The sequence below is a fragment of the Rhinoderma darwinii genome, chromosome 4 (assembly GCF_050947455.1).
Source record: "Rhinoderma darwinii isolate aRhiDar2 chromosome 4, aRhiDar2.hap1, whole genome shotgun sequence".
In the NCBI taxonomy this organism is placed as follows: Eukaryota; Metazoa; Chordata; class Amphibia; order Anura; family Rhinodermatidae; genus Rhinoderma; species Rhinoderma darwinii.
The window spans coordinates 160,306,440-160,428,335 of NC_134690.1; the positions used below are offsets into that span (position 1 = coordinate 160,306,440).

The 121,896-nt window shown below is 43.3% G+C and overlaps 1 protein-coding gene across 1 annotated transcript; it reads left to right on the forward strand.

Annotated features, from left to right (window-relative positions):
* The first annotated feature begins 52,156 nt into the window (after nucleotides 1-52,156).
* Nucleotides 52,157-115,608, forward strand: TMEM207 (transmembrane protein 207). The gene is made up of 5 exons (XM_075864070.1): nucleotides 52,157-52,228; nucleotides 56,451-56,485; nucleotides 56,570-56,614; nucleotides 113,509-113,651; nucleotides 115,463-115,608. The coding sequence occupies exons 1-5, from the start codon at nucleotides 52,157-52,159 to the stop codon at nucleotides 115,606-115,608; spliced, it is 441 nt and encodes a 146-aa protein (XP_075720185.1).
* Nucleotides 115,609-121,896: the final 6,288 nt, after the last annotated feature.

A 121,896-nucleotide genomic window follows, 5' to 3' on the forward strand; every position in this document is an offset into this window, starting at 1 on the left:
TTTACATCTGAATTCATGGTTTATGGCTGGTCTTAGTTTTTAATATCTGAACAAAAAACATTAGTTTAGGATGCAGAATCATTCTGTACCCACATACACACTTATATTTAATAGCTCCTGTCTAATTTGTCAGTCCCCCGACACATTGCATGGTTTTATTATTATTTCACTATCTATCTATCTATCTATCTATCTATCTATCTATCTATCTATCTATCTATCTATCTATCTATCTATCTATCTATCTATCTATCTCTATATCATCTATCTATCTATCTATCTATCTATCTATCTATCTATCTATCTATCTATCTATCTATCTATCTATCTATCTATCTATCTATCTATCTATCTATCTATCTATCTATCATCTATCTATCTATCTATCTATCTATCTATCTATCTATCTATCTATCTATCTATCTATCTATCTATCTATCTATCTATCTCTTCATTTGTTATTAATATATAGATACACTTTATGGACAAAAGTATTGGGACACCGACACATTACACCTACAGTAGTTTTTATGACATCCCATTCTAAATCCATAGGCATTAAAATGGAGTTGGTATCCCCTTTGCAGCTAAAACAGCTTCCACTCTTCTGGGAAGGCTTTCTACAAGATTTTGGAGTGTGCCTGTGGAAACGTTTGCCCATTCATCCAGAAGAGCATTTGTGAGGTCAGACGCTGATATTGGAGCTGGAGGACCTGGCTCACAATCTCCATTCTAGCTCATCCCAAAGGTGTTCGATGGGTATGAGGTCAAGGCTCTGTGTGGGCCAGTCAAGTACGTCCACACCAAACTCACCTAACCATGCCTTTACAGACCTTGCTTTGTGCACTGGTGTACAGTCATGCTGGAACAGAAAAGGGCCTTCCCCAAACTTTTCCCACAAAGTTGGAAACATATAATTAACTAAAATGTCTTTAAGATTTCCCTTTACTGCAACTAAGGGGCCTAGACACAACCCCTGAGAAATAACCCCATAGCACTATCACTCCTCCACCTGACTATACACAAGGCACAATGCAGTCAGTCAGGTAACGTGCTACTGGCATTCACCAAACCCAAACTCATCTATCACACTGGCAGATAGAGAAGAGTGATTCATCACTCAACATAACACATTTCCACTGCTCCAGAGTCCAGTGGCGGCTGCTTTACACCACTCCATCCGATGCTTGGCATTGTGCTTGCTGATATAAGTTTTGCATACAGCTGCTCGGCCATGGAAACCCATGCCATGAAGCATCCGGTGCATTGTTTTTGTGCTAATGTTAATGCCAGAGGACGTTTGGAACTCGACACTTATTGAGTCAGCAAAACATTGACGACTTTTATGCACTATACGCCTCAGCACTAGGCGACGCCGCTCTATAATTTTACGTGGTCTTCTACTTTGTGGCTGAATTGCTGTGGTTCCTAAACGCTTCCACTTTGCGATAATACTGCTCACAAATTATTGTGGAATATCTAGGAGGGATGATATTTCATGAAATGACTTGTGCAATGGCGGCATCCGATTACAGTACCAAGCTCAAATTTAGTGAAGTATACTAAACTTTACATTTTTTCTCAAATGTTTGTAAAGGCAGACTGCATAGTTCGGTGCTTGATTTTATACACCTGTGGCAATGGGACTGAAGGAATAATCAGTTGATTCATGGAATTTGTAGTTGTAATGACCAGCAGGTATTTGGACCCACAGTGTCATGTCCGTGGCTGCGGGCTGTCAGCTCCGTTCCTCCCCTGACAGCCGCAGCCACGAGTCAACGAGAGCTAGCCCCAGCCTCCTCCTCAGGAGAAGCCAGCGCTCGCGTCTACTCACCAATGCCGGATCCCGTAGGGGCAGCGCGCGCACCGGACCTCGTTCCTGACCTCTGACCTGTGAGTACTCTGGACTATAAGAGGGGTCCAGCCCCCTAGTTCTATGCCTGAGCTTTGTTGTTGTATCCCTAGTCTGTCTTTCAAATGGCCCCCTAGTGTTTCCTGCTCCCAGTGTGTTCCTGTTTCCTGTTTCCTTTTTCCTGTTCCTGTATCCTGAATCTAGTGTTGTGCTTGCTGTAGCCGTGCTGTATTCTACGCCTGACCTGCCCCTCCACACCTGTCGTCCACCTGCTGCCAAGTTCCTGCCTAGCCTGCCTCGCTACTATCTGAGCTGCCACAGGTACCCTATACGAACTATAGACTTTGACCTGCGTCCTGTTGGCCAGCTGCCTTACCGCCAAGACGGTATGGCCTAGTGGGTCCACGAACCCCTCGTGACACACAGGGCTACTCCGCCGAATTTGCGTATGGCCACCTCTAAGGACATTGTCAAAGCAGCCTCCCTTTACAGGGATCTGGTCTTCTCTGCGAGGAGACTGCCAGGTCGCTACCTCTCGAGGTACAGGTAGAGGGTACTTTGGTGGTAGTAGATAGTAACTGGATTACTGGAAGCACGCTGGTGCCGGATTGCTAGAAGCATGCTGGTTCCAGATTGCTGGAAGCACGCTGGTGACAGATTGCTGGAAGCACACTGGTGCTGAATTGCTGGAATCACGCTGGTGCTGGATTGCTGGAAGCGCGCTGGTGCAGGATTGCTGGAAGCACGCTAGTGGGCACAGGGTACCAGCAGGTAACAGACTCTGGATACAGGATACCAATAGGTAACAGACCCAGGATACAGGATACCAATAGTAACAGACTCAGGATACTGGATACCAATAGGTAACAGACTCAGGATACATCAGACGGAACTTTTGCAGAATAACACTAGGTTTGTCCAACTTTGCTCACACACTGGGGAAAGGGGCGTGGTCACTTATAAGAGCTAGGGTGTGCAGGGATAGGCTTGGGACAGTTTTACTGGTGCGCGCACTGGCCCTTTAAGAACTGGGACGAGCGCGCGCACTCTAAGGGCACAGACCGGGGGAGCAGGAGAGAGCAGAGAGCCAGCTTCCTGGGAAGGGAGATGCCGGTGAAGATGCACAGTCCCGCGGTCGCGGCTGCCGGTAAAAGGGGGATGCCAGCGGTCAGCGGACATAACAGTAGTGAATTGTACTGTACTGTTATAAGGTTTATAGTAGACCCATGCCTACTTTCATATATCAGAAATACTGGTTATTTATTTTTAATCTACTATTGATCCAAAGGGAAGTGGGGGAAACTCATTGGCATAACTGAAAAAAGAAGCTCTTTGGAAATATTAATTCATAACTCCTACATTTTAATGTACCAAATCCCTGGATGGTGATCCCTAACTCTTTCTAGCAAACTCATGTTGTGATTTTGTGCTTGATTCAGAATAATCTGTTATAGGATTTAGGGTATGTGCACACGACCTCTTTTCAGACGTAAGGGTATGTTCACACGGCTTATTTACGGACGTAATTCGGGCGTTTTCCGCCTCGATTTACGTCCGAAAATGCGGCTCGATGGCGTCGGCAAACATCTGCCCATTGAAAGCAATGGGTTTTACGTTGGTCTGTTCCCACGAGGCGTAAATTTACGCGTCGCTGTCAAAAGACGGCGCGTAAATAGACCTCCGCGTCAAAGAAGTGCCTGTCACTTCTTCAGACGTAAATGGAGCCGTTTTCCATTGACTCCATGGAAAAACAGCTCCATTTACGTCCGTAATTGACGCAGCGAAAAAGCGCCTCAACATGCCATGACGGCTGAAATTACGGAGCTGTTTTCTCCTGAAAACAGCCCCGTAATTTCAGCCGTTACGGACGCTGCCGTTTGAGCATACCCTTATGGCTGGGTTCACACAACCTATTTTCAGGCGTAAACAAGGCGTATTATGCCTCGATTTACGCCTGAAAATAGAGGTACAATACGTCGGCAAACATCTGCCCATTCATGTGAATGGGTTTGCCGACGTACTGTGCAGACGACCTGTAATTTACGCGTCGTCGTTTGACAGCTGTCAAACGACGACGCGTAAATTGACTGCCCCGTCAAAAAAGTGCGGGACACTTCTTTGCAACGTAATTTGAGCCGTTCTTCATTGAAGTCAATGAAGAGCAGCTCAAGATTTACGAGCGTCACAGACGCCTCGCATAATGCGAGTAGGAGCTTTTACGTCTGAAACGAGGCAGCTGTTTTCTCCTGAAAACAGTCTGTCTTTTCAGACGTAAAAGCCACTTCTCGTGTGCACATACCCTTAGGAGGCGCTTTACGCCTCGAATTACGCCTGAAAAAACGCCCCTAATACAACTACAAACATCTGCCCATTGTTTTCAATGGGAATTACGATGTTCTGTTTCCACAAGCCTTTATTTTACGCTTCGCTGTCAAAAAACGGAGCGTAAAAAGACGCTCCATAAAAAGAAGTAGCATGTCACTTCTTGAGGCGTTTTTTGGAGCTGATTTTCCATTGAACACTATGAAAAACGCCTCAAAAACGTCTGAAAAGGAGGGTATGTTCACACACACTATTTACGGACGTAATTCGGGCGTTTTAGCCCCAAATTACATCCGAAAATGCGCCTCAATAGCGTCGGCAAACATCTGCCCATTCATTTGAATGGGTCTTACGATGTTCTGTTCAGACGGTAATTTTTTTTACACCCCGCTGTAAAAAGGCGGGGCGTAAAAAAGACGTCCGCGTCAAAGAAGTACCTGTCACTTCTTGGGACGTAATTGGAGCCGTTATTCATTGACTCCAATGAAAAGCAGCGCCAATTACGTCCGTATTGGATGCGGCGTTCAAGCGCCTGCACATGCCGTTACGGCTGAAATGACTGGACTGTTTTCTCCTGAAAACAGCCCCGTAATTTCGGCCGTTACGGACGCTGTAGTGTGAACATACCTGAAGCCTCAAAAAAAGCTCCAAATTTCATTCTCAGCTTCAAAAACGCCCGAAAATCAGAGGCTGTTTTCTCTGAAATCAGCTCCGTATTTTTCAGACGTTTTTTGTTAAGCGTGTGAACATACCCTTATACCACCAGTAAATGTGCTTTATAGCATGCTAGCATAAGCTGCTAAACGTAAGAAGGTGATATCGTTTACAGCTGTAGCATTATGTCCATGGTCATGGACAAAAAACGTTTTTTTCACCTTAGTAATCCATTCAGTATAGGTTACTGGTTTTGTACTTTTAAATGGATATTACCATCTTAGAATGTTATGGCATATCACTATGGCCGTTATGTTATGGCTGTTATGGCTTGGGTGGGAAAGGAGGCAACCCTAATTGGAAGCGAATTGTGCAGTGAATGTAACTATTACTATTTACACCTTCACTAAAGTAATCAGTGAATGTGGATGAAATTGTTCGGAAGAAAATAATAAAAATGTGTCATGGATAGTAAAAAAAATACAGAACTTCAATTTGAATCTTATAGTTTATTGCATACATTTGTTTTAGGCCTCATGCACACGACCGTAGCCGTGTGCACGGCCGTGATTTTCGGGTCGGCCGGCTGCGGACTGTCAGCGGACTGTCAGCCGCAGGCCGCCTGCAAATCGTGGGACATGCACATGGCCGCGGCCATTGTTTTCAATGAGCCCGGACCGCAGAACCGGGCCGTAATAAGACATGCCCGTTCTTTCTGCGGTCCGGGCTCCCGGGCCGTGCACGGACCGCAAAAACTATGGTCGTGTGCACGGCCCCATAGAAAAGAATGGGGCCGCAATTCTCCCGTGGATTTTCGGGGGAATTGCGGCCGTAAAAACACGGTCGTGTGCATGAGGCCTTAGAAACAGAAGATTGAAAACTGGTTCATTAAAGTCAATAAAGCTTTTTGAACAATCACTCCACATGTACAGCTTATTTTTTCATCAATACAATGCAACGGGGACATACTATTTAACCTTTACTATTCAGAGGGACCAAAACACAGTTTCATGAGTCTTCTCCTTCCGGGGAGAAACCAGTCCACAAGTCAAGATGTGTTATCTCAGGCCTAGCCCATATTTGATAAATACAATCGGGCAAATCCGGGCATCCTCGAGACAGCTCGTTTGCTCCTTTCTCAAGGAGCTATGCTCATTACTACGATCGCTCGTCCCCATAAATTTCTATTATGTCGGGATCATGTCTCCCTGTTTACACAGGGAGATGTGCTGCTGATAACGATAATATTTTAGGCTGCATAAACTATACGATCAGCCGATGAACGAGCGTTTGCTCGTTCATTGACTGATCGTTGACGAACATTCGATTCTTTATACGCTGATTTGCCCGATAATTGGCGCGTGTAAAAGGGTCTTTAGTCACACGCCAGAGTTCAGCAAAACTATAGTTTCCGATAAGTCAATCTGCTTACCCTTACCCTCAGTATCACATTTATGACATTTCAATGTGCATAAAGTGGGATGTGGGATAAATATGACCAGCAGATATCTGGTAAATGTCCGGCATAAACAATGGAATCTGTGACGGAGGCTTCTACCTCCAAAGCAGATGTGAACAAAGCCTTAGACTGTTTGATAAATGAGGACAAGTGTATATTAAATCACGTATATAGTGAATTTAAAAACATAACCTGAATGCAGCAAGCCTGAAGATATACTAGGAACATTCACTGATGGCTAGCTGTGGAAGAACACATTCACTAGTAAAATTGAACAAATAACACTGTGGTGCACATTCACCTATTACTTTAGTGAAGGTGTACATTCACTTGTTAGGCCCTGTTTACATAACGTTTTTACCGACATATACGTTAGACGTACACCAAAAACGTGATGTGAATGGGGCCTAACAGTTTATGTTCATTGACAATCCTCTTCCACTGTAACATATACACCTGACGTATGTGCCGAATGTATAGGCCCAACGTATGCCACTGTATTCTATTCAGTAACATGCATTGCTTATAAACTCCCATGTAAAAAAACGTTTATACCGCACTGAAAAAAGTTTTTGTGGTGGGCCACTGCATAGGAACGTGCAGCAGACTATACCTACCTATACAGTAAAAAAAAGTTATACTGCCATGTAGACAGGGCTCTATGGATACGCTCAGCGTATCTCCCGGCACATATGCTGAACATACACACCAAACCTTGTGTGAAGAGTCTTAATGAAGTTTTCAAGTGCTAGGTAAATAAATCTCAGGATATGCTTTACACCTATGCAAAACAATGTGAATTTCAGTTTGGCTCCCAAATAAAACATATGTTACAATGTAAATCCAAAAACTGAAACAAAATCTAGATACAGTTTGAGCTATGTCCTGTGCTCTTTTACTGAGATTTATATGTCTATTCCCAAACAACTCATTAAAATCAGTGGCCTTAACACTTGATATTGTTAACTAACAACCAGATCATCCCAATAATGTGCAATTTATAACTAATAGGGATAATTTGTTGCTATAAGATTAAATATTATCAGCACTCTGTATTACAAGAATGATCATTTCCTACCACTGTAAAACCTAAATCCATTCATTTATATAGATTTCATGTGTTATATAGTAAGATGCAGTAGCGTGCACGGCCGCGGACCGTTGGTATTACTCACCCCCCGACGACCGCAGCCATGGATGTGTGAGCGCTGGCCCGCATCTCATCCCCAAGAGACACCAGCACTCATTTCCGCTCTGTTCGGCTGTGTCCCGTAGGGTGCGCGCGCACGCTCGTGCCTGGCCTTAAAGGGTCAGCGCACGCACATGAAAATAATCATCAATTAACTTATGATCACCCTGGACTATAAAAAGGGCTCTGCCATTTCACTCATTGTCTGAGCGTTGTTGTGTATAACCGTGTTAGTCTATAAATGCTACCTGCTACCTGTATCCCGTGCTACCGTTGTTCCTGTGCCTTAGAAAGTTGGAGTCGTGTTGTGCCATCGGTAACTCCTGCTGTGTTACACCACGCCTGTTGTCTACTGCCAAGGTCCCACCTGAGCCTAGCCGTTACTACGGTCTGAACTGCTACAGGTACCATTGTGCTTGGACTATATAGACATTGACTTGGTACACTGTTTGGCCAGCTGCTATCCCGCTACGGCGGTATCGCCCAGTGGGTCCACATGTACACAGATTGTGACAGATGCAAGTTTTAGTCGTTGTGTCAATATCATCACCCAACACACTGCTGTAGTCTGCTGCAAGATAGCAGTAAATATGTCTTACTCCCCCTCTGCCACATAGTGTCACCATTTGTCATACCAGTTCACACTTAGCAATTGAAACTGTTGTTAGGAAGGAGGATTCTGTTTATGATTTACCAGCCTTGGTGTGGTTGCTGCTTTCACATATTTATTTTTGCTTGCACTCATCTATGTTCTTTTCTGGCAGGATTTACCTTCAACAGAATCCACTGTGTAAAAGTTGATTTAATATGCAGTATTACCTCTCCGCATTATAAGAATAAGGAGTATAGATGGATTTAAAGGGGTTGTCCAGGCAGGGGGTGGATTTTCATACTGATGAACTATCCAGAGGATAGGTAATCAGTATATGATCGGTGGGGGTCCGACACTTGGACCCCACACGAATCAGCTGTTTCAGCTGCCTCTGGGACCGGATGTAGTGGTGGGTGCCGGAAGCAGATGGCTCCGACCACGGCATAGCGGCCGTGCTGAAGAACTCCAACTCTTCTCCTATACAAGAGAATACAGATGTGTCCACCGTAACCTTTGCTTGAATTTGGTTAAGGATTTAAATTTCTCATTAAACAAATTCAATACAATATTGTCACATGCTAGCGAAACCCATGACAGGCTGCAATTCACATCACAACTACTGGGCGTCCACACATAGACACAGATAACATAAACATCTCAGGGTGGGGTATCGTAAAATCCAGTTTTTTCCATCTTGCGTCACACATCTCAGGATATATTGAGATAAGAGAAAAGGTATGGACATATCTCAGTTACACAGGGGACTGTGTGTGCCGCTGTACAGCCTCCTGCACGTGGCTTTGCCATAAGAAAAACTTTGAAGTAGGACACAACAAACTCCTAGCAGATACTACAAAACGTACTTGCAAAGAAATTGACTGTATTTTCTTGGCTACAAAGATCACTGTTGTAAATCATAGGAAAGTTCAGCAGCTTTAAGCTAGTCAAAATTAACCTCATTTGGATCTTAATATTTGCAGCAATTGCAGTTTTATTTCAAAATTATTTTTATTGGGTATATATAGAAACATATAAAAATATGTAAAACATATAAAACATATAAAGCTTGAAAAACACGCAAAGCATGTAAGGCGAGTCGACACAATGTGCCTATTTCCAGAGAATTGAACTAACATAGCGCAAATAATTATGCAGTAATACATCTATTATGTCTGCAAATAGTACATTGAATATAAAAAGATTTGTAAACAACACATAAGTAGAGGCATATGGAAGAGAAGGAGGGAGGGGGTAAGGGGTAGTATGGAGGAAAGGGGGGTCCAGAGTCCAGTCAGCTCTTAAAAATCATCGAGTTTTACAGGCAAGAGTAGATACTATATTATAGGTAATACATAAGTTTTCGACATAAGAGGTGTAACATTCCTCCAAGCAACTACCCGTGATGAGAGACGATCAGAACATTCAGGTGAAGAGCACAGTGAGGTTACTATGAAGCCACATGTGGCCACTTAATCTAACAATACAGTGCAGAGTTATAGAAAATTGACGTCCCTAAGAAGTGACAGTTTGAGCCTATTGGTGGCTCACACGATCAACCCAGGGGGACCAAATTTGAAGGTATTCTTGTCTGGTCATTTACTCCCAATGGGCCAATTCTTCCATTCGGCACGGCCCAGATACTTTAGCTTCCCATTGAGGCACCTGAGGGGGTGTTGTGGATCTCCAAAAAATTGGAATGAGCAATTTGGCTGATATAATCAGCAGGGTAGGTAAGCAATGTCTTTTTGGGGTAAAAACCGGAGTTGGTTTCCACAATAAAATTAATTCAGGTGTTAGATACTGTATATAATTGTGGAGCATATTTGGTTGATCCTTCTTTCAATCTGTTGCCAGAAAGGTGTAAAAAGTGGGCATTCCCACCAAATGTGTTAGTAAGAACCTCGTGAGCTACAGCACCTCCAACATAGATCTGGTATGTTGCTATCCGTGGAATGTAGTAAAACAGGTATTTTATACCAACGTGTTAACAACTTATACAAGTTTTTCTGTATCCTAGTGCACCTTGAGAAACCATGAGCGTTTGCCAATATAAAATATAGTTTCTTATTCCTTCAGTGTAATACCCAGTTCTTTTTCCCATTTCTCCATGTATACTGGAGTAGGTGGACAAATCATGGATATCACGTATTTGTATGAGGTAGATAGCAGTTTGATGGGTATGTCAGATTTCGAAAGGATACCTTTAAGCCACATTTGAGCAGAGGTGGGTGTCGCCATAGAGTGAAGGAAAGCGCCACATGCTGTGACAAAAGTGTGTCGAAAGAGGATGTCTCGTGGTTTAGCTTCAAGGTTATGGAATGCTGTAGGTGCATTCTTTTGAGTATTGTCTAGTAACAAGGATGAGATTTTAATATTATAGGGAATATCCTAAGGGTCTGTTATTATTTTTCCTCGGTGGTGAAGATAGCAAGGTAATAGGTTAAGAGGCATGTGTACCAAGGGGATATTGAGGAGATTCAGTTTAACAGACAGATCTTGCCAGGTCAAATTAGTGCCCTTAAAGAGGCTCTGTCACCAGATTATAAGTGCTCTATCTCCTACATAATCTGATCGGCGCTGTAATGTAGATAACAACAGTGGTTTTTATTTTGAAAAACGATCATTTTTGAGCAAGTTATGAGCAATTTTAGATTTAGTTTCTTAAAGGAACAGTGTCACGAAGAAAAAAAAATTAACATCAGTTTGATTTTAGTCTTTTATTAAAAACTTTTATATTTATTTGTGTGTTTGTGTTTTACTTTTTTTTATTTTTACACTTTTTCTTCCCTATGGGGGCTGCCATTTTTTACTCCATTTCTGTATGTGTCGATTAACGACACATACAGACATGGAATACAGAAGCTTACAGTCCCATAGTGAATGCGAACGGGGCCCGTTCCATCCACTATGGTGTACGCCGTCTGTGTGGGAACGGCGCATGCGCCGCTCCCACACAGTCCAAGTTGAACTGAGCGCCGTCCGGCGCCATTTTCCTGTAGACCGGAAGTCGCGACCGAACAGTAAGATTACTACTTCCGGTTGCGGCTTCCGGACTTGTGCACTTGGAGCAGCAGCAGCAGACGGAGCGGACGGACCGGAGGGAGCGGCGGCGGCAGGAGCAGGTAAGTTATTTCTGTGTATGTAAGTGTTTTACTGTGTGTTTACTAGTGTATGTAAACCTACTACACTGTGTGTTAGCTCAAAAAATGGCGACACACAGTGTAGGAGGTTTGACCGTTCAATCCCCTCGTTTCTCCCGGCACTAGCCAGGATTAAGGAAGGAGGGGGGGATTCTGAGAGCTCACTAGAGCGACGGATTTTTTTCCAATTTTGCAGCATAAAGCAATGTGGTTGCTTTACCACATGCAATGCTGCAATTTTGGGAATTGCTCCATCTAGTGACCAGTGCTGGGAAATATTATAAATTAGAATCTAATTTATAATATTTCCTGACTCGTGAAAAAAAAAAAAAAATTAGAACAATGTTTAATCATTAATTGTTTAACTAAAAAAAAAAAAAAAAAAAAATTTTTGCTAACAACACATTCCCTTTAATGCCCAACTGGGCGTGTTTTGACCTTTGACCAAGTGGGCGTTGTAAAGAAGTGTATGAGGCTGACCAATCAGTGACCAATCAGCCTCATACACTTCTCATTGTTCCAGCCCAGATTCTTTCACTGCACAATCTCACTGTGCTGTGGATCATGCTGGGCTAGAACAATGAGAAGTGTATGTCACTGATTAGTCACTAATTGGTCAGCCTCATACACTTCTTTACAACACCCACTTGGTCAAAAGTAAAAACACACCCAGTTGGGCATTAAGAAACAAAATCTAAAATTGCTCATAACTTGCTCAAAAATTATCGTTTTTCAAAATAAAAACCACTGCTGTTATCTACATTCCAGCACCGATCAGATTATGTAGGAGATAGTGCACTTATAATCTGGTGACAGAGCCTCTTTAAAGAGGCTCTGTCACCAGATTTTGCAACCCCTATCTGCTATTGCAGCAGATCGGCGCTGCAATGTAGATTACAGTAACGTTTTTATTTTTAAAAAACTAGCATTTTTGGCCAAGTTATGACCATTTTTGTATTTATGCAAATGAGGCTTGCAAAAGTCCAAGTGGGCGTGTTTAAAGTAAAAGTCCAAGTGGGCGTGTATTATGTGCGAACATCGGGGCGTTTTTACTACTTTTACTAGCTGGGCGTTCTGACGAGAAGTATCATCCACTTCTCTTCAGAACGCCCAGCTTCTGGCAGTGCAGACACAGCCGTGTTCTCGAGAGATCACGCTGTGTGGTCACTCACAGGTCCTGCATCGTGTCGGCCACATCGGCTTACCTTCAAATGCTGATGCTGCTGCAGAATCAACTGTAGCCTCTGGTGCCGATGTGTCCTCACTCGTCTGACACGATGCAGGACCTGTGAGTGACGACACAGCGTGATCTCTCGAGAACACGCTGTGTGTCTGCACTGCCAGAAGCTGGGCGTTCTGAAGAGAAGTGGATGATACTTCTCGTCAGAACGCCCAGCTAGTAAATGATGTAAACACGCCCCGATGTACGCACATAATACACGCCCAGTTGGACTTTTACTTTAAACACGCCCACTTGGACTTTTGCAAGCCTCATTTGCATAAATACAAAAATGGTCATAACTTGGACAAAAATGCTCTTTTAAAAAAAATAAAAACGTTACTGTAATCTACATTGCAGCGCCTATCTGCTGCAATAGCAGATAGGGGTTGCAAAATCTGGTGACAGAGCCTCTTTAAGTAGAACACTAGAAAAATGCTCAAAATGAGAACTCTTAGTAAGGTTCCATAGTGCATGGCTTTCTCTCCCGGACATCAAAGTATGTTCTAACTCAGTATATAGTGTAGGTTGAGAGGAGTATTGCAGTGAGATCCATTTGCTCAAGTGATTTGCATTGTAGTATGTATGGATATCAGATAATCCCATACCTCCCATTTTGGTCAAATGAATCAGTTGTATGTGTTAATGTCTGGGTCTTTTCTTGTTCCATAGGAAGTTAGAAAATATATTACAAATGGATAAGTAGAAACGATTTAGGCAACCATATCGGGATAGTCTTTAATAAATACAATATTTTGGGTACTATAGAAGTTTTCAGAAGGTTTTTCCTCTCCATCCAAGACATTACGGAAGCTTCAAGGATTCTAGTTGTCTAATGGAGGCAAAGAGAGGCAAATAGTAGAGTTTGTAAAGAAAATATGGATTTTCTGGGATTAATATACCTAAGAATTGGGGTAGAGAGCCATCTAAATGTGGAGTTATGAGTAATATCTGAAAGGGAATGCTGTGGGACTGATATGTTGAGCATTTCCGATTTGCTATAGTTAATTTTAAAATGTGCTGAACGGCCGAATTCTGTAATAGTTTGGGTTATGCTCTAAAGGGAGGTTAAAGGGTTGGTTACTAGTAACAATAGATCATCTGCGAATGCAGCTGCTTTATGGGTGAATTGGCCTGCGTATAAACCAGTGATATGGTCATCTTGTTGGATCCTCTAAATAAGGTTCTCCATCACGAAAAGCGAAGGCAATAGAGGACACACTTGTCTAGTCCCGTTTGAAATTTTTGTGGAGTCCCCAGATAGAGCATCAGCTGATGCTTTGCTAGGGGGCTCTAGTACTACTCTGCCGACGTCATTGTCCATATATGGACAGTTACAATGACGTGGGTAGAAGTTGTAGAGTCGTCAGGCAGAGCATCAGCTGATGCTCTGCTCCTGGTCTCCAGTACTGCTCTGCCAACATCATTGACCATATATGGACAGTGACAGTGACGTTGGCAGAAGTTGTGGAGTCCTCAGGCAGAGCATCAGCTGATGCTCTACTCGGGGGCTCCAGCAATATGAGACCCCTGAATTGACCAAATATGGATGTCGGGAGCAGTGGTGGAGTCCCGAGCAAAGCGCTAGCTAATGCTCTGCTCAGGACTCAAGCAATAGGCAATGTGACAGCCCCTTGCGGTCATGTTCACGAACAGCACATGAAGCAAGAGCTCAGTCACGTGGGGCCATGTCAGAGCGTCATCACTATTAGAAAAGCTCCAGCACTTCATGAATAATTCATGAGGTTTGAACTGCACCATTTAGCACAGAATTTTTAGTTAAAGTATATTAGTAAGTTACTTATTCATCCGATAAGGCTCCATTAGTAAAGAGACGAGCCGTGGAAGCAAAGTAAAGAGCAGAAATGGCACCCACTATTGCACCTTCGAACCCCAACTCCCCTAGGACTGAAAACGCGTATGACCAATTAATACGGTCAAACGCCTTTTCTGTGTCTAGTGCCAGCAGCACTGATGGAACATTATGGGACTCTAAATAGTGAAGAATATCCACCACCCTTCTGGTATTGTCAAATGCTTGGCAGTCTTTGACAAAGCCCGTCTGTTCTTTATTGATTAATGAAGACAGTAGTAAGGATAATCTGTTGGCGAGCATTTTAGCATAAATCTTTATGACTACATTTAGTAGGGAGATGGTGCAAAAATTCTGTGGCTGATAAGGAGTTTCACTCGGTTTTGGAAGAGTCACGATGTGTGCAGCTAGGTTTTCTTTGGGTAACTGGCCGGTCTCAATCGCTTTCTGAAAAACTTTACTTAAGTGTATGGGTAACAAATGTTAAAAGGTTGTATAATATTCAGCCATCAGCCCATCCGGACCTGGGGATTTTCCAGATGGAAGAGATTTAACTATCTGAATGATTTCAGCCTCAGTAATTGGGGTATTTAGGGAAGCTAGTTGTGTTGGGGTGAGTTTAGGAAGATTAGCTTGACGTAAAAACGTTTGTATTTCATCTTGAAAGAGGTTTGATGTAAAGGGGTCTTCGCTCACATTATATAGTGTAGCATAAAAATCCTTAAAGCGGTTAGCTATATCTTGTGGGTCATAAAGTTTACCTTGTCCTTGAGAGTGTTGTAGTTACGGAATCCTCGATTTATTGCGCTGTGCTTTAAGGCGTGCAGCTTATAGTTTTCCTGCCTTATTATTTTGTGAATAATAAAGAGCTTAACCCTTTTTAGTTTTTTTTTCATAAGAATGTAGTATACAATGTCTAAGCTTATGTCTAAATTGAGCAAGCTTAGTTGCCTGTAGAGCAGTTGGTAATATTTTATTAGCAGATTCTAATTTTCGAAAATTATCCAATAACTGTGACGTATCCTTTTCTCTTTTCTTTTTATCAATGTGGCCGAGTTTGATAAAGGTGCCGCTTATAACTGCCTTATGGGCAATCCAGATCACCATCGGGTCAACGACAGATGAGTCATTTAACTCAAAGTATTCTTTAATGTCTCTCTCTATGATTCCCTTGTATGTGGGATGAGATAAGTAAGTATTTCATCTCCATAAGAATAATGGGGGTTGGTTATATTGCTCAGAGAGGGTGAATGTAATTGGTGCATGATCGGACCAAGTAATGTTTCGAATAGACTTTGAGACAGTTAAAGAAAGTAGATTCCGATCTTCCAGAAAGAGATCAATACAAGAGTAGCTATTATGTGCTATTGACTGAAATGTGTAGTCTCTTTGTGGGAAAGATAAAGAGAATCACCCACCCCCATAAATCTCTTATGTTAATAGGTGTCATTATATCAATATACAGGTCCTGTAATAGGACACTAGAGTGGGACCATCTACCACAGGAGAGTGTTTCTGGTGGGACACTAATTGTAGTGCACACCAGGTTGCAAGGAGAAGGAAGGTCCTATACTCCATGTTTGATTCATGTTCATTAATTATTGAAGATGAATGTGTGAATAAAGAATATAAACCTCTACACCACCAGTGTTAATGCATTAGGTGTGCAACATCTTTCTGCGCTATGTTGGGCCCTCCATACATCGTACAATTCTTCCTGCCACAACACCTCACCAGTGAACGAGAATTATGCTTGGCTTGGGAGGTGGAGTTCAATTGGGGGTCTGAGATGACCTTTCTTCTGTTAGGAGCATAAACTGCTAAGATGGTATACTTAACATTATTCTTAAGACAGATGAACATAACATATCTCCCGTTGGGATCAGAGAACGTTTCAATAAGTTGAAAAGCCACTGTATTTTTGACCGCTATTAGTACCCCTCTGCTCTTAGACACATGGTGAGCCTGGTATATCACTAGAAAGGAGCCGTTTTTAATACGGAACACATCTAATGCTTTTATGTCGGTCTCTTGTGTACAAAGGATGTCACAAGCTAGGGACCTGCTTTCCGACCACATATGCACCCTTTTTTGAGGGGAGTTTAATCCTTTCACATTAATGAATGCAATTTTAATCACCATGGCGAGTCACATAATAAGCTTAGAAATATCACCTGTATCTCGTAGAGGGTAGTAGCAGAGGTAATTACAAGAATCAGCAACACTTTTACATCAAAGTGCCATATCAAAGACACATGCCTATTCCTACAGGAAAAAAAATAACAAGCATAAAACAAAGCAAACATAGACACAAACATAATGCCTTAAAAAAGCTATTCTGTCTAAAAATATAGAAAGTCAGAAAACTGTCAGCTGACTAAGAGGGGTAAACAGTTAGTGGCAAAAGAAGAAGAGTCTTCAAATGGACGTCCCGAATCCAGGTACCAGCCACTATGCAATATATCCACGACGAACTTCAACAATCCTTATGCCGTTGTACCCTCGTCTACTCTTATCTTACTTTCTGAGGTGAGGCTCTGTTTTCTCAGTCTAAGTTAGACAATTTTACATTCCACTTCTGCAGTAATGCCGAGCCATCCTCAGCCGATTTGATGACATGAAGTTGGTTATTTCTCATGATCAAGACGTGAACAGGGAAAACCCGTTTGTACATTATTTTATTCTCTCGAAGTGCTGCAGTTATCGGAGCCAATACATGCCGCTGTTGCAGTGTTGCAACCGAAAGATCTGTGTATAGGGTAACCTGTTAATAAGGAGAAGGCAATGGGCTTGCCTTACGTGCTGCCCCCATTAGCGTATCTTTAATTTGATAGACATGGATGCGCGCTAGCACATCTCTAGGAATAGTTTCTGTCAGATGCGAGGGTCTGGGGACCCGATGAGCTCTGTCAATAGCAAGGTCCTGTTCAGATGATTCAGGGTGCAAGGTTTTGATCAATTTCTGTATGTAGCGAGTTAGATCCGATGGAGGAACCGCTTTAGGGATCCCCCCTGAGCTTTACATTATTCCTTCTCGACCTATCTTCTAGGTCCACCATTTTAGCTTTCAAATGTAACATTTCTTCCTCTAGGCGTAGTGCACATCAATCAAGTCGTTATGGGAAGGCGCGAATTCCCCCATCTTTGTTTCAATATGATGTTTTTTGTTCCCCAGATCTTTTATAGAAGCGTTTATGGGTTGCACTAGTTGTGCTATGTCGTCTCTAACAGTGTGGTGCAGCAAAGAGAGCATCTCCATCATGGAGGCTCCAGTTAATATATTGCTAGAAGAGGACAGATCAGTAAAGCAGTCAGCAGCACATACTGTCACCTCCTGGGTCGAGTCTTCACTCACCTCTCATTCCTGGAGGGTGCCCTCATGTAAACATGAATAGAAGGAAGAAAAAAGTGTAGCTTTCAGGACACGGCGCCAGGCAGGTAATTATTGGAGTGAAGTCTACAAGTATTCTTCAGTATACATTCTCTATTAGACACACTACGCATTTCAGAACCGAACAGGTCCCTTCATCAGGCTTATACACGGTACAGAGAATATTACATTCTTATATCCATACAAAAGAACCGGGAAAAAGGGTACATTCTTACTGGCTAGCAGTTGCACTCAATTCAATTTGATAAGATGGGAGGAGAATGGATTTCAATTAGCTGACATCAGTTGTCAGTGTAGTAGTCACTACATAATGGAGTGGCTACATGCATCACAATTATAAGAACTACCGTATTTTTCGGATTATAAGACGCAGTTTTTAGCAAGAATAAATCTTGCTAAAATGTCCCTGCTTCTTACAGTCCGCAGTCAAGGGAACCGGCATCGCCAGGCGCCATGACCGCTTCATTACTTAATCCCTTTCCGACCCATGACGTGCCAGCACATCATGGAGCTGGAGGGGGTGATGAATGGAGCGGGTTCACACGCTGAGCCCGCTCCATACACTGCAGGTCTCAGCTTCTGACACGCTGCTATAACGGCTTTCCTGTTTCGCTGTTCCTGGCAGTTTAAAGAGCTTGTGCCATAAAACACATGTATCCCCTATCCACAGGATAGGGGATACATGTGTGATCAGTAAGAAGAACGGGACCGAAAGTCACCAAGAGCGCTGCATGATAAGCTGTGACTTCCGCGTTCTGTGTCCGGCAGCTTCATAGATATCAATGGGATTCTTCTGTGCATGCGCGAGCGGCTCTCCATTTATCTCTATGAAGCTGCGGAACAGATAAGCCGGACACAGAACCCAGAAGTCCAGGCTTCTCATGTAGCGCTTTGGGTGACTTTCAATTCCCTGTTCTCCTTATTGCTAGGGGTCCCAGCGGTCGGACCCCCAGCAAACTCACATGTAGCCCATATTCTGTGGATAGGGAATACATAGGTTTTATGGCAAACCCCTTTAACTAGTTAAATGCCATTGTCAATAGCGATGGCTGCATTTATAGGGGTTTTTCTATGAAGGACATTTATGACATATCCACAGGATATGTCATAAATGTCAGATAAATGAAGGTCCCACCCCTGGGACCCGCACCTAGCTGTAGAACGGGGCCCCCTAAACCCAGTTCTAGCTTTCTGTGCTCTCCCGGCCACTTGATTACATGTGTAGTTACTGAAACAGCGTAACTCGCGGAGCTACGCTGTTTCCGTAACTCCCATAGAACTGAACAGTAGAACTGAACAGTAGTTACGGAAACAGCGTAGCTCGCATGCTACGCTGCTTCCATAACTGCCATTCACTACGCTGTTTCAGTAACTCCACATGTAACCAAGTGGCCGCTGGTTAAAGTCCCCTAGGGGAACTAATAAAACGTGTAAAAAAATAAATAAATGTTAGATACATTTTTAAGAGTGTAAAAAAAAACCTTTTCCCATTTTTCCTCAAGCACAATGTCAAAAATAAAATAATTTCGTCCTGCAACAAAATAAGCCCTCACACCGATCAATCGATAAAAAAAATATAAAAAAGTTTTGGCTCTCAGAATGTGCTGAAACAGAATAAATTATTTTTTAACAAATAAGTTTTTTCCTATTTTCTCTTGTCTAAAACCTGGGTACGTCTTATGGTCAGGTGCGTCTTATAGTCCGAAAAATACGGTAAGTGTTGCTCAACAATCGTCAATCATTCAGTATCTGACAATAATACTTTTATATTATCGATATGTTTAAATCTAAAAAACTTTTAATTTCTTTCTAGAGATGTTTTATTAATAACATTAGTGAACATCAGATGAAAACTGACAGGTACAATTTTTTTCTTTTAGAATGGTCTAAAAACTATTACATTCATTAAAAAATATAAATAATGGTTAATGCATATAATATATACACATATTTCGTAAGATTTGTCCTTATATAAACGAAATCTAATATTTATAAAAACAAAACAATTTCAATCTCACTCCATAATCATGAAAGATGATCAAGCCGGATTCATAACTTATGTCGCACTGTCTCTATATACGCTCTAATTAAAAATATTCAAAAATATATGATGAACATATATAAAAAAACAAATTGTTTCGATGGTTCATCATTAATAAAAACGAAAATAGGCTATTAATAATATTTACATCATTTTGTTATTTTGGTATCAATGAGGGGATATATGAAAAGCGATTAAATAAATATATATTCATATGAATGTATAAATAAATAGAATGGAGAATCTACTGCACATTCAAATGAAGCAAGGAAATACTTCCAATATACTGACACATAGACGAAACGGGACAGGCATTAATTAGTGCTTTCTAGGGTCTCATTGAGCCCATCAGGGGAGAGACTATGATATTTATAACTCCAGAATGATTCTCTGTTTTTTAATAACGAGAATCTATTACTGGCAACAGTTGGGATTTGCTCCTTTGGTGTTACTTTGACATCGAAATAACCCCCATGGTGTTGATGTAGATGACTGGAGACACTATGTTTTAAAAAATTATTATTAGATTTCGACCTATGTTTATTGATCCTTGTTCTCAACATTTGTTTGGTTCGTCCTATATACTGTAACCCGCAATTACACTCAAGAAGTGTTGCTAGATGCCAGTGCTGTGATAACATCCAACACAGACAACTGACATCAAAATGCAATATATCAGGGGAAATATTCCCGATAAAACAATTTTTGAATTGCTCCTCCAATTATGTAGTGTAACTTTCTTCAGTGTAATTGCGTCTTCTCGCGTCATGACGTCACGGCGCTGGATGGTGTCGGGACATCCGCTTCAACGAAGAGCTGGGTAAGTGCAATATCATTACTGCCTGCTGGGGTCCTGTATCTAAGTCTGCCTTTTGGTAGGCTTAGAAACAGGGCCCAACAGACAGTATCACATGGGCTTAGATACAGGGCCCATGTGTGATACTGTCTGTTGGACCATGTATCTAAGCTTACCACAAGGCAGGCTTAGATATAGGACCCCAGCAGACAGTAATCTTATATTGTATAAGTTTACTGTCTGCTGGTGCCCTGTATCTAAGCCTAACATGTGGTAGGCTTAGATACAGGGTCCACCAGACAGTATCACACATGGGCCCTGTATCTAAGCCATCTTTTTGAATTGCTAAGCCGAACGGGAAAAGCCAGAGGAATGGAGTTTTGTAGGATCGAAAAACCTCCAGGAGAGGCTGGAAAGCCTTGCGCTTCTGTAGAGTGGAAGCTGCAATGTCCTGATAGAGGTAAAGTGTGGACCCCTGAAAGTCCAGTTCTGCTTTTGTTCTTGCTGCCTTGAGGATTGAGGCCATGTCTGTATAGCTCAGAAGGCCACATATGATGTCACGTGGAGGTTCGTTAGTGCAGAATTTTCAACCGTTTCAATGCTCTCCACTCCCAGAAAGGAGGAAAATATATCATGAACTATTTTTGGTAAGGCTTCATGTGCATATGATTCTGACACACCTCGCAATCTGAAATTCTTCCTCCTGCTTGTATTTTCTTGTCCTCTGCCCTCAGAAACACCTCACTTATCTGGTCTTGTTGTGAGTGAAGGGCATCCCTCACCTTCTCATGGTAGATTCTCATTTCATTCTGTGAAGATTCAAGCACCTCCACCCTCGTTCCTATCTTAGGCCAGATTTGATGTCGGCGAGTTCTTCGGTGATTGGAGTAAGGGCCTTATAAAAAGTCCTTTTGATAAATCCCCTGGACATAGGGGCTAGCATTCTCCCACCTCAGATTGCTCTCAACCACCCTGTCACTGATTCCTCATCCAACATTTGTGCGTTAGTGAGGTCGGGCGCCATCTTGAGGTTCCTGGCCGGAGACGCGCCTTGTCTCTAATGCAGGAATTTCTCCATGTCTGCTTGTGCCTTACCCAGTTTAGGGGTGCTAGACTGCTCCCGACTTCTTTCCTTCGCGGTCTTGACCATTTTTATGGCTTGCGGGCTATTTTAACTGGGGTTCTGGCTAGGTCTAGTGACGGTGCTCTGTTCTCAAACTGCCATCACACTGCTCCGCCCCGATTGCTATTTTAAATAAAGAAAGTTCTAGGAAAATGTTACTTGAACTGTTCCTATACAATTGTAGTTTTTGCATGCTTTCAGTGGTTTTGAGTGCCTAATTTGAGTCAACTGTTAAAAAAAATATATAAATATAATAAATGTAGCATATGGCCAGTACGGTAATTCACTGCAGTGGTTGTTTTTGTGGAACAGTATTGGTGTTGTTTGCCAGTCCATTACAGCCCCATGGGAATATACCTTCGTAATATAAGACAATAGTGTGTACAATGTGAATATGACCAATTACAGCATTAGTATCATGTTTTAGAGGTTAAAGTTTCAGCGGTGTCTAGTTTAGAAAAAACTGAGAACCCGTATAACATTGTATGTATTGGTGGTCAACCCTTTCTACATTGCATGTATAAGTAGAGCAAAATTGTTAACTACAAGAAATGTTATTTTTTTAGAGCAGCTTTACAGGAAGGTTTTGCCATGAAGGCCATATGTATGCATCCATCTCTCACATCACTTTGGCATCTTATACTGCATTCTTGCATCTCATTGGAAGGAATTTATGAACGTTCTATGACAGTTTTCTGGCATAGAAAATTTACAATAAAAAGCAAAAATTGTTTGTGCACACAATTTTGACTTTTGCGGAGCTTAGTTGAAATTGAAATTTAGTTGAAATTATAGTGATATAATATCACTATTATTTATGCAGAGATTGAGGTAAATTAAAGCGGAAATCTATGCCAGATCATAACTGACGTAGATTTGATATTCTGGCGCATGGATGGCTTGAAATGTGCCTAATTTATTAAGAGGCATATTAATAAATTAGGCACATCTTACTCCATCACACTTTATATTACGATACCATATTATGAAACACCAGTCATCATAAATTCCCCCTATATCTATAGATAAGATAATTCAGTTGTTTTGCATCTAGTCAATTACAATTACATAAAGCACATTGAGATGTCCCAATGACTTGCGTTCAATGAAAAATATACATAATATCACAGACTGATGCAACACGTATAAAGCTATATATGTATAAACTGTTTAAAATCCACTATATTCCCTTCTTACAGCTACTAAGCTATTGTAATAATTTCATCGAGCTAAATTTTGCTAGAGTTCAGGTATATGTCAACATATTTTTAACCAATTCATGCTCTGATTATAGTTTAGATTTGGGTTTCAAAACATAATGGGGCAGATTTACTAATACGGTCTATGTTTTGGACAGCTTCAGGGGTTGATTATAATAGGGGCAATCTGGGCAAGTGCCCACGGCTCGAGACTGACAGGGGGCCCAGTTCGCCTTGGCTTTCCCTAACTGGTTGACAAAATTACAGCCGGTTCAGAGAACAAGGGTGAAGCGGGACCTTGCACCCAATTGTATCCACGTCCTATCACGGATACAATTGATTACTCTAGTGCTGGCAAGACAGGGAATTATCAGCTTCCTGGCTCGCCATTCAGTGCTTTAGCAATGACGCAGTCGGCGCAATGATGTATTCGCGCCAAATGCACCGTTACGCTGGATGACGTCTGGTCACTGAGCAGTCCTGCGTCGCTGGAGGACGGCGCCGGAACGGGGACAGGTGAGAATATAATTATTTTTTTTTCAGTTGGCAGCGTTGGAGGCAATATTTACAGGAGGCACTATCTACAGGGGGCATTGTGACTGTCGCTATTTACAGGGGGCTCACAAGGGAGCTATCTACAGGGGCATTGTGACCGGCGCTATCTTCAAGGGGCTCTAAGGGGCGCTATCTGCTGGAGGCGTTGTGACTGGTGCTATCTACAAAGGTCTCTGAGGGCCGCTATCTACAGGGAGCTCTGTAAATGGCGCTATCTACAGGAGGCATTGTCACTGGCTCTATCTACAGGGGGCTCTGAGGGGAGCTGTCTACAGGGGGCATTGTGATTGGCCCTATTTTCAGGGCGCTCGGAGGGACGCTATCTACAGGGGCCTCTGAGGGGAGCTATCTACAGGGAGCTCTGTGAGTGGCGCTATCTACAGGAGGCATTGTGACTGGCGCTATCTACATGGGGCTTTGAGGGACACTATCTACAGGGGACTCTGAGAGTGGTGCTATCTACAGGGGGCATTGAGAGTGTGTGTGGTGTTTTACTATACATTGTTTGACACAATTTTAGTCATGGACTCAGAGTGTGGTGCTATTATATTCAGGGGCACAGTGTATAGTACTATTGTATTCACGGGCACAGTGTATGGTAATATTATATTAAGGGACATAGGGTGTGACACCATGCAAATTTTATCTTCGTCTATAGATGCGGACATGTTGGAAAAGTGAGGAGCCGATGACGTCTGAGTGGCAAACTCTGCAGAAATAGGTCGTGGCCAGGAGAAGTCATAATAGAGGTCTGGACCGGATGGAGAAGAAAAGAGAAAAAAGAGCAAAAAATAATCTGAAAAGACGTCACTAAATGTAAATGTTTATTCTCCCTCTGACTGATCAGTACTGTAGTCACTGTATTATCTGCAGCGAGATGACATATGGTAGCATTCTTTTTTGGAAAATAGCTACTCCCAGGATATCCTTTGTCATGGCGCGAGGTGCGGACCCACAGGGGCACAGTAGCACGGGATACAGGGTACAGGCAGCAGAAATGGGTAACACTGGGAACTGGAAAAAAACTAGGAGACCATTTGCAATGACAAACTTCAGGAAACACAACAACGCTCAGGCAAGGATCAAGAGGGAGGAGCCCCTTTTATAGTCCAGCAGCATACTGGGCTAATTGCAGATATTCTGCAACTGTGCGCGCACTGGCCCTTTAAGGCCGTGCACGTGCGGGCGCGCGCGCCCTGCGGGAGACAGTGTCTGGACCAGGAAGTGAGTGCCGGCGTCTCTCAGGAGGGAGATGCCGCCGGGAACTCACTCGTCCATGGCCGCGGCCGTCAGAGTGTAAGTAAGGACGACGGTCCGCGGCCATAGACGTTACATCCTTACCATTGTTCAGGCTGTACTGGGAGCAGTAGTTTTATTTCTTACAAACATATACGGCAGGGGTTAAACTAAATTTGCACATGATCTCTGTACTGAGCTTGATTCTGGTGCTGTATATATGTACTGAGCTTTGTTCTGGTGCTGTATATATGTAATGAGATTTGTTCTGGTGCTGTATATATGTACTGAACTTTGCTCTGGAGCTGTTTGTTTGTATTGAGTTTGGTTCTGGAGTTGTATATATGTACTGAGCTTGGTTCGGGTGCTGTATTTACAGTATGTACTGAGTTTTGTTCTGGTGCTGTATATATGTACTGAGCTTGGTACTGGTGTGGTATGTATGTACTGAGATTTGTTCTGGTGCTGTATTTATGTACTGAGCTTGGTTTTGGTTTTGTTTTTATGTCCTTGGCTTTGTTCTGATGCTGTATATATGTACTGATCTTGGTTCTGGTACTGTATATAAATCTACTGTTACCTTAAGATAGAGTAAATATATACAGTAAAAACTAAACGCAAAAACCATAGAGGAATCGCAGTCTTTTAATTAAACCATTATATGGTACTTTAAATGGTGCCAATAAAAACTACAACTCCTCCCGCAAAAAAAAAAATCCTTCACAACCACTCTATTGATGTAAAAATAAATTATGTCTATAGGGAGGCGGTGAGTGAAAAACGAAAAAGAAGGCTGTATTCACGAACAGCAATTATTTTTTTTCCGGAAGCCACAAACAAGTTAAAGCTCCTGACCTCTTTAGGGTCTCAAAGTATTCTGCTTTTTCTCTTCTGTATGGCTCATTCTGCTTTTACAGCAAATTCAAAACCGTGCCAGTTCTGTGGCCGCCTAAATAGAAATCTGCAGTGTCTTCAGAGTTTGGGGGGCCCACACTTTGTGAACTGCCTGGGGCCCATGGTACCCTTAATCTACCCTTGGACAGCGTATAATTAGACAATGCAGTCAGGAAGTGTGTAAAATATATCAATGTGCTGCACGCTGTATGATAAATATGGCGCATCTTGCTAGACATGCTAGACACTTTTCTCTTCCTTATACCAACTATTAGTTGGCTTAGTTCATGCCAGTTTTTAAGCCTAAATTTCAACACATTTATGGTGCACGGTGTCACATTTAATCCATGCCCCATTCCGCTAAACCATGTGTTGAAAAAAGTGTCTAAAACAGTTAATAAATGTGACATTCTGCATGTACGCCAGAATTCTGGCCCACTGTGAATAGTAAACAAAACAAAAAAACATACATATAAAGCTGAGCCCTAAGCAGTAATAATACAATTTTTAGTCACAGTATTTATTATTGCTCTCACTGTCTACATAGGAGCGATGCACAAATAGCAGCGTGGGAGTATGGGTACAGCAGCAGATACTCTCCCATAGAGTTTCTCCATTGTTTTTTAGATTTCAAAAGAATAAAAGAACAATGTAATTATTGTACTTATTTCCAGGCTGCAGCTGGCTAGACTGTTGTTGAGGCAGACACTGCGCTGTAATGAAATAGCGTTCTTAGACCACTGTGTACTGCATTGTAAAACTGCACAAAAGATGGCACAAGCTGAATTTATACGAGTACCGTGTCAATCTTAACCCTTTCAGTTTGACAAAAGCTATGCTATTTCTGGCCCAAAACAACTGGCAGAAATGTGGCACTTTGCTGCAGAGTTAATGCTATGTTTGTATGCTGAAAACAGCAATGCCCTTTGGATAACATCTGCCGTTAACTCATTTTGCCGATAGAAAACTTATTGTCGTTTTATTTAAGGCTTGTTCAACTGAGCTGTCGATGACAGTTACCAATCACACTTTATAGATATTACGGTCTGATGTAAATGCATACACTATTTAGCTCACAGAATGCCCTTATTCTTACACATGTACATACGATATTATAAATAATGACGGCATTCACTCCTTATCAAGAGAAAAGTTTCTAATAGCAGTAACAACAATGGTTCTTTCGGTGACATTTTCTAGATCATTGACTGTCTCTTATTTATGATTAATATTTATTAGAGGTGAGCAAGTCTTAAGAAACTCTCTTCTCCATTGAGTCTCAAAAACTTGAATATTATTCATAATAATACCATCTTTTCTCATTCTCTGTTTTGTATCTATCAGTTTAGAACCTAGTTTGGCAACCAGTAGATTGAGAACTGGTAAATCAGTGACAGGTCCTGAGTAGATCATGGTGCCTTAATTCAACAAAGAGGGCACTGCAGTCCACAAGTTTTGGACTAAATAAGAGGTTATTGTCATTACCGTACTAAGGGGTGCAAGCAAGGGTGGTTTCCAGGTGCCCCGGAACCCCCGCTGTCACCCCTGGTACCTTATACTTCTTGCCTCTTCTTGTGGTCTGGCAGCAGCTGATGTCTGTGTAGGGCAGGTGAGTAGGTTGGTGGGGTGCGGCGGGGAGCAGCGAGCTCTTAGCATGCACATATCCAGTAGCCTAACCCTTTATATTAGAGGCACAGCAAAAAAACAAGTTTTCAAGTAAATAACTTAGCTGCGATCGATAGCTCTCAGCCGAACAGTCAGTTCAGCTGAACTGAGGGAATCGGATGAGATAGAAAGATGCAGCTTCTATGTGTTAAGAAAACATAGAAGCTGTATCTTAAAAAACGTTAAAAAAAATTAAAAGTGAATTAAAAAGTAATTTAAAAACGCAAAATACATTGATTTAATAAAATTGCTTGCAACAGTGTACATAGTCTTTAAATGCAAATTCATCTATGAACTAGCAGAACTGATGAGAGAAGACCACTATATTTACAGCTAACCCTACATTGGCGTGAGTTGGGCACTGATACTTCTAAACAAAGGTAGCAGCAGGCTAAGGACACCACATGCAGGTTCAAGCTGTAGTGAGGCCCAACAAAAAGAAGCTCTCCAAAACATACTGATAGGTTAATTGGTTTTCTATGAAATTGGCCCTAGTTTATGTTATATAGAGAAATTAGATTGTAACCCTATTAGTGACCGGTGTGCGTGATGACAATGTCTATACAGCTCTGCAGAATATGTTGGCGCTATAAGAAACAAGAAATACATTTATAAATAAATGTTATCCGGGTGCTGTATGATACTATTTGTCTGGACACTGTACCTACCATTTATCTTGGAACCCTATGTGCTATGTATCTGGATGCAGTATGCACTATTTATTTGGATATTGTATGCACTCATTATTTAGTTTCTATTTGGTCACAGTATACAGCTGAACACTGTATTACATTATTTCTATTGATATTATATGTACCATTTATCTGAATGCTGTTTTCACTTTTTTGCATTCACTTATTTAGATTCTGTTTACACTATTTATCAGGATGCTGATTCTGCTGTTAATCTGGGCAACGTATGCACAATTCCTCCAGCTGCTATATGCCCTATAAACCTGAGGCCATACTGTACATAAGTTGATGTGTCTATCTATGTTTTTTCATGCGTATGTTATTGTATATGTGTGTTCATGTGTGTACATGTGTGTATGAGTGTTCAGCTACCACTGCTTCGAGTGGGGGCCCCCATTCCAAAATTTGCGGTTGTAAACACAGGCTTTACTCTGTTAATTTCTATCTTTCCTGCTCTATTCATGCTCATCGCCCATCCCTCTCAATTCTGAAGTGCAGTTCCACAAACCACTCTCCTACGCTACAAGCTTTTAATTACAACCTTGAAACACCTCAGAAAATCACGGGACTGTCTGCACGGCCCCATAGACTAATATAGGTCCGTGCGAGGCGCGTGAAAATCACGTGCGTTGTACGGACGTATTACACGTTCGTGTAAATCCGCCCTTAGATTAGAAGCTCATGTGGGCCAGGACTCTCTCCCAGTGTAGCTTGTTATGTTTGAAACTGTTTTTACAATGATAATGGATTATGCTTTTACCTCTTTATTTATCAATACAATACAAACAAAAATGTGTCAGCTTACTTTCTTTAGGGTATGTTCACACGCACTGTTTTCAGATGTAATTCGGGCATTTTACGCCTCGAATTACGCCTGAAAAATCGGCTCCATTACGCCTACAAACATCTGCCCATTGCTTTCAATGGGTTTTACGATGTTCTGTTCCCACGAGGTATAATTTTACACGTCGCTGTCAAAAGACGGCACGCGAAAAAGAAGTGCATGTCACTTCTTGGAAAGTTTTTGGAGCCGTTTTTCATTGTCTCCATTGAAAAACAGCTCCAATAACGCCCGTAAAATACGTTGCGAAAAACGCGAGTTGCTACAAAAACGTCTGAAAATCAGTAGCTGTTTTCGCCTGAAAACAGCTCCATAATTTCAGACGTATTTTGCTAAGCCGTGTGAACATACCCTCACTGTCATAGGTGACTTGTTCCTCATTTAGGGACTATTCACACGAACGTGAATAACGTCCGTGTGCTGCGCATGGATCACGTGCAGCACACGGGCCCATTGATTTCAATGGGGCCGTTCACACATGAAGGAGTTTTCACGTAGCGAGAGTCCGCTGGGTGAAACTCACTGCATGTCCTATATTGGTGCGTTTTCGCGCACCTACGCGCCCATTGAAGTCAATGAGTGCATGAAAACCACGCACCGCGCACGGATACACATCCGTGTGCGGTGCGTAATTTGCACATCAATTCAATTGAAAACAATTTAAAAAAAAAGATGTGCTTTGCGAGTGCGTGAATAACGCATGCCCCTCGCAAAGCACACTGATGCATAACGCAACACACACGGACCAGATTCACGCAAGTTTTCATGTGCGTGAATCTGATACAGTCGTGTGAATGTAGCCTTAAAAAGCAGCTGTGACACTTTGCAGTTTGTCTTTCAAACAAAGCGTGGTAGTGGTGTACACACACATGTAGCATTGATGTTGCGGCAAAGGGCTGCACCTTTACTTCAACGGGGCCATCCACATGTGAATACATTGAGGTTTTTTGCAATTGCAGATTTGAACACAATCATATTAAGATCGTGACAAAAAATTCACATATTTCCATTTGGTTGTGCCGTGGTCCGGAACTGGAAAAACTGCAGCAAAAACACATGTATTTAACTGTGGTTTGACGCGCTCTTGGCAGCCCAATTACAGAAGCATGTTAATGTACATTTTTTTTTTTACCAAACACACAAAAGACAAAGTATAAGTCCTTGCTTTATACTTTTACTTCCCTTTGGATCCACTCCTGGAAATGTATATATAAAGATGCAATTTTGTCTTATCAAAGTGGTGCACACTTTCAACAGGTCTGAGCTGACACACAGTTTGCAGGCTATATCTGTCTATACAAAGTTATTTTAATATTTGTCTTTGTTCATACTTGTATCATGGTTCTGTTCTGTTCTGTTCCATCAGGTTTCTATTATTGTTGATGGGTAGAATAATCTAGTCTGTGTAAAATTTTAAGAAACACATGCCCCATCTGTATTATTAAATATTAAGGTGCATTTGACATTACAATCTTTTAGTCACCTTCAAAGGTCAGCGCAGAGTCAGGAAGTGAGAAGTGAAATGACAAAATGTGTTCAGATTCAAGTTAGTTGCACTTGAAGGCAATGTTCACACGTAGCGTAATTGCTGTGTATTTTCCGTCTGAAGCAATGTGAATCAGGAGTAACAAATCTCATCGACACACTGCAGAAAATTTCCGTGCAAGAATTGCCCTGCTGTGAAGATTTTTTTTAATGTCTATTTATGCTGCGGAATTGGTGTATGTATCGCAGATTTTTCCCAATGAGTTCAATAGGGTAGGGAAAATTCAAAACAAATGGCAAATGTTTTGTTTTTTTTTGCTTAGGAATAGTTGCATTTCCACAAATCTGCAGCAAATCGAAACCTCAAAAAATACTCACCTCCTCTGACGCACCTGTAGTGACACATCCCTGCTCCCCTGGCTGGCCTATGTTGATTCGGCCTCCTAGGATGACATTTTGTCCCATGCGACCGACTACTCTAGTTTGATAAAATATGACTGGAGCTTAGCACAAAACAAGCACTTTTTACATATTGTGTTATTCCTATTTCCTCACAGATTATAAGCTCTTGCGAGTACGGCCTCCACTCCTTTTGTTTACATTGTTAATGAGCTTTGTCCCTATGTAATGTCTGATTTTGTCTATACATGTACCCTCTAGACCAGGGGTCTCAAGCACGCCGCTAGTACAGGCTCTGATCCGGGACTCTGTGGAATTCTCTGACATCGCTATCCATATATGGACAGAGTTGTCAGGTTCGTCCCCAGAGTGGAATCCCGGGCAGAGCGCTGGTATAGACTCTGCTCTGGGACTCTGGGGAAGCCTCTGACATCGCTGTTCATATATCGACAGTGATGTCAGGGGCTTCCCCAGAGCAGGAGTCCCAGTGATGTCAGGAGCACAGCTGGAGTCCCAGGAAGAGCCTACTAGCGCTCTGCCCGGGACTCCAGCTCTGGGGTTGCCCCTGACATCCATGTCAATATATGGACGGTGATGTCAGGAGCAGAGCTGGAATCCCAGGCAGAGTGCTAGAAGTGGCTCTGCTCCGGGACCCCAGCTCTGGGCAAGCCAATGACATCCTGTCCATATATGGACACTGATGTCAGTGGCTTCCCCAGAGTTCCGGCGCAGAGCCTATACTAGTGCTCTGCTCTGGGACACCGGCTCTGTGGTTGCCCCTGATATCATATTCCGGTCCAGGAGGATCCCCCGACGTCACTGTGTATGGTCAGTGACGTCAGGGGCTCCAACAGCAGAGGAATCCCCAGCCAAAGCTTTGCAATGCTCTGGCTGGGGATTCCACTCCTAGTGGGAGCCCCAATGGAACTATCTACTTGGGGAGGGAGCCCCAATGGAGCTATCTACTTGGGGTGTGTGTGGCATTATCTGCAGATGGCACTGTGGCAGCATCTGCAGAGGGCACTGTGGCAGCATCTGAAGAAGTTATATATTTTTGAAAAAATATATATTTTTTAAAAACTGGATATTTTTGGAAAGAGCTCCTCAATATAAAGAATAAGCAGAAAGGTGCTGGTAAGCAGGTTTATTGTACAACACAGGATGGGCAACGCGTTTCAAATTTCGGCCTGATGAAGACGCATGTTCTGCGTTGAAACGCGTTGCCCATCCTGTGTTGTAGAATAAACCTGCTTACCAGCACCTTTCTGCTTATTCTTTATATTGAGGAGCGCTTTCCAAAAATATCCAGGTTTTTGTAATGGCAGGAAGGAGGTGAAGGGAAAGTGAGCCCTAATCTACCCACCGCCCTGTCCCTGCCTACTTGCAACGACCCGCCCTAGGCGACGAGGTACAACTGGGCGGCGGTCCCTACGCTGGCTAAGTGCACAGGAAGACAAACAGGGAACACGCAAGGGAAGGGGCAGTAGCCACGGAACGCCACGAGGAAACGGGGCGGCGAACGAACAGTCAGGACCAGGACGAAGTGAGTACACCCGAGCAGGCACGGAGACAGAAGCAAGCCAGGGCAAGCAAGCAGGTCAAGCAGAACTGCAGCAAGGCAGAAGCACGGCAGAAGCAGGCTGGAGCAAGCAGCAGTGGGGCCAGGAATCCAAAAGAATTACAAGCACTGAGGGAGAGCACAGGGCAGGTAATAAAGGGCAGGGGGCGGAGCTAACTCCGAGAGACCAGGCCGCGATAGGCTCTCCCACTCCTGAGCCTGCCACCCTGGTTGGTGGGAGATGGTGTCAGTCGAGCAGGTCTGGCCTCAGGTGTGGATTGATTAATCCCAGGAGTATAGCTAGATGAAGTACCTGGCAGATCCCTAACAGTACTCCCCCTTTTATGAGGGGCCACCGGACCCTTACTAAGGGGACCCGGTTTAGTGGGGAAGAGGAGGTGGAACCTCCTGATCAATACCCCAGCGTGAACATCACGGGCAGGTACCCAAGTCCTCTCCTCCGGCCCGTATCCTCTCCAATGGACCAGGTACTGGAGGGAGCCCTGGACCATCCTACTGTCCATAATCTTGGCCACCTCGAATTCCACCCCCTCAGGGGTGAGAATGGGAACAGGAGGTATCCTCGAGGGGGACCAGGACGGGGAGCAGCGTTTAAGGAGGGAGGCATGGAAGACGTCATGTATGCGAAAGGATGGGGGGAGCTCCAGACGGAAGGATACAGGGTTGAGGACTTCAATGATCTTATAAGGTCCAATAAATCGGGGAGCAAACTTCCTGGACGGGACCTTAAGGCGCAAGTTCCTGGACGACAACCAGACCAAATCCCCGACGACAAACCGGGGGTAGCAGAACGTCTACTATCCGCCTGAATCTTTTGTGCGCTCTGGGACGCCTCTAGGTTCTTCTGAACCTGGGCCCAGACAGTGCACAGTTCCCGATGAACCTCCTCTACCTCAGGATTATTGGAACAACCAGGGGAGACGGAGGAGAACCTTGGGTTAAACCCGAAATTACAGAAAAACGGGGAGACCCCTGACGAGTTACTGACCCGGTTATTCAGGGAAAATTCAGCAAGGGGAAGGAATGAGACCCAATCGAATTGACAGTCAGAGATGAAACACCTTAAATATTGTTCCAGGGATTGGTTGGTCCTTTCCGTTTGGCCATTAGTTTCGGGATGGAAGGCGGAGGAGAAGGACAGATCAATCTCCAACTTTTTACAAAAAGCTCTCCAAAATAAGGAAACAAATTGTACCCCTCTGTCAGAAACGATATTGACTGGGGCCCCATGGAGACGCAGGATGTGTTTCACAAACAAAGAAGCTAACGTCTTGGCGTTAGGTAGCTTCTTAAGGGGCACAAAGTGGCACATCTTGCTGAAGCGGTCGACTACCACCCACACCACCGACTTGCCCTGAGATGGAGGCAAATCGGTGATAAAATCCATGGAGATATGGGTCCAAGGTCTCTGGGGAATGGGCAAGGAACGTAGTAGGCCCGCAGGTCGGGACCTAGGGGTTTTGGACCTAGCGCAAACCTCACAAGCGGCGACGTAAGCCCTAACATCTTTAGGCAACCCAGGCCACCAATAGTTTCTGGTAATGAGGTGTTTGGTGCCCAAGATGCCAGGATGACCAGATAGAGCGGAGTCATGGTTTTCCCTGAGTACCCTCAGCCGGTATTGCAGGGGAACAAACAGTTTGTCCCCAGGGACGTTCCCGGGAGCTGCACCCTGATCAGCCGCGATATCAGAAGCTAAATCAGAATCCGTGGCAGAGACGATTATACCAGGGGGTAAAATACAAGCGGGATCCTTCTCGGAAGGAGGATTGGCCATGAAACTACGTGACAGAGCGTCAGCCTTAATATTCTTGGACCCAGCCCTATAGGTAACCAAGAGATTAAATCTGGTAAAGAATAGTGCCCACCGAGCTTGTCTAGGATTAAGCCTCCGGGCCGATTCTAGGAAAACCAGATTCTTGTGATCCGTAAGGACCGTTACCTGGTGTCTGGCCCCCTCCAGGAAGTGCCGCCACTCCTCAAAAGCCCATTTAATGGCTAGAAGTTCGCGGTTACCAATATCATAGTTACTCTCCGTGGGCGAAAACTTCCTAGAGAAGTAAGCACAGGGGCGGAGATGGGTGAGGGAGCTGGTACCCTGGGACAAGACGGCCCCCACTCCCACCTCGGAAGCGTCAACCTCCACAATAAATGGCTCCTCTTGGTTGGGCTGAATCAGCACGGGGGCCGAGATAAAGCACTTCTTGAGAGTCTCAAAGGCCTGGACGGCCTCAGGGGGCCAATGGAGGACATCGGCACCCTTGCGGGTAAGGTCCGTAAGAGGCTTAGCGACGACCGAGAAGTTGGCAATAAATCTCCTGTAATAGTTGGCGAACCCTAAAAAACACTGTAACGCCTTAAGGGAGGCAGGTTGGACCCATTCCGCCACAGCTTGAACCTTGGCAGGGTCCATGCGGAATTCATGAGGAGTGAGGATTTGCCCTAAAAATGGTATCTCCTGTACCCCAAAGACACATTTTTCAGTCTTAGCAAACAGATTATTCTCCCGAAGGACCTGGAGCACCTTCCTGACATGCTCCACGTGGGAGGACCAGTCCTTGGAAAACACCAGTATGTCATCAAGGTACACAACAAGAAAATTACCCAGGTACTCTCTCAGGATTTCATTAATAAAATTCTGGAAGACAGCAGGGGCATTACACAACCCAAAGGGCATGACCAGGTATTCGAAATGACCCTCGGGTGTGTTGAACGCAGTTTTCCACTCATCCCCCTCTTTGATGCGGATAAGGTTATATGCCCCCCGTAGATCGAACTTAGAAAACCATTGGGCTCCCTGAACCTGATTAAAAAGATCCGGAATCAAAGGAAGTGGGTACTGGTTCCTTACGGTGACCTTATTCAGGTTACGATAATCAATGCACGGCCTAAGACCACCATCCTTCTTCCCCACGAAGAAGAAGCCAGCACCTACAGGAGAAGTCGAGGGGCGAATGAAACCCTTGGCCAGGCATTCTTGGATATACACCCTCATCGCTTCACGTTCAGGACATGAAAGATTAAATATCCTACCCTTAAGAAGCTTGGCACCAGGCACCAAATCGATAGCGCAATCGTAATCTCTATGGGGGGGCAACACCTCGGAGGCCTCCTTAGAAAACACATCGGCGAAGTCCTGAACAAACTCAGGAAGCGTGTTTACCTCCTCCCGGGGAGAAATAGAGTTAACAGAAAGACATGACATAAGACATTCATTACCCCATTTGGTGAGATCCCCAGTATTCCAATCAAATGTGGGATTATGCAACTGCAACCAGGGAAGGCCTAAAACCAGATCAGACGATAATCCCTGCATCACCAGTACAGAGCACTGCTCCAAATGCATGGAGCCAACCAGGAGTTCAAAAACAGGAGTATGCTGAGTAAAATAACCATTAGCAAGGGGGGTTGAGTCGATTCCTACTACAGGGATGGGATAAGGTAAATCAATACAAGGCATCTTTAGAGACATAGCAAATTCCACAGACATGATGTTAGCAGATGAGCCAGAATCCACGAAAGCACTGCCCGTGGCAGACCGGCCAGCAAACGAGACCTGAAAGGGAAGCAAAATTTTATTGCGTTTCACATTAACGGGAAATACCTGTGCGCCCAAGTGACCTCCCCGATGATCACTTAGGCGCGGAAGTTTTCCGGCTTCTTATTCTTGCGCCTGGGACAGGTGTTCAGTAGATGCTTGTCGTCCCCACAGTAGAAGCAGAGACCATTCATTCTGCGAAACTCTCTACGTTGTCGAGGGGACATGGAGGCCCCGAGTTGCATAGGTACCTCCGAGTCCTCCGTGGAGGGGCGAGGAGACGGGACCTCGGGGGGAATCGCAGAAAAGTCAGAGGGGAGCACACTGAAGCGTTCTAGCTGACGTTCCCTGAGACGTCGGTCAAGTCGTACTGCTAGGGCCATAACCTGGTCAAGGGAGTCAGGCGAGGGGTAGCTAACCAGCAGATCCTTCAGGGCGTCAGATAATCCTAACCTAAACTGGCACCTTAGGGCCGGATCGTTCCACTGAGAAGCTACGCACCACTTCCTAAAATCAGAACAGTATTCCTCAACCGGTCTCCTACCCTGACGTAAGGTCACCAGCTGACTCTCGGCTAAAGCAGTCCTGTCAGTCTCGTCGTAAATGAGTCCGAGGGCAGAGAAAAAACGATCAACAGAGGAAAGTTCAGGGGCGTCAGGAGCCAAGGAGAAGGCCCACTCTTGGGGCCCTTCCTGGAGTCGGGATATGATGATACCCACCCGCTGGTTCTCGGAACCTGAGGAGTGGGGCTTTAGGCGGAAATACAGTCTGCAACTCTCCCGGAAGGAGAGAAACGTCTTACGGTCCCCTGAAAACCGGTCAGGTAACTTGAGGTCGGGTTCTAGAGGTGAGGTGAGGGGTACTACTAAAGCAGCGTCACCCTGATTGACCCTTTGGGCCAGGGCCTGGACCTGTAGGGAGAGGCCCTGCATCTGCTGGGTCAGGGTCTCAAGGGGGTCCATGATAGCGTCAGCGTAGGAGAAATGGTAGACTAGGTAAGGGCTTGTAATTATGTAATGGCAGGAAGGAGGTGAAGGGAAAGTGAGCCCTAATCTACCCACCGCCCTGTCCCTGCCTACTTGCAACGACCCGCCCTAGGCGACGAGGTACAACTGGGCGGCGGTCCCTACGCTGGCTAAGTGCACAGGAAGACAAACAGGGAACACGCAAGGGAAGGGGCAGTAGCCACGGAACGCCACGAGGAAACGGGGCGGCGAACGAACAGTCAGGACCAGGACGAAGTGAGTACACCCGAGCAGGCACGGAGACAGAAGCAAGCCAGGGCAAGCAAGCAGGTCAAGCAGAACTGCAGCAAGGCAGAAGCACGGCAGAAGCAGGCTGGAGCAAGCAGCAGTGGGGCCAGGAATCCAAAAGAATTACAAGCACTGAGGGAGAGCACAGGGCAGGTAATAAAGGGCAGGGGGCGGAGCTAACTCCGAGAGACCAGGCCGCGATAGGCTCTCCCACTCCTGAGCCTGCCACCCTGGTTGGTGGGAGATGGTGTCAGTCGAGCAGGTCTGGCCTCAGGTGTGGATTGATTAATCCCAGGAGTATAGCTAGATGAAGTACCTGGCAGATCCCTAACAGTTTTTTTTTAAATATATATTTTCAAAAATATATAACTTCTATTTACCTGCGGCTCAATACTATTGATGCCGGTACCTGGATACCGAAAGCTGCAACCTGGCTACAATAACGGCCTTCTACACTAAGCTGTACCTGCCAGTACGAGCTTCGACGGTGAGTCTAACAACTTACTACTACTATCCATTGTTCTACCTATCAAGGTTTATCTTGCACCATGTGGCGCTGTGTACACTTTTCTCTTCTCAGACAGCATCTGAAGAAGGCACTGTGACAGCATTTGCAGAGGGCAATGTGGCAGCATCTGCAGAGGGCACTGTGGCAGCATCTACGGAGGGCACTATGGTAGTACCTACAGAGGGCACTGTGGTAGCATCTACAGAGGGCACTGTGGCAGAATCTACAGAGGGCTCTGTGGCAGAATCTACAGAGGGCTCTGTGGCAGCATCTACAGAGGGCACTGTGGCAGAATCTACAGAGGGTACTGTGGCAGCATCTACTGAGGGTACTGTGGCAGCATCTACAGAGGGTACTGTGGCAGCATCTACAGAGGGCACTGTGGCATTATCTACATGTGGGTGTGTGGCAGTATCTACAGAGGACACTGTGGCATTATCTAGGGGTGTCATGTATTATCTACAGAGGGCACTGTGGCATTATCTACAGAGGGCACTGTGGCATTATATTCAGAGGACTCTGTGGCACTATCTACAGAGGACTCTATGGCACTATCTAAAAAGGGGCTGCCCAATCTTGACATGTATATCTGCCAAACGCTGCCAACTGAGATGCCGGACTGCATTTAGAGACACTTAAACTGGAAAACTGGATTGTTGAAATAAGCACGTGGAGAATTCTCTAAAATTTTAAACCTAGCGGTATTATTATAGTAATGTAGTATTATTATTATTATAGTAATATAGTGTTATACTGGTTCAAATAACTAATTGATTGACAATAATTTTGTATTGTATGAAATTTGAAAGTAATGCGGCGCGTGAACTTCCCATTTTTTCTATATGTGGCCCACTTACCCGGCTGAGTTTGAGACCCCTGCTCTAGACTGTAAAGTGCTGCAGAATATGTTGACGTTATATAAATACAGATTATTATTATAAATGTGGTGCCAATATTTGAAAAGAAGTCAAAGGCTCATTCGACAAAATGAATCTCCATTGTGGGCAAAATATTTGAAGGTTTCCTGGAGTATCTCAATATAAATAACCCTATAACACATTATCAGCATAAGTATACGAGGGATCAGTCCAGTCATACGAATCTGATCAGATTCTATGAGGACGTAAATTCTAGACTAGACCTGGGTAAGGCTGTGGATGTTGTGTATCTCGACATTTGATACTATGTCACATAAAAGAATGGCATATTAAATGAGCCACTAGTACAGGCTCTGCTCCGGGAATCTGTGGAATTCCCTGACATCACTAACCATATATGGACAGTGTTGTCAGGGTCATCCCCAGAGCGGAATCCCGGGCAGAGCACTAGTATAGACTCTGCTCCGGGACTCTGGGAAGCCTCTGACATTGCTGTCCATATATCGACAGTGATGTCCGGGGCTTCCCCAGAACAGGAGTCCCAGTGATGTCAGGAGCACAGCTGGAGTCCCAGGAAGAGCCTACTAGCGCTCTGCCCGGGACTCCAGCTCTGGGGTTGCCCCTGACATCCATGTCAATATATGGACAGTGATGTCAGGAGCAGAGCTGGAATCCCAGACTGAGTGCTAGAAGTGGCTCTGCTCCGGGACCCCAGCTCTGGGCAAGCCAATGACATCACTGTCCAATGCTTGGACTAGGGAAAAATATGTGTAATTGGGTAAACAGTTGCCTCAGTGATAGAAAACAGAGAGTGGATATGAATGAAAAATAGACAAGTTGGGTGACAGTTAGGCTAAGGTCACACGACCGCTAGCATACGTCTACCTCTCTTCCATCAGCGGAAGAGAGAATCAAAAGATGAAACGGAAAGCAACGGTCCCGTCACAATTACCATTGATTTCAATGATAATTCTTTTGTTTCAGTTGCTTTCCGTTTGTCTCCATTCGCTAGGTTTCAGTTTTTTTTCACGGAAACAAAAGTTCTGGAGACTTCACTTTTTCAATATGGAATATTGTGTACAATTTTGGGCCCCATGTATAGGAAGGATATAGTTGGACTACAGCAGGTCCAGAGGATGGCAACCAAGGTAATTAAGGGAATGGGTGGATTGCAGCTCCAAGTAAGATTATAAAATTTGGGATTATTCAATTAGGAAAAAATATAGTTTAGAGATGATCGATGGACAGTATAGAGAGCTGTCTAATGATCTTTACATACCTAGGCCTGTAACCATGACAAGGGGGCACCCTCTACATCTAGAGGAAAGAAGGTTTCACCATCATCATAGCCAGGGATTCTTTACTGTTAAGGCAGTGAGACTATGGAACTCTCTGCCACAGGATGTTGTGATTGTTAATTTGTTGAGCAAGTTTAGGAGCGGCTTTGATGCCTTTCTTGAAAGATATACCATCACAAGTTATATGTACTAGAATTGTTGGAGTTGGGACGTTGATCCAGGGATTTTCTTCTGAATGGCATATTTGGAGTCGGGAAGAAATTTTTCCTCCTAATATGAGCTAATTGGCAATAGTCTCATAGGGGTTTTTGCCTTCCTCTGGATCAACCCCTATAGGAATATAAATGGGATTTAATGGATATGTGTCTTCTTTCAGCCTTATCAACGTTGTCACTACAGTACGTAACAATATGATATTGCACCAACAAAAAAAATTGTCTATTAGAATCTGTGTGTTGCCCCATGGTACTTCTGTATAAAATCAGATGCACACAGTGGTATAGCACAGGCCGAGAGTTATATGGACAATATATTATGAATCTATAACGAGCAGATCTATAAGACAGTCGTGTGCATATAGCCTTACCTGGAGCTTAGAGAAACCATTTTTTTAAGTGGAGAACAGGGGATATGTCCCAAAGACATGCAAAACAAACCATCTACTGACATTGCATTCCCATGTGGTGAATTTTCTTTCATTAGAAACTCAAGGTCAGCATGTTCTGATTGTACAATGGTGTTTGCTACATATGTATTTCATAAACATATAACAATGTGTCTTTCCTTTGTTTAGTTCACTTACAGTGAAAGCAACATGAGTTATTTCATTCTTTCACATAGCCCTGTAGGCATAATGGATGTGTAACTGTAGGAGTTGAGGGTTTATTTGTCATAGTGGAGCTATTACTATCTGCTCCACTCTCTGGTTTCCCAGTGATACATAATGTCCAGGAATGATAGATCTTAGAGCGCACTCAGCAGTAGTGAAATACTTGTTCTAAAATACATGTGAGATGCGAAAAAATTTGAGTCCAGTTTACATAATAAGATCTGTAAAAAAGATATTGGGTTAACACGTAGTAAAGAGACATAAATAAAAAAACAAACAACTAAATCATAAGTGGAAAAAAGGTCATAAAGATAATAAAGGACGGTAGATTTTATATTTTATTGTTAAAGCTGGAAAGCTGGTGCTTTAAGTAAACATCATTGGAATTATGTATTTTTATAAACAGCTTCAATCACATTATCAGTCAGCTCCTGCTCTTATGTTAAGTATTGCTCATACACATTTGTAATATAAATCTTCACTTAGGTTATGCATATGGCAGTACCGTGCACATGGAGCCTGTATGGGGTATCTGTGGCTTCATATTATGGCGCCATAGGGACTCTGTGTGCCGCCTTATGTTGCCTTGGTACGGCACCATATTACATAATGTAGATATTCTCCTCTAGAAGCAATTCTGCAACCTTGCCCCTTCCCAATTCTTGGCCCTGGCTATCACTTATCTTTAGCCTTGCCCTGGACGCTATCCATAGACGTACAGATTTGGCCTTGCTATGACTAGCTTTCCAATTTTTTCAATTTAATGGAATACTTGGGGTCCCGTTCTGACGTTCCATCAGAGCTTTCCGTCAGAAAGGGACCCTGAACAGACACAAACTGACACAAACGGAAACCAGAGTTTTCCGTTTCCATCACAATTGATTTCAATGGCGTAGTCGACTACGCTATTGCTTCCGACAAAACTACGGATCTGATGCACAACAGTGATAAATGGAAACCATGGGCACCAGATCCGTCACCATTGAAATCAATGGTTATGGAAACGGAAACCTCTGGTTTCCGTCTGTGTTAGTTTGTGTCTGCTCAGGGTCCCGTTCTGACGGAAAGCTCAGACAGAACATCAGAATGGGACCCTGTGAACAGAGCCTAAGCTGGAATGCATGAAAAAATATTTTCTATGATAGAAAGGATTTTTCCCATGGAAAGTCATTAGTATCATGGTAAATATTGTACATTTGCATTGCCCCACACATGATTTTTTTGGACTATAGTAAACTAAGCTCTATTATTGTTGCGTTTACTACTAACAACCAAGAAAAATTTGGGAGCAAGGACAATACGTTTTTCCAAACAGTAGAGCAGAATAACATTAATTGGAACTGATAATTTTTAATCCTATAGAGGTAAGAATTATTATTGTCAATTGTAAGATCCCTAGGTTTGTTAAAGGGGACCTGAAAACTCTCACTTGTATTTCTCATTCAATATCAATTCTGGAGCATCTTTTTTTAGAGCTTTGCATTTTGCTGTTCTTCTGTTATTACTCCTGGAAATCTATGAATAAATTGACAATTTGGCGTAACCATTCCCTTTGACAATAGGGTGTGTCCCTACAAAGTGTGACACTCTCAGTACTGACTGGACAATGTCAGTGTGAGGGCTGATTCAGACGAACGTGACGTTTTTGTGCACGCAAAAACCGCTGCATTTTGCGTGCGCAAAAGGCACTTGACAGCTCCGTGTGCCCTCTTCATATGGATGCGCGGCTGCGTGCTTTTCGCGCAGCCGCCATCTTTATGACACTCCGTTTGGATGTTTGTAAACAGAAAAGCACATTCTTTTACTGTTATTGCACGAATAACGCTTGTCCCACGGAAGTGCTTCCGTGGGACATGCGTGACTTCAATGGGTGCGTGATGTGTGAAAAACGCTGACACATAGAACATGTCGCGAGTTTTACGCAGCGGACTAATGCTGCGCAAAACTCACGGACTGTCTGCACTGCCCCATAGACTTCTCAAGGTCCGCGCGAGCCGTGTGAAAACCACGCGGCCGGCACGGACGCAAAACACGTTCGTCTGAATCCGCCCTGACAAGGGGAACGGTAACAACCAGTAGTGAATTTAGTCTCACATTTCAAAGAGGAATAACAGGGGAAGGCACAATGCAAAGTTCTAAGAAAAGAGGCTCCAGTATTCATATTTTATAAGGAATACAACTATTTAACAGCACAGATATGTCAGGAGAGAAAACAAGTCCTCTTTAAGGATAATTGTTACATCTATGACTCACTTGAAGGTTTTGTTTGGTTATATATTTTGCACATTGAAAATGACAAATTTGTGTTGCTTGCTTGTATTTTTCTTCAGGGTCATGTTGTGTGAAAGAGAGGTCAAAAATCCAAAGAATAAATCCACAGGACAATGTCAAAGTCATTGCAAATCATCAAAACATGGCAGTATTTGTTCACATCATGAACTAAAATAAGAAAATAACCGATTTTTACATTCTTTCACCTACTAATCAACAGAAGTCTTCACTAAAGACTGTCATGGAAAGGGCAATACTCTAAAGTAAGTCATACCTCTCAGACATTCCATATTCTATTATGAACATAAACTTAAAGTATAACTAAACTTATAAAAAAACTTTTGGCATGTCATAGGGACATGTCAGAAGTTTTAAGTGGTGGGAGTCCGATCACTGAGACCCCCACTGATCGCTAAAACGAAGCAGCAGAAGCGCTCGAGTGAGCACTAAGCAATTCGTTTCCGATTAGCTTTCCTCAGAAATCCGATCAACTGGTGCACGGGTTCAATAGAGCCTAGAATAAAGTTTAGTTACCCTTTAAGTGACATTGTGAAGTATAATCACTCTAAAACTGTGTAGACCAGGGGTGCACAACTTTTTCGGTTCCAATTGGCAAGATTATACTACTCACAAGGACGGCAGTACAACTTAAAGGGGTATTCCCATCTGTGACATATTGACAGTATCTGTTAGGGGGCTGTATTCAGACGAGCGTTATAAAACTTGTCGTGTACCTTCAGGGAAAAACTGGCGATTTTACATCAGAGTTTAATCAGTATTGTGCTCTGTGTGTTCTGTGAGTCAGTTTTTAACATCTGTGTATCATCAGAGGTCATCAGTTTTTGATGTCCGTCAAAAAAAATTAACTTCTTTTTTTTCTGCATCTCCTAGCAATGGATCGCATTTTGATAGCATCAGTATGCTATCCAAGTTTTTTTAAAGACCCATTGACTTCAATGGGTGAGTCTGACACGAGAATTGTACCAAAGAAGCACATACTGCAATTTTCTCATCTCAAATCTGACGTGAATGAGCCCATTGACTTTAATGTGTCAGTCTTCAATCTTGTGCTGTCAGATCTACAATCGGACAGAACATGGACCTGTTCGTCTGAATAGGCTCTTGATGTCTGACAGCTGGGGGTTCCACCTATGGGACTCCCACTTATTGGGAGAATTGGTATTGGTTCAGCATAAGGTGTCAATGCCCAGTTCTCTACCCTGTAGTTTATGGGAGTTACTCCCATAATGTACAATAGAAATAGCCGCATTAATGCGTGGCCACCTCTCCATCTCATCTCTCCCTCTCTGGAGTGCCAAACAGAGAGAAGTCCCCCAAAAATAGGGGTGGCAAAGATGGATGGGGGCTGCACAGAATGGCATCACGGACCGCATGTGGACCGCAGGTTGTGCATCCCTGGTGTAGACACTTCTGTATCATTATATTTTGTATCTCCCATTTAGCCAAATACTTTCCAGCTCATCTGTATTATATGCCCTGTTATTCATTTTTACTCAGCATCTATGTTTCTGTTTATATTTGTGTTTGTATAAAAGTTTCCAAAAATAGAAATCAGAGGGGTAAATTGAAGCCCCTAGGCTCCAATGTAAAAGCTGTAACAAGAGCCCCAACTATGACACGTAATACGGGACCTCTGCACCCCTATAGTTACGACCCTAACAGAAAGCACACGGAGAGAGCAATGAGTTTACCGAATACACAGCACTTACAGCAGAACACATGTAAATCTGGATGTTTTCTATATAAATGATTAACACACAGTTCTTGTTGATGTCAATGTATAACTACTAATTATGGCAAACAAATTCAGACCAACTCCTTATGTGTTAAATCTGTTGTGAATGGTGCGGTTTAATGGAGCGTTTTATGAACAAGATGGTAAGCGACAGCATTTAACATAAGAAAATGTGCACTTTCTTTAAAAAGCCAAGGTCTTCAGTGCCACCTTTAAATATGCAAAGTAGTCAAATTTATGTCCTAGGATTTCAGAAGCAATGAGAAATATATGTTATAACTGAGCCATTGGAAATTGATTTGGATTGTTTTGGGCTTAAAAGATAATAAGTCAAGACTCCGATTCAAAGTCATTGGCAATGTGGCCCAAGCCATTTAGCAAAGTAGAGTGATAAACACCCTAAGTCAACGACATGGATATAAATCACTTTGAATAAGCCCAAGCATATTTACAGAGGATTATTCCTGGAAAAATCTGGGAACTTGTTTCCTTGCCAAACTGTAGATGAGAGAGCAGAAAAAAACGTTATAATGAACACAAAGAGAGTATATCACTACATTTTTCCAGTCAGCAAAAGGCCAAAGATACGTTGTTATTACTAAGACAGGATATTCATCAGAGCAGAATAGATCTATTTCATTCTATTCATCTTTTTGGCAGTCTGAATTTGATATCTATGTATTTGACAACGATATCCGGCCGCTAAGCTGCTCATAGCAAGAGCTGACAGTTGAAGATTGTACAAAGATTACCATCGCTCTCTTATGCCAACCTACATGTCCACTTCATCTTAGAGAATAATGGGTTTATCCTGAGTTCTGTTTCTTCTTGAATACATGGCACTAACCTAAAGACTGCTAAGCTCATTTCATCATAATATACAGATTTTCATTTGAGGCTCAGATACTTTACAATGGTAATTAAAAAATGATGAATTAGGCAATATTTGCAGGAATTTGCATAAGATACAATGCTTTCCAACACAATGAAATTGCTTAGTTTAGCTGTCATACACAAATTCTGTGTTGGAGGATTTCAGAAGTATAAGCTATTCTTCACTGACAGTTATGCATTGTACTAAATGGAAACTATTTGACACGAGGAGTGATGACTAGTTTTTAAATTCTGAAATACGTCTAATAATCAGGATAAAAGTTTAATGTCGCTGTTCCTAAGCATATTGGCCTTTTTTCACTTTATAAAATCAGATATGGCCATAACTCTACCCATGTGTTATAACATCATTTCAATTCCAGGAATAGACAAGTGCTCATACTGCATCCAATTACAGCTCGTAGATATAAGAATACCAAAGATTTTTATATGGTGTCTAGGATCTAAGGTATGCACGGGTAATAACTGGCCTGTAACTAATTGAAGTAGCCAGGAAAGTGTGACCTGTTAAGTAATTCTCAGTAATACCAGCACAGCAAATTATAAAGTGGGTCATGTATATTGGTGTAAATTAAGCGTCTTCGCATAGCATTAAATAATGTATTATGGTGTTTTAAGCAACTTTGTAATTGTTTTTTTTTGTTTGTTTTTTTAACTTTTTCAGATACAGCTTTTATGCATCCTGGATACTAGCTGTATCTTGTGCTAAAACCCAAATCAGGCAGGTCAGCGTGACTGACAGCTTCGGTGACAGCAGGGATCCAGCTGTTATCAACCACATCTAAATTCATAACTTCAGTGACACACAGGACATGCTGCCACCGAAGCTGTCAGTCCCGCTGACCTGACGGATTCAAGTTTGAGCTCAAGATACAGCTTCAATGTATCCAGGATACATAGAAGCTGTTTCTAAAAAAGTAAAAAAAATAAAAAACAATTACAAAGTGGCTTAAAACACCATAATACATTGTTTTATTTAAAAATAAAAAATAAACGTCTTCAAAGGTTTACATAGTCTTTAAGTTGAAAATACAATAAAATTCCACTTCTGCTGAGATTTGTCACATGACATTCACATTTTGCTCAAAATTTGACTATAGCCTGCCACTTTTTCACCCAGTGCTGTTACATGTTGTGTATGGCAAAGTGTTCTCAGAATTTCAAGACTTATTTATTATGCAATGTTAAAAATACTTTTGTGTCAAAAAGACAAAAGTATTCTAGGTATGATACCTTTACTGGCTAACCAGAAAGATTATATACGCAAGCTTTCAGTGCACACAGGCTCCTTTGTCAGGCAAGTTTACAAGTGAATGACTAAAGGCCCTTTTACACCGGCCGACAAGCGGCCGGTGCAGCAAGCTCCAATCATCGAGACATCGTTGATCAGCGCTCATTTGCTCCTGTCACACAGAGCTATGGATGGGGACGAGCGGTCGTTACTCCTATCGCTCGTCCCCATCCATTATTATCATGTCGGCAGCGTGAATCCCTGTTTACATAGGTAGATGTGCTGCCGGCAACGATAATATTTTACTTTTTTAAAACGATACGACCAGCAGATAATCGAGCGTTTGCTCGTTTATCTGCTGATCGTTCCCCTGTTTACACAGGGCAATTATCGGCAACATCCTTTAGAAAATGGCACAGAATGAAAAGAAAACAGGTTAAGTTCTGCTGTGATTGCTGGGGGAAGGCGCTGCTGTGATTAATAGGGCAGTGGCCGATGTTATAATTACACTGTAGTACACTATGGTGATTACTGTTGAAAGGACACCCCCTTGACTTCCCTTGAGAGAACGCCTGCTACTACTGAAGTAAGAGGGAGCACTGTTGTGACAGTTGAAAGGAAATGGGCAACGATGCTGATAATAATAGTAATAGTAACAATATATTTCTGAAAACACTTAAAGTAGCTACAGTACATATTTAATAAAGGCATGCTTTTACATGCTGTTTTTTTGTGCAGACACCTTTTACTTTGTGATTTGTTTTTTGCCTGAAAATAATTTTGGCGTGTGAATACTGTTTATTCATGTAAGTGCCTGATAAAGTAGCTTGATATCTTAGGTGAAATGGGTTTACTATAGATTACAATTGCTGCCTGACACTACTATGTTATTACAAATGCAGAATATTTGTCTCTCTGTCATTAACATCATCATGATACAACAAAAGTAAGTTCACACCGCAAGTTAGAACTGTAGGATTGAAACATCACTGTAATAGTATAGCAGAGGCAAAAGATGTACCTGTACTATTACTCATTCATACAAAATCTGGAACATTCATTTTTAAAGAATAATGTGTATCTGTCCTTCTCATTGTGAAAGCTGCTGCTCTGGTACTGATACTATACACTGCCAGTGGTTGTGCAAATATTGGTAAGAATATTTCTTGTGTGATTTTATATTAGCTTATTCTTTAATTTGTTAATCTCAACAGGATTATATATGATTATAAAAAACACTCTTTTCTTCTCTTCTTTCTTGCCCCGACTAGTCATATCTGTGATAACACATCCATGCTTGCCATGACAACCCCATGAGGCAACTGAAATATAGGCACACAGTGATCAACTAATTTCACAAGCTTTGTCAACTTTGAAAATGACTGTCATACGCTGATAGTCTGAGCTTCAGGGCCGTATTTAGAGTTGATGCTGCCATAGTCAGTTTTAGTGCTGATGCCCCCCATAACTCCCAAAGTAACAGAAACAGTGTTAGATCGCTGACATTACGGCTCCAGTGCTGGACCCAGGAAAGATAAGTATAATAAATGTTTTGCTCTTATACAGATGTAACCGTTTTTATCTTGACTTTTAACGCATTAAATACACAGTGGCTACATCTCTTATCTTGACTTTTTCAATGACTTTTCAATGGCTTTTGTTGTGTGATATCACGCTGCAGTAAGTTGTCAGAGTCCAGATAAAGATGGCTATATCCGTATGTGTTTCTTGGGATGGTTTGTGTTTTTTTTACTTGTTTGGTTGTTGGACTGCTTCGGATACAAGGACTACTTTGATGACAGCGTTTTTTTATTTTCAATAAAATGGTTAACAAGGGTTGTGTGTTTTTTTTATTTCAGTAAAATATTTTTTCTGTGTGTCTGTTTTTTGATGGATAGCATCCATTACTAAGGTGGCACTTAGTGTTAGCCGGCGAAAAGGCAAGCACTAACCTCCATTGTTACCCTGTACGCCCTGCCACCAGGGTACTGGGAAAGGGCCGGGTACAATCCAGTACCCAACCATCTGTAGTAATGGCAGGGTACTGGGGCTGCCGCAGACTGGTATTAGGCTGGGAAAGCCCAAAAACTGTGGCCCTTCCCACCCTGGTAATGCTAGCCTGCTGCTGCTATGTTGCATCTGTCTGGTTATTAAAAATGGGGGTACTCCGATGTTGTTGTTTTTTTAAATAATTGAAGAAAACTATGTTTTTCATAACCAGCCAGATGCAACATAGCAGCAGCAGACTAGCATTACCAGGGTGGTAAGGCCTATGTTTCTAATAATACCAGCCTGCAGCCACCCCAGTGCCTGAGCATCACTTCAGATGGTCAGGAACTGGATGGATCATACCTGGCCCCTCCCAGTAACCATGGTGGCGGTGGGTACCTGGTTAATAATGGGGAATTACTGCTAGTCTTTTCGCCATTACTAAGCCCTGCCTTAGTAATGGATGCTGTCTATCAGGCAGCGGCCATTACTAAGGCAGTAATAATAATGTTAAAAAAAACTCCAACACATAATTTTTTTTTACATTTAAATAAAATCCCCTACACAATCCTCGGTAACCATTTTATTGAAAATAAAAATGCTGTCATCTAAATAGTCCTCGAATTCAAAGTAGGCTAACAACTGAACATGTAAAAAAAATAAAAAAAAAACATTGGTAACATTAATAAGTAAAAAAGCAAAACCATTATTATACTTACCTTCCTGGGTCTGTGACAGTAAACTAAGCAGTGACAGCTCTAAACTACTTTAAAAGCAGGCCAATAAACTTAGGTAACCGGCCACCACGTGATGTACGCTAAACATTAACATCTTAGACCTGTCACTGCTTAGTTTACAGAGCCTTGTCATTTTAGCGCATATCAGGTGCGTGCGCCACCATGAACATAGTGCGTGGACTCCTTTAGATACAAAGGAGTCACGGTGCCAGGAGTTACTAGCGTCGGCCCGCTATCACCATTTACGTTTTCCGTTGATGCAGGCCTGGTCATTTCTGATCAGGCTTTCTCCAGTGGAACGACACCAGATGGCCCGATTACGTCATTGCGCCTCCTGTGCCACAAGAAAAGCACCGAATGGCAAGGAAGGGAACTGATGGTTACCTTGCCTCGCCTGTGCTTTCAATTGCACGTCACTGGAACGACGGGTATTCGTGAGGTGAGCAATGGCCCCCTTTTTTTTGCATCACTCATACCATGGCGAATTTTTGAAATAACTCAGAAAACCCCTTTAGACTATGAGTCTGAGCAGGGCCGGCCTTAGGTTGGATGGCACGCTGTGCAGGACTCTGTTACTGCCCTCTATAAACAAAAAACTAACCACACTGTACATATATAAAAGGCACAAATTTAGACATACAGGCAAATATATATACACACATATAGGCACATATATATACACACACTGGAACATACACAAATACATAAAGGCACATATATAGACTCACAGGCACATGTGTACACAGTACAGATAATGTACTAGTTATTACCTGCAGCCCTATGTAACACCACAAATAACACAGTGATAACTCGGAGTACAAATAATGTAGTAGATGTTACCTGCAGTCCTATGTAACACCACAGATAACACACAGTGATAAGTCTCAAGGTACAGATAATGTAGTAGATGTAACCTGCAGTCCTATGTAACACCACACATAACACAGTGATAAATCTCTGAGTACAGATAATGTAGTAGATGTTACCTGCAGTCCTATGTAACACCACACATAACTAAGTGATAACTCTCTGAGTACAGATAATGTAGTAGATGTTACCTGCAGTCCTATGTAACACTACACATAACAAAGTGATAACTTTCTGAGTACAGATAATGTAGTAGATGTTACCTGCAGTCCTATGTAACATCACAGATAACACACAGTGATAACTCTCTGAGTACAGATAATGTATTAGTGTTACCCGCCGTCCTATGTAACACAACAGATAACACAGTGATAAATCTCTGAGTACAGATAATGTAGTAGATGTTACCTGCAGTCCTATGTAACACCACAGATAACACAGTGATAACTCTCTGATTACAGATAATGTAGTAGTGTTACCTGCAGTCCTATGTAACACCACAGATAACAGTGATAACTCTCTGAGTACAGATAATGTAGTAGATGTTACCTGCAGTCCTATGTAACACCACAGATAACACTCAGTGATCATTCTCTGAGTAAAGATAATGTAGTAGATGCCCACACACAGAAACATATTCACAAACCGACACATATATAGGCACACAAATACACGCACAAAAACACATATACACACACATATTGGTACATATACACATACAAACACAGAGACATATAGACGCACACAGGTACATATAGAGGCACAAACTGCAGACAGATTGTCCATTAGGCACTGGCTTCTTTCAGCGGTAGCCAGAGTTTCCTTCTCTCCTCTTGCTGCCTCTGCTCCTGTCTCATTCTTGTGTGTAACCAATATGCTGGCCCTGAGAATCAGAGGCTCTCACTGTTCTCGGGTTGGCTACAGCTGCTCATGTGAGCAGTTCAGTCCAATCCATGAACAGAGGGCGTGTCTTACACTCAGTCTGAGCAGCTCTGGTGTAGCCACCCCCCCCCCTGCCCTGTGAGTGTCCTGACAGCTGGTCGGTCAGGTCACAAAGTTCATGTTTTTAGGAAAAATAAATAAACAATCCTGCAGCCGCCACCCCCCCCCCTGCTGGACGCCCTATGTACTGTACCTCTGAGTGCCTAGAGGCAAATACGGGCCTGCTGAGATACATCTTGTTATATTGGCCCTCAAGAAGTACATATAATAATCTGCTTCCTTCCACATGTTGCAGTAGTATGTTATAAATTAGTTTGCTCTCTGCATCTTTATGTGGTTTACATCATTATCTTTTGCTTTAAATCCCAGGAAAGACTCCATTAATTGATTCTAATTTATATTTGTTAGTGACAAGCAGAATTTTTACTAGGACACAGACCAAAAAAAAACAACACTATTTGCTAATGGAGCATGTATTGCAAGAAAACTGCAACAATCTGAATAATTTTCCCAAGGAAGATCATTTAAATTTTTGCATATTTCATTTATGTGCAATACCACACAAATTTTGCTTTAATTGCAGGAGTGTGTTAGATTTTCCCAGCATATACTTTAAATGGAGGACAAAAACAGAGAACAGAGCCTTACACTGCTACCTTTCCAATCAATAATCATGACAACCACCTTCATCACAACGATGATAGACCAAAGTTATTATTCACTACCGGGTTGCTACCCGCTTTAGTCAGATATTGAAGACCAGGTACATGCAGTGAACATGAGGAGAATTTAGACTCCTTTAGATAGGAAATGTGGAGAGTTTATGTGATTCTGTCTCTAATGGTGTGAAACAGAAGTTTATTTGCTGTGAACACCCTTTAAAGCAGCACTTTCTACATCCCATAATCAGTTGGTCACATAGGAAAACTCCCTAATGAATTCAACAACCAGAGCAGAGAACTTCAAAAGCACTTGAAGCCCGCATGCCAGCTGTGAGCGCAAATCTATATAGGATTTTTCACACTCATAATGAGGTTCAAAACAGTCTGCTTCTATTTCCTGAACCCTTTAAATGGATTGGCGTATTTTGCTTTTCCCCAGGTAACATTACATATTATATATAAATATTTATTACTTATTTTTAATGTCCTAACCAGTATTTTCCATGTCCAATTGCAAAGTTTCTGAGCGATATTTTATTTAATTGCAACGAATGAGGTATTATATGGCAGTACAGAAAAAACACCCTGAGAGATAAGGCGTACAGAGATAAATGACCGCGGCAGTCACTATCATAGCTGTAGTCTGGTACTTTAAGTAATCGTTCTGAAATATTTTGAGGCAGCGATACCCTGAGTTATCTGAAGTATAACATTGAAGATAAGTTGATAGATGGTATTTTGTAGAAGATTATGCTCTATGGCACTCAATTCAATCACTGGTAAGAGCCTTGCTACTCAGGTCCTCTGCCAGGCAATTGCTCAATGTCCAACATATTTCTTTAAATAAGAAACTGTAAAAAACATGTACAGAACTTAATATAAAACTTAAAGTTATCTTAAGTACTTGTAGAAAGATGACACTCATGATTAATTTATGTCGTAATTCCTATGTACTGTTGTTGTTGTTGTTGTTGTTGTTGTTGTTATTACTATTCTTACTATTATTCTTACTATTTTTACTATTATTATTACTATTTTTACTATTATTATTATTATAACTATTTTTACTATTATTATTATTACTATTCTTTTTATTACAATTTTTACTATTATTATTACCATTCTTACTATTATTATTGCTATTATTATTATTATTATTATTTATTCTGCTGCTGTTATTATTGTAAATAGCCAAATCATTTATAGTGTCATTGGTAATTGGATAAAACCAAGTCGGGTGCAAAGAATATTGCTGTTGGTCACCCAGTTATTTGGCTTCTTAAGAAGGCCTAGAGAACTTTACGGGGAGGTTCTAGTTTTGTTGTGCACAACATCCATTAAACTTTAGCTCCTAGAGGAAGGAGAAATATATGGGAAACTAAGTCTAGATTACTTCCATATATTATGTGTTTGTTTCTCTGATTTTTAAATACATTCAGTTGAGATGGTACAGGCAAAACACAAAAAATAGTCTTCTGCTAAGTGCTGCCATTTACATTGTCATTGTTTATGAGAAGTGAATTGGCATAGTATGTATTATGTGTTCAGCACTACCACGAGTCAATGTCCTGAAGCCAAGTCCCAAGTCCCATGACCTGCCTTACTTGTAGGATGATAATGTCCTACACCTTGATGGCTAATTTATACTGGTAGAAAACTTCAGTGCTTTATGGGTTTAGTCTAAGTTTAGGGACCCCTTTCTTTTCAGCCATTACAATTTGTAATTGGAGCCCTGGGTGAAACTAGCAGCCAATGTCCAGGCAATAACAAACAGGATATAATGAGATATATTTATGAAAGCTTAGTATTAAAATGCTGATCTTCTTTGAGATCATTAACTAATGGGTTGTATGTCGTAATAGGAGAAGGAAGGAGAATGTCTGTATGTTTTATATGTCGTAGTAAATGAACTACAAAATGCAAATTACAAATTTGCATGCAATATTTTTTTTACCTGATGCCTCCAGAATTTGAACATTTGCCTTTGAAACTCAACATTCCACCCTATAGGCCCATTCCTGATTGAAATCCACCTTAGAGGATAATTTGCAGCTATTGAACTATCAGAAATGTAGATCATTGGAGAAAAATAATTTTATTATAGATGTTTTAATATTTTGCCAATTGCCGACACAGTATATAATCAGAATGGAATTTCTGTTTTCTTTTATTAGATTTTATAAGCCTAGAACAGCAAGAATTAAAATACGTTTGCACTGAGCCTGAACTTTAATGTGAAATTTCCGATTGCCAAAGTAATGTTGCTGTTAATAGGAACAAACTGGAAGGATCTGAATCAATTGTCATTATTTTCCCCATTGCTAATGGTACAATTGATTGTTTTGCTGATCAGCTACTTATAGAACATACGTTTTACATTAGCAGCAACGTGTTTATCGTTTGACTGAAGCAGATGTCTAAAATGACATCTAGCTTATTCGATTTAACAAATTATTTGCTTCATATAATGTTTAAACTGATTTGGGATAATGACTCCTTTGTCTGATGGTAGAGTTTGGAGTAGTTCATTGATATCTGCTAGTAGGTTTATTAAATAGTAACATGTAACAAGGGAAGAACTGTACAGTGCATATAAATTCAATTATAAGTTTATTTGTTAGTGATATTTAATACACTGCAAAAGATCTAAAGACATTTACTACTCATTTTACTCATTCATTAAATATAATACTTGACATAATGTAGTAGACTCATAGGATTCAAGAGGCAGTTCCTGCTGGTGCCAGGAAGAGCGAGAAGAGGATTAGTCATTGGCTGATCATTGCCCTCTCCATGCCATGTTCATGCTCACAACACCAATGCTGAACTACAGAGCTGGTGACTAGAGATGAGCGAACTTATGAAAAGTTCGGTTCGGCTGGTTCGCCGAATTTCACAAAAAAGTTCGATTCGGACCGAACTAGTTCTGACCGAAGCTGTAATTTCCATGGTACTGTCCAGGGTGCTGAAAGAGTTAATGAGCTGCACTAACTCTTTCAGCAACCTTGACACTACCATGCTCGGCGCGCGGAAAATACAATTTTAATGTAATAAAAAAAATAAAAAAATACGTTCTTACTTACATTCCTCCTGTCCGGCCTCCAGCGATGACGTTTCATCCAATCACAGGCTGTAGTGGCGGCCACGCACGTCAGGATGACGTCAGAAGGCCTGCCTCCAGGGATGACGTTTCATCCCACGTGACCGCCTCTACAGCCAATCACAGGCTGCAGCGGCCTCTGCAGCCAATCACAGGCTGCAGCGGCCTCTGCAGCCAATCACAGGCTGTAGTGGCGGTAACGCACGTCAGGATGACGTCAGAAGGCCGGCCTCCAGGGATGACGCTTCATCCCACGTGAACACCTCTGCAGCCAATCACAGGCTGCAGCGGCCTCTGCAGCCAATCACAGGCTGCAGCGGCCTCTGCAGCCAATCACAGGCTGTAGTGGCAGTCACGCACGTCAGGATGACGTCAGAAGGCAGGCTTCCAGGGATGACGCTTCATCCCACGTGACGGCCTCTGCAGCCAATCACAGGCTGCCGCGTCAGGAAAGAAGGTCGGACTGGAGGAAGAAGAGGGACTCGTCACCAAGACAACGACCGGGTACGTATAAAATGCTTTTTATTTTATTTTTAATCAGCAGCCTCTTTTCTCTATCAGTGATTGATAGAGACAAGTGGCTGCCGATTAGTATAATATTTTTGTAATGTTTTTTCTGCCCGCCCGGGTTCGGTCAAAACGTGTTCGGCCGATCCCGGTGAAGTTTGGATTCGCTGCGAACTGAACTTTTCGCGATGTTCGGACCGAAACCGGTTTCGGATGTCCCAGTTCGCTCATCTCTAATGGTGACATAAGAATTTAAAATTGACATTCCATTTGATAATCAGTTTGTAGTTGAAACGAAGAAGCCTCAAAACTTGCTAAACTACTGAAAGAAATGACACACCGCATATAGTGGGTTTTTACATTGCCAAATGGACTACAGAGCTGCATGTTACTGGAGCTTCACTATAATTTTCCTTACTATTGAGATTGAATTTGAGCTTACAGTTCATTTAACTACCGTCCGTTCATTTGGTGCTTATGTTGCTTCTCACATTGATCATATCTGTAAGGCCTCATGCGCGCAACCATAAAAAAAATATGTTACTAGTAAGTTATTCTATATTGCAATGGTTCCATATGAATTCTCTGCTGAATTTATTTTTTCTTCACAACTTCTGTATCCTTTCCACAGGCCTGCTATAAAAAATAATAATAATTTTCAAGCATATTGCAGTATATGAACTGTGTGTAGAAAATGACAGCTTTACAGAAGTTTTATACAGATCCGTATGTAGAGTATAGAGAGAATAGAATTTTCAGGTCTCCAATAACTACTATGGGGTAAACGCAGCCTGCATACATGTCTGATGGAGCAAGCTGTGATTATTTTTATATAGACTACATATTAAAATACTGACATAGGAATATAAGGCAGTGTGCATGAGCCCTAGACTTACATTAGCTGCTCATTAGAGACCTTTTCCATTAGGATCCTGAACACACTCATGTGCATATACTAAATGGTTTAGTGAATATAACACAGACTGTATTCATTAGATGTAATAAAATGGCTGTGCATTTCTTGTAACTAACCCTACATTTTATGTATCTGCAGCCTTCCTGCTCCAGTTTCTGCGACTTGTCTGAGATGTAAGTTCCGTTCATTTCTATCTATATTGAAACCTATTCCTATATGTCTAAGCCATACATTTTATTCTGTGTTGTATCTTCTAGATGTGTCAGTTACATTGAACAGCCCTTAAGTGTATGGTATATGTGGTAAGTATGAATGAAATCCTCTGTATACTGAACCCCTCTAACCTCACCTGTCAGTGTTCACCTGTCTTCGTGCAAGTGGAAGGCCATGCCCCTAATACAAATGAAAAATGAATTAAAGTCAGAAAAATCGGACTCATTTGGTCCAGATACCATTTTATTAATACCATTAAATTAGATAACTGCTGTAATTTAATTCATACATGACCGCCAATATGTTATAACTTTATAAAAGTTAACAGAGTCCTATTACACTGCCCAATATGGGCCATGAAAACGAGCTCTGATTAATGAGACAGCTCGTTGGTCGGCGCTCATTTGCTTCAAGGAGCAATGATCGGTTATGTATGGGGACGAGCGATCATTACTTTGATCGTTGTTCTCCATACATTTCGATTATGTGGGCAGCACATCTCCCTGTTTATACAAGAAAATGTGCTGCCGACTAGCGACCAATTTATTGACCGCATAAATTAACAGATCAGCTGATGGATGAGCGTTTACACAGGGCAATGATCAGGAATGAGCGTTCATATTAACGCTCGTTTCGCGATTATTGTCCCATGTAAAGAGGGCCTTTACCTCTATCGTCAACAAACTAGCACCTCGAAAATATTAAAATCTACAGACCAACCATGAAGTTTGGATTTCAGGCAACCAATATGTCTATAATTCTATAAAAATCTATATCAGGGGCGTAGCTAAATGCTCATGGTCCCCAGTGCAAAAGTTCCCCATGGGCCCCCAACTTCTCTTCATGGCCGAAGAGACAGCATATCTATAGCACTACGACCCCTATAGCTATGGATAGGATTAAATACAGTGGCTTAGAAGACTGTATCACACATGATAGGCTTAGATGCAGGGCCCAGTGGACAGTATGACACATGGTAGGCTTAGATGCAGGGACCAGCTGATAGTATCACCCATGGTAGGCTCCGATACAGGACCCAGCGAACAGTATTACACATGGTAGGCTTAGGTACAGTGCCCAGCAGACAGTATGACAAATGCAGGCTTAGATACAGGGCCCATGTCTGATACGGCCTGCTGAGCCCTGTATCTAAGCCTTGCACATGATAGGCTTGGATACAGGGCCTATGTGTGATACTGTCTACTGGGCCCCTTACATAAGCCTAGCATATGGTGGGCTTAGATACAGGGCCCAAAAGACAGTATCACACATAGACCCTGTATCTAAGCCCACCATGTGCTAGGCTTAGATACAAGGCCCAGCAGTTTAACACATAGGCCCTGTATCTAAGCCTTTCATGTGCTAGGCATAGATACAGGGCCCAGCAGACAGTATCACACATGGTGTGATACTGTCTGCTGGGCCCTGTATCTAAGCCTATCTTGTGTTAGGCTTAGATACAGGGCCCAAAAGACAGTATCACACATAGGCCTTGTATCTAAGCCTACCACATGGTAAGCTTAGATACAGGGTCCAGCTGACAGTATCACCTGTGGGGCTTAGATACAGGACCCAGCAGACGGTATTACACATGGTAGGCTTGGGTACAGTGCCCAGCATATGATAGGCTTAGATACAGGGCCTATGTGTGATACTGTCTGTTGGGCCCTTTAACTAAGCCTAGCACATGCTAGGTTTAGATACAGGGCCCAACAGATAGTATCACACATAGGCTCTGTATCTATACCTAATTTGTGGTAGATTTAGATACAGGGCCCAACAGACAGTATCACACATAGGCCTTGTATCTAAGCCTACCACGCATTAGGCTTAGATACAGGGCCCAGATTACTGTCTGCTGGGGCCCTGTATCTAAGCCTACATAGGCTTAGATACAGGGCCCCAGCAGACCGTAATCTGGGCCCTGTATCTAAGTCTACTGCATGGTAGGCTGAGATACAGGGCCTCAGCAGACAGTAATCTGGGCCCTGTATCTAAGCCTATCACATGGTAGGCTTAGATACAGAGCCCCAGCAGACAGCAATATGGGCCCTGTATCTAAGCCTATCACATGGTAGGCTTAGATACAGGGCCCCAGCACGCAGAAATTATATAATCTTTTAATCCCTCCCCCACCCCACCCCCAAGGTCTTTCAGGAACTTGCATGGGCTCTCCTGATTCCCAGAAAGTAATGGACGGGTGCGAAGTCATTAACAGGGCGCAGTCAGTCACGTTCGCCTGGCCATGACCTGGGCGAGCGTCACTAACTTCATTTCGCACCCCGTCGGCACTTTCTGGGAGACAGGAGAGCCTGCCCGATGTTCTGCCCTGCAATCCACTGTTGGTCAGATCGGTGGGTCTACACAGTGGACAGTGTGGTAAGGGGGGCCTGTGGGCCCAATGGTTTAGGGGCTCTGTCGCAACAGCGTCCGCAGCAACCCCTATAGCTACGCCACTGATCTATATGTATATACAATGCATACATCACTGTTAGGGTTAAAGTCAAAGCAAATGAGCTTTGTAGGATCTTGAGGAATGCTAAGAATGACAAACACTGGCGTTCATAATAGTTACTGACAGATATGTAATGCTACGCATCAAACAGTTTCCAAGATGATTTCACTTATTAAAGCCATATCTCAGACAGCATCTGTACAAGCCCTAAATTACTCCTGACAAACCACCATGCACAATGCAACAATATTGAAGCTGTAATTTTTTTATTTTTTGTAAGGCAATCCTCTTTTATATGTCTCCAATGTCAGTACTGAGTTCTGAAGTGTAACTTTTGTCAGTGAAACATACATTCTGATATTTCAGAGAAAATATAATTCATTCAGTTATAGTGGATGTCACCTTGTCACCTCCACAGTCCTTGGTGAGAAAAGTTTGTCAGCCAGATCTTTACATTGTCCTTTAATATATAGAAGGACATTAATATGGTAACTTATTTTTTGCTGGGAAGCTCCGAACCAATGGCACGTCAGGGGAGGAGCGGCTTGACCACGTGGGGGGACATAGCATCGGCAGATAGGAGGCAGAGTTTTTGCAGAGGCGCCAAACGAGCAAGGAAGGAGAAAGTGTTGCCGAGAGCTCGCGCCTGGAAGAAAATGGAGGAACTGATGGAGAGTGTGAGGGCATTAGCCAGGGAGCGGCCTGGTTGGCTGAGCAGGTCTCCAGGATGCAGGCAGCGCTGGAGGTCAGCACACGGCCGGTGCGCAATGTCCGGCCGCCTGTACGGCTGAGTCCCGACTGGTGCGGCCTGGTAGGAGACAGAGGAGTCCAAGCCCTGCTCGGTGAGCGAGTGGGTGGAAGAGGAGTGCACCCGCCCGGGACAACACGAAGACGTGGAGCAGCGGGATGGAGCCGGCAGGAGGGAAGAGAGACCCTGGATCAGTATCTGACAGGCAAGTGGCTGTTAGCACTACAGGGAACGCCTCAGAGCTGGTACCTGAATTACCTGATGTGGGTCAGCGTTCGGGTGGATCGGGGGTGTGCAGCCTCACGGGTGGCGCCTTGTCCCATGTAGCTGGTCAGAGAGGAGCGGTGGAAGAGGACAGTTAGGCCCCTGAGGCCACGGCCGGTGGCAGCAGGAAGTATGCAGCTGGTTCCGGTGGACCGAAAGCGCTTGGATGATGTGGTGTATTTTTCCCATAGGTCCCATGGACAACGGGAGCTGTCGCGTGGCTCGCCGGTGGGAAGTATTTTTCGGCATTCCAGGACCCGGACTAGGAGTCGGGATCGGAGGCCGGCTATTGAATGGAGGCGCAGTGATGGATCGCTGCCGGGATCCAGACGTATGCCGTGGGTGGTTGGATGTTGGGAGGAGTTCGGCTAGATCATCTCTGGAGGCATTGTCACCGATGCGAAATGCAGGACGATCATCAGGGGCGGAAGGGACGGCTGGAGTATTGCCCGGGTACCAAGACGCGGTGGAACATGGCGAGTGTGCACAACCCGGTTTGCAGAGGAGTGGTGCAGCTTGAGGGTCGGCTTCTCTGTCGGGAGGTGAGTTGGGTGTGTCCGCAGGTGATTTACTGAGGGTCTTGGTGGATGTAAAAGACTTGTTGTCTGCTAAGGTGGGCCGGGTGACGGAGCAGGCTGATGTTGGGGTAGCGGGGGCTTGGAGGGAAGTTCGGGAGTCGGGGCGTTCTTCTCCAATGGGTAGTACGGCTGGAGGGGATGATGTGTCGGGTTCAGCGTTAGGAGGCTCTCAGATGGGGACTGTCGGTCATCCTGTGGCGGGTATGGGACCTGTAACGGATGTTGCTCACAGGGGTTCTTATTTTGCCTTTTCGGGCCCGCTGGGTGCGCACTTGAAGGACGAGGTTCGTCAGAAGATTGAAAATGGGGAATATGTGGAGCTGTTTTCACTCTTACCGCTTGAGGATTTCTCGGAGACGAAGGAGACGGATACAGCGAGAAGTTGAAGAAACGAGAAGAGGAAGAACGCAAACGTAGGTACAGGAAGATTCCGAAGACGTTTGGGAATTGGTTGAGAGCCTTTTGTATTTACGCGAGCTTTTGGGGGGCTAAATTCCCAGATCGTTGCGCTTCTATGTTTTGTTACATTGAAGGTATTTGGGATGCTTGCAAGACCTATGGGGGTCTCGCGTGGTGGCGTTACGATTAACAGTTTCGTCAGCGGTTGGCGGCGTACCCAGCCATGCAGTGGGATCAGTTGGATCTGCCGTTATGGATGATGCTGATGATGGCACAGTGACCGGCCCCCTTTCACGGGGGGAAGGGGGCCGGGGGGCAAGGTTCTGCTCAACCGGCCCTTAACAAAAAAGGAATGTGTTGGCCCTTTAATGAGGGACACTGCAAAGTAGGTCTGTCCTGTAAATTTAAGCATGAGTGCTCTGGGTGTGAGGGTTCGCACCCCTATTCCCGCTGTTTCAAGCATCATGGAAAGCGACTGGGGGATGCGGCTGGAAAAGGGGATGACCCCAGTGAGGCTAGGCGCGATGCTGCCGTGGCTAGAGCGCTATGGCAATAGAATGCATGCAAATTTATTAAGGGACGGTTTTGGGAACGGTTTTCCCATTCCGGTTTCGTTAAGTAATGGTGGTTCCGGTGTTTCGGTGAATTTAAAATCGGCTATTCAGTTCCCGGAGGTGGTTCGGGAGGAAATTAAAGTGGAAGTAGAATGGGCAGGATGGCGGGCCCCTTTTCATCCCCGCCCCTTTCTGATTTTCATGTTTCACCATTGGGGGTTGTTCCAAAAAAGGAGCCAGGAAAGTTTAGGATGATTCATCATCTGTCTTTTCCAAAAGGGCTATCGGTGAATGACAGTATAGACAAGGAACTTTGTTATGTGTCGTATGCTTCTTTTGATAGGGCAGTAGGTTGTTGGGCATGGATCATGAGACATTCGTACATTTATTGGGCACATAGGAGAGCTGGAATGAGGAAGAATGGACAACAGCTCGGCTTTTCGAAGGACCAGATGGATCTGAAGTGGTTCGGTTACGGGCATCTTCGATGGGACGATTTTAGTGCTACATGTTGGTGGTAATGACCTCAGAAAACTGTCTCAGCGTGACCTGTTGAAGGTGATGGAGAGGGATGTCGTTCGATTATTGGGTCTATTGCCAGGTGTATGATTGGTCTGGTCGGAGATGGTGCCGAGGTTGGTGTGGCGACACGCCAGGGACCCGTTAGCGCTGGCTAGGTCCCGTGGCAAAGTCAACAAGTGGCGGCCTTTATTCGTCTCCTTGGGGGTGTGGTGGTGCGTCACCGCCTATTGGAAGGTGTGGCAACTGGTTTGTTCTGTCCTGATGGGGTACATCTGATGGAAATTGGATTGGATATCTTCAATGTGGGGCTGCAGGACGGCCTTGAGGCGGCCTTGGCTATTGGTGGGGGAGTGCAGTCGGCCTGAGGTGTCATACGACTGGCTCTTGGTGGGGGTAGTCAGCCTGGGGGGTGTTTTTAGGCTGAAAATGGGGGGAGTCTGAGCGCATGCTCACTCAGTTGGTAAAACTGGGTGGGGCATGATGACGAACCCCTTGTATGTTATTAATTTACATGTTTTATTTATGTTAACAAATTTGATGCAGTTGATATGGCTGGCTAACGATGTTTGTACGCAGGTACAATTGGTTTACAAGTTAATAAATCGCCTTGGCCAAAATTTATACCACATTTCAGGTGTCTGTGTATTATTGTCAGAGTTTAGTATTAATAGTTTATATTGAGCGAGGTAACCCATACATTGGTCAATAGGAGGACAACCTTAACCCCTTAAGGACGCAGCCTAGTTTTGGCCTTAAGGCTCAGAGCCCATTTTTCAAATCTGACATATTTCACTTTATGTGGTAATAACGTCGGAATGCTTAAACCTACCCAAGCGATTCTGAGATTGTTTTCTCGTGACACATTGGGCTTCATGTTCGTGGTAAAATTTGGTCGATATATTCAGTGTTTATTGGTGAAAAATTGCAAAATTTAGAGAAAATTTTGAAAAAATTGCATTTTTCAGAATTTAAATGCATCTGCTTGTAAAACAGACGGTTATACCACCCAAAATAGTTACTAGTTCACATTTCCCATATGTCTACTTTAGATTGGCATCGTTTTTTGAACATTCTTTTATTTTTCTTGGACGTTACAAGGCTTAGAACATAAACAGCAATTTCTCATATTTTTAAGAAAATTTCAAAAGCCTTTTTTTTAAGGTACCTCTTGAGTTCTGAAGTGGCTTTGTGGGGCCTATGTATTAGAAACCCTGATAAAACACCCCATTTTAAAAACTAGACCCCTCAAAGTATTCAAAACAGCAGTTATAAAGTTTTTTAACTCTTCAGGCATTTCACAGGAATTAAAGCAAAGTGGAGGTGAAATTTGCAAATTTCATTTTTCTTGCTGAATTTCAATTTTATTCATTTTTTTTTCTGTAACAAAGAAGGTTTTACCAGAGAAACACTACTATATATGTATTGTCCAGATTCTGCCGTTTTTAGAAATGTCCCACATGTGGCCCTACTGCGCTCGTGGACTAAAAGACAAGCCCTAGAAGCAAAGAAGCACCTAGTGCATTTTGAGTCCTCTTTTTTATTAGAATATATTTTAGGCAGCATGCCAGGTTTGAAGAGGTGTTGAGGTGTCAAAACAGTAGGAATCCCCCAATAGTGACCCCATTTTGTAAACTACACCCCTCAAGGAATTCATTTAGGGTTGTTGTTACCATTTTGACCGCACATTTTTTTCACAGCACGTATTTGAATTGGGCTCTGAAATGAAAAAAATGTCATTTTTTCCAATAAAATGTCATTTGTGATCAAAATTTCTTATTTTCACAGGGAACAAAATACCCCATTTTGTTGCCCAATTTGTCCTTAGTGTGGCAGTACCCCATTTGTGGTGATAAACTGCCGTTTGGGCCCATGGGAGGGCTCAGAAGGAAAGGAGCGCTATATGTTTGTTGGAGTCCAGATTTTGTTGGATTGGTTTTCGGGTGCCATGTCGCATTTGCAGAGCCTCAGAGGTATCAAAGCAATGGAAACCCACCAAAAGTGACCCCATTTTGGAAACTACACCCCTCAAGGAATTCATTTATGGTTGTTGTTAGCATTTTGACCGCACAGTTTTTTCACAGCACCTATTTCAATTGGGCTGTGACATTAAAAAAATGTCATTTTTTCCAATAAGATGTAATTTTTTACCTAAATTTCTTATTTTCACAGGGAACAAAATACTCAATTTTGTTGCCCAATTTCTCCTGAGTGCATCAATACCCCATTTGTGGCAATAAACTGCCGTTTGGGCCCATGGGAGGCCTCAGAAGGGAAGGAGCGCTGTGTGTTCTTTGGAGTACAGATTTTGCTGGTTTGGTTTTCGTGTGCCATGTCGCATTTGCAGAGCCCCAGAGGTATCAAAGCAATGGAAACCCACCAGAAGTGACCCCATTTTGGAAACTACACCCCTCAAGGAATTCATTTATGGGTAATGTGACCATTTAGACCCCATAGTTTCTTCACAGAACTTATTTGAATTGGGCTGGGAATGAAAACAAAATTATTTTTGTCAAATAATATGTAGTTTTGGCTGAAAATTTCTTATTTTCACAAGAAACAAAATACCCCATTCTGTTGCACAATTTGTTCTGAGTGCCGCAATACCCCATTTGTTGTGATAAACTGCCGTTTGGGCCCATGGGAGGGCTCAGAAGGAAAGGACCACCATTTGGCCTACTCGGGATTTTCTAGTGCGAAGTCATGTATGCAGAAGCCCCTGAGGTACCAGTACAGTTGAAACCCGCAAGAAGTGACCCCGTTTTAAAAACTACACCCTTAAGGCATTCATCTAGAGGTGTAGTGACCATTTTGACCGGAGACCTACACCCCATAAACTGTAATGTGGGTTCTCCCGGGTATGGCAATACCCTACATGTGGCTGTTATCAGCTGCCTGGACACACAGCAGGGCCCAGAGGGGAAAGACGAGGGGGGATAAGCTGTGCGGCGTGCATCAGGGTAAGTAAAATTGGGGTAAATTATAAACCAAGGGATGTATGATAAATTTTAAAACACTTTCATACAGAGCTCTGGTTATTCGGGACACGTGTCACATTGATATATTGTGTCCTCCCTTATCCCCCTCTTATAGCAGACTTTGCACCTCTTTTGACTTTTTCCCTTCTTGCCAGTTTGGGGAACTTCCCCTGGAAAGTGTTGCCCTGGTACGATGCGTGTGGGCTCGCTTCCAGAAGTACTGGGTGCCCCCCCTTCTTGGTCCCTAAAGATTAGGTTCTTGATAATCACCTCTTGAAATTCCAGGAAAGTTCCCGTCTGGCCTGCACATCGACGTAGCACGTACGCATTGTACAAAGCCATCTGTATGATGTGCCCGGCCAGCTTCTTATACCACACCGCATGGCGCTGTAGGGCTTCAGGGCTTGATCTTACAAGTCCATCACTCCCATGTACCTATTGTAGTCCAGGATGCAGTCTGGTTTGGGGGTGGCCTTTCCTTCATATATCCTAAACCTGTAGGTATACCCTGATGCACTCTCACAGCTTATACATCTTCACGCCATACCTTGCCCTCTTACCCGGCAGGTACTCGCGGAATTGAACCCTCCCTTTAAAATGTACCAGGGACTCATCAATAGAAATACACTTCTCGGGGGTGTATGCTTGGGAAAACCAGGCACTGGAACGGTCTAATAGGGGTCTCCGTTTAGACAAACGGTCAAAACTGGGGTAATCTCGGGGTGGGCACGGCTCATTATCAGTATAATGTAAGAAGCGAAGTATTGCCTCATTTATTAATTTTTTTAGGTTCCAGTTCAGTTCTGAAGTTGCTTTGAGGGGCCCATATATTAGAAACCCCTATCAAATACCCCATTTTAGAAACTAGACCCCTCAAAGTATTCACAACAGCATGTAGAAAGTTTATGAACCCTTTAGGTGTTTCACAAAAATTTAGAGCAAAGTAGAGGTGAAATTTACATTTTTTTTTTGTCAGAAAATCCTCTTTATACCATTTTTTTTATAACACAAAAGGATTTATCAGTGAAACGCAACTTAATACGTATTGCCCAGATTCTGCAGTTTAGAGAAATATCCCACATGTGGCCCTTGGGCGGTAATGGACTGAAGCACCGGCCTCCGAAGCAAAGGAGCACCCAGTGGATTTTGAGGCCTCTTTTTTATTAGGCACTATGTCCGGTTTGAAGAGGTCTTGTGGTGCCAAAACATTGGGAACCCCCCAAAAGTGACCCCAATTTGGAAACTAGACCCCTTGAGGAATCCATTGTAGTTTTCTTGGGGTGCATGCGGCTTTTTGATCAGTTTTTATTCTATTTTTAGGTGGCGTGGTGACTAAAAAACAGCAATTCTACTATTGTTTTTGTATACTTTTTTTTTACAGCGTTCACCGTGCGCTATAAATGACATATTCACTTTATTCTGCGGGGCGATACGATTACGGCGATACCAGATGTTTATAGGTTTTTTTTATGTCTTATGGCGTTTGCACAATAAAATACGTTTTGTAAACAATCATTCACTTTTTGTGTTACCTTATTCTAAGAGCCAGAACGTTTTTATTTTTCAATCAATAAAGCCGTGCGAGGACTTATTTTTTGCGTAACGAACTGTAGTTTTGATCAGTACCATTTTTAGGTGCATGCGACTTTTTGATCTCTTTTTATTCCATTTTTTGGGAGGTGAAGTGACCAAAGAATTGTGATTGTGGTTCGGTTTATTATTATTTTATTTTACGGCGTTCACCGTGCGGGATAAATAATGAAATAGTTTTGTAGTTCAGGCCGTTACGGACGCGGCGATACCAATTATGTATAGTTTATTTGTTTGTTTATATATTTTTATTAATAATAAAGGACTGATAAGGGAAAAGGGGGGATTTTTACTTTTATTACTTTTAAATCTTTTATTTTCTAATTTTTACACATCTTTTTTTAACTTTTTTTTCACTTTATTACTTTGTCCCACTAGGGGACATGAGGGCAGGAGGCTCTGATCGCTATTCTAATACACTGCACTACATGCGTAGTGCAGTGTATTAGAACTGTCAGCTACTCACTGACAGCAAGCATAGTGGGTCCTGACGTTGTCAGGACCCACTAGGCTTCCGTCTATGGCATAGCCGGACGCCATTGTTTGGTGTCCGGTTGCCATAGTCACCATCGCCGGCCGCTATCGCGTAGCAGGCCGGCGATGGCAGCTTAACCCCTAAAAAGCCGCGATCTCTATAGAACGCGGCTTTTAAGGGGTTAATCAGCGGGGACACAGCGATCGGTCCCCGCTGTAGGAGCTGTGACAGCTGCTGAACAAGACAGCAGCGTCACAGCTCCTGTATGTGTCGGGAGGACGGCCGAAACGGCCGTTACTCCTGAGACGTACTATTACGGCATGGAGCGCGAACGATACAGCTGCCATGACGTAATAGTACGTCAAGGAGCGGGAAGGGGTTAAAGGACCACTAAACAAAGAATCCAAGCAAAGAAATAAGAACAAACCTCACATACTATCCTTATTTTTCTTGCTCCTGTTCTGCTCTTTCTTACAATTTCAAAACTTAAAAAATAAAATATAAAAGCAGTGTATAATTCTGTTCGGAGGCAGCCATGACCCCATCCCCCTCCATCTCTCCCCTAATGCTAGTGCATGTTTGCCAAAATGTTTAGGTGGAAGCAGTGCCGCACCTGCCATGAGGCCAGGTGAGCCGACGGCCTCAAGCGGCACCACCTACCCAAACGGGGGGGCGGCATTTTCAGCCTGGGACGGACTGGATCGGGGGGAGGGGCCATGCAGACCCACATAGCAGACGTGCCGAACGTCTGTAACACTCCTCCTCCTTTCTGACGCTGTACACAGCACATGCAGCCAGAGAGGAGCAAGTCTGCAGGAGGAGCGACGAGCAGCACGAGGTAAGTCCTGCCTTGCTGGGACCGGGACACGTGACGTGAGTATACTGCAAGGGGGGGTCTGGGCATTTTACCGACAGCAGAGGGCTCTATGGTGCTGGAATGATCCACCCCATAGAGTCCTCACATCACTATAATGGAAGGATTAGTGTGGGTGGGGGAGGGTCTGAGCGTCTGACTTACTGCAGAGAGCTCTATAGTGGGGGATTCTGCCCCCCCCCCCCTTTAGAGCAGTCAGTCAGATGCTCAGACCCCCCCTAACCTTTCAGTATAGTAACTAGTCAGGGCTCTATGGTGGGGGGATAATTCCCCCCTATAGAGCCCTCTGCTGTCAGTAAAACGCCCAGACCCCCCTCCCCTTGCAGTATACTCCTGGCTTAGTAGCTTTCCTGTGCTTAATTAGCGTGGGAAAGCTACAATCAGGGCTGTGACTGGTGAGTCTCACAGTCACTCCCAGTGCACACTGCATGCGGCAGCTGCGGCAGCCAGTCTGACTGTGAGTCTCTGACCAGTCACCACCCACACGCAGCAGAGAGACAGGAGAGACTTGCGAACAAAAATAGAAACTGGGGAGGGAACCTCCGGCTCACCTTACACACTCCAGTGTAGTGTGGATTGTGGATTGCGCTCGGATCCTCGTGTCGGCACACGGCTGGCTAGCAAGAAAGGAAGGAAGAAGGTAGGATCCAGCGCTAGGTGGAATTAAAATGGATTTTCTTTTCCAAGTTTAATGGAATGAATTAAAAGGAAGTCCAGTTGTATATTGTCCGGGGTGTATGAGAAGTGGAGAATGTCCTCGAGGCCTACGCGTTTCGGACGACTGCCGCGTCCTTAAACTTGGCTGTAGTGGCTAAGTCGATCTTACCTGCAAACGCTGATGCTGCTGCAGAATCAACTGTAGCCTCTGGTGCCGATGTGGCCGTCACGATGCAGGACCTGTGAGTGACGTCACATATCTGCACTGTCAGAAGCTGGGCGTTCTGAAGAGAAGAGGATGTTACTTCTCTTCAGAGCGCCCAGCTAGTGAAAGTATTAAAAACGCCCCGATGTACGCACATAATACACACCCACTTGGACTTTTACTTTTAAACACACCCACTTGGACTTTTGCAAGCCTCATTTGCATAACTACAAAAATGGTCATAACTTGGCCAAAAATGCTCGTTTTTTAAAAATAAAAACGTTACTGTAATCTACATTGCAGCGCCTATCTGCTGCAATAGCAGATAGGGGTTGCAAAATCTGGTGACAGAGCCTCTTTAACGTATCGATCCTCTCTTCCTCTGACGGAAGAGAGGTAAACGTATATTAATGCTAGTGTGAAAGAAACCTTAGGGCCTGTTCACATCAGCGTTGGCTTTCCGTTCTGGGCTTCCGTCGGAGGTAACCCCGCAACGGAAAGTCAAACTGAAACCACAGCTTACATTTCTGTCACCATTAGCGCAGTCGACTGCGCTATTGATTCCGTCACAAAAACAGAAACCTGCCGGAATGGTGACGAACGGAAACCATTAGCAATGTTTCCGTCACCATTGATTTCAATGGTGACTGAAACGGAAGCTGTGGTTTCAGTTTGACTTTCCGTTGCGGGGTTCACCCGACGGAAACCTGCCATGGAACCCCGGAAAGGAAAGCCAACGCTGATGTGAACAGGCCCTAATCCTTCCCCATAATCCTGCCCCCGCTAATTAAAATAAATATATTATATAATGTATATAGCGCTGTATCCTGTATCCGTCAGGTTAGCGGGACTGACTGATTCAGTGTCAGCGAGTCCTGCAGGATCGAGCTGTTACCGATCACATCTAAGTTCATAACTTAGATGTGATCAGTAATAGGCGACCTAATGCATTCAGGTCTCAGCGCTATATACAGCTGCTCTGTATACAGGATACAAAGCAGCTGTATCTCAAAAAGTACAAATCATTTTCAATAAAAAGTAATTAAAACTTGCACCAATCGCATTAATAGATATCTTTATATATCATAGTGACATGTCCGAAGTTTTCATCGGTGGGGGACCGAGCACTGAGGCCCCCACCGATCGCTTAAACGAAGCAGCAGAAGTGCTGTGCCGCTTCATTTATGATCGACTTTCAGCCGAGTGAGCGGTGTACGGACTCCTAGACTTTCTATTGAGCCCGTACACTGCTCCAAGGAAAGCCAAACAGAATTGAAGCGGCACACCGCTCACCCGAGCACTTCTGCTGCTTCATTTTAGCGACTAGTAGGGGGTGTCAGTGTTCGGACCCCACTGATCAAAACTTCTGACATGTCAAAAGTTTTTTTTAAAGTTGTTACACTTTAAAGAGAATCTTTCACCTGACCACAGATTTGCATTTGAGTGCAGCATGTAATGGGGAGGGCTGCACAAACTCTGGGGCACTTTATATATATTTTTTTCCTACCCTCTTTCCTTACTTAGATATCTGTGCTGTAATATTTGGCGCCCGATATTTAAATAACCCCATGAACTGCCAATGGGGCGGTAATTGGCAAGGGGGCGTGTAACATCGCTGTGACACTGCCCAATAAGCATACGGACAATATCAACAGCATGACCTGGAGAGAGGAAATCATGTGCGCACGCACGCTCTCACTCTTCAGCTCTCTGCAGGCAAGTACAAGACTGTGATCTCAGGTGAGAGATCAGTCTTGTCGTCGTCCTTGTCTGCCGAGAGCTAAAGAGTGAGAGCGTGCGTTCGTGCACAGCTCCGATGCAATGAAACAGAAGAAGAAGAATTCACACTCTTCTTCTCCTCTGGTGTTCTTTAGTGGTGGCGGAGCTGCGTTCACGCGCTCTCTCTCCAGCTCTTGCTGTAACGCTGACCGTAGCTGATTGGACAGTGTCACAGCGATGTTACACGCCCCCTTGCCAATTACCTCCCCATTGACAGTTTATGGGGTTATTTAAATATCGGGCGCCAAATATTACAGCACTGATATCTAAATAACGAAGGAGGCTAGGAAAAAAAATGTAAAGTGCCCCAGAGTTTGTGCAGCCCTGACCATTACATCCTGCACTCAGCTGTACATGTATGGGGAGGTGAAAGGTTCTCTTTAAAAGAAAGGTGTTATAATTATTTTTTTTTATTTGATATGTTTTATTTTATGGGCCTAATTTTTCTAATTATTTTAATACGTTTCCGAAGGTAGCTATTTATTCATATGTTTGTACGTCTGTGGGGAAAGCCAACTTTATTTTTATTTTTCATACTGCTAATTTTTGTTTTGCAGGTTCCGCTGGACCATTTCGACTACGTCGTAGATTCGTTGGACTACTTCGCTGATTTAAGCTTTATTTTTTATTTTTTAATAAAATGGTTAAACTGGATTGTGTGTAAGAGTTGTCATTTCAATAAAATAAATTTCTTTATGTCTCTGTTTTTTAATACTTCATTACCGCCTTAGTAATGGCTGCTGTCTGATTGAGAGCGTCCATTACTAAGAAGGGGCTTAGTGTTAGCCAGTAATAAGGCTATCACTAACCCCTATTATTACCCCGGTACCCACCGCCACCAGGAGTACTGGGAAGAGCTGGGTACGATCCAGCACCCGACCGTCTGAAGAGAAGGGCGGGTACTGGGGTGGCCGCAGGCTGGTACTATCAGGCTCGGAATGGCCAAAAACCATGGCCCTTCCCAACCTGGTAATGCTAGGCTGCTGCTGCTTTATTGTATCTGGCTGGTTATGAAAAATGTAGGGGATCTCACGTAATTTTTTTTCTATTATTTTTTTTTTAAAAGACGCTATTTTTCACAACCAGCCAGATACAATAAAGCAGCTGCAGCCTAGCATCACCAGGGTGGGAAGGGCCACGTTTTTTATCCCTTCCCAGCCTGGTAAAACCAGCCTGTGGCCGCCCTGCTGCCTTACCGTCGCTTCAGATGGTCGGGTACTGGATCGTACTCCCCTCGCGGCAGTGAGAACCGGGGTAATAATAGGGGTTAGTGATAGCCTTTTTACTGGCTAACACGAAGCCCCTTCTTAGTAATGGACGCTCTCAATCAGACAACAGCCATTACCAAGGCCATAATAAAGTATTAAAAAAAACAGACATAAGAAAAACTTTTATTGAAATCTAAACTCCCCCATGCAACCCTCTTTCACCATTTTTTTTTTTTTTAAAAGTAGATCATCGGAGTAGTCCAATGAATCTACGATGTAGTCCAAACGCTCCAGCGGAACCTACCAAAAAAAAGCAGTATAAAAATTTTAAAAACTTAAATTTGCCACAATAGTCACTCGATATAACTATACTGTAATTACTTATATGGTCTGCAGATATCTTGTGTATAACTGGCATCTACCTCTATAAGGTCACTATACGGTGGTAATATTGGTCTATATATAGTGTGATTTATTCACTAACAGTATGGTGGGTTTTTTCTGACACTATGTTGTAGTAATATGTGATCATGGTTTGGTAGTTTTATTCAGTAACCGTATGGAGGTATTATTCAGTAACCGTATGGAGGTATTATTCAGTAACAGTATGGAGTATTATTCAGTAACAGTATGGGGTATTATTCAGTAACAGTATGGGGGTATTATTGAGTAACAGTATAAATGTATTATTCAGTAACAGTATGGAAGTATTATTCAGTAATAGGGGATATTATACAGTAACTGTATGGGGATATTATTCAGTAACAGTATGGGGGTATTATTCAGTAACAGTATGGAGGTATTATTCAGTAACTGTATGGGGATATTATTCAGTAACAGTATGGGGGTATTATTCAGTAACAGTATGGGGGTATTATTCAGTAACAGTATGGGGGTATTATTCAGTAACTGTATGGGGATATTATTCAGTAACTGTATGGGGATATTATTCAGTAACAGTATGGGGGTATTATTCAGTAACAGTATGGGGGTATTATTCAGTAACAGTATGGGGGTATTATTCAGTAACCGTATGGGGGTATTATTCAGTAACAGTATGGAGGTATTATTCATTAACTGTATGGGGATATTATTCAGTAACAGTATGGGGGTATTATTCAGTAACAGTATGGAGGTATTATTCAGTAACTGTATGGGGATATTATTCAGTTACAGTATGGGGGTATTATTCAGTAACAGTATGGGGGTATTATTCAGTAACAGTATGGGGTATTATTCAGTAACTGTATGGGGATATTATTCAGTAACTGTATGGGGATATTATTCAGTAACAGTATGGAGGTATTATTCAGTAACAGTATGGAGGTATTATTCAGTAACAGTATAGGGTTATTATTCAGTAACAGTATGGAGGTATTATTCAGTAACTGTATGGGGATATTATTCAGTAACAGTATGGAGGTATTATTCAGTAACAGTATGGCGGTATTATTCAGTAACAGTATGGGGGTATTATCCAGTAACAGTATGGGGGTATTATCCAGTAACAGTATGGGGGTATTATTCAGTAACAGTATGGAGGTATTATTCAGTAACAGTATGGGGTATTATTCAGTAACAGTATGGGGTATTATTCAGTAACAGTATGGGGTTATTATTCAGTAACAGTATGGGGTATTATTCGGTAACAGTATGGAGGTATTATTCAGTAACAGTATGGGGGTATTATTCAGTAACAGTATGGGGGTATTGTTCAGTAACAGTATGGGGGTATTATTCAGTCACTATGTGATCATGGTGTGGGGGTATTATTCAGTAACAGTATGGGGGTATTATTCAGTAACAGTACGGCGGTATTATTGGTAATGTTGCTCTTACATTCTATGTAAATTACAGTGGTGGGGGCTGTGGGGAAGTGTGAGTGTGGCAGCAGATGATCAGGCTAAGAGACAGTCTGCAGAGTGTCATGTGATGTACTTTGACATGTAGGTGATACTTACGTGTGGGATGTGGGCCCATAACTTGTGTACAGCCCAGGGCCTAAGATCATATTAATCCACCACTGGCATCGAGCCAGCACAGGCAGACCACTACAATACAGCAGGTAGAGCAAAGAAACCAGCCCAGGACGTGCCGCTTCAAAACAGCGCTAAGCGCGACCCGTCCTGGGCTGGCCTGAATGTAATTGCAGAGAGCGACGCCGCAAATGAGACTGGCTGCCGAGGAGAGATATGGGGCAGTGCCGTGCAGACTGTACTATTTGCACTGCACTGATTGGCAGTAAGAATAATTCTTTAAATATTTTCCATACTTCAAACAGCACTTTAAGGCTGTGTTCACACTGAGTTTTTTGCAGGAGGAAAATTCTGCCTCAAAATTCTGTTTGGGATTTTGAGGGAGATTTTGTCCTTCCTGCACGTCGTTTGCCGCGATTTTCACCGCGTTTTTGCTCGCGCCCATTGAGTGCTACGGGCAAAAAACTCAGCGAAATACGCTTTCTCTGCCTCCCATTGATGTCAATAGGAGGTCAGAGGCGTAAACGCGCGAAGATAGGGCATGTCCCTTCTTTCTCGAGAGGCATTCTCGGCCGGTTTTTGACGAGTTTTGCGGCGCGGTTCCCGCGCCCAAAAACTCGTCAACATACTCAGTGTAAACAGGGCCTAACAAATAAACATCAAATGTTTTCCTATTTAAAAAATGTATATATTGCGTGTTTGATGTGTAAAGCTAGGAATGAGAAAACTCTGATAGATTTGGGGGGGGGGCGCCTTTTTATAGTTCGCCTCAGGCGGCAGACGGGCTAGGTTCACCCCTGGTTGGAAGGATCTGACCGCGGCATTTAAATCGCTTGAAAGAGGGGGGTGACCCCCTTTTACAACTCATCGCTCCCCCACCATGCAATCACGGGGTAGCGATAGTTGCTATGGCATCCCGCGGGCCTAATGAAGGCCCCCAGTTCTGCCATCTTTGTACTCCTATGGAGCCCTGCCTCTGGCAGGGCTTAATAGAAGCCTATCTTGGCATGTACCCCAAAATTTTTGCATTAAAAACTACAGCTTATCCCGCAGAAAATAAGCCTTAATGCTGCTTAATCGACGGAAAAATAAAAAAGTTATGGTTCTCAGAATTTCACAGTTAGTTTTTTTCCTTGTAAAAGTAGTAAACTATAGAAAAAAACTATATAAATTTGGTATCGCCGTAATTGTATTGACCCACAGAATAAAGTTAACTTGTTTTTTTATTTGAATGGTGAATTACGTAAAAACTAAGCGCAAAAGACTATGGAGAAATCGCTGTTTTTTTCATTTTCTACCACACCAATTATTTTTTTTCCATTTCCTAGTACATTATATGGTACAATAAATGGTGCTACGATAAACTACAATTCGTCCCGCAAAAATTAAGCCCTCATAGGACTATATCAATGGGAAAAAAAAGGAGGCGGGTCCTCACAGGCTTGCTGTCAGTGTATGACTGACAGCTCTAATACACTGCACTACGTACGTATGTGGTGCAGTATATTAGAATAGCAATTAGGGCTTCAGGCCTTCAAGTCCCCTAGTGGAACAAAAAAAAAGTTTAAAAAGTTAATAAAAATGTTGTGAAAAAATAAAAAAATAAAAGTTTCAAGTTAAAAAAACCCAAATTGCTTTTTTTCCCCATAATAAGTCTATTATTGGAAAAAACACACAAAATAAAAAAAATATACATAATTGGCATCCATAATGACCCAAACTATAAAACTATTGCGTAATTTATCCCGCATGAACGCTGTAAAAGATCAAATATGAAAAACAACGCCAGAATCGTTGTTTTTAGATCACATCTCCTCTCAAGAAATTTTATAAAATGTGATCAAAAAGTCACATTTACCCCAAAATATTACCAATAAAAACACAGCTTTGTCCAAGCAAAAATAAAAAAGTTATGGGTCTCAGAATATGGTGATGCAGAAATAAAGTTAACTTGTAATTTATGGTGCAGAAAAAAACAAACAATAAAAAACAATTACAGAATTGCTTGTTTTTGGTTATTTCCTCTTCCAAAAAATTAAATACAAAGTGATGAAAAAGTCGTATCTGTCCCATAATGGTACTAATAAAATCTACAGCTTGTCTCACAAAAAACAAGCCATCACACAGCTCCATCAACTGAAAAATAAAAAAGTTATGGCACTAGTAATGCGGTGATAAAAAAAAACCATCCTGATGTGCAGGCCGGGGAGGAACATTCCTTCAATTTCAGGGCCCTAGTATTTAGCTGCTTGGAAGGGAAGGGACATAGCACATCAACTGGATGTGAGAGCGCCCATATTTTATCAGGGCAACACTTTCCCTGCAAAATTTCCCAAACTACAAAGGAGGAAAAGTTCCCAAAAGGTGCAGTGTTAGAAAATGGGGATAAGAAAGGACACCGTTTATCAGTGCGACACTGGCCTGTTTATAACGGATTTCTTCACAGCGTACCACACATCAATGGATCGTTTTATTATTTAACCCATTATTATACCCTCTTATTACGCCCTGATGTACTCCGCACAGATTACATATGCCCCCACATTATAAACTATATAGCCCCACTATATACCAGTAATATTCAAAACTACTATCAAGCAAAATCCATGCTCCATATAGCGCTCCTTCCCTTCTTAGCCCTACAGCGTGCCCAAATAGCATTTTACGTCCACAAGTAAGGCATTGCCATACCTGGGAGAACCCGCTTAACAATTTATGGGGTGAGATTCTCCAGAGGCACAAGCTGGGCACAACATATTGAGCGGTGAAATGGCATATCCGTGGAAAAATTTGAATTTTCACTTTGCATCATGAAATGCGTATTAATTTCAGAAAAACACCTGTGGGGTCTAAATGCTCACTATACCCCTTGATAAATGACTTTAGAGGTGTAGTCTCTAAAATGGGGGTCACTTTTTTTTCAGTACATTACACAGGGTTTTGCAAATACGGCATGGTGTCCACAAACCATTCCAGCAAAATCTATGCTCCAAAAGTCAAATACCACTCCTTTTCTTCTGACCCCCCTCCCCCCCATATGTCCAAACAGCAGTTTATAACCACATATTAGGTATTACCATACTCGGGTGACATTGGTTTACAAATGTTAGGGGGCTTTTTCTTCTTTATTGTTTACGAAACGGAAAAATGTTGATCTAAATCGACATCATATTGGAAAAAAAAATATTTTTCATTTAAACGGCTTAGTTCTAATTAGTTCAGCAAAAATACGTTTGGGGTCAAAACTCTCACTATAACCCTAGATGATTCCTCGAGGGGTGTAGTTTCCCAAATAGAGTTACTTTTTGGGTGTTTCCACTGTACTATTAAGACAGGGGTTCAGAAAATGCGACATGGCGTCCAGATACCATTCCAAAAGCCAAATGGCACTGCTTCTCTACTGAGCCCTACCGTGTGTCCAAACAGCAGCTTATGACCACATATCGTGTATTGCCGTACTCTGAAGAAATTGCTTCACAAATGTTTGGGTGCTTTTTCTGCTTTAGTTCTTGTAGATTTTTTTTAAAAAAAATATTTAAACCTACATCTTATTGGGAAAAAATTTTGATTTTCATTTTTACGGACTACTTCCGATAATTTGTGCAAAAAAACTGTGGTGTCAAAAGGCTTACTATACTTCTAAATTATTAATTGAGGAGTGTAGTCTCCCATATGGAGTCACATCTGGGGGGTTTCCACTGTTTTGGTCCATCAGGGGCTTGCAAATGCGACATGGAATCCACAAACCAGTCCAGCTACATTTGAGCTCCAAAAGTCAAATGGTGCTACTTCCTTTCTGAGCCTTGCTGTGTGTCCAAACAGCCATTTATCACCACATACAGTATGGGATATTGCTACGTCCCTTCTAAGCCCTGCCGTGTTTCCAAACAGCCATTTATGACCACATGTGGGATATTGTTTTACTCTAGAGAAATTGCTTTACAAATATAGTGGTGCTTTTCCTCCTTTAGTCTTTGTGGAAATGAGAAAAAATTAGCTAAACCTACATTTTCTTTGAAAAAATTTAGATTTTAATCTTCAGGGCCTACTTCCAATAATTTCTGCAAAAAATCTGTGGGGTCAAAACGCTCACTATACCCCTAGATAATTTCCTCAAAGGGTGTAGTTTCCAAAATGGGTTCACTTGTGGGGGGGTTTCCACTGTTTTGTCTCCTCAGGGGCTTTTTAAATGTGACATGGCCTGCGCAAACCATTCCTGCTAAATTTGAGCTCCAAAAGCCATATGGCGCTCTTTCCCTTCTAAGCCCTGCCGTGTTTCCAAACAGCCATTTATGACCAAATGTGGGATATTGTTTTACTCTAGAGAAATTGTTTTACAAATGTTGGGGTGCTTTTTCTCCTTTAGTTCTTGTGGAAATTAAAAATAATTGTTAAATCTAAATTTTATTGTAAAAAAATTGTATTTTTATTTTCACAGCCTAATTCCAATAATTTCTGCAAAAAAACCTGTGGGATCAAAATGTTCACTATACCCCTAGATAATTTCCTTGAAGCGTGTAGTTTCCCAAATGGGGTCACTTGTGTGGGGTTTACACTGTTTTGGCCCCTCAGGGTCTTTGCAAATGCGACATGGCCTCCACAAACCATTCCAGCAAAATTTTAGCCCAAAAGCCAAATGGCGCACCTTCTCTTCTGAGCCCTGCCATGTGTTCAAACAGCTTTTTCTCCTTTAGTCCTTGTGGAAATGAAAATATTTTTCATTTTCACAGCCTAATTCTAAAAAAATCTATTAAACACCTTTGGGGTCAAATGCTCACTACACGCTTAAATTGGTTGTGAGGTGTAGTTTCCAAACTGACATGGTGCCTAAAATATAATTAATAAAAAGAAGGCCCCAAAATCCACTAGGTCTTCCTTTACTTCTAAGGCTGGTTCTTCAGTCCATTAGCACACTAGGGCCACATGTGGGAGATTTAAAAAAAAAATGCAGAATCTGGGTAGTACATTTTTAGTTGTATTTCTATGGTAAAACCTGTGTTACAAATTTTTTTTTTATTAAAAATAAATTTCTGCAAAAAAAAATATATATATTTGTAAATTTCTCCTCTACTTTGCTTTAATTCCTGTTAAACGCCTAAAGGGTAAAGAAACAAAATGCTGTTTTGAATACTTTGAGGGGTGCCGTTTTTAAAATGGGGTGATTTATGGGGGTTTGTAAAGTACTCAAAGCCACTTCAGATCTGAACTAGTCTTTGAAAAAATAGCCTTTTTAAATTTTCTTGAAAATGTGAGAAATTTCTGCTAAAGTTACAAGCCGTAAACGGCCCGAATAACGTCTAAAAATACGGAGGCTGAACGCCTCCAAACATCTGCCTATTGATTTCAATGGGCAAAAACTGAGATTCATTCCGACCGGGCGATTTTTTTATGCAGCCGTTTGAAAAAACGGGCCGTAAAAAAAGCCTTGTAAAAAGAAATGCATTTTACTTCTTGAGCCGTTTCTGGAGCCATTTTTCATTGTCACCATAGAAAATCAGCTCCAAAACATCCGTAAAAAACGCATAAAAAAACGCTTGATGCTTAAAAAATGGCTGAAAATCAGAGGCTGTTTTCCCTTGAAAACAGCTCAGTATTTTACATCCATTTTTAGTCTAGCGTGTGAACATACGCTAAATCTACGTCCACAATAGGCTGAAAAATTCTGCCACAAATCCACTGCGTTTACACAGCAAAATTCACAGGTGTTAAACGCAGATTTTGTAGCAGATTGTGCTGCGGATTCACCTCAGATTTCACCGTTTAACATTGAACGGGCGAAATTCATGGTGAAAATCCATGGGATTTCCGCAATATAATGAGCATGCCGTGGGTTTGAAAGTCCACCGCAATCTAATTTTTCCACGTGGATTGTCTTCCTCTACATGTGATAAGGTTTTTAATACCCTAACCACATGCATTGTACTATAAATTGATGCAGATTTGCAGTGCAGAAGATGCATTTCTAGCCCGCAGCATGTGAATTCCCCATAACAAAGCATTAATTTTAGTGTTCAAGAGCCTCCTGGCTGGTTTAACTCCATTAGGATCCCACGCTCCATGCCATACAGCACAAGGAACAATTGCGGACCGCACAAAACAAAACTGGGGTAAAAGAATAAGAGAAATTAACCCCGGACAAAAGCGTATAGCAGAGATCATGGCCCCCTTATGAACCACTAACACCACTGGCAGAGGCGTAGCTAGGTTCTCCAGCACCCGGGGCAAAGATTCAGTTTGGCGCCCCCCCCCCCACCACAACCTCTTTCCCGACATCTCTTTCCCCCTCGCCGTGTTTGTTTTCTCTACCAATCAATGACGTGTCATCTCTTTTCCACATTTATTTTTATGTAACTCGAGCATAAAAACATTTGCACATTTTACATGCAATATACATGACCTGCCTAAGTAGAGTCGTGTGTTAATGAACCTTCCCTTACCCCATCCTATCCCCCCACCCCCACCTTTAGGAAAGACACGTGACACCGAGGTTGGATGTGAAATGGCCACAGCAGCCGTTTATTAATTTTACAGTTTTATAAAAACAATTTAAATCCGAAACCTTCGGATAACTAGTTAGGAATGCACCAGAGAATTCCTTCTAATAATTCACATGACCCAACATGGGTCAGAATCATAAATAACAATTTAACGTTAACATTAACCCGAGCAGAGGAAGTCCTTGAAGCCCTTTCAGATATTCCTTTTTTAAGAACACACCGAGTTAGCCATCTGCAAACCACCAATTACCTCCAGCCGTAAACCAGCTCGGAAGCACCGTTCACCTCTGCAGATGGCTCCAACCACTAGAAGTCCACTTCAAGGGGATAACACCCGATGAAGCCCTCAAGTGATATACCGACCACTAGAAGTCCACTTCAAAGGGATAACACCCGATGAAGCCTTCAAGTGATATACCTTCCACCAGAAGACCACTTCAAAGGGATAACACCCGATGAAGTCTTCAACCATGTACCTTTTTTGGGGGACGCATACCCCCGATGCGACCCCCCCACCATTTTGTACTGACTGGCCTCAAGGACTCCCCCCGCCAGCTGCCATGACAACAGAACCTACTCCGGAAAAAGGAAAAACATGTTAAATAAGCACACAAATAAAACACAACACTCATAGACGGACGTACGTAAAGACCCACAAAGTAACAAACCAAGGGCGGGAGGGTGGGAGCTTGTCTTCACTGTGCTACTCCTCCCGCTGCTTCCGGCTCAATGCCGAAAACAGCGGGAAGCGCAGCAACGGCCCCCTGACTCCTCCTTGACCCCCCCCCCTCCGACTCCCTCCAACTCTCCCTCACCTGTTAACCCTTTCCCTACCAGGGAGGTAATGGAGGCTTCCCCTTAAGCCCTGCAGGCTGCGTCCAGCCCCTTCTTGACCTGCCTAAGTAGAGTCGTGTGTTAATGAACCTTCCCTTACCCCATCCTATCCCCCCACCCCCACCTTTAGGAAAGACACGTGACACCGAGGTTGGATGTGAAATGGCCACAGCAGCCGTTTATTAATTTTACAGTTTTATAAAAACAATTTAAATCCGAAACCTTCGGATAACTAGTTAGGAATCCACCAGAGAATTCCTTCTAATAATTCACATGACCCAACATGGGTCAGAATCATAAATAACAATTTAACGTTAACATTAACCCGAGCAGAGGAAGTCCTTGAAGCCCTTTCAGATATTCCTTTTTTAAGAACACACCGAGTTAGCCATCTGCAAACCACCAATTACCTCCAGCCGTAAACCAGCTCGGAAGCACCGTTCACCTCTGCAGATGGCTCCAACCACTAGAAGTCCACTTCAAGGGGATAACACCCGGTGAAGCCCTCAAGTGATATACCGACCACTAGAAGTCCACTTCAAAGGGATAACACCCGATGAAGCCTTCAAGTGATATACCTTCCACCAGAAGACCACTTCAAAGGGATAACACCCGATGAAGTCTTCAACCATGTACCTTTTTTGGGGGACGCATACCCCCGATGCGACCCCCCCACCATTTTGTACTGACTGGCCTCAAGGACTCCCCCCGCCACAGCGAAACAGGCCTTGACCACCTTAAGCCTGTGAGTTCCTCCACACCACCACCGCCCTTTCTATGCCTTCTGCTATCGCCAAACTCCAAAGATCAATGCCAACCTCGGTCAGATGAACCCCGTCACTGCTCCAGAAATTCCCCACTCCTGACTCCAAATCCCTGTGCCTCACGCAAATGCCCCCGTTTTTTGCCACAAAACGGGACACCGCCCGATTAACTTTAATGCGAGCCTTATTGACTCTCTCCACAGATCTAGCCAACCGCCAATGTTTCCTTGGGACTATGTCCGACCACACTATTACCAACTTGGGATAAGAAACCCACAAACACAACATATCGTGTTTGATATCCCGCACCAACTCACGAAAGGGGCGGACTCCTAAGTCATTCCCACTCACGTGCAACACTAAGACCTCCGGAACCCTATCAAGCCGGGCATATGTCTGGAATTCCGCCAACACCCTGCTCCAAGACATACCTCTAAATCCCAGCCAATGCACAACCGCATCCTGTCGCGGAATGCGCAACTGGCGACCGTCCGGGCGGACGTCTGCCCTCAAAGCCCCCCAGTGCACGTAAGAATGACCCAGCAACCACACCAAACACGGAGGCGAATCTGCAACAGAAAAAACAATTAGGCACCACCATATAACATTTCTTAAGCGTTAACAACAAACCTCATAACATATGGGGGCGGACATAGGACTTAAATCTGTTGGACTCCCAATGACCAATACGCCGCACCCCTTCATCATCCAACCCCCAGCGCCCCGCTTCTGTTGCTGCGCCAATCCTGAAGGAATGAGATGAATATGAGCCTGCCGCGACACCAACCGCCGTCAAACATTTTTAAAATACAGCTCCAAACTGAAACCTGGACAAAAACGACCCGTCCACATGACATAACAAAGGCAAATCTGGAGACCCCCCTTTTGGCTTAAAACCCTGCATCCACTCTACTGGGCACATAACCGACCCCGGGAGGGCGAACAAAACTATCAGCTTACTCTTCCCCAATTGGTCAGTTTTCGACCGACGCAACCATACCTCCAGGCGATCTGCGAATAGGCTCACCTCCCCAGATCTCAGCCCCCCTGCCTGCTTGGTACTTGGCGACACCAACTCACCTATCCTAAATGCCCCAAAGAACGCTAACGAAAAAGCTAACCGAAACAAATCCATTTCGTCTGAAGAACGACAGACCGATGCTAATGAACCGCCCAACGCGCTAAGCAAAGCAAACGACACAGGCCTTCTACTATCCGCCTCCACCCTACCTCGGCGCAACCCCTTCAAAGCCTGCAACACCAGAAATTCCTTCGATACATCCTGAAAGCCTCGCAACTTAAAACCAAACGCCACCGCAGATATGAACCGGTTCACCTTTGCCACTGAAAACCCCGCCTCCCAGGTGTCCCCTAACCAGTACAAAAGTGCCACCAACGTGTCTCTATCCGTATTGACGTCACCCAACTCTCTTACCCACTCCTCCCACTGCCTCCAACAAGCAGCATAAGCACTCCACGTCGTGCGCGCCAAAGACCTTTGTAACAGTTGTTCTACGGGACCGAGACCAGATCCCAAAGATGTTCCGGACAAGCCAAACCGAGACGTTCCGCTCCCGGTGCCAATTGCCGAAACCGGTCCCACTGCGAGCGAGAAAGAGCATCAGCGATACAATTCCGTACTCCCGGCACATGCACCGCCACCACCCACGCGTTCAACGACAAACACACCAACACTAAATGTCGCAACAATTGAACTACCGGAGGAGAGGACGCCGTGATGTTATTAATGGCCAGCACCACCCCCATGTTGTCGCAGTAAAAACGAACCTTCTTATCCCTGAGCCTGTCCCCCCAAATGGTAGCCGCCACCACGATGGGAAACAGCTCGAGCAGGGCCAGATTCCGCGTGAGTCCACTGGACACCCAACTAGCCGGCCATTGACCTGCGCACCACGGACCTCCCCCGTAAGCTCCAAAACCGCCCGCCCCAGCCGCATCCGTAAAAATATTCAAATCACTCGTATCCTGCGCTGGGGCCATCCATAGCGAGCGACCATTGTACTGGCCCAAGAAGTCATCCCAAACCTGAAGATCAGCTCGGTGCTCCTCCTTGAGCCGCACAAAATGATGCGGCGCACGCACTCCCGCCGTTGCCGCCGCCAACCTTCTACCAAACACCCTCCCCATTGGCATAATCCGGAAGGCGAAATTCAACTTCCCCAGCAGCGACTGAAGCTCCCGCAGCGTCATTTTCTTCAGTCTACAAGCCCGCCGTACCTCCAGCCTCAAAGCACCCAACTTATCCGCAGGGAGACGACACTCCATTGCCACCGAGTCTATTTCAATTCCCAAAAAACAAATCGTCGCTACCGGGCCCTCCGTTTTTTCTGGCGCCAAAGGGATCCCAAAATCCCTCGCCACCTTCTGTAGTGCATAAAGCAAATTACCGCAAACCGGCGAACCCCCCGGGCCAACGCACAAAAAATCATCTAAGTAATGGATGAACGAGTAGACCCCGGATACTCCCCTCGTTACCCACTCCACGAAGCTACTAAACGCCTTGAAGTATGCACAAGAAAGGGAACACCCCATCGGAAGGCACCGATCCACGTAAAAAGCCCCATTCCAAAAACAACCCAACAGCCGTTGGCTTTCTGGATGAACTGGCAACAACCTGAACGCCGCCTCGATGTCGGTTTTTGCTAGCAGCGCACCTGGACCCGCAGCCCGCACTAAACCCACCGCCTTATCGAATGAGGTATAGACTACGGAGCACAACTCGTGATCAATCCCGTCATTTACCGACGAACCCTTGGGATACGATAAGTGTTGAATCAAACGAAATTTTCCGGGCTCGCGCTTAGGAACAATACCCAACGGGGACACAACTAAATCCTTTACAGGCGACTCAACAAAAGGCCCCGACATGCGACCCAACGAAACTTCTTTAAACAATTTTTCCGACACGACTTTGTCATGCAAGTAAGCCGATTTTAAATTCCTCCGCGTAACCGGAACCTCATAAGGAGGCGGAGGAATAACAAAACCAACACGAAACCCTTCGTAAAGCAACTTAGCCGCCGCCCTATCCGGATACTCATTTAGATAAGGGGCCATCTTTTCCACCCTCACCGGTGACACCCCCTTGACCAGCCGCGGAGGACTGGTTCCCTGACCTCTTTTTTCGCAGACATTTTGCCGCCCCGTGTGATGCACCATTACACTCGGAACACACGTGCTTGAACTTGCACGTGGCCCCGAACTTACACTGGCCTTCATTAAATTGCCAGCAAAAACCCGCCTTTCCCCCGCCGCCTTGTCCAACCTGACTAGACTGGCCTCCTTGGCCGGCGCTCCCGGGAAAGGACTGCCTAACCGGAGCCGTAACCCGTAACCAGAGAGCAATATCCTTCTGGTCCCACCGAATCGCCGGCCGAACCGCTTTCCGCTGACGGAATTGCTCATCGTATCGCAGCCACGCCTGACCCCCATACGCCCTATGAGCCTCCCCAATGGCATCAAAATAACAAAACAACGCCGAACAATTTTCCGGCGCCTTTTCCCCTATCACACTGGCCAATATGGCGAACGCCTGCGACCAATTAACGAACGTCTGCGGGATAAGCCTATACCGCCGCCGTTCCTCCTCGTCCTTTTTACTCTCGTCCCGCTTGCTCTTATCCAAATTAAATTTAGCGAGCGGCAAGAGAGAAAAAATCTCAACATATTCGTCCTTCCAGATCCGCTCGCGCACCTACTGCTTTAAATGTGCCCCCAACGGACCTTCGAAACAAACGTACACCTCCCCACGAGCACGGTCATCAATACGCACCCGATCGCCATCCTTTTGTGCCTCGGTCTGTACGACACCGCGACCGCCTCCCTAACCGCCAGCACGGGCCGCGCCTGTAATAATCCCACGTCCCTGGGGCCCTCCCACACTACCGCCGGGGACACTTCCGTGACTACCGGCGCCGCCGCCCTATCTAGGCGCCCGACCAGCTCCCTCAAGCAACCCACTAAATCTGCCAGACCCGCGCCATTGCGCCCGCCCGCGCCACTACCGGCCACCGATGCGACGCTAGCAGCCCCCCCGCCGACACCCGACATAAAAATCGCTGGATATGACAATGATGGAGTTATACACTCACCGGGCCGGACCAACCTGACCTCGACGATACGCGTCCAGTTCACCTTCCTCCAGCTCTTCTCTCGCAGACGACTGGCCATCCCACCGACATCTTCGGATCGGAGATGATGAAGCGCTGACCGATGGGCCGGCAACCTGCCGCCCGACCGATGGAACCCAGACTTCCGACCGGACCTGTTGCCTCAACGTCGCTGCAGATCTAGGCGTCCGTCTCGATGATCTTGAAGAAGCCTGCCCCCTGGCCGGAACATTACCAGGCGGGGCGGCCGTACCTTGTCCTCCAAATCTTCCATCCGATGGGGGAGGGGTGACAGGGAGCCCGGCCTGCGACTCCCTGCTTACCGCCGGACCCCGTCGCGTCTTGGGATTCCTGCCAGGACGCAGGGCCTGGGAAGGGGCGGTCCTCCCAGCAGCCTGGCCTGCAGCGTCCGTGATCGGGCTCCCTCTGCGACGCCGTGTCCGCGGGACTGCCTCAGGACAGAGGTGCTCTGGAGGTCGAGACCGCCTGGAGGGACGAGTCGACCCGGCCTGCTCTCTGCCTGCTCCGAACAGGAGCAGTTGTTGCCGACTCCCCCCCCGCCGCCATGCTAGGAAGGGGGCCGGGGGAGGGGAGCCTGTCTCCTGCAACAGACCCCGAACGCCGGGCCTGACGTGGCAACACGGCGTCCGGGATCCTCGCTAATGCAGCCACGGTCTCCTCCAGCCATCCAGGACCGTGGTGCACAGCAGCTGCACGCAGCTGCTCTAATAAAACTGCCTCCAACATACTTTACGAGCGCGGGCAACGGGGAGCTTGTCTTCACTGTGCTACTCCTCCCGCTGCTCCCGGCTCAATGCCGAAAACAGCGGGAAGCGCAGCAACGGCCCCCTGACTCCTCCTTGACCCCCCCCCTCCGACTCCCTCCAATTCTCCCTCACCTGTTAACCCTTTCCCTACCAGGGAGGTCATGGAGGCTTCCCCTTAAGCCCTGCAGGCTGCGTCCAGCCCCTTCTGTAGTTCTATACACAACACCAGAACCAAGCTCATTACATATATGCAGCCCCAGAACAAAGCTCAGTACAAAAGTACAAGACCAGCACATATACAGCTCAATTTAGTGCAACCCCTGCCGTATAGGTATGTATGGCGTAAAACTACAGCTCCCAGCATGGCCTGAACAATGATAAGCATATGCTGGGAGCTGATATTTCACAAAAAATAAATCATATCATAATCATACCACCCATCATCTCGCTGCAGATCATACAGTGACTACAGTGCTGATTAGAGACAGAATAAACATTTATATTAAGTGACTCACCGGTGACGTCTCAGATTCTAGTTCTTTTTCTCCATCCGGTCCAGACCTCTATCATGACTTCTCCCGGTCACAGCCCATTTCTGCAGTTTGCCACTCAGATGTCTTCAGCTTCTCACTTTTCCAACATTTCTACACCTATAAATTAAGATAAAGTTCTCATTATACCACACACTACGCCCCTAAATATAATAGCACCATACACTGCACCTCTAATTATAATAGCACCATACATCGTGTCCCACACACACACTGTGCCCCCTGTAGATAGTGCCTGCCATAGAGCCCCCTGTAAATAGTGCCCCCATATAGCCCACCCCTGTATATAATGTCCTACAAATAGCTCCCCCTATAGTGCTCCACAGATAGCCCACCCCTGTATATAGCCCCTCTGTAGATATAGCCCACCCCTGTATATGGTGCTCCATAGATAGCCCACCCCTGTATATAGCCCCCCTGTAGATATAGCCCCCCTCTGTATATGGTGCTCCATAGCTAGCCCACCCCTGTATATAGCCCCCCTGTAGATATAGCCCACCCCTGTATATAGTGCTCCATAGATAGCCCATTCCAGTATATAGCCGCCCTGTAGATATAGCCCACCCCTGTATATGGTGCCCCATAGATAGCCCACCCCTGTATATAGCCCCCCCCGTAGATATAGCCCACCCCTGCATATGGTGCTCCATAGATAGCCCACCCCAGTATATAGCCCTCCCTGTAGATAGAGCCCCCCGTAGATAAAGCCCCCCGTAGATAAAGCCCCCCCCCCCCGTAGACAAAGCCCCCCATAGATAAAGCCCCCCTGTAGATAAAGCCCCCTGTAGATAAAGCCCCCCCATAGAGCCCCCCCCCGTAGATAAAGCCCCCCGTAGATAAAGCCCCCCATTGTAGATAATGCCACACACTTTTTATTACAATAAAATAAACTATTTAAACTCACCTTAATCCCGCTCCCATGCCGGCCGGCAGCAATGGAGACCTGCTCTCTTCTTCTGCGCAGGTCTCCTGGGGGTTGAACGAAGCGTCTATGAAAGGCGCTGATTGGCTGGGCAAGATGACTTTACTGTCAGTCAGCGCCTTTTATCTATAGACACAGGTACAATTATAGTGCAGGAGGAGGTGGCGCTGGCGCTCCCCTCTAAGTTGCGCCCGGGGCACATGCCCCGCCTGCCCCCCCCCCCCCCCCCTAGCTATGCCCCTGACCACTGGGCAAGTGTGTCTCCAACTAAATTGCACCATAATGAAGAGCAACAACTGCAGCCAGCACAGGCCCCAGGTGGGAGGGGGGGTGCGACCGCCCGAGGCACTCGCTCATTAGGTACGGGGGGGGGGGGGCAACAACACAGCTCAGCTGACGGAGCTACTCAGAGGAGGCAGCGCTCTGAGCAGCTGTCTTCAAGAACAGAGGGGAGTGAATGCAGGGGCTCCAACAGTCAGAACTTTACACTGCTGTTCTGCTGGTTCTCCTTGAGTGGAAGGAGCAGGCGAGCAACATAACTGTACTGACAGCTCCATCCATACAGGAGTGCTTCCTACCTCAAGGTGGCACTACCACTTTCCCAGCATGGGCTACACAGCCCTGTACAGAATTTACCAGATTAATTACTTACCTCTGCCAACTGTGCTCCTGCCACCCTGTCTCCTCAGCGCAGTCTTAATTGCCTAACTCTCCTATAACTGAGTCCTGGGTGACAAATCCAACACCTACAGGAATTTTCCCCCTCCTCCACCTCCTTATGGACATAAAACTGCTGGGAGCCATCAGGAGCATTCAGGGGACGCCTCCCAGGAGCATCAATGAAGTCTCTGGCAGCAAGGTTTGTAGGTCAGTGCCGGATGTATATAAATTTATCTGTGTTTGTATGTACAGTATATGTGTGTGTACAGTATATGTGTGTATGTACACAGCATGTATGTACAGTATATGTTTGTACAGTATATGTGTATATGTACAGTATAAGTTTGTACAGTATATACGGGGTGTTTGTGTGTGTGTGTGTGTGTGTGTGTATGTTCAGTATATGTGTGTATGTACAGTATTTTTTTACAGCATATACAGTATGTATGTATGTACAGTATATGTTTGTACAATATGTGTGTATGATGTTTGTACAGTATATATGTGTGTGTACAGTATATATGTGTGTACAGTATATATGTGTATGTATTTATAGTATATATGTGTGTATGTACAATATGTGTATATACAGTATATATGTGTGTGTGCACAGTATATTTTATATAATATGTGTGTGTACAGTATATGTATGTGTATGTTAGAGCATATAGCCTGTGCATTTTCAGTATGTATTGTTTGGATTTGACTAAAGAAAAAAAAAAAAGGCACATTATAGCAGATTAAATAACTTTAGAATTCTGCCCCCTTTATTATCTATAATATTTCCCCTGGATGGCCGCTTGTAAACATGGTGCCCGTGTATTGGTCAGCACACACATATGCACAAAACACATATTCATACTCAGTACTAACGGACATGCACACACACCACATCCACGCGAGCAAACATACTTTTGCACCCTAACTACATATACACACACATAATGCATTTTATTGTACACACTCAATACGTACATCTATGTACACTGAATTGCACAAACACATAAACATTTACTAAATACAGTAAAATATTTTAAACTATGCACGCGCTATAGTATTGTGGGCAGATTTTTTTTTAATAGCAGCTGCTGCCGCTTCTGCTAGACAACTGCCTTACAAGTCCAGCGGCTGCCAAGGAGTTCAGGCAGAGATTATGCAGCAATACTGATTGGTATACATGTAAGAGGGTCAGTTTTATGTGATATGTGTGGCTTTAGACCCTGACAAAAACGCCGTAAAATACGCTTTCTCTGCCTCCCATTGTTGTCAATTGGAGGTCAGAGACGTAAACTCCCGAAGATAGGGCATGTCGCTTCTTTTTCCTGCAAGCGTTTTTTTTCAGCTCGCAGGAAAAGAACGCCTCCGCCTCCCATTGAAATCAATGGGAGGCATTTTCAGAAGTTTTTGGACGCGTTTTCCGACGCGGTTTCCACGTCAAAAAACGTGCCAAAAAAATACGTGTGAACTGAGCTTTAACTGGCTCTTTATCAACTGTCTGGCGACGACTGCAGCATAAGAAAAAAACTAAAATATTTATTTATTATGACGTCCCCAAATACTGCCATCCTGGCACTCTAGGAAGACCCTGGCTGGTCCTCAGATCTGAAATATGGAGTTTAAAGAGGCTCTGTCACCAGATTTTGCAACCCCTATCTGCTATTGCAGCAGATAGGCACTGCAATGTAGATTACAGTAACGTTTTTATTTTAAAAAAAACGAGCATTTTTGGCCAAGTTATGACCATTTTTGTATTTATGCAAATGAGGCTTGCTAAAGTCCAAGTGGGCGTGTTTAAAGTAAAAGTCCAACTGGGCGTGTATTATGTGCGTACATCGGGGCGTTTTTACTTCTTTTACTAGCTGGGCGTTCTGACGAGAAGTATCATCCACTTCTCTTCAGAACGCCCAGCTTCTGGCAGTGCAGACACACAGCGTGTTCTCGAGAGATCATGCTGTGTCGTCACTCACTTCCTGCCCCAGGTCCTGCATCGTGTCGGACGAGCGAGGACACATCAGCACCAGAGGCTACAGTTGATTCTGCAGCAGCATCGGCGTTTGCAGGTAAGTCGATGTAGCTACTTACCTGCAAACGCTGATGCTGCTGCAGAATCAACTGTAGCCTCTGGTGCCGATGTGGCCGACACGATGCAGGACCTGGGGCAGGAAGTGAGTGACGTCACAGCGTGATCTCTCGAGAACACGCTGTGTGTCTGCACTGCCAGAAGCTGGGCGTTCTGAAGAGAAGTGGATGATACTTCTCGTCAGAACGCCCAGCTAGTAAAAGTAGTAAAAACGCCCCGATGTACGCACATAATACACGCCCACTTGGACTTTTACTTTAAACACGCCCACTTGGACTTTTGCAAGCCTCATTTGCATAAATACAAAAATGGTCATAACTTGGCCAAAAATGCTCGTTTTTTAAAAATAAAAACGTTACTGTAATCTACATTGCAGCGCCTATCTGCTGCAATAGCAGATAGGGGTTGCAAAATCTGGTGACAGAGCCTCTTTAAGTTAGTAGTAGCTTTACCTCTAGTGGTTTTGCAGCTGTAGTGGAAGGAAGGAGCAGGAGAGACAATGGAGATGATATAAAAACAAAAGTCGTCGTGCTGATAATTTTTTGTCAGTAAAAATGGTGTCAAATTTAATGGTGTCAAATTCACAAAGTGTCACAGATTTGTATGTAAATTTGAAACAAATAATAGATCAGTGGTCTCCATCCTATGGCTCTCCAGTTGTTGCAAAACAAATGCTTCATGCATGCCCTGTGGGAGTTGTAGCTTTTCAATAGCTAGAAAGACACAGGTAGGAAACCACTATATTGCAACTCAAAATGGAAATGTTGCACCTGTTTGAGCACCCTTGAGCTGACATGATGCTGACTGACAGTTTTTTGTGTTTTTTGAATGCGTTTTACAAACTTTGAGTAATGCTGTACATCCAATAGATGCACAACACCCAGCTGCTACTGTATAGGCTTGTGAAGTGGGGGTGTCCCGTCCTGATGACGCTGATGGCCGAAAACCCCTAGCAATTTCTATACATATATCTCTCTAGAGGAGATTTTCTTTATATATCAATATCTCATATTTGTATTAGTTTTATTGAGCCCTTAAGGACACTATTTTGCCAATTTTTTTTTTGTTGTTTCCTTGTTGCATTAGAGTCTTAACTTTTTTATTTTTCTGTCGACATAGCATAAAGGCTTGATCTTTTCCGGAACAAGTTGTATTTTTTAATGTCAAAGATTTTGGGTACGTATAATGTATTGTATAACTTTTAGAATTTTTATTTTGAAAGTGGCGTGGTAATGAGCAGCAATTCAGCCATTTTTTCTTTCGTCTTTCGGTTTATTTTTACGTCATTAACTGTGCGGTATAAATAACATGTTAACTCTATACATTATATGTCAACTTTGTTTTTTTTAATAGAGGACTAGACTATACGATGGCTTCATCGCTGATATAATACACTTCAATACTTCTGTACCATTAGTGTAACGCCTAATACATATAGTTAGATAGTAGACTTGGAGACCATAGTTATGCCCTCAACTGCCATAACAAACCCATCGGCATTCCACAATCGCGTTATGGGGTGGCCAATGTGCTGACAGAGGTAGACCTCTTAACCACTTAGATCCGATGGTCAGCATCGACTGCCACATCAAAGGGGTTAAACGGCTGTGATAGAAGTTAAATCCAATTCCGGCTGTTAGAGATAGGTGTCAGCTGTACAATACAGACGGCAGCCGCAAGTGATGGCGTACATCTATGTTAGTTTTGCAGGAACTGTATAGTACCCATGAAGTAAATGTAGGCCAGGAAGAGGTTAAAGTCTCTTTAGCAAACAAAGTTTATAGCAGCTTTAGTGTCAGCACATTTGCTGATAGTTTATATATCTTGTTGATTGAGACTTTTCTCTGCTTTGTTGTACCGGTCCGAAAATCTACGACTTACTGCTACATTATTTACTTATTTGTAGCAGGAAATACAGTCAATGTTATGGGGATATAAAAGTGGTGATCATATTTCCTGCAGAATGACTCTATCTGCATGGTCTCTTTTTATGAAGTGAATGTTTTTCTGTATATGTTATATTTTATAACAGTTAATATTGTTTAGGTGACTTGGACGGTCCATGCTTTGACTTCTTATTTTAATCAGGTATAAATGCTGTTCAGCTATTTCTTGGTTATTTCTATTTCTGGGAAGCTGAACAACAACTTAAATTTGTAACTTATCTGCCAAGTAAGATAGCAAAACATTACCTGACTGGTATCACGGCGTAATTAGGTAGCCTTGTGCTATGGAAAGCTGGATGAAAACCCTTTGGGTACCTCTCAGAGCCAAGGCAATATTTACCACTAGGCACTGGGGGTGCAGTGCCTAGGGTATCCAGCAGGAGGATGGAGGATCGTATTTTTTATATATTTTTTTTAATTAAAAACTTAACTCGTGACCTGACAAGCCAGCGCTCAGGTCACTCACAGGGCGGGGGGGGGGGGAGTGTGCGCTTCACCAGCGCTCCTTAGTCTGTAAGACACGCCCACTGTTAATGGATTGGCCAGAGCAGCTGTGGCCAATCCGAGAATAGTGGGCGTGTCTAAGACTCAGTCTAAGGCTGGGTTCACATGACCTATTTTCAGACGTAATGGAGGCGTTTTACGCCTCGAATTACGTCTGAAAAAACGGCTCCAATACGTCGGCAAACATCTGCGCATTACTTTCAATGGGCTTTACGATGTACTGTGCCAACGACCTGTCATTTTACGCGTCGCTGTCAAAAGACGGCTCGTAAAATTACAGACTCGTCAAAAGAAGTGCAGGACACTTCTTGGGACGTTTTTGGAGCCGTTTTCTCATAGACTCCAATTAAAACAGCTACAAAAACGGCCGTAAAAAACGCTGCAAAAAACGCACCGAAAAACGCGAGTTGCTCAAAAAAAGTCTGAAAATCCGGGGCTGTTTTCCCTTGAAAACAGCTCCGTATTTTGAGACGTTTTTGACTCTACGTGTGAACATACCCTAAGAAGCACTGTAGGGGGAGCAGACAGCAGCGCAGCAGGTGAGGTAAGTATTGCTACATGTTTAATGTAACGTAATGTAGTGTTGGGTTGAACAGTTCAATACCGTTAATTAATGTTTTGCGATAATGTAATTAATTAATGTATTGCGATACTAAGCTGTGCAGCCACAACGCTTAGTATTGTTATGCATGAATGTAGTGAGCGGGGCTGCGGCTGTGTAATACAGTCATTGCCCGGCTCCTGACAAGTGTGCGCACGGTCAGCATGAGGTGATGCGGCGGGCTCTGCACTAACAAGCGCCGGCACTGAAGACAGAGAACATGGTTGGCGCACTGAAAACCTATGTTCTCTGTCTTTAGGGCCGGCACCGCCGCCGCTGCTCATTAGTACAGCGCTAGTCACCTCCATCACCTCATGCTGACCGCGTGCACACACACTTGACAGGAGCGGGGCAATGGTTGTATTACACAGCCGCAGCCCCACTCTTAACGGCGGAGATCAGAGAAACCTCTCATCTCCACCACTATTCCCCTGAATGCTGCGATCAAAGCCTCCTGCAGCATTCAAGGGGAAAATGCGAAGGGGGATAACACTTGGATCGCATCACAGGAAATCCCTGTGACACGACTGAGGGACATACCATTTATGTGCAGACAGCCCAGGGTCCATAGAAGCACCCCAGGGCTGTCTGACCATAGTTCCTGTTGTTAGGGCATACTTAGGTATGTCCTAACAACTGCCTGTGTACTATCAGTACACAGGCTAATGTACTGACATATAGATATATGCAAGTACATTAAAGGGGTAACCCGGTTACAACAAGTTACCCCCTATCCGTAGTATAGGGGGTAACTTGCTGATTGGTGGGTGTTTGACAGCTGGGACCCCACCATTTATGAGAACAGGGGTCCCGTACGCCTTGTTTGAACCGAGCGGCAGGTCGCTCATGCACACTGCTGCTCCATTCATTCTTTATGGCAGTGCTGGAAATAGCTGAATGCTGTGTGCTCGCCTATCTCCGGCGCTCCCATAGAGAATGAATGGAGTGGGCGACATGCCGCTCAAGTTCAAACGAGGGGTAGGGAACCCCTGTTCTCATAAACGGTGGGGGTCCCAGCTGTCGGACACCCACCGATCATCAAGTTACCCCTTACCCAACAGATAGGGGGTAACGTGTTGTAATTGGAATACCCCTTTAAAGTTTTAAAGTAAAAAAGTAATGTAAAATAAAAACAAAATACACACACCAATTTTTTAAAATAAACCATAAAATAAAAGTCACAATACATAAAATACACACATTCGGTATTGTTATGACCGTAATAGAAAATTTATAGTGTCATTTATTATGTGTACAGTATAGAAAAAAAAACAAAAACTGCTTTCTTTCACTTATTAATGTAAGGCACGAGGTGTAATGAATTCTATACCTCCATGTGCCTCTCATTAATAGTAATTAACCCCATCATGTATCTCACACATTAACCCAATGTTGTCCATTATGACTGAGAAACACGATGGGGTTAATTACTATTAATGTGAGGCACATGGAGGTTCAAAATTCATCACACCACGTGCCTCACATCAGAAAATGGAAGAACTTTTTTATTAGTGTTGGCAAAGTATCGTTTTGGTAGCGAGAATCACAATACTACTCAAAGTATCGGTATTGAAGTCCAAATTCTGATATCGTGACAACCCTAATGTAATGTACTGTCTTCAATTGTATCCGCATGCTTTGGAAGCAGATACCATTGAAAGCACAGGTGAAGCGAGGAAACCATTAGTTCCCTTCCTCATCATTCGATGTGTTCTTGTGGCGCAGGTGGTGCCATGACATCATCTCGCCTGCTGTCGTTCCGCTGGGGCAGGCCTGATCAGAAAAGATCAGGCCTGCATCAACAGAATCATTATTGCAGAGCCCCGCCAACGCTAGTAACTCCTAGTGCAGGGATTCCTTTGTATCTGAAGGAGTCCCTGCACTAGGTTTATAGTGGCACACGCACCCAAGATGCGCCAAAATTGAGGCGTATCTCGGTGATCCTGTGTTAATTACAAGGCTTAGTAAACTAAGCAGTGACAGCTCTAAGCTGTCTTTGGTTAGATTACATCATGTGGTGGCCGGTCACCTAAGTTCATTGGCCTACTTTTAAAAGTAGGCCAATGTACTGCGGTAACCCGGGATCACGTGATGTAAATGAACCAAAGGCAGCTTAGAGCCTTCACTGCTTAGTTAACTACCACCAGAAATGCACCTGTTAATGATAACACACCAATTGATATATTTCTGGAGGTAGTGGTGGATCAGCTTAGGAAAATAGATACTCTCAACACTATTAAATTCAACACCTCTAGAGAGGAGATGGCAGGTCTACAGGCACTTGAACAGGATGACACAATTGTCATCAAACCGTCAGACAAAGGCGGCACTATTGTCGTTATGGATCGTAGCCAGTACAGCATTATGTGCCACCGTATTCTGAGTGACACAGCATGTTACAGAATATTACCTAGTGACCCTATGAGGGTCTTTGCAAATCAATTGAAGATATTAGTAAATCAAGGCAGATCCCTCAACCTGGTGAGCACTAATGAACAACGCTTTATTCTGACTGATCACCCACAATACGCCACCTTTTATAGCCTGCCTAAAGTGCACAAAAGCACATCTCCCCTCAAAGGTCATCCCATTGTCTCCGGGGTTGATAACCTGACACAGAATGCTAGTCTCTATATCGACCGGATCCTTAGTCCTTTTGTATCGGCCCTCCCATAATACGTTCATGATACGATGGATGTACTCAGAAGGTTAGCGGGCATCAAATGCGACACTGGTGTCCATCTGGCCTCACTTGACGTTGAGGCCCTCTATAGCTCTATACCCCATGTCTCCGGGAGCAGGGCCGTGAAGGATTTTCTGAATGAAAGGGGACTACAATTTAAGGCCCACAATGAGTTTGTGGTTAGCTTACTTCATTACATCCTCGAACACAACTTATTTCTATTCGATGGTAAATTCTTTCACCAGCTCAGGGGGGTAGCGATGGGGAGTCCCTGCGCACCCTCCTATGCCAACTTGTACTTGGGCTGGTGGGAAAAGATGATTGTTTTTAGTGAGGAAATGGACCGATGGACATCGATGATCCTTCTATGGCTTAGATTCATTGATGATATCTTGATTCTGTGGTCTGGAACGAAGGAGGAATTCAGTGAATTTGTGGCTATTCTTAATGTCAATGAAATGGGGCTCTTCTTCACATCTGTCATTCATGAGAGCAAAATGACCTTCTTGGATATTAATATATGTAAGACAGAACAGGGACATATACAAACAAATATCTTTAGGAAAGAGACAGCAACTAACAGTCTTTTGAGATGGGAGAGCTGGCATCCCGCGCCATTAAAAAGGGGGATACCAAAAGGTCAATACCTGCGGGCGTGTAGGAATTGCTCCACTATGACTGACTTTAAGATAGCTGCATCTGATCTACTAAATAGATTCCTTCGGAGTGGTTATCCTCGTGATGTCCTCGGATCAGCCTACCGGAATGCATTTCACTGCAATAGGAGTGAACTTCTAAATCCAAAGAAGCACCCGACTGATGATCAAATACGCATTATAGGCACTTATGATTCATCGAATAGTGAAGTGATTAGGATCCTACAGACCTACTGGGGGATCCTCAGGACTGACCCAGATGTTGGTAATCTTGTAGGTAATAGACCACTGGTGACCTATAGGAGGGACAGAAACATCCATAGCCATCTGCAGCCCACTCGTCCTACCACTTGGCTTACACATAATGTAAAGGGAACATTTAGATGTGGATCCTGCAAAGCTTGCGAGTCTATATTTTGTTGCAAGAATTTCTGTAGCCATGTCACTGGTAGGACTTTTGAAAATAGATAGTTTATTAATTGCAGAACAAAGGGCATTGTCTACCTTATCTCCTGTGTCTGCAGACTGCAATATGTCGGCAAGACGATCAGAGAATTCAGGAGACGGATCAGGGACCACATAGGCGACATTCGTCGCAATATCGATACCCCGGTGGCAAGGCATATCTGGGAATGTCATGGTGGCGACACTCATGTTATTACATTTCAGGGGATCGAGCACATACGTCCATCAGCCAGGGGGGGGGGGGACTTGGACAAGAGGATTTTACAGAAAGAGGCCCAATGGATCTTCCACATGCACACCATGAAACCGGCGGGCCTGAACGAACAAATATCGTTCAATTGCTTCCTCTGATCCCTACCCCCTTCTGCTCGATCCTTGTCTATTTGTATTTATCATCCCGCTATGCTTTCTAATGCTTCCTACATATTCCTATCACACCGATCTCTTACTTCCTCCTGTGCTGAGGGACGCTATCCTCTGTTGCTAGCCTCCGTTGCTAGGGGACGCCACATGACTGCTTTTTATTAACATAGAGCCATTTATCGTATTACCTCACGATCACAGTGCTTTCTGCTGCTGTCCTCGTTCTTGGCCATTTATTCTTTGCCAGTTTCTCCCATAGCCGCAAGAAGATCCCTCGTTACCAGGGACGCATTTGGTTGCTCCCTCCCGCGGTGTCAGCGTGCGTCCGGGGGCCGGTCCTGCTCGGGCCGCGTCACGGGAGGGAGTGGCCAGTACTACTTATGCCCGGCATTTCACTCGGCTCGTGTTCGACCAGCTGACTAGTGTCGTGCACGAGCCGGGTGAATGATATAGACACGCAATAGGTGTCTTCCGGCCATATAGATGTGGTAAAAATACATCAGTGTGATCCCTGATGAAGCACCCCAATTACTAGTGGTGCGGAAACGCGTAGGGACACAGTTTTTGGCACGGATTGACCAGGTGTTTATTTCATAACACAGTTAGGGGGATTCATCAGTGAGCATTTTGCGGTACTTTCACCACGTAGTACCCTCGTATGCCCCCCTCCTGTGCTGGTCAATTGTGCTTACGCCTCTATTAGTACTTTGGCTATTCAGCCTCCTTTTTAGTTTGGTATTTCTATAATAAAATTCTATTTTAAATCGTTCATATAGGCAGTGATATATATTTAATCAATTCAAGTGAACGGACATCTCTATTTATTGATGCAACAACTGTTGCGTAGTGTCAAATCTTAGTTAACTATCACAGACTCAGGAAGGCAAGTATGATAATGGTTTTGCTATTTTACTTATTAATGTTAGTAATGTGCTGTTTTTTTTTACAGGTTTGGTCGATGGACTACGTCGGATTTCTGGACTACATCGAAAACAGCGTTTTTATTTTCAATAAATTCGTTAACGAGGGTTGCGTAGGGGGTTTTATTTTAATAAAATATTTTTCTGTGTCTGTTTTTTTTAAACTATATTACTACTGCTTTAGTAATAGTGGCTGTCTGATAGACAGCGTCCATTATTAGGGTGGGGCTTAGTGTTAGCTGGTGGAAAAGCTAACACTAACACTCTCATTATCACCCAAGTACCCACCACCACCAGGGGTGCCGGGAAGAGCCAGATATGAACCAGTACCTGACCATCTGAAGTGATGGTCAGGCACTGGAGCGGCCGCAGGCTGGTATTGTTAGGCTTTGAAAGTCCAAATACAATAGGCCTTCCCACCCTGGTAATGCTAGGCTGCTGCTGCTATGTTGTATCTGGCTGGTTATGAAAAATGGGGGGACCCCATGTCATTTTTTTAAAATAAATAATTGAATAAACAACTTGAGAGTCCCCCTATTTTTCATACCAGCTAGATACAATAAAGCAGTTGCAGTCTAGCATTACCAGGGTGGAAAGGGCCATTGTTTTTGTGCTTTCCAAGACTAATAATACCAGCTTGCATCCGCCCCAGTACCCAACCATCACTTCAGATGGTCGAATACTGGATTGTACCCGGCTCTTCCTAGCACCGCTGGTGGTGGTGGGTACCGGGGTAATAATGGGGGGGTTAGTATTAGCCTCTTCACCGGCTAACACTAGGCTCCGACTTAGTAATGGACACTGTCTTTCAGACAGCTGCCATTCCTAAGGCAGTAGTAATGAAGTAAAAAAAACACCAACACAGAAAAAATATTTTATAGAAATAAAAGCCCCCACACAATCCTTGTTAACCATTTTATTGAAAATAAAAACGCTGTCATCAAAGTAGTCCTCGAATCCAACGTAGTCCAAAAACCGAACCTGTAAAAAAACACAAAAAAAAACACATTAGTAGCACTAATAACAAAAAAAGCAAAACGATTATTATACTTACCTTCCTGGGTCTTTGTGGATCTCATCCACGCGTAAATAACCCACCGAAAAACCATTCATAAATTAACCTGCGGTGCGTTTTTTTTAATCCACCGCATGCCAATTTATGTTGTGGAATCACTAGTTTTCTGTTGCAGGTTTTCCTTATTGAATTCAATGGGGAGGTAAAACCTGCAACTATTAGCACATGTTGCAATTTTTGCAGCGGAAAAGCTGCGTTATCAGGGGCGTCTGCCCTAAAAGTGCCTAGCGTAGTACAAACTCTAAATACGGCCCTGCTCAGAGTGCAAATGAATTGTGCTCCGATGGGTGCCCTATGTCAGATATACCTTCATAATACAGCCTATGGTTGAACATGCCATGATTTTATTTCTGTCAAATTTGTACTGACAAAAAACAACCTGTGTATGTCTCCGTATGAAGTCTAAGGCAAACAGACGTACAGTAGGTCCATATGCATGAGGCCAAACTCCTATTAACCCCTTCCCGACAACTGCCGTATATACAGTGAAGGAAACAAGTATTTGATCCCTTGCTGATTTTGTAAGTTTGCCCACTGTCAAAGACATGAATAATCTAGAATTTTTAGGCTAGGTTAATTTTACCAGTGAGAGATAGATTATATAAATAAATAAAAATAATTGCCAAATTTATATATATTTATTTGCATTGTGCACAGAGAAATAAGTATTTGATCCCTTTGGCAAACAAGACTTAATACTTGGTGGCAAAACCCTTGTTGGCAAGCACAGCAGTCAGACGTTTTTTGTAGTTGCTGATGAGGTTTGCACACATATTAGATGGAATTTTGGCCCACTCCTCTTTGCAGATCATCTGTAAATCATTAAGATTTCGAGGCTGTCGCTTGGCAACTCGGATCTTCAGCTCCCTCCATAAGTTTTCGATGGGATTAAGGTCTGAAGACTGGCTAGGCCACTCCATGACCTTAATGTGCTTCTTTTTGAGCCACTCCTTTATTGCCTTGGCTGTATGTTTCGGGTCATTGTCGTGCTGGAAGACCCAGCCACGAGCCATTTTTAATGTCCTGGTGGAGGGAAGGAGGTTGTCACTCAGGATTTGATGGTACATGGCTCCATCCATTCTTCCATTGATGCGGTGAAGTAGTCCTGTGCCCTTAGCAGAGAAACACCCCCAAAACATAATGTTTCCACCTCCATGCTTGACAGTGGGGACGGTGTTCTTTGGGTCATAGGCAGCATTTATCTTCCTCCAAACACGGCGAGTTGGGTTAATGCCAAAGAGCTCAATTTTAGTCTCATCTAAACACAGCACGTTCTCCCAATCACTCTCAGAATCATCCAGATGTTCATTTTCAAACTTCAGACGGGCCTGTACATGTGCCTTCTTGAGCAGGGGGTCCTTGCGGGCACTGCAGGATTTTAATCCATTACGGTGTAATGTGTTACCAATGGTTTTCTTGGTGACTGTGGTCCCAGCTGCCTTGAGATCATTAACAAGTTCCCACTGTGTAGTTTTCGGCTGAGCTCTCACCTTCCTCAGGATCAAGGATACCCCACGAGGTGAGATTTTGCATGGAGCCCCAGTTCGATGTCGATTGACAGTCATTTTGTATGTCTTCCATTTTCTTACTATTGCACCAACAGTTGTCTCCTTCTCACCCAGCGTCTTACTTATGGTTTTGTAGCCCATTCCAGCCTTGTGCAGGTCTATGATCTTGTCCCTGACGTCCTTAGAAAGCTCTTTGGTCTTGCCCATGTTGTAGAGGTTAGAGTCAGACTGATTAATTGAGTCTGTGTACAGGAGTCTTTTATACAGGTGACCATTTAAGACAGCTGTCTTTAACCCCTTCCCGCTCCTGGACGTATTATTACGTCATGGCAGCTGTATCGTTCGCGCTCCATGACGGAATAGTACGTCTCGGGAGTAACGGCCGTTTCGGCCGTCCTCCCGACACATACAGGAGCTGTGACAGCTGCTGTCTTGTTCAGCAGCTGTCACAGCTCCTACAGCGGGGACCGATCGCTGTATTCCGGCTGATTAACCCCTTAAAAGCCGCGTTCTATAGAGATTGCGGCTTTTTAGGGGTTAAGCTGCCATCGCCGGCCTGCTACGCGATAGCGGCCGGCGATCGTGACTATGGCAACCGGACACCAAACAATGGCGTCCGGCTATGCCATAGACGGAAGCCTAGTGGGTCCTGACAACGTCAGGACCCACTATGCTTGCTGTCAGTGAGTAGCTGACAGTTCTAATACACTGCACTACGCATGTAGTGCAGTGTATTAGAATTGCGATCAGGGCCTCCTGCCCTCAAGTCCCCTAGTGGGACAAAGTAATACAGTAAAAAAAAGTTAAAAGAAGTTGTGTAAAAATAAGAAAATAAAAGTTTTAAAAGTATTAAAAGTAAAAATCCCCCTTTTTCCCTTATCAGTCATTTATTATTAATAAAAATATATAAACAAACAAATAAACTGTACATAATTGGTATCGCCGCGTCCGTAACGGCCTGAACTACAAAATTATTTCGTTATTTATCCAGCTCGGTGAACGCCGTAAAAGAAAATAGTAATAAACCGAACCACAATCACAATTGTTTGGTCACTTCACCTCCCAAAAAATGGAATAAAAAGAGATCAAAAAGTCGCATGTACCTAAAAATGGTACTGATCGTTACGCAAAAAATAAGTCCTCGCACGGCTTTATTGATTGAAAAATAAAAACGTTATGGCTCTTAGAATAAGGCAACACAAAAAGTAAATGATTGTTTACAAAACGTATTTTATTGTGCAAACGCCATAAGACATAAAAAAAAACTGTAAACATCTGGTATCGCCGTAATCGTATCGCCCCGCAGAATAAAGTGAATATGTCATTTATAGCGCACGGTGCACGCAGTAAAAAAAAAAGAATAAAAAAACAATAGTAGAATTGCTGTTTATTAGTCACCACGCCACCTAAAAATAGAATAAAAACTGATCAAAAAGCCGCATGCACCCCAAGAAAACTACAATAAATTCCTCAAGGGGTCTAGTTTCCAAATTGGGGTCACTTTTGGGGGGTTCCCAATGTTTTGGCACCACAAGACCTCTTCAAACCGGACATGGTGCCTAATAAAAAAGAGGCCTCAAAATCCACTAGGTGTGCCTTTGCTTCAGAGGCCGGTGCTTCAGTCCATTACCGCACGAGGGCCACATGTGGGATATTTCTCAAAACTGCAGAATCTGGGCAATACGTATTAAGTTGCGTTTCTCTGATAAATCCTTTTGTGTTATAAAAAAAATTGTATAAAAAGGATTTTCTGACAAAAAAAATATGTAAATTTCACCTCTACTTTGCTCTAAATTTCTGTGAAACACCTAAAGGTTTCATAAACTTTCTAAATGCTGTTGTGAATACTTTGAGGGGTCTAGTTTCCAAAATGTGGTATTTGATAGGGGTTTCTAATATATGGGCCCCTCAAAGCAACTTCAGAACTGAACTGGATCCTAAAAAAATAAATAAATGAGGCAATACTTCGCTTCTTACATTATACTGATAATGAGCCGTGCCCACCCCGAGATGACCCCAATTTTGACCGTTTGTATAAACGGAGACCCCTATTAGACCGTTCCAGTGCCCGGTTTTCCCAAGCATTCACCCTCGAGAAGTGTATTTCTATTGATGAGTCCCTGGTACATTTTAAAGGGAGGGTTCAATTCCGCGAGTACCTGCCGGGTAAGAGGGCAAGGTATGGCGTGAAGATGTATAAGCTGCGAGAGTGCATCCGGGTATACCTACAGGTTTAGGCTATATGAAGCTAAGGCCACCCCCAAACCAGACTGCATCCTGGACTACAATAGGTACATGGGAGGTGTGGATCAAATCCTGAAGCCCTACAGTGCCATGCGGTGTGGTATAAGAAGCTGGCCGGGCACATCATACAGATGGCATTGTACAATGCGTACGTGCTACGTCGATGTGCAGGCCAGACGGGAACTTTCCTGGAATTTCAAGAGGTGATTATCAAGAAACTAATCTTTAGGGACCAAGAAGGGGGGGCACCCAGTACTTCTGAAAGCGGGGCCACACGCATCGTACCAAGGTGGCAACACTTTCCAGGAGAAGTTTCCCAAACTGGCAAGAAGGGAAAAAGTCAAAAGAGGTGCAAAGTCTGCTATAAGGGATGACACAATATATCAATGTGACACGTGTCCCGAATAACCAGAGCTCTGTATGAAAGTCAGTTTTAAAATTTATCATACATCCCTTGGTTTATAATTTACCTCAATTTTACTTACCCTGATGCACTCCGCACAGCTTATCCCCCCTTGTCTTTCCCCTCTGAGCCCTGCTGTGTGTCCAGGCAGCTGATAACAGCCACATGTAGGGTATTGCCATACCCGGGAGAACCCACATTACAGTTTATGGGGTGTAGGTCTCTGGTCAAAATGCTCACTACACCTCTAGATGAATGCCTTAAGGGTGTAGTTATTAAAACGGGGTTACTTCTTGCGGGTTTTAACTGTACTGGTACCTCAGGTGCTTCTGCATACATGACTTCGCACTAGAAAATCCCCAGTAGGCCAAATGGTGGTCCTTTCCTTCTGAGCCCTCCCATGGGCCCAAACGGCAGTTTATCCAAACAAATGGGGTATTGCGGCACTCAGAACAAATTGCGCAACAGAATGGGGTATTTTGTTTCTTGTGAAAATAAGAAATTTTCAGCCAAAACTATATATTATTTGAAAAAAATAATTTTGTTTTCATTCCCAGCCCAATTCAAATAAGTTCTGTGAAAAAACTATGGGGTCAAAATGGTCACAGCACACATAAATGAATTCCTTGAGGGGTGTAGTTTCCAAAATGGGGTCATTTGTGGTTGGTTTCTATTGCTTTGATACCTCTGGGGCTCTGAAAATGCGACATGGCACCCGAAAACCAATCCAGCAAAATCTGGACTCCAAAGAACACACAGCGCTCCTTTCCTTCTGAGCCCTCCCATGGGCCCAAACGGCAGTTTATCACCACAAATGTGGTATTGACGCACTCAGGACAAATTGGGCAATAAAATGGAGTATTTTATTTCTTGTGAAAATAAGAATTTTTTAGCTAAAATTACATATTATAGGAAAAAATATATATTTTTTTAATTCCCAGCCCAATTCAAATAAGTTCTGTGAAGAAACTATGGGGTCTAAAAGGTCACATTACCCATAAATGAATTCTTTGAGGGGTATAGTTTCCAAAATGGGGTCACTTCTGATGGGTTTCCGTTGCTTTGATACCTCTGGGGCTCTGCAAATGCGACATGGCACCCGAAAAACAAACCAGCAAAATCTGTACTCCAAAGAACACACAGCGCTCCTTCCCTTCTGAGGCCTCCCATGGGCCCAAACGGCAGTTTATTGCCACAAATGGGGTATTGCTGCACTCAAGAGAAATTGGGCAACAAAATTGAGTATTTTGTTCCCTGTGAAAATAAGAAATTTTGATAAAAAATTACATCTTATTGGAAAAAATGTCATTTTTTTAATGTCACAGCCCAATTGAAATAGGTGCTGTGAAAAAAATGTGTGGTCAAAATGCTAACAACAACCATAAATGAATTCCTTGAGGGGTGTAGTTTCCAAAATGGGGTCACTTTTGGTGGGTTTCCATTGCTTTGTTACCTCTGAGGCTCTGCAAATGCGACATGGCACCCGAAAACCAATCCAGCAAAATCTGGACTTCAACAAACATATAGCGCTCCTTTCCTTCTGAGCCCTCCCATGGGCCCAAACGGCAGTTTATCACCACAAATGGGGTATTGCCACACTAAGGACAAATTGGGCAACAAAATGGGGTATTTTTTTCCCTGTGAAAATAAGAAATTTTGATCACAAATGACATTTTATTGGAAAAAATTACATTTTTTTCATTTCACAGCCCAATTCAAATACGTGCTGTGAAGAAAATGTGCAGTAAAAATGGTAACAACAACCATAAATGAATTCCTTGAGGGGTGTAGTTTCCAAAATGGGGTCACTATTGGGGGATTCCTACTGTTTTGGCACCTCAACACCTCTTCAAACCTGGCATGCTGCCTAAAATATATTCTAATAAAAAAGAGGACTTAAAATGCACTAGGTGCTTCTTTGCTTCTAGGGCTTGTGTTTTAGTCCACGAGCGCAGTAGGGCCACATGTGGGACATTTCTAAAAACTGCAGAATCTGGACAATACATATTTAGTAGTGTTTCTCTTGTAAATCCTTCTGTGTTACAGAAAAAAAATGAATAAAATTGAAATTCAGCAAGAAAAATGAAATTTGCAAATTTCACCTCCACTTTGCTTTAATTCGTGTGAAATGCCTGAAGGGTTAAAAAACTTTCTAAATGCTGTTTTGAATACTTTGAGGGGTGTAGTTTTTAAAATGGGGTGTTTTATCAGGGTTTCTAATACATAGGCCCCACAAAGACACTTCAGAACTCAAGAGGTACCTTAAAAAAAAGGCTTTTGAAATTTTCTTAAAAATATGAGAAATTGCTGTTTATGTTCTAAGCCTTGTAACGTCCAAGAAAAATAAAATAATGTTCAAAAAACGATGCCAATCTAAAGTAGACATATGGAAAATGTGAACTAGTTACTATTTTGGGTGGTATAACCATCTGTTTTACAAGCAGATGCATTTCAATTCTGAAAAATTCTATTTTTTCAAAATTTTCTCTACATTTTGCAATTTTTCACCAATAAACTCTGAATATATTGACCAAATTTTACCACGAACATGAAGCCCAATGTGTCACGAGAAAACAATCTCAGAATCGCTTGGATAGGTTTAAGCATTCCGACGTTATTACCACATAAAGTGAAATATGTCAGATTTGAAAAATGGGCTCTGAGCCTTAAAGGCATGGTGTTGCCAGAAAAACATGTTTTTTTTTAAAAAATTAAACATTTAGTGTGTGGGTGATTAAACATGGTTCAAATTTTTTTTATTTTTTTCACGAGTCAGGAAATAGTCAGGAAATATTATAAATTAATTCTAATTTATAATACTACCCATTTTTGGTCACTAGATGGAGCTAGTTCCCAAAATTGCAGCATTGCAACATTGGGTTAAAAGCCCTCGCTCTAGTGAGCTCTCAGCATCCCCCCCTCCTTTATCCTGGCTAGTGCCGGGATAAACGAGGGGTTTGAAAGGTTTAACCTCCTACACTGTGTGTCGCCATTTTTTGAGGTAACCCACAGTGTAGTAGGTTTACATACAGTAGTAAACACACACAAACACTAACATACATTGAAATGTCTTACCTGCTCCTGCCGCCGCGGCTCCCTCCGGCCCGTCCGCTCCCTTTGCTGCCGCTGTTCCATGTGCACAAGTCCGGAAGCCGCGACCGGAAGTAGTAATATTACAGTCCGGCCGCGACTTCCGGTCCACAGGAAAATGGCGCCGGACGGCGCCAATTTCGAATAGGACTGTGTGGGAGCGGCGCATGCGCAGTTCCCACACAGACGCCGTACACGGACGTGAATGGGACGGGAGCCGTTCACAGTCCCTATGGGACTGTGGCTGCCGTACTCCATGTCTGTGTGTGTCGTTAATCGACACACACAGAAATGGAACAAAAAATGGCAGCCCCCATAGGGAAGAAAAAGTGTAAAAATAAGAAAAAGTAAAACACAAACACACAAATGAATAAAAACGTTTTTATTAAAGCACTAACATCTTTAACATATAAAAAAAATTATTTGCCATGACACTGTTCCTTTAAGGCCAAAACTAGGCTGCATATTTAAGGGGTTAATGCAGGCACCAAGTTGATTTGGAGCGTGTAACTGGTCTGGAGGAAGCTGAACTCTTAATGGTTGGTAGGGGATCAAATACTTATTTCTCTGTGCACAATGCAAAAATATATATATAATTTTTACAATGTGATTTTCTTTTTTTTTTATATATATATAATCTTTCTCTCACTGGTAAAATTAACCTAGCCTAAAAATTCTAGACTGTTCATGTCTTTGACAGTGGGCAAACTTACAAAATCAGCAAGAGATCAAATACTTATTTCCTTCACTGTATACGGCGCACGTCGGGTGGGGGAGTATGGAGCAGGCTCACGGGCTGTGCCCGCTCTATAGAACGAGCATGTTGGCTGTGTGTTACAGCCGACACTTCAATGTAACGAGCGGGATCCTGCTCGAGCGCAATACCGCTCGTTTAACTCATTAAATGCTGCGGTCAATAGTGACTTTGGTATTTAAATGACGCGTCGAGATCAGGGGGTGCCGTTGGTTGGCATGGCAGCCTGGGGGCCTGATGAAGGCCCCCAGGTCCACCATCTTTGTACTCCTATGAAGCTTTCCTATGGAGACCGCCAGAATCACGCTATATTACAATACATTAGTATTGCAGTATATCGTGCAAGCGATCCAACGATCGCTGGTTCAAGTCCCCTAAGGGGAAGAGTGGAAAAAATACTAAAAGACATTTTTTTAATAAATAAAAAAATGTTTAAAAAAAAAAAAACATTTCCCATTCTCCCTCAAGCACAATGTAAAAAAAAATTAACATAACTGATTTTGACCCGTCCTTAAATGGCTGAACTATTACAATACATCATTATTTAGTCCGCAAAGTGAACGGTCTAAAAAAAATATTTTTACTTTAAAACGTCAGAATTGCTGTTTTGTGGTCACTTCATCTCCCACAAAAAATTTAATAAAAAGTGATCAAAAAGTCTCATGTACCCCAAAATCGTACCAATATAAACTACAGCTCACCCCGCAAAAAAATAACAACTCAGCCTGCTAAATCTACAGAAAATTAAAAAAGTTATGGCTCTCAGAATATTGTGACAAAACGAAAAATTTCATTTTAACAATCAGTTTTTTCCTTGGAAAAGTAGTAAAACATTTAAAAAACTATAGAAATTTGGCATCACTATAATTGTATTGACCCACAGAATGAAGTTAACATGCCGTTTTTACCGTGCGGTGAACGTCATAAGAACAAAACCACCCAAAAGATTGAGTAATCGCTGTTTTTTTCCTATTCTACCACACAAATATTTTTTTTCCAGTTTCCCACTACATTATATAGTACAATAAATAGTCCTGGGAAATCTACAACACGTCTCGCAAAAAACAAGCTCTCATATCGCAATATTGATGGAAAAATAAAAAAGTTACGGCTTTTGGAAGATGTGGAGGAAAAATCTGAAAAAAGGCTGGGAAGGGGTTAATTGCACCTGCTATAAAGTACATGCCCTGATGCACTCTTTTTACAAACAATGCAGGAAGGATCTGGGTGACTCAAACATGGCCGCCCCAGTAAGGTTTCCGAAAGAAAAAAATAAATAGCTATTAAACGCATCATACATTCCCTTTAAAGACTCATTCACACTTGAGTATTGAAATCCTAAAAACTGACATTAAACATGAATGGTGTCTTCATTTAACTCAGTATTTATGTCAGTATTGTGCAAGTATTAGATCAGTATTGTGTCAATAGTATTTTATTATTTTGCACTCTGTATTGTTACTGTGTTTTTCACCCGTATTTTAAATGTAATATTACCTTTTTTTCCACCCATGTTGGAGATTCAAATATCGATAAGGGCCTGTTCACATCAGCGTTGGTTACCGTTGAGGGGTGCCGTCGGACTTTCTGTTCGAGGAACCCCTCATCGAAAAGGCAAACGGAAACCGTAGCTTCTGTTTGCATCACCATTGATTTCAATGGTAATGCTTCCGTTGCTTATGGTCTCCGTTTGTCACCGTTGTGTAAGGTTTCCGTTTTTGTTGACGGAATCAATAGCGTAGTCGACTGCGCTATTGATTCTGTAAAAAAAAACTAAACCCTTTCCCAACTGGGACAAATGGAAACCATTAGCAAAGTATCCGTCACCATCGACATCAATGGTGATGCAAACAGAAGCTATGGTTTCCGTTTGCCTTTCCGTTGAGGAAAAACGGAACCCCTCAATGGAAAGACAATGCAGATGTTAACAGGCCCTATACAGTCATAGTATCATACACATGTTGATCAGAATTGCAGCTAAATGTATACCTACCAATATTCCCAATACGTACAGGGAATGTATGGGAATGTTTTTGATTATAAAAAAAAATCCTAATCCCTTGTATGGGACATTTAAGTAAACCCCAAAATAAGAGAGTTGAGGTCATATTTTCTATCAATGAGTAAAGCCAAGGTCTCTTCTTATGCAATGACATTACATTCTTTATCATTTTTATCTGGTGCTGATGTCTGAACGTAAGATTTTGAAATTGCAGTGCTGGTTGAGTGACTGGTAAGTATGAAGTGTGCCCAGCAGCCCAGAGTGACGGGTTTACTGGCATCATTCGATCTTACAAGACTGAAGTCTCTTTAGCAATCACTGTGTGCCCAAACTGAATTGCCCAGTCTTAATGTTACAGAGCTGATGTGCAACGCTTGTCATGCTGACAAGATGTTTTGGGATATATTGTAACAGCTAATTTTGTAGCTCATGTGAACATCGCAGTATAGAACGTGTTTATTTAACATTGATAAACCATAAAGCCATAAGCGTGCTCAAATAAAATATTTCTACTGCACGGCAGGACACTCTGTGCTGTACGTTACTATAATAAAATACAATTTATAGCAGAAGCTGGGACAAGAGCCTGACACGATTAACAATCTTCAGCATGATACAGTAAACTATAAACATGTCTTCTTTAGGTTCTACCTGTAACTACTTTCAACACATAGTCCAGGATTGAACTTTCAATGAGAAATTGAGGAATTGTTTAGTTTTATAACTTTTTTATTTCCTATACTATTATGATATTTGCATAGTTTTTACGTGACAGATCGAACTTTGTGAGATTATTTTTTAAATAATATCTACATGCATAGTATTTGTTTATTTAGAATTATTGGGCTTTAAACTATTTGCAGGCAGGAAATTCTGCCTCAAAATCCCATCTGGAATTCTAAGGCAGATTTTGATCTGCCCTCACGCCGTTTGCTGCGTTTTTCGTGGCGTTTTTCGCCCGCGGCCATTGGACCCTGCGGGCAAAAAACGATGCGAAATACGCTTTCTATGCCTCCCATTGATGTCAATGTTAGGGCAGAGATGTAAACACCCAAAGATAGGGCATGTCGCTTCTTTTTCCCGTGAGACGGTTTTTCGCTCGTGGCAAAAAAACGCCTCCGCCTTCCATTGAAATCAATGGGAGGCATTTTCGGCAGTTTTTTGGCGCGGTTTCCGTTTTTTGTTTTTTTTTAAATACAATACTTATATAGGCTATGTTCACACGCTAAACAATAAACAGCTGTAAGATACGGAGCTGTTTTCAAGGGAAAACAGCCTGTGAATTTCAGCCGTTTTTTAAGCTACAAACGTCTTTTGAGTCCATTTTTGGAGCTGTTTTTCTATTGACACAATGAAAAACGGCTCCAAAAATGGCTCAAGAAGTGACATGCACTTCTTTTTACGTGGCATTTTTTTACACGCCGTTTTTTCATACGGCTGGGTAAAAAAAATACCCCATCGGAATGAAACACTGTTTTTCACATTGAAATCAAAGGGCAGATCTTTGGAGGCGTTCAGCTTCCGTTATTTCAGCCGTTTTTCGGGGTGTTTACGGTATTGAAATCCTGACGTTATGTCCACACGGCTTATTTTCAGCTGTTTTTGGAGCCGTTTTTCATTGTCTCAATAGAAAAACAGCTCCAAAAACGTCCAAAAAAAAATGCATAAATAAACGCTTGATGCTTAAAAAACAGCTGAAAACCAAAGGCTGTTTTCCCTTGAAAACAGCCCCATATTTTACAGCCGTTTTTTGTATAGCGTATGAACATACCCTGAGGGTATATTCACACAGCTTACTTGCAGCCGTTCTCGGGCCGTAAACGCCCCAAAAAATGGCTGAAAAAATGGAAGCTGAACGCCTCCAAACATCCGCCCATTTATTTCAATGGGAAAAACGGTGTTTCGTTCTGTTGGGGCATTTTTTTTACGCGGCCATTTGAAAAACGGTGCGTAAAAAAACTCCCTGTAAAAAGAAGTGCATGTCACTCCTTGAAAACAACTTCATATTTTACAGCCGTTTTTTGTTTAGCTTGTGAACACAGCCTTAATACTGACAAGAAACGTGAATGGTGTCTGCCTTTAGCTCAGCATTTATATCAGTATTGTATCAGTATTACGTCAGTGTTGTGTCAAATGTATTTTATTCTATTACACTCTATATAAGTGTATAGATTTACTTCTAATTTCCATGTAAAAATTCTGCCACGTCTGATCATGCCCTAAGGGTGCAGGTTTGGTAGCTTGCTACTTGCTCTAGGAGGAAGCAAATATTTGCTAAAATCTTATATAAAAAGAGACGTACATAACTCTACAAGATGCTTGAAGTAAGGGCATGACCACACGTGGCGGATTTCCTCCGCAACTGTCCGCATCAATGCCGCACAGAATCTGCGTTGCAGATTCTGCTGCGGATCTGCACAAAATGTGCAGTAAATTGATGTGGACTAGCTGCTGCGGACTGCGGTAAAAGTACTTCCCTTCTCCCTATCAGTGCAGGATAGAGAGAAGGGACAGCACTTTCCCTTGTGAAAGTCAAAGAAATTCATACTTACCGCCCGTTGTCTTGGTGACGCGTCCCTCCTTCGGCATCCAGCCCGATCTCCCTGGATGACGCGGCAGTCCATGTGACTGCTGCAGCCTGTTATTAGCCTGTGATTGGCTGCAGCCGTCACTTAGACTGAAACGTCATCCTGGGAGGCCGGACTGGAGACAGAAGCAGGGAGTTCTCGGTAAGTATGAACTTCATTTTTTTTACAGATACATGTATATTGGGATCGGTAGTCACTGTCCCGGGTGCAGAAACAGTTACTGCCGATCGCTTAACTCTTTCAGCACCCTGGACAGTGACTATTTACTGACGTCTCCTAGCAACGCTCCCGTCATTACGGGAGCCCCATTGACTTCCTCAGTCTGGCTGTAGACCTAGAAATACATAGGTCCAGCCAGAATGAAGAAATGTCAAGTTAAAAAAGCAAGACGGATCCGCAGCACACATAACATGTGCATGACAGCTGCGGACTTCATTGCGGAAATTAGAATCTCCATTGAAGTCAATGGAGAAATTCCGCCATGAGTCCGCCACTGCTCCGCAACAGACAGAGCATGCTGCGGACACCAAATTCCGCTCCGCAGCCTATGCTCCGCAGCGGAATTTTACGCCTCGTCTAAACGAACACTGCTAAATTAAAGTGTAAGTCAATGGACAAACGGCTCCGCTGCGGATTAACGCTGCGGAGTGTCCGCAGCGGAATTTAAGTGAAATTCCGCCACGTGTGAACCCAGCCTAAGAGTCTTTTGTGTTCCAGGATCTTCTTGCTCGTCCTGTTGATCCTGATCGTGCGTTGTGTGACTGTCTGCTGCTTCCAGTTCTGGGTAAAGACACCAGCAAGATTTCCTTCTAGAAAGATGGTTACAGTTGTCACTCTGAGTGGCTCAGATTCTCTATATGGTTTGTAAACTTACAAGAATTTTACCATACAGTACTCACAATTCTGTGGTGGTAGGAACAATTATATACTATGTTATTTACATAAGGGACAGTCATTTGTATGAGCTGAGATATGTAGAGATCTCTGCTTACAATGTAAACTGGTTCATCTTCCTGTTTGCAGTTAACCCCTTCCCACCGCAGCCATCTTTCAGATTTTTATTTTTTCCTCCCCGCATTCCAAGAGCCATAACTTTTTTCTTTTTCCATCAATAGAGCGGTGTGAGGACTTATTTTTTGCGGGAGGAGTTGTCGTTTCTAATGGTAGCATTTAAAGTACCATATAATGTACTGGGAAACAGAAAAAAAAAATTGTTGCGGGCTGAAATTGGAAAAAACTGATTCCTTAATTGCTTTTTGGTTTTAGTTTTTCCAGCTTTCACAGTGCGGTAAAAATGACAACTTAACTTTATTCTGTGGCTCAATACGATTACGGTGATACCAAATTTCTAAAGGTTTTTTTATATTTTACTACTTTTAAAGACAAAAAAATTGTTACAAATTTTTTTTATTTATCGCCACATTCTGAGAGCCATAACTTTTTTTATTTTTTCATTGATTGAGCAGTCTGAGGGCTTATTTTTTGCGGGACGAGCTTTAATTTTTATCCTTATTATTTTTTGGTACATACATATAATTTTTTGATCACTTTTTACCAAGATTTTTTTGGGAGCTAAGTTGACCAAAAAAACAAAGATTTTGGTGTTTTAAATGTTTTATTTTTTACTGCGTTCACCGTGCATGTTAAATACTGCCATATTTTAATAGTTCAGACTTTTACAGACGCAGCGATACCAATTTTGTTAACTTTTTTATTTTTTACATTATTTTAGAGGAAAAATTAGAAAAGGTGTTTATTTTGAACTTATGATTATTATTTTTTTTTATTTTTTCACTGCTAAAAACTTTTTCATTTTTTTTTACACATTTCATTAGTCCCCCTAGGGGATTTGAACCAACTAATGCATTGCAGTATATTGTGATTTCTACTGGCTTCTGTTAAGCGCTGCCTCGTTAGGCCCCTGGGCTGCCATGACAACCGTCGTCACCCCCCAATCTCATTGCGGGGGGGCGATGTGCTGTCGGAGTAGGCCGCCTTCTCTTTCCAATGCCTCAGGTGCTCTGGTCGCGATTGACCGCAGCATTTGAGGGGTTAAACAACCAGGAACAGCGCAATCGTTGTTCTTGGCCGATAGTTGTGTCTAACAGCCGACACCCGCAGTGTATGGAGCATGCTCGGCACGTGAGCGCGCTCCATACATTCCCTTCGCACTACGACATACCAGACACGTCGTTTTGCAAGAAGGGGTTAGTACAGTTGACAGATATGTAAAATATGGATGGGATTATATATTAGTGGACAACATATGGAGGAGATTTACATAGACAGGCGTTTCATACACCAGTCTGAAAGCAAAAAAGGTTGAAGTAAGATGCACGTAATTTATGAAAGGATCACGCCTCTTAAAAATAATAAGTTACAGTGCATTTTATCGCCCTCTTTTACTAACCTCCATCCACTGTTCGGTAAAGTGGCGTGAGCGGCAAAAGTGCCCCAAAAGCCAAATTTTTAGCACCAATTGCGAACATTTGCTCCTTTTCTCTGACAGAAAACTTGTTAAATTCCCCCATAATTCTTGAGTATGTCTTAACTTAAGCATTTAGCATTGAATGCAGTAACTATGGCATTGAAATATTTCTACACGGTGTACAGTAGGTGGTGCACATGGCCTTTTAACATTGAATTAAACATACATATTTCTTTTCCACAGTGACAGAATCTTCACGGTGCCCCCATTCCCAGTCATGGTCCTCACATCGAATTTCAGATGCTTCAGTCTCTTCTGTATCGCTTGGGGATTTGGAGTTAGGGTCTCCTCCTTCATATGAAGAATTGTTCACCAATAGAAAGTTCTGACTACATTTAAATTTTGTTTTTTGTTTTACAAATAATTTTTTTTCTTTAAAGGGATTTTTGGGGACTTTAATGTTGATCGCTTCTACTTGATGACTTTCTGAGTCAAATGTCTAAGTGGCACAGGCTGTTGCGCCTTTCTTTTAGCAATTGGTGGTAGTCACAGGGCGCAGATTAACCACAGTGACCAAGTGACATGTCAGAAGATGTTTAAAGGTAAACATTCCCTTTAACGGAAAAAAATCAAGCCAATAAAACAAGCGTCTCATCATGAGTTTGAATTATAATGCTCAAGTAACATGGTGTAAACGCTGTATAGCGGGACCCAGCTGGACTTGCTGCATTTTAAACCAACAGTAATAATACCAACATAACTATTATAATTAAAAGGGGGACACAATAATTATTTTAATGCATGGAGTAGGCCGCAGCGTTCATTTGCTTAGGAAGATCTTGCTATTTCTATAAGAACGAGTTTTGAGAGAGCGCCGAAATGGCAAGTCACCACTCCTGTGTCCTTGGTGCTTCTTCTACAATTCTCCTTCATATGCAAGGTCCTACCAGGCGCCACATTGGATTTTAAGTGAAATTAAGGTTCTTATATCACTGTTCGCTTATTCATTGGAGACACTTAAAACTTTATCAGTTACCAGAATGATTCTTTAATGTTAGGGAGTGGAAATTAAGTGGTTCATTTAGTAGGCGCAATGTACCAACTTATTTCACTTTGTTAGTGTAACTTGACATGTCTTAATATTTATCACTCTGTTTGATGACAGTGACTCTTTAATCTAGGTTTAATAAAGCATTTCCTAAAGAATAAAACTGTTGTGGACATTTTTGTTTTCATTTAGATGATATCAAGTGTGATGTTAAGGACCAAATTGTCAGAGGACATATTCAATTTGAGGTTTAGACTTTTTAACATTCATTTGTACACCAAACCCCAGTACTGTAAACCTGCTGATGTCGTCATCCCTTATTCTTTCAATGACTATTAATTGAAATAAACATTCAGTGTGGGTCATTTTGGTATTGTATTTCCTACAAATTCAATAGATTTGTTTTCTTGTGTTTTTTTAAACTATAAGCTTTGTTAATTTGATACCTTGTTCAAGAATAAAGAGTACAATACAGAATCTTTTATTAAATATAATATATTTTAAAATTATTTATTACAATAAAAAAAATCACTAAATTAAATGTCAACACTTTTATACAGTTTTATGATGAACCTGAATCTCCAAATATCTATAGCAATACCGATTAAGGCATCATGCACACAACCGTAGCATGATGCACGGCCGTGATTTTTGGGTCGGCTGGCCTCGGAATGTCACCCGCGAGCCGCGCGCAACTCGCGGGCCGTGCACATGACCGCATCCAATATTTTCTATGAGCCTGGACCGCAGAACACGACCGTAATAAGACATGTCCATTCTTTCTGCGGTCAGGCTCCTGGGCCATGCACGGACCGTGGAAACTACGGTCGTGTGCATGGGTCCATGGAAATGAATGGGACCGCAATTTTCCCATGGTTCCCGTTTGTATGCATGGGGCCTTAGGCCGTACTACATTACTATAATAATACTACATTACTATAATACTACATTATTATAACAATACTACATTACTATAATAATAGCGCTAGGTTTAAACTTAACGTAAATTTGCGAGTTTACTCCACGTGCTTATTTTAACAATCCAGTTTTCCAGTTTAAGTTTCACTAAATGCAGTCTGGCTGCTCAGTTGGCAGCATTTGGCAGACACAAGAATATGAAGATTGGGCAGCCCCTTTTTAGATAGTGCCACAGTGCCCACTGTAGATAATGCCAGAGCCCTCTGTAGATAATACCACTATCGCCATCTGTAGATAATGCCACACACCCACCTGTAGATAATGCCACAGTGCCCTCTGTAGATAATGCCACAGTGCCCTCTGTAGATAATGCCACAGTGCCCTCTGTAGATAATGCCACAGTGCCCTCTGTAGATAATGCCACACACACCCACCCACCTGTAGATAATGCCACAGTGCCCTCTGTAGATACTGCCACACACAGCCACACACACACACACACACACACACACACGCAGACACTATAGATAGTGCCACACACACACACACCCCTTTAGATGGCTCCATTGGGGCTCCCTCTAGGAGTGGAATTCCCAGCCAGAGCATTGCCGACGTTTAGGCCGGGGATTCCTCTGTTGGAGGAGCCCCTGACATCGCTGTCCATAGACGGTGACGTCAGGGGATCCTCCTGGACCGGAATGTGATGTAAGGGGCAACCCCAGAGCCGGAGTCCCAGGGCAGAGCACTAGTATAGGCTCTGCTCTGGAACTCTGGGGCTACCCCAGAACCGGAGTCCTGGGCAGAGCACTAGTAGCGCTCTTCCTGGGACTCCAGCAGTGCCCCTGACATCACTGTCCATATATGGACAATGATGTCATGGGAAACCCCAGAGCCGGAGTCCTGGGCAGAGCACTACTAGTGCTCTGCTTGGGACTCCAGCTCTGCTCCTGAAATAACTGTCCATAAATGGACAGTGATGTCATGGGCAACCCCAGAGCCAGAGTCCCAGAGCAGAGCCGCTTCTAGCACTCTGACTGGAACTCCAGCTCTGCTCTCGACATCACTGTCCTTCGGCTTGCCCTCTACTCTACCAAGGGAGCTACGGTGCCCTGTGGGCCACTGATGACAGTCTCAGGGGCTGCATGCATCCCCTGAGACTGTCATCTGCCCTCTGTAGATAATGCCACAGTGCCCTCTGTAGATAATGCCACACACGCCCACCCACCTGTAGATAATGCCACAGTGCCCTCTGTAGATACCCTATCTCCTACGTAATCTGATCGGTGCTGTAATGTAGATAACAACAGTGGCACTTATAATCTGGTGACAGAGCCTCTTTAAGACCCCTGGTCTAGACTCAAATGTTGTCCTATTAATATTGTCCCTAGATTGTGTAAGACCAATGAGAATAAATAAGTTCTATGTACTTAGCTTTATAATATATTGTCATTATACAGCTAATTGATAATGAATGGATTCACTGTGTGGTAAATATGGTTTTGTTTTTTAATAGAATTCTATCATAAATTGCAGTTCATAGTGAGAATTACATTTAGGCTGTAAAAGAAAAAGCACCATATAATTTCACAGTAATAAAAAACACAGACTTATCCAGTTGTGGGGAACTATTTTTAAAAGGGTTGTCCAGTTTTAAAAAAAGACGTAGACTACGGCATTCATAACGTCACAACGACGGAACCCTTGCACACCAGAGACAAGCGGAAACCATTTGCACCCGATCCGTCACCATCTAAATCAATGGTGATGGAAACGGAAACCTCTGGTTCCCGTTTCTGTCAGTCAGGGCACCGTTCTGATGGAAAATTTCAACAGAACGTCGGAACGGAGCCCTGACGCAGATGTGAACGCAACCTAACAAACAAAGCTGTTTTTTGTCTGTGGATAGTGATGTATGGTAGCATTAACCAGAAACTACTGGGGGACTCTACTGTACCTGTGTCATTTACTTAAATCTTATACTGTGCTGCAGAAGATACCCGGTTAAATATTTAGTAAACAGTTGCAATTTTGTTTAACAGATCTAAGAACACCTAAGAAAAAAGTTGCTATTGTTAAGGATCTGCCAGGCACAGCTTCTGTATCCACGCCCATAGGTAATCAGTCTGCACCTGCTTCTATGTCTGTGAGACTGACTCCATCTTCCACCACTAAGGATGGCAGGCTTAGGAGTGGGAGAGCCTATCACAGCCTGGCCAGACGGAGCTAGCTCCCGCCCTTTGTCTATTTATACCTGCCTTTCCTGTTCCTCCTTGCTTGTGATTCTTCTCTGTTTGTTTCCTGGCCCTGCTGCAGCTTCTTGAACTACTTGTCCCTGCTTCGTATTGACCCTGGCTTACTGACTACTCTTCTGCTCTGCGTTTGGTACCTCGTACACTCCTGGTTTGACTCGGCTTGTTCACTACTCTCCTGCTCTGCGTTTGGCACCTCGTACTCTCCTGGTTTGACTCGGCTCGTTTACTACTCTTGTTGCTCACGGTGTTGCCGTGGGCAACTGCCCCGTTTCCCTTTGTTCTGTGTTTCCTTGTCTGGTTGTCTGTCGTGCACTTATTGAGTGTAGGGACCGTCGCCCAGTTGTACCCCGTCACCTAGGGCGGGTCGTTGCAAGTAGGCAGGGACTGAGTGGCGGGTAGATTAGGGCTCACTTGTCTGTTTCCCTATCCCTGTCATTACAGCTATATTTAGCACTAAATAAATACAGTTTTGGTTTTAATTGACATTTTTGTCATGAGTTTGACATATTTATATAGATACTGTATCTGTGTTGTACATTATACTCCAGTTTTCAGTAAACCCATATTCTGACCACAGGGCCCGGCAGGATTGCAATCATTAGATCATGCAGACTAGATTGAATAAAATGCATTCCATAGTTGTGTCTGTATTAAACCACGATGTGGTATGGCATAGTTTCATTATTCACAAAGGAAGCAAAATAAAATACAATTTGACATTCAAAACAGACATTCACCATACACCTACCAACACTTCTTACACAGGGAGCTACTCCTTTCATAATCTGATTTTGACTGGTTCTACTGAAGCCACTATTGTGTAAAGTTTGGGAGTTTAAAGCACATGCCAAGATTCCAAATGGAAACCAAGATAAATGATGCCAAGCTCTAACCAGTAAATGCCACACCCTGCTTCTCTAGTACTTGTATCTTGTGCTAATCAACCGTTATCGTGCATTTTCTGTAAATGTGCACTGTGTATCAACCACAAGGTCAACCACCATCTGAGTATTAACAGGAAATATAATGACTCATTATATAATGTTTGGAACATTGATTTAAAGTGCATCTGTCACCACCTTTTTGCTGCCCTCACTGAGGGCAGCGCAAGGCAGTGACAGAGACGCTGATTTCAGTATTACAAGGGTATATGTGCTGTCTTTTTGGTTACAGTTTAATTATTGCAGCGCTGGCATCTCGCTGTCATATATTCAACAGCTGCAGGTAACTCTTACCCTCCCGTCACTGATTCAAAGTTTTCTCCCTATTACTTTCCATAGGGGCAAAAATGTTGATCAGTGGCTGGGGGCAAGGTTAGCGACAACTCATGGATACATCAGACTATTTCTCATAGCGCGAGACAAGCACTGCAATGATTAAACTGTACGTTTAAAAAAAAAAAAACTACAGCACACGGAGACATAACACTCATAATGCTAAAATTAGGCTCTTTAATTATACAACCAATGATGACATTTACTTTGTTGAAATGTAACCACATAAATTTGAGTTGCATTTTACTTGTTATTAGATATAGTAGTATATAAAACTGGAACATCTCAAGTCAGTGGGAAGTGTAATGTAAGAAAGAAAGTGAAAAACCTTTTACATTTTCAAATACTGTATTTGCAGGAATTACTAGGAAATAAAACAAAACGATACAATTATGTATGTATGATTGTTGCTTGTATCTATCTCCTGCTGAGTGCTGCTGCTCTTCCTTTTTTTTACCTATATGTACAGTGAAGGAAATAAGTATTTGATCCCTTGCTGATTTTGTAAGTTTGCCCACTGTCAAAGACATGAACAGTCTAGAATTTTTAGGCTAGGTTAATTTTACCAGTGAGAGATAGATTATATATTTAAAAAAAAAGAAAATCACATAGTCAAAATTACATATATTTATTTGCATTGTGCACAGAGAAATAAGTATTTGGTCCCCTACCAACCATTAAGAGTTCAGCCTCCTCCAGACCAGTTACACGCTCCAACTCAACTTGGTGCCTGCATTAAAGACAGCTGTCTTACATGGTCACCTATATAAAAGACTCCTGTCCACAGACTCAATTAATCAGTCTGACTCTAACCTCTACAACATGGGCAAGACCAAAGAGCTTTCTAAGGATGTCAGGGACAAGATCATAGACCTGCACAAGGCTGGAATGGGCTACAAAACCATAAGTAAGACGCTGGGTGAGAAGGAGACAACTGTTGGTGCAATAGTAAGAAAATGGAAGACATACAAAATGACTGTCAATCGACATCGATCTGGGGCTCCTTGCAAAATCTCACCTCGTGGGGTATCCTTGATCCTGAGGAAGGTGAGAGCTCAGCCGAAAACTACACGGGGGGAACTTGTTAATGATTTCAAGGCAGCTGGGACCACAGTCACCAAGAAAACCATTGGTAACACATTACGCCGTAATGGATTAAAATACTGCAGTGCCCGCAAGGTCCCC

Excerpts from the sequence above, each read along its gene's own strand:
- TMEM207 (XM_075864070.1), top strand. The coding sequence starts at position 52,157 with ATGAGGTTCAAAACAGTCTGCTTCTATTTCCTGAACCCTTTAAATGGA. Across the intron at positions 56,486-56,569 it reads TTCTGCGACTTGTCTGAGAT|ATGTGTCAGTTACATTGAAC; the intron begins GTAAGTTCCGTT and ends TGTATCTTCTAG. Across the intron at positions 56,615-113,508 it reads TTAAGTGTATGGTATATGTG|GATCTTCTTGCTCGTCCTGT; the intron begins GTAAGTATGAAT and ends TTTGTGTTCCAG.